The sequence below is a fragment of the Vicia villosa genome, linkage group LG7, assembly GCF_029867415.1.
Source record: "Vicia villosa cultivar HV-30 ecotype Madison, WI linkage group LG7, Vvil1.0, whole genome shotgun sequence".
NCBI classification, from domain to species: domain Eukaryota; kingdom Viridiplantae; phylum Streptophyta; class Magnoliopsida; order Fabales; family Fabaceae; genus Vicia; species Vicia villosa.
Window position 1 is genome coordinate 106,340,450 of NC_081186.1, and position 144,179 is coordinate 106,484,628.

General features: G+C 34.0%; 9 protein-coding genes, 1 long non-coding RNA gene and 1 pseudogene across 10 annotated transcripts; 6 read left to right on the plus strand and 5 right to left on the minus strand.

Moving 5' to 3' along the window:
• The first annotated feature begins 6,734 nt into the window (after positions 1-6,734).
• LOC131618188 (auxin-binding protein ABP19a-like) lies at positions 6,735-7,486 on the plus strand. Its single transcript, XM_058889452.1, has one exon. It carries the CDS (start codon positions 6,735-6,737, stop codon positions 7,362-7,364), a length of 630 nt encoding a protein of 209 aa, XP_058745435.1. The 3' UTR covers positions 7,365-7,486.
• An 18,882-nt stretch (positions 7,487-26,368) lies between these two features.
• Positions 26,369-27,004, plus strand: LOC131618189 (auxin-binding protein ABP19b-like). Its single transcript, XM_058889453.1, has one exon. The coding sequence runs from the start codon at positions 26,369-26,371 to the stop codon at positions 27,002-27,004; it is 636 nt and encodes a 211-aa protein (XP_058745436.1).
• Positions 27,005-29,823: 2,819 nt separating this feature from the next.
• LOC131618190 (germin-like protein 8-14) lies at positions 29,824-69,781 on the minus strand. The gene is made up of 3 exons (XM_058889454.1): positions 69,157-69,781; positions 41,378-41,401; positions 29,824-30,687 (listed from the first exon to the last, which is right to left on the minus strand). The coding sequence occupies exons 1-3, from the start codon at positions 69,779-69,781 to the stop codon at positions 30,092-30,094; spliced, it is 1,245 nt and encodes a 414-aa protein (XP_058745437.1). The 3' UTR covers positions 29,824-30,091.
• LOC131618192 (auxin-binding protein ABP20-like) lies at positions 45,990-46,630 on the plus strand. The gene has a single exon (XM_058889456.1). It carries the CDS (start codon positions 46,028-46,030, stop codon positions 46,628-46,630), a length of 603 nt encoding a protein of 200 aa, XP_058745439.1. The 5' UTR covers positions 45,990-46,027.
• Positions 69,782-75,114: 5,333 nt separating the features above from the next.
• LOC131618191 (auxin-binding protein ABP20-like) lies at positions 75,115-75,963 on the plus strand (annotated as a pseudogene).
• Positions 75,964-82,937: 6,974 nt separating this feature from the next.
• LOC131618193 (auxin-binding protein ABP19b-like) lies at positions 82,938-83,651 on the minus strand. The gene has a single exon (XM_058889457.1). It carries the CDS (start codon positions 83,648-83,650, stop codon positions 83,015-83,017), a length of 636 nt encoding a protein of 211 aa, XP_058745440.1. The 5' UTR covers position 83,651; the 3' UTR covers positions 82,938-83,014.
• A 14,304-nt stretch (positions 83,652-97,955) lies between these two features.
• Positions 97,956-98,815, plus strand: LOC131616428 (germin-like protein 8-14). Its single transcript, XM_058887758.1, has one exon. The coding sequence runs from the start codon at positions 98,004-98,006 to the stop codon at positions 98,634-98,636; it is 633 nt and encodes a 210-aa protein (XP_058743741.1). The 5' UTR covers positions 97,956-98,003; the 3' UTR covers positions 98,637-98,815.
• Positions 98,816-99,954: 1,139 nt separating this feature from the next.
• LOC131616431 (uncharacterized) lies at positions 99,955-103,485 on the plus strand. Its single transcript, XR_009288096.1, has 4 exons — positions 99,955-100,176; positions 100,342-100,430; positions 100,628-100,715; positions 102,440-103,485. It is a non-coding gene; the product is annotated as an uncharacterized LOC131616431 (long non-coding RNA).
• Positions 103,486-110,300: 6,815 nt separating this feature from the next.
• On the minus strand, positions 110,301-112,197 carry LOC131619940 (S-adenosyl-L-methionine:benzoic acid/salicylic acid carboxyl methyltransferase 3-like). The gene is made up of 4 exons (XM_058890978.1): positions 112,123-112,197; positions 111,204-111,608; positions 110,847-111,101; positions 110,301-110,636 (listed from the first exon to the last, which is right to left on the minus strand). Exons 1-4 carry the CDS (start codon positions 112,195-112,197, stop codon positions 110,301-110,303), a joined length of 1,071 nt encoding a protein of 356 aa, XP_058746961.1.
• A 16,117-nt stretch (positions 112,198-128,314) lies between these two features.
• On the minus strand, positions 128,315-130,597 carry LOC131619941 (S-adenosyl-L-methionine:benzoic acid/salicylic acid carboxyl methyltransferase 3-like). Its single transcript, XM_058890980.1, has 4 exons — positions 130,523-130,597; positions 129,115-129,519; positions 128,758-129,012; positions 128,315-128,650 (listed from the first exon to the last, which is right to left on the minus strand). Exons 1-4 carry the CDS (start codon positions 130,595-130,597, stop codon positions 128,315-128,317), a joined length of 1,071 nt encoding a protein of 356 aa, XP_058746963.1.
• Positions 130,598-137,452: 6,855 nt separating this feature from the next.
• LOC131616426 (S-adenosyl-L-methionine:benzoic acid/salicylic acid carboxyl methyltransferase 3-like) lies at positions 137,453-140,024 on the minus strand. Its single transcript, XM_058887756.1, has 4 exons — positions 139,849-140,024; positions 138,493-138,897; positions 138,102-138,353; positions 137,453-138,010 (listed from the first exon to the last, which is right to left on the minus strand). Exons 1-4 carry the CDS (start codon positions 139,912-139,914, stop codon positions 137,678-137,680), a joined length of 1,056 nt encoding a protein of 351 aa, XP_058743739.1. The 5' UTR covers positions 139,915-140,024; the 3' UTR covers positions 137,453-137,677.
• Between the last annotated feature and the right edge of the window lie 4,155 nt (positions 140,025-144,179).

Here is a 144,179-nt window from a genome sequence, read left to right on the forward strand (position 1 = left end):
GAAATTGAAAGGGGCAAGGGTAAAGTTCAGGAGCAAACACCGAATCAATTGGATAATTTTGAGATCTCAAAATCGTTCTTTTCCATTCTTGCGCGTCCACGAACCATATTGCCTGGGGAATCATCCAAGGCGGCGCCTGTAAGTAGGAACGCTTCCCAGTCGTCTGAGGGCACAACATTATGTAGCAATTCTCTGATAGAAACAGCTGCAGCCGTGGAGAGTAAGAGCAACAAGGCTGGTAAATCTCAAGACTTAGCGGAAAAGGTATGGCAGGAACTAACACATTTAGGTATCTCAGGAGGAGAGAGGAAGGAAATCTATGTTGAAGCTATTCGGGGGCTGGAAAGAAGAGATGAAGAGGAGCTGAAAGCAAGGAAGGAGAAAAAAATGGGGTTGTTATGAATATTATTTCTTTCAACATCAGGGGATGCGGTAGCTCCATCAAGAGAAGAAGGCTGAGATTGCTAATAAAAACAGAACAACCTGATATGGTATTTCTACAGGAAACAAAAACTAAGGTACTGAATGATAAGTTCATTTGCAGTTTGTGGGGGTCAGATGACTTTGAATGGTCGGGTAAGGAATCTATTGGGGCCTCGGGTGGTTTAGTCATCATCTGGAAAAGGGGAATTATTTCTCCTTTGTTCAGTTTCAAACTGGAGGGATCTTTGGGATTGGGAGCAGAATTCAAGGGGCAGGTTTGTTTTTTTGTGAATGTGTATTCTTCTTGTCAATTAGCTGGGAAAAGACAGTTATGGGCAGAGTTGATTGGCATGAAAAATAGGTCGGGACCAGGGTGGTGGTGTGTTGGGGGAGATTTCAATGCCATCAGAAATCACAGGGAGAGGCAGGGAAGAGATGCAGGTGGGAGAGGCAATGAGATAGGTGAATTCAATGACTTCATAGATATGATGGATCTGTTGGATGTTCCTGTTATAGGCAATAGATATACTTGGACAAACAAAGATGGTAGTGCTAAAAGCAGAATTGACAGGTTCTTACTTTCATCAGGTTTGATAGACGATTGGAAGGTCGTGGGGCAGAAGGTGGGGGTGTGGGATATATCTGATCATGCTCCAATATGGATTAAATCAACAGAATTGGATTGGGGCCCCAAGCCCTTTAGAGTAAACAATTGCTGGTTCGATGACAAAAATTTCAAAGCATTTGCGGAGCTATCGTGGAATAGTTTGCATATTACAGGAAGTAGAGCTTATATGGTGAAAGAGAAACTGAAACAGTTAAGAAGCATCCTGAAAGTTTGGAACAAGGAAAGCTTTGGTTGGATTGATCTCAACATCGAAGCGGCAGTAAAGAAGATAAATAGCGGGTCGGTTAATGAGTCGGACTGTGCAGAAGCTAAGGATGTGATGTGGAGACATTTGCGTCATAAAGAAAGCTTACTAAGGCAGAAATCGAGACAGAAATGGCTCACGGAAGGGGATCTTAATACCAAATACTTTCACCAGGCAATAAAAGAAAGAAGAAGGAGAAATAACATTGTAGCATTGCAAAATGAAGACGGGAGTTTTATTGAGGATGTAGGTGGGGTGCGTAAGGCGGTGCTGAACGCATTCAAGGTTAGATTCTTGGAACCAATGGAAATTAGACCGGTGCTGCAAGATTCTGGTTTTAACAGGTTGTCTGAGGAAGATAGAATATTCTTAGAAGCTGAATTTTCAAGAGAGGAGGTTCGCAAGGTGGTTTGGCAATCCGACGGTAACAAATGTCCGGGCCCTGATGGATTCAATTTCAAATTCATTCAGGAGTGTTGGAGCTTTATGGAGGAGGATATCTTCAGTTTTATAACAGAATTTCACAAATCAGCAACTCTACCAAAGGCAATCTCAGCTGCCTTCATAGCTTTAATTCCAAAAATTCCCAACCCTCAGGAGCTTAAAGAATATCGTCTGATTTGTCTAATTGGGTGTCTATACAAGATACTTTCTAAGTTATTAGCAAACAGAATCAAGGTTGTATTGCACAAATTAATCTCTTTGTCTCAATCTGCTTTCGTTCCGGGTAGGCAGATCCTAGATGGAGTGCTTGCTCTGAATGAAATTATCGATCATGCTAAAAAGGAGAGGAAGGAGTGTTTTATTTTCAAAGTGGATTTCCAACAAGCATACGATTGTGTCAGCTGGCAATTCCTGAGATCGCTGTTTGGGAAATTCGGGTTTGGATGTTCTTGGAGCAAGTGGATGGAAGCGTGTGTATTCAACAGTTCACTATCGATTTTGGTGAACGGTTGTCCAACTGATGATTTTGCGGTGGAAAGGGGTCTAAGACAAGGACACCCCTTGTCTCCTTTTTTGTTTACCTTGGTGGCTGAAGGCCTTAATGTGTTAGTAAATTCTGCCGTGGCAGCCGGTTCATTCGAAGGTTACAGTATTGGGGATGGTGTTGAAGTGAGGATTCTACAGTTCGCGGACGATACGGTTATCGTCGGAAAAGGTAACTGGAGTAATTTGAGAAGCATCAAAGCAATTTTCAGAGGCTTCGAGTTAATTTCAGGGCTGAAAGTGAATTTTCACAAAAGCAAAGTGGTTGGTGTGAATTTGGAAGAGAATTTTATGGACACAGCTGCACAATTTCTGAGTTGTAGCAGGGATAAACTTCCCTTCAAATTTCTAGGAATTTCGGTTGGAGTAAACCCGAGAAGGTTAGAGTCTTGGAAGGATGTTGTGAGTAGTGTCAAAAACAGGTTATCAGGGTGGAAGTCGCGACTTCTATCAATTGGGGGCAGAGTCACACTTCTTAACTCAGTGTTGTCTAGTCTCCCAATTTATACTATGTCATTTTACCGTGCTCCCGTCAAGGTTATCAAAGAGTTAATAAGTATTCAGAGTCGCTTTCTTTGGGGTGGAACCGAAGATAAAAGAACAATAAATTGGGTTAGCTGGCACAATATCTGTAAACCCAAATCGGAGGGTGGTTTGGGCGTCAAACATATCGGCCATTTCAATAAAGCGCTTTTGTCTAAATGGAAATGGCGGTTATTGACAGAAGGGGCAGCGGTGTGGAGTCTCATTTTAAAAGCTAGATACGGAGATGTTCATAAAGCTGTGTTTATGGGTGCAATGTTTAAGTCGGAAAAGAAACATTCAGTCTGGTGGAAAGACATGATGGTGGCAAGCTTACATAATTCTAACTTTGTTGATTGTTTTGCAGGTAACATTTCTTGTGGGCTAGGTGGTGGTAATTCTATACCATTCTGGTTTGGCAGATGGTTGGGTGGCAATACATTAAAGCAACTATTTCCCTTGCTGTTCAGCTTATCAAACAATCAGCGCGGGTACGTGAGCGAAATGGGTGCGTGGCATGGGCAGCTGTGGTCTTGGGATCTTCACATAGAAGCTGGAAATCTTTTAGATAATCCACTTGCAGTTATGGAGGCTTTGGAGCTGGTGGAGATTTTGGCCGATATTAATCCAATAGTGGGTGGTTCGGATTCTTTTAAGTGGTGGCCAAATACCGACGGGATCTTTTCCGTGAAGAGTTGTACATCTTCCTTGAGAGAGCATCAATTGGAGAGGGTGGTAGATGTGAATAGTTTAGCGGTGTTAAAAAGGTTTTGGGATACTGCGGTTCCATCAAAAATAAAAATTTTCGGGTGGCGTCTTATATTAAACCGTCTGCCGGTGCGGGACCAATTAGCGCATAGAAACATTATTCATAGGGAAGAAGATAAACTCTGTGTGTTCTGTGCAGCAGAGATTGAAGACAGTGATCATCTTTTTTTCAAATGTCCTTTCTCCAAACAAGTGTGGTTGAATATCGCTTTATGGCTGGATGTTAATTTGGTGGGTGACCAGGGTGGATACATGCATCTGGAGCAGTTCATTTTAAGCTTGATTGGTAAGATGCCAAAGCAGAAAGTGTGTTTGGTTTGGTTAACAACAGTTTGGTCTATTTGGAATGCAAGAAACAACTTCATGTTCAACAATGAGGATGTTGTTCTAGATGAAGTTATAGTTAATATTAAAGTGGTTTCTTGGATTTGGTTAGTGATAGGTTCTAAGGCAGGAAATTGTAATCCATTATTTTTCTGGTTTCAAGCACCTTTAGATATACTAAAAGGTGCCTAATTTTTATGCTTAACTCTGTAATGGTTTTTGGGTTGTTGGTACTGCTAGTACCTCTCCCAGCTTATTAATTAATTTGGCTTATCAAAAAAAAAAGATTGTGAGGGTCTACCATAAAGTATGATATCATGGATAATATTAATATTACTATATTTGGATATTAATTATTTATACTACTCATTTGTTTCCAAAATATCATTATTCCACTTCTAAATTATTATTACTATTATTATGGATAGAATATATAAATTATTTTAAAGTTTCTTGCAATCAATAAAGAGCAACCTGTCCATCTGGATTGTTGTGTTGTATTTGAGGTTTATTTTATTCTTTCCTCCTAATTTTGTTGGAGAATCAGCTTTAGCAACAAATAGTTTCAGTTCCCTTCAAATATTTGAGTTTAGTTTATGCGTATTTAGAAAAAAATTTGTAAAAATGTATTAAAATAGTTTAGCGTATATATATATATATATATATATATATATATATATATATATATATATATATATATATATATATATATATATAAAGGAAACTACAAGTACTATGTACCATTAGACAAACTGCATTAATAAAGATTAATCATGTTCAATTCATTGTCTTTTACATTCTTTTCTATTTAATCTTCTATGATGATTGTTGTTCAAACATTTGGTATAATGGAAATTAACCCATTATAATGGCAATTCGTCGGTACAAGTAATTTCGTATTATGGCAAAGGAGGATCAAGGATTTGTTGGCTCAACAATTTATAGAAGGTGATGAGTTAGACGAATCCGAATGACATGAAGAATATCGATTGTGTAAAGATGAAGGAGAAAGTTGCGAGATTGATACACCTATGTGTTTTAGAATAGGTGATGTATCATATCCTGCACCTGACGACACCGATGGAGGTTTCTAACGAATTGGAGAGTTAGTATATGTCAAAAATGCTGATGTGCAAATTATTGGTGAAGCAACAATTATATAGTTTGAGTATGTAAGAAGGATGTGATTTGCAACAATATTTCATTATCTTCAATATAATCACCGATCTAGTGAGACTTGAGATAAGGATTGATGACGAAGATAAGGCAACTATCTTAATGTGCTCATTACCAAGTTCTTAAGACCACTTGAGAACCATTCATGCATATGGAAAACACATTATGAATCTTGATATGATTCCTACTAAAAAAATCTCAAAGGAGACAAATTGTTGAGGAAAGAACTGAAGGTGAAGGTATGTATGTGAAACAGGGTCAAAATTGTGAGCAGAACAAGGGTAATGGATGTTCTAGAAAGAAGAGATCTAAATCCAAGACTCGAAAAAAATAGCATAGTGGTCACTACGAAAACTACATTTCATCTCAGTTGAGAAAAGTCTTTCGCCTCGTTTGAGTGTCTGAGGTGATGTAGGTTATCATGAGAAATGTGTGTTTTATTTTTAATTTTACATACTTTTCATTATTACTTGTATGTTCTTTGGAAATATAACAAAACAAAAATGACATATTATTTATGAAACTACATTATAAATGTACCAAAATGGAACACATCTTGTAAGAAAATAATATTATTAACATCATACAAAAATGACACACATAATGAACTAAAATCATACATTATTTACGTCAAAACCAAAATGGCATTCGTGTTATACCAAACAAGAAAACAACCAACAGACAAAATCAATGTGCATTTGACTTATAAATCTCAAGGAAGCAAGATGCACAACAAGTATAGACTTTTTTATGTATTTTTTAAGTGAACGATATTTGATCGCTAAACACCTATAAATTAAAATAATAAAACTTGTTGCCACACATGTAAAAACACATAGAAACAATAACAAATAATAAATTATAAAGGAAAAATAAAAAATATTTACTTGTTAGTATTTTCATACCCGTTATTGATGATCATTTGAATCATTTTCTTCATATGAAGTACACATGTGCGTCGTGAAAGAAAGAGTCTTAGAAATATCAAGAGTTAAATCTTAATTTTCATCACTAGTTGGAACATGTTTTCCTTATAGAACAAATGACCGTAATGATCAGTGACATAAATATTAATATTTGTTTTTCTTAAGATGTCATGATGAAAAGTTCATTATCATGTTCTCACATAAAATGACATTCTCATACGATATGTTATATATATATATATATATATATATATATATATATATATATATATATATATATATATATATATATATATATATATATATATATATATATATATATATATATATATATATATATATATATATATATATTTGCCACATGTCATGCATTAATTAGCCCACATAGTACTTATTTAAATTTTTTCAACATCCGATTAAAAAGTATTCAATAACAATGATAAAAAAATTATTTAATTTTAATGATTATAACATATTTAAATAAGTATGGCGGCATTCATATAGTATTTGGTGTTCATAGAAACTGATAGTAAGTGTATCATGTATAAATTTATTTAAAGTAAATTCATATGTTAAAGTGATGTCATGAATAAAATTATTTAATTGAATAATATAAAATGATAATTTTTATCAACTTTTCTTAGATGATAAATAATATCTTATAAATTTTTTCCCGTAGCTACTTCTCTATAAATACCTTTCCAATTCCAACCATCCTTCATACCAAACTTCTAAGATGAAGATTATTCACATACTTTTCCTTTTCACTCTTCTCTCATTCACAACAACCTACGCTTCTGTAAATGATTTCTGTGTAGCAAATACTAACGCTCCAGACACCCCTACAGGCTATCACTGCAAACCCCTCGCAAACATAACATCAGACGATTTCGTCTTTCACGGCTTCGTAGCCGGAAACACCAATAACTCCTTCAATGCCGCACTCTCCTCGGCATTCGTCACCGATTTTCCAGGTCTTAACGGTCTTGGAATATCGGCTGCACGACTAGACATAGCTGAAGGTGGATCGATTCCAGCGCATACTCACCCCGGTGCTACCGAATTATTGATAATGGTTCAAGGTGAAATAACTGCTGGATTTTTTACAACTAGTGCTGTTTATTCGAAGGCGTTGAAACCGGGTGATCTTATGGTTTTTCCACAAGGGATGTTGCATTTTCAAGTTAATTCTGGTATAGGACAGGCTACTGCTTTTCTTGCCTTTAGTAGTGCAAACCCTGGTGCTCAGTTGCTTGATCTTCTTTTGTTTTCGAATAATTTGTCTTCTGAAATAGTGGCACAAACTACTTTCCTTGATCTTGCACAAGTTAAGAAGCTTAAGGCTCGTTTTGGAGGAAGAGGGTAGGAAAATGATGATCAAATGTTGCTTTATGATCATATTTATTTACATCTCTTTGTTATGTTTGTTTCAATAACCCCGTGGGAGATTTGTTTGTTTGTGTACATGTTTATATAATAATATTATGTTCATGTTATTCCAAATGTTGATGTTGATATATTTGGTTACATGATTTATAAAAAAACAAATTAAAGAGTAAAAATAATCAAGATTAAAATATTAAAGATGCTCACAAGAGCATAACAAGCCAAGATATTTTAAAGGAATGTGTCACCAAAAATAGAGGTAAAAAGTTGTGTTAGTTCTCTCTCTCTCTCTCTCTCTCTCTCTCTCTCTCTCTCTCTCTCTCTCTCTCTCTCTCTCTCTCTCTCTCTCTCTCTCTCTCTCTCTCTCTCTCTCTCGTGTACGCACCTCTAGCACATATGAGTAACTTGAACCTGCAAGGTGACGAACCATCGTCCGACATCTTCTTCACACCGTACATCCAAAATGACGATGAGTTAAAGGAAGGAGACAAGTTTCCTACTAAGGAGGCATGTCTTAGAACAATAAAAAAAATGGCACATGGCGCACAACGTTGATTTTGAAGTAGATCGTTCAAACCTGGAACGGTATGTAATCACTTGTAAAAATCCAGAGCATGGCTTCAGACTGTTGGCTTCTTATAGGAAGGGAATTAATGCATGGGTCATAGGGTCGATTACGCAACAACACACATGTGTCAACCCTAACACTTACCAGGATCATACGAAACTCAGTGGCGATCTTATCTGTCAGGAGATCTTGCCTCTCATATCTCTGATCCGTCTATGAAGGTCAAAAATATTATCTCGCATATCGTTACAACCTACAACTACACTCCATCTTACAGAAAGGCGTGGGTTGCAAAAACAAAGGCAATTGAAAAAGTCTACAACAATTGGGAGGAGTCATACAAAAATATTCCCCGCTACCTTACTGCGCTACAAACTTACGCACCTGGCACTGTTTCTATTCTAGAGACACTGCCCGCGCATGCCCCAGATGGAAACCCTGTCCAAGGAAACGGAATATTCCATCGCCTTTTTTAGGCGTTCAAACCTTGCGTACGAGGGTTTGCATATTGTAAACCCATACTTCAAATTGATGGAACATAGTTATACGAAAAATACAAGGGAACCATGCTTATGGCGGTTGCACAGGACGGGAACAGCAATATATTTCCGGTGGCGTTCACAATTGTTGAAGGTGAAACTGCCGTGTCTTGGAGTTTCTTTCTAAGAAATCTCCGAGAACATGTTGCTCCTCAGCCTGACCTCTGTTTAATCTCTGATAGGCACGCTTCCATTGAGAGTGCTTATAACAATCCATCAAACGGATGGAATGACCCACCATCAACTCACGTCTATTGTATTCGTCACATCGCCCAGAACTTCATGCAGGAGATCAAGGATAGGTAGCTCAGGAAGGCCCTGGTCAATGCTGGTTATGCATTAACCTAACCTACATTCCAGCATTATCGGAGTGAGATTGTACTGACAAATCCAGATGCGGGAACTTGGATAGATAACCTTTCCAGGGAGAAATGGACAAGGGCTTATGACAAAGGCGTGCGATGGGGCCACATGACGACAAATCTGGTAGAATCCATGAATGGATTTTTCAAAGGCATTCGTAACCTTCCTATCACTGCACTAGTGGAGGCAATCTACTTTAGGATGGCTTCGCTATTCTCAACGAGAGGCAGGAAGTGGGGTGATGTTAGACAATCGGGTCAATTGTTAAGTGATAGTTGCATGAAATTTATGCAAGAGCAATCGGCAAAAGCAAACACTCATCAAGTAACTGCTTTCGACTGATTCAACCGGACCTTCAGTGTTCGCGAAACAATTGACCACAACGAGGGTTTGCCAAGACAACAATATAGGGTTCTGCTAGACGACCATTGGTGCGACAGTGGAAGGTTTCAAGCTTTCTGTATGCCTTGCTCACATGTCATAGCAGCATGTGCATTTGCGCACTGCGACGCAATATCACTACTGTCTCTAATTTACAAGGCTCAGACATTGCTTCAAGTTTACAGTGATGTGTTTCCAGTGGTAGCCAAGGAGGATTACTGGCCTGAGTATGATGGGGAGGTAGTTTGGCATAATAACGCAATGCGTCAAAAGAAAAAGGGTCGCCCCAATAGTACGCGGATTAGAACCGAAATGGACGTCCATGACAAAATTATAAGAAAATGCAACATTTGTCGTCAGGTGGGGCACAATAGAAAAAGATGTCCTAGTCGTGGCTCAACCTCGTCGCAAGTTTAATCTACTATGTAATTTTTTTTCAACAATGTATCAATTTCGCTTGCCACCTCTTGTAACACTTTCTTAGTCTTTCATCAATAAAGTGTGCTTTAGTAAAAAACCGAAATCGACAATGCAAACATTATTCAGGGTTACTACGCATTTTACGAAATCGATTTATCGGACATTTTTTCAAAATTAAAAGTCCGGAATAAAAAACGGTGCGCGAAATTACACAAAGGGGATTATTTTTTTTTTAAAAAAATAACCCAACACATAGGAGCCAGATGAAATGGCGCCTATGTGTGGATGCATGTAAGCATGCGCCATTTGAAATGGCTCACAAATTTTTGCCCTATTTTTTGTTCATTTGCGCCAAATGGTCTGGCGTGTTGTACAAAGATGCGCCAATTGATTTGGCGCATTCTCCTTTCTGGTATCTCAAACCTAAACATTTTGGTAAATATCTCGAAAACATGATTTTTTTTAATTTTTTTATTAAACCTGGTTATTAAATTTTTTTCCCTTGCCTATATTTTGGTAGAAGTTAAAAAAAAAACAAAAAACTTGAAGCACACAATTGGAAGTAACTGGAAAAGCATCAACGACAACCATCTCGACAAACATTTAATCCTATAATCAACTATATAATATGTATATTTTCTATAAAAACTACTCCCTCTGGTCTCATTTATAAGAAAAGATTCTCTTTTTAAATATATTGAATAAATAATGTATATGGACAATATGTTGTCCAAATACATTATTTATTCAATGCATCTAAAAAGAGAATTTTTTTTATAAATAAGACCGGAGGTAGTAGTAATATTTAACACTCTTATTTTGGGACTCACTACCTTCCTTGTCACTTATAGTATCTTATCCGGATACCTTCTACATAAAATTATGAATAAAATCATAATGTAGTGATAATAGTTTACTATATAAACTAGCTTACACACTGAACAAATGTTTTGAATTGGTATATTATTTAAAATATTATTTCTTATAAATCAATGAAATTAAAAGAAAATATGTATTTCATCAAAGAGTGTGTATCTATTACATCATATGTCAAACTTAAAATATTGATGTATAACATCTTTAACATCAAAAGTGTGTATCTTTAACATCATATTATATATGCATTAACAGAACATTCGTTCAAAAAATTATTTAAAATTTATACATACATACAGTTATTTAAAATATATGTAACTTTAATTGATAAAATATATACAATAAATAATTAAGGTTCTGTTTGGTAAGACATTTTTTCGAGCTTATAGTTTATGTTTTATGTCTTATAAGCTTATATGATAATTTAGACCCGTTTGATAACAGTCTTTTCATCACGAGCTTATAGTTTATTTTACTAGCTTATAGCTTATTTTTCAGAGGCTATTTAAAATAGCATTTTAGCTTATGTCTTATAGCTTAGGGTTAAACGCTATTTTGCCCCCTGCCATTTGGGGGAAATCCGGAAAACAACCCTGTAAAAAAAAAAGTTTAGATTCCATCCTTGTAATTTCCAGATTCCCTCTTTTTAAACCTTAAGTGGATTTTAGTGGATGACATGTGATTTTTAGCTGATGTGGCAAAGAATATAATACATACGTGTCATATTTATTTCTTTAACATATTTTATGTGGCAATTTCACTTTCCTCAGATTAGGGTTCAACGTTGTCTTCTTCATCTTCGTTTTCTACCACCTCTTCGTTTTCTACTTCATCTAACATCTCCTAATTCTTCTTCAAACATCTAGTTATGTCAGGCGCAAGCGAAAGCTCTGGGGTCAACAGTTGTAGACGAAGAGCTCCAGTTTGTGGACACCATCTCCCCATGCGAATTTTTGTTTCAAAATCCAGGTCAAACCCAGGAAGAAGATATTGGAAGTGCAAATACTGGGGGGTTAGTACATATTACTTCGTATCTCTATGTTGATTTGACTTTATTTTGATAATTCACAAGAGTTAGGGTTTTATTAATGTTCATAAGGTTGTGATGTTTGATTTGGCAGAAGGAGAATGATTGCAATGGGTTTCACTGGGATGATGAAATTGAAAGTGGAAAAGTTGAAGAAAATCTGTATGATGGAGTTTCTTGTGGAAGTGAAAAGATGTTAGAGGTTATGAGGAACTATGGAGCAGAGTTTGGGAAGACATTTGTAGACGAGTTGGGGAAATCATTGAACAACAAGAAAATTGACAAACTGAAACAGAAGTCTGCAAAGGATCAGAAGACTATTAATGTCCTCACATACACTCTTATTGCATCTTGGATCTGTTTTTCTGTTATGTTTACTCTTTGTAATGTAGCTAAGTAGTCAATAAACAACCTGTTGTAACCGTTGTATTATGCTTGAAATGAATGAAATGTGTTTGAGTTGGCTATAATGTTGCTTGAAATGAATGAATGAAATGTGTTATCGTATGAATTGGCTCATGTTATTTTGGTTCGATGCATAAAGGCTATGGTCCGATTCATACTGAGTAAAGATGCAAAATAGAATTGCATAACAATTATGGTTCGATCCATGTATCATATGAATTGGCTCATGTTATTTTGGTTCGGCTCATGGGTATATGGTTCGACACATGCTGAGTTTGAATTGAAAAACAGAGAAGCAGAAGCTGTATGAGTCGATACAAAACACGTATGGATCGGCTCATGGCTTTTTGGTTCGACTCATAGAACATATGTATCGATTCATACTGAGTGTTATTCAGATTTTCACTTGTTAAAGCTACATAAACTAAATGTATGATGATATGATCAATTCCTATGCATCAAACTAAAACATTGATTATGTGATCATGAACTAGTTTTAAATGCATGAGATTATTTGACATATTAACAAGATAGGCTGACCCAAAATTGCTATAAAGTTGCACAAAATGATACATAATGTAAGCTGAACACAGAGTTGCATACAAACTGAGTCATAATGTAAGCTGACCCGAAATTAAGCTGACCCAAAATGATACATAATGTAAGCTGATACACAGTGTTGCACATAAACTGATACATAATGTTGCATACAAACTGACCCAAAATTACATAAAATTCAGTCAACTTAAACCTTTCTCAAAATGTTACACAGTGTTGCACATCAACTTAAATCTTTCTCAAAATGCCATCAACTTAAATATCCAAACTGATACATAATGCTGCACACAGTCTTCACTTTCTGTTCTTCTTTTTGGGAGACTTTTTGTTTTTCTTTTTGGGGGACTGAGTTGGATTCACTAGCTGTGGTGACTGAGTTGCCATGACCTCCTCAACATTTGCAGTGCTTGCCATCACCTCCTCAGCAGGTGCAGTGCTTGCCATCACCTCCTCAGCAGGTGCAGTGTTGGCTCTATGGACATTTCTTGGTGCTTTTCTCTAGTGATACACAAATTAATGACAAAACATAATTAACACCAACCTCTATGAACATAATTGACAGAACATACAATAATAACATGACATAATTAGTACCTTCCTCTTTAATGCATCAGGATTTTGTTGAGTACTCTGACATTTTCTTGAGTTATGCCCAATTTTATCACACTTAGTACATCTGTAAGTAACTCCAGGCCTTCTCATCCTAGATCCATTTTGATCAAGCTCTCTAATCCTAAGTTTCCTTGGTCTGCCTGGACCTTTCTTAAATGTTGGTGGAAGCACATCCTCAACTTCAACATTAGGCCACATATCCATTCCATTTGTTGGACTTACACTGAAGGAATAGCATTTAGTGTATGTTTCCCTGCTATAGCAGCTATCCACAAATGTTTCTGGATCCAAGTTCTGATAACTCATAGCTGCTATAGCATGCCTGCATGGAATACCTACAAGATCCCAAAAACAACAAGTACAGGTTTTTTTACTAAGGTCAACAATGAATTGATGACCATCAAAAGTATGGTTAACCTGCCATATCATATTTTCACACCAAGTAGGAATCCAATTACCACTAAGTGCAACTTCCTTGTTCATTCTTTTCCTTGGCATAGGCATGGTTTTATGTTTCCATTTGTCTAACTTTGTTAAGCTACCAGCTATCCTATTCATGAGATAATTTCTAATCCATTCACACATAGTGATAATTGGTTTATCTCTAGCCTGCAATATGGTACTATTAAAAGACTCACTGATGTTATTCATAAGGACATCACACTTTGGATAATAGCTGAAGGCATGCTTACACCATAGTTTGGTAGGAACACCAACTAGCCATGCCCTTCCTTTAGTAATTCCAACTGAGTACTTGCTCCTTAATTCTGCCATTAGATCTGAAACTTTGACTTCGCCACTATACTGCCTCTTTTCTACCACAACCTTAGACACCCACTTAGAATTTGCTGACTTGTTATTCAAAACCCTAGCACATGTATGTGTCCCCACCCAAGTCTTTAATTGAAAAGTTTGTTTGTCACCAACTTTACTACAAAGGGCTAAAAAACCACATTTACCCCTACATTCTACCCTTACCCTATTACTTTCATTTTTCACAAACCTAATCTCTCTACCATTTAAAACAGACCATTCTCTTATGGCATCTTTGAATTCAACAAGAGAGTTAAACTTCATACCTAGTTTGAACTCATAGTCTTTGTTGAGTAAATCTCCCCTAAACTTCTCATATTTGGGCATCTTTTCATCATCACTAGCATCTGGATCAGAACTTCCAAGCTCTTCACTTTCATAATCTCCATCTTCCTCTACAACCCTTTCAGAACTTGGTTGACCACCAGCAATTTTTGAATGAACATGTAACTTCAGTTTTTTGGGAGAACTAAGTGTTGATGTATTCTTCCTAGCTCTCAACTTGAACCTTAATTTCTTACCACCAATTTCAACCCTATTACCTTCATCAGGTTTATCAACCTCCACGACCACGAATCCTTCTTTAGCATCATTTACTCTTTCTTCCTCACTGTCACCAAAAGTAACTCCATCAGCTTCTTCATCCTCACTCGATTCCTCAATAGCAACTTCAGTGATATTTGGATTCTCAACCCTATATGTGTTTCCTCCAACAAATTTTCAAGCCAAATATGTCCCTTAACATTGTTCATAATAGCATGATTTGCTATTTCTGTAACATGTACATCATCAGTAACATGAAAAAATTTCTCATATGTACCTTCGATTTTCCTCCACAAGCGGACTCCAGCACAATCAAAACCACACTCCATAACCAAACTCAAGGCTTCATAGTATGACCAAGTATCTGATTCTTGCCCACGAACAAAAGTTTCATCACCTCCTTGGTGAAATACGAAGCTTCCACTTTCACGTACAAATTGACCTCCATGGTGTATGCAGAAGTCGAACAATGGCATGGCGAAAACAGAAATTAGGGTTTTTTTGAGACGAGATTACGGTGTTTGAAACGAGATTACGGTGTTTGAAACGAGATTACGGTAGATTGAAGATGGTGGATTGAAGATGGTGGGTTTCAAAACGTTAGGTTTCAGGGGGTGAAAGAGGAAAGAGGAAAGTGAAATTGCCACATAAAATATGTTAAAGAAATAAATATGACACGTATGTATTATATTCTTTGCCATATCAGCTAAAAATCACATGTCATCCACTAAAATCCACTTAAGGTTTAAAAAGAGGGAATCTGGAAATTACAGGGATGGAATCTAAACTTTTTTTTTACAGGGTTGTTTTCCGGATTTCCCCCAAATGGCAGGGGGCAAAATAGCGTTTAACCCTATAGCTTATTACTTTTTCTTCCTTTTTTATTTTTATTATTTCAATAAGAATCCATTTTTAACCCTTATAATTTATTTAAATTTAAAATAAAATAATTATATATTAAATATTTTTATTGCATTTTAGATTTATAAGTTAATTAAACCGTTAATTTTATCAAACACTTCAGTGAGCTTATAAGCTATCAGTCTCATCCAACTGCTATAAGTCATCTGTCATCACTCATAAGCTATAAGCTATCAGCTAGTTTATCAGTCAACCACTATTTTTACCAAACAGACCCTAAATCATTTAAATTTTACACACATTATTGTAATAATATTAAATAATTCAACGGTCAAATTATTTTATTTATATTTTATAAGGAATTGTTTAAAATATAAGATAATTTTACATCTAATCTAAATATATGTATTTGAATAGTTTTATATACTAACTAATAAAATTTTAAGTATCTTGATATTATAATTTTTACGTTAATATAATATTCAATTATGTGTATCTCGTGGGAATGCACAAAATATTATATATATATATATATATATATATATATATATATATATATATATATATATATATATATATATATATATATATATATATATATATATATATATATATATATATATATATATATATATATATATATATATATATATATATATATATATATATATATGAGGAGGGTTATATTGACTCCAAGAGTAAGTTATAATAACTTAATCCACATCTTGACCATTAATTCTTTTCAATCTAATGGTTAAAAATAATAAGTCATTAAATGTGGAAAGAGAAAACTATTCCTTATTATTTTTAACCATTAGATTGAAAAGAATTAATGGTCAAGATGTGGAGTAAGTTATTAGAACTTACTCTTGGAGTCAATATAACCCTCCTCATATATATTATATATATATATATATATATATATATATATATATATATATATATATATATATATATATACATATATATATATATATATATATATACATATCTATATATATACATATATATATATATATACATATATATATATATACATATATATATATATATACATATATATATATATACATATATATATATATATATATATAGAGGAGGGATCAAATTACACCAATTAATTACACCAATTAATTACACCAAGTTTTACACTTATTTTTAGTCGTTGATTTAATTTTAATCTAACTGTTAGAAACTTACATGATTCTTACTAAATATAACTTCCTCTATTTTTGGTAATAAAATAAAAACATGATTCTTTTTAATATTTCTTAAAAAATATTATAATTCAATTTTTTTTCATGATTCTTAATAAAAAATAGTATGATTCTTGATAAAAATAGTTTATTCTTATTTATAAATAAATTTTGATTTTTTTTTCAATTTCCTTTAAAAATAAATAACACATGAGTCTGCTGTCTACTCTTAAAAATTAATTTTATTATTATTATTATTATTATTATTATTATTATTAATATTTATAATTAGTTTAAGTAACACAACAACAACAACAACAACAAAATTATTTTTTCACCAATAAACAGTACTATTTTGATTTTTAATTAGTTTCTTTTAATGTTGAAATAAGTTTTTCATTGTTTTCTTCTATTTAATTTAAAATTTATTTTATTCTATTCACTTAAATTAAAGAATGATATTAATATATTTTTAGTATTCATTTTGTAAGTATTTGTATATATATTTTGTTTGAATAAATATTATAGAGTGGTAATAGTACTAACACGATATTATAATTATAATGCATCATAAATCTTTGTGAAAAATATATTCTTCTTATTTTTTAAACAAATTTCTTTTGATTTTTTATTTACAATTAAATTATTTGTACTTATTATTTATTATTAAATTTTTTTAAAATTTTTTTATGATATTTTAAATAGAACTTCATACCTTATTTAAAAATAAATTAATTTTATCATTTAATTTAAGTTTATAAATATAATATAATTTTTCAACAAAATTAAAACAACACTGAAAAATTTATTTAAAAATTAAAAGAAATTTGTTTCTCATTTGATCCCTTCTCATTTGAAAAAATAGTTTCTTTTAATTTTTAAATAAATTTTCCATTTTTTTTAATTTTACTTAATAATAATAAAATTAATTTTTAAGAGTAGACAGCAGACTCATGTGTTATTTATTTTTAAAGGAAATTGAAAAAATTCAAAATTTGTTTATAAATAGGAATAAACTATATTTTAATCAAGAATCATACTATTTTTTATTAAGAATCATGAAAAAATTGAATTATAATGTTTTTTAAGAAATATTAAAAAAATCATGTTTTTATTTTATTACCAAAAATAGAGAAAGTTATATTTAGTAAGAATCATGTGAGTTTCTAACGGTTAGATTAAAATTAAATCAACGATTAAAAATTAGTGTAATACTTGGTGTAACTAATTGGTGTAATTTGATATATATATATATATATATATATATATATATATATATATATATATATATATATATATATATATATATATATATATATATATATATATATATATATATATATACTTAAAAAAATATGTATTATTCCAAGGTAGGCCCCATGACCTTGTTTGACACGAAAGAAAGCAAAAAGAATTCAATTATTGCTGGTTTGTACCTCCCAATACAGAAGATGGTTTTGGCCTTGAACTAAAAAGGAAGGCAAAACTTGGACAAAACAATTTTATTAAACAACAAAATAGAAGAATTATTGATTTAGGGCCAAATCACTATTAATAATTTGGGAATTCTTTAATACAATCTATAAGAGTTTATTAGCACATTAAAAAAATACAAACACATTTGTAGATTTTGGAGATAGATCTTCATATTCATATGCACTACAACTCAATATATTTTTGAATGAGGCTCTAAGTTAATGAAAAAAAATTACGCAGATACATTTTCCGAATGCATCTTCAACGTTGTTTATTTAAAAATGCGCCAAAATCCTTTCTCTTTCCTCACTTTTAAAAAAATCAACTCTAAACCACTTAACTTTCTCAAACTCTCTTAAATCACATTCTCTTAATCATTTAACGAACTTCAAAGTTTTTTCCATTAACAAGTCCATTAAAGAGCCTATACAATACTGTTTTGTAAGTTTTTTTTTTTTTTTACAAATTTGTAGAAATTGATTATTAGGTTATGAAATAGATAGTTTATACATATTTGATAGTTTATACATAATGAGAAATGTGTTTGATAGGTAGTATTGTTGATCAATGCATTATTTTTGATGTTTTAGGGGACTCCTCTATTTTCGATGACTTTGAGCAGATCCAGGAGTAAAACTAGGGGCGCTTGTTTGGTCTACTTGTACTCTAAGTTATCTGAAGGTTGTATGTGGAAGAGGAAATAGATGACAAGCAGCATCACACTATTGACGGTAATATTTTTTGGTCTTTTAGTGTTTGTGTGTCATTTTTCTAACATTTTTGCAACGCCATTATTAATGATTCATGTGTTCCAACACTTTTCGAGATTGGATCCTCCAGCACTTCCCACGCATCTCCGACTGATCATGTGTACTGACCTATACTAAGGATATGTCGTGTGCTTCTGCATTCGCCCCGCTTAGAGAGACCAGGTGACAAAGCCGTTCAGAGTGTATCTTGACCACTTGGTAGCAGAGGATATACACTTTCATTCTAATTTTGATCACCGTGAGATGCGTCCTTGGATTACATAGTCTTATACTCGCGATGATTGGCTTGTGGTTCACGTTTGACGTTTTCTCATCTGCTTAAACGAGTCATGCGTTAGTTCGGCTACATGCAGTATATCCCCAAATACACTTCTGTGTCTGCTCCTCCCGTTATAATATGTAGAGATATGGACATTATGTTTAATGATTATCTTAATCATTTGGTATCAGAGGAGGCATAGAGTACCACATATGAGAGCGACTGAAGCTATGTAGACGTTTATATCAGGTGGTTCTTAAGGGTGTCACATCCGTATATGGTATAAGATGCTCTAGGAGATCCACTGAGGTCAACTCATCAGGATATATTAGAGAAGGAGCAGGCTATGGCAGATCATGTTGTTGATGTGTTGCCTAGATATCGTCGTATTATGGAGATTGGGCTGACAGGTATTGACAGATGACTCTTTCCGGATGGCTCTGAGGCGAGGGACGTTGTAGATGCCATCTCGGCGGAGGCACGACTGACACTGCAGTACAGAAGGTAATGTAGGAACAGAGGGTCCCAAGGCCGAGTTTATTTTCGATTGTATTTTATTTTAACTTATTTTGTCTTCGTTGAGTACTCTGGATTTATTACTTCATATACGACATTTTCTACATATTGGTTGTATGGTCTAATTTATCATATTATACCTTTATTATATCGTCAATTTCATATGAGCATCACTGAAACAAATTTAAAATTTACTGTCTGGTGTGGTTATGGAGATGCATCTCCATACTCTGTCTTGTGTGAATACAAATATGCATCTCCGGAACAATTTATGGTAAAAAAGGGGTGTTGTAGAGAGGGATGAATGGAGTATTTAAGTAATTATTCCGGAGATGCATATCTGTAATAAATTTTAAAAAATATATTGGGTGTAACTAAATGTTAACATTTTGGTTGAAGAGAAAGGTGTGCCCGAAGATGCATCTCTAGAATCAAAGGGGAAATTTTGGATTTTCATAGGGTGCTTTTCCATCACATAGGGTGTATTAAGAAATTCCCAATAATATTTGGAGAATTTGTCTTTCACAAAGTTTGTAATTGGTTTCATTTGTAGAAGTATAGTAGAAGTTTGTACAATTTCAGACCCGACTTAGTAGGTAGGTGTCCCTTAGGCCAGATGCTGAGTTTTGTTTATTTCCATCTTAGAGGTACGTAGTTCTCGACTGTAAAGGATAGGATGGAAGACTTAGCAACTTAGAAATTACGTAAGATTTTGAACTACAAGTAATTATTACGACTTTGGAATACCTTATAGTTGAAAGCAAGAGAAAAGCAAAGGTTCGGAGATCTCGAGCGAAGCCGAGAAACAGAAAGTTTGATTTTTAGCCTTACGATTACATTGAGCAAAGAAAGTTACCTAGACTATTAGGGCGAGACTTAGGGTCCTATCTAGATTCACTAGCACTATATACTCTCACAATTGAGAGGGATTATGTTCCATTTCTAATTGTAAGAGCTTCTACGGATATAAGTCCCCCATATCCCCTTTCTCGAGCTTATTCTTTTTAAGAGAGTGATGCCAACTATGAATATGAATTTGCTCTTGTCTATGTTTAGACTTCTTACTTTTTTTTACCTTTGATCTTTGAATCCTTCCCCAACGGAACAAATACTGTTGCTCATTTTATTCAAAGTTCGTATGACTTCACTCTTGTTGTGCGTGGACTTCCTAATCGAACTAATATGGATCGAGTTATTGAGTCAGGGAAGGTCTTATTGGGGGGGGGGAATAAGAAAATGTTCTGTTGACTAAAGAATAAATACTTTATTTTCCATGGGAGGGGAATCTAACTTAACTTCAACTTAAAGGTGAAGGTGTGAACTAAAACCAAGTATCCGAAATAAGAATGTTGTTCAAATAGAGATTCCACAGAAATATAATTTGGAAAAGGAGAATCAGACATGGAATACCAATATCGGAGGACATATAAGGATATTAATTTGAGGATCCCTTTGAAAATGTAGTTGCAAGACCAAACGAAGAAGATGCTGAGACAAGTAGCAAAGTTTAGTCCTTTTTGAGTCTTTGGAGTTTAGACAAATGAGTAACTCGACTTCAAGGCAAAGGTTCGAAGATGTTGTCACTCTTGATTATGGCCAAGTATGACACATAAGCCTAACCTAAAGTTGAGTTCGAGTTTTTACTTTTTATTTTGAGGTACAGTTTAGTAGCAAAATAGGTAGGAGTCATTCCTTAGAGCTAAAGTGAGGAAGGGGAAATGAGACAAAAGCCAATTAAGGACGAAGTACGAAAGATTATTACTCTCATGTGAAGGTTATAGAATAAGGATAAGGAAGTCAATCGGATTGGCTTAAATCTAAGTCTGGTGATATAGGTGAGGAGATTTTAGAAAGCTAGACTCTAGAAGTGAAAGATTAACAAACACTGCCTTACGTTCTACCCTTCCAGCAACTAGTGAATAAGCATATACCCTAGTTCTAGAAGTAAGTATAGTAGTCAATTTACTATACAAATAATTCCCCGGTTAAGGCTAGAATGATTCTATCAGTACTAAAATATGCTCCTTTACTAACTCAACCTAACAAATTTGGCAACATTAGTATTTTTCCTTGAAAAATTTACAATATGTTATTATTATTCTAACAGAAGCACTCAATTATATGTTATACTAATTACTCTATATATCAATATGTTTGAAGAATCAAATCTTTTTCTACTGGTTCAACAAGATAGTCGAACTGTCAAACAAACAAAAATCTCGATAATAAGGATCGAAGGTCTATTCTCTTAACAATAAGTACTAGGACTGAGACATTCTCGGAGGTTACTACAATTGAGAAAATGTCTCCATACGAGCATTCTTGATGCCATCATATCCTTCCTACAAACTACATACGTATAGTGGGAGCCTCCTATGAACTAGTTACAATTGTTTTTCCATTTGTTGGGGTTGAAGTTTCTTATCAGCCATATTTCCTTGTTTATTTTTCTTCTCCTATGGAATTGACTTACTTACTTTATAATTTAGAGTAAGACTTTATTTGCAGCTAAAAAAATAATCTCACTATCATTCAGCTTGAAAGATATCAAAATCAAAGGCAAGCCTATCTAAGATAGTTTGAGTGTTTGCTTAATCTAATATTTCTAGAGCTTTTCTTTTGCCTATGCGGAGTCCTTAGTGATTAATTTCATCGGTCCCGAGCAAATTTTTGCTAGAAAATTATAACTTTCACGATTTTTTTGGAATATTGCTCTATTTATTTAGTTGTGTAAGCTTTGATTTGACTTTCCTTGACCCTCGAGTCAATAGTTTATCTAGTAAGATTCTTGTATGATAAGTAGCCCATTCTATTAGGCTTCGCTTCATGCCTAGTTGTAATTATTCTTTCTACTCCATCAAGATGGTCAATGCCATTGTCTTTCTTGATTCATGTAGGATAGGTTGGTTAAGGCAAAGCAAGTTATCAAGAATCTATTCAATTAAATGTTGGTTCATTGGATTGGACTTGCTCCTTTCCATTCCTTCGCCTTTTTAATTGAGAGACAGACAGTTGAACTCAAATCTTCTAGAACGATATTTTAAGAAAGAGGCGAAACATCACTCTCCGTGGTTGCAAAGGGAAAACAAGGTATTGATTCAGTCGAAAATAAAATTTTGATGTGCTACATTAGATGCACAATGAGATTCACCTTTTATTGACGGTGTTAGTACTCTATATCAAATCATTTTATTTTGAAGAGATAAGATTTTTTGCATTTTTGGAACATGCCGCACCTTAGTTTCACCACACTGTCGTGCATTTTGATCAAACCAACACCGACTACATTGTAGGGGGTAATCATTGTCCATCAACACAACTCCACTGTCAACCGATAGGATTAAAATTTCATAGCAATTTGTTCTTGACTTTAGACTAAGGTAAGTTGAAATTCAGTTTTTTTTTTTAATTTTATATAGAAGAAAAATTCATCTATTCTTCTTCTTCCATTGAATACGAAAAGTGATTTGGAATCTCCCTCTCTCTCACTACAAGAAAATATCAAATTAGCCAGGTGACTATGCCAGGTGTTTTTCACCTCGCTAATTAACGCACTTGCGGGGTGATATTCACCTCGCAACACTTTATATATATATATATATATATATATATATATATATATATATATATATATATATATATATATATATATATATATATATATATATATATATATAAAGATAAGGTTTTCCATCTCGCAACAGATGGGGGAAAATTTTAAAAAATTGAAAAGAAAGTTGCGAAGTGATAAACACCCCACATCGGTTTTTAAATTTTTTGGGGGGAAATTAAAATTACTGCTGCGTTAGTGGTGGCAGGGAGTTGTATTGTCACGTCAGATTTTGCAAGGGGAGTTGCACCCCGCAACTCCTAATGGTAAGAAAAAAACATTGATTTATTCTCTCTCTCTTTCCATTGTAACCCTCTTCCTTCTTCATATTGCTCTTTTTATTTTCTCTCAAACCTTTCTCATGAGTTTCATATGTTTTCTTCTCCCACCTTGTTTCCAATCAAACTCTCATTATCTCTCAATCCAAATTTCAACAAAATCACATATTCAACATGAACAAACAAGCAGATCTATTGTGTCGGGGAAACGGCGGTGGTGCAAGAACAGATCTACATGCTTTCGCGTTTGGTTCCCTCTACTCATTTCCAACATGAATCAAACTCTCTCTTCATCCTTTCTCAGCAAACAGTGACTATGATTTCACTCTTAAGTTCAAGGTGAAGACAAATGTCGTTTGTGTCAGATCTGATTGTTATTGTTTCAGGTATCACAATTGTGTCGGTGTTGCAGAATATTATGAAACAATATTGATGTAAGTGAGTTGATAAGCGTTGTTGATGATTTAAGTTGTGTTTCACGTCGGTTTTTCGATTGTGTTGTGTTGCAAGGTTGAGGTGGTATGGAGTTTTTGAGGAAGATGAAGTTATATTGAGTGGTGTGAGCATGTTTTGTTAATGTTTTTCGCGGTGGAAAAGCAAGGTGTTTGCAGTGGTGTAGGTTTGTGAGCGTTGGATGAAGTTGGAGTGAGATCTTTAGTGTTGAATTCTGGGAAAGGAGTTGCGGGGTGCTTTTCACCCCGCAAGTTTCTGCCACTTTCTGCTCCACTCTGCTCTGAATCATCTGCTGCTCACCTGCTCTGACAAGTGGTGAACTCTGGGGAAAGGAGTTGCGGGGTGCTTTTCACCTAGCAATGTTGCAGGGTGTATTTCTCCTTACAAAAAGTTGCGACTAACGCTTTTGCGGGGTATCCCGTCCACCCCGCAAAAGTTACGTTGCAGGGTGATATTTGCTTTTGCGGGGTGCTATTCACCTGGCAAATTGGATTTTTTTTGTAGTGTCTCTCTCTCTCCCTCCCCCACTCTCTCATTTCTATCAATCAAAGGTCTTAGAGCTAAGGAAAAAAAATGGAAAATTAGGGCTATGATAGGACACTAAATCAACGAGGATTGCACTATGCCACCTATCCGTCCTTACCTGGGTGAGAGCAATGCAAAACTAACGGTAAGTCAGACAAGCTGGGATCATCTTTTGGCTAGATATAAACTTTTATTATGGGCATGATACACTAAATATCACTGTCATCTATTGAATTGGATTCAAACCAATATCACTGCTTTTACCTTAGTACCTTTCAACCTAAAAAACAAATTCCTTTTATTTGTCATTTTTGGGAAATTATAAAAATGTTGTGATATTTACCGAATTGTTTGAATCATTTAACGGATATTTACTAGTAAGTTCTCATTTTTATTAAAATTATGTTTTTTATTGGAAATTTAAGATTTATACCGCATAAATATTTTGTCAAGAATTTTAGTCAAATTTGTCGAGAGTTCCTTTTCTCACAATTGATGAACAAAAGTTCTTGAGAGGTTAGGAATATCAAGATTTCAGGGGATATGAAGGGGTTGACGGATCTACAAGAGCTAGTGAGCATATAACTCCCACGAAGTTGATCATATAATTGATTATTGAGTATTATAGAATTTTGAAATATTCATTTCTATTTTTTAAACTTAAATATTAAAATATCTAAGTTTGAATTATTATATTATTTTTCTATTTTATTTTTAAAATTTTTATTTCTATTTGATTTTTTTTTTACAAATTATATAAGTTATAAGTGATTAAAATTTATTTATTATGAGGTTTGTTAAAAAAATTGTATGTTACGAGGGCTTTTGCTTATGAAAGAGTTGTTTTTATTTTTTTTGGTAGTGTCCTTCCTTTGTCATAGATTTTATTCTCAAGATTGTTTTCTAAAAAATGATAGATATGTCATACATATTATGTTGAAACCAACGGATTATAAATTCACAATTCAATAATTATTATAATAAAAAATTTATAAATATATTATAATATATTTTCTATTAATTTAGAGGAGTTTAGATTATTTATTCGTAGTTTAGAGTATCTCATAAATGAATTTCATAACTTTACTACTATTTTATAATTTTGTAACTTTGAACAATTTAAATGAACACCAAATATTTAAAATATATTATTTCTTAAAAAGAAAATAATTATTTTAGAGAGCAACAAGCATGAAAATTACAAGGTATTTAAAGTAATTTAATCATCTCTTGAATAACTCTTAATAGTTAATACCTTAGAGCATTTATAAATTAATATAATATATATTCAATATTTTAATATTAATAAAGATATTTATGAGCCGAGAACCACGTCACTCATGGATTAACCGAATAGTTGTTCAGTCAATCTATTAAGGGTTAATAGTAATTCACCCCTGTAATTAATGTTAGCGAATTTTGCTAAAACTTTTAATAGTATTAACTATTTTAAACCAAATAGTTTAAAATATTTTAATAGTAAAATAACTTTTAAAAAAATTATTTAAATACATATTCAAGGGTAATTTAGGAAGAAGTATATATTAGGAAAAAAACTTTTAGGAAAAAAGTTCACAAATTATACGTAAATAGTGGATAAGGGTGTATAAAGTATTAGGAAAAAAAGTGGATAACTATATTAAAATTAATATTTTTTAAAATAGTCTAGTATATGTAAATAGTAATAATTTTAAATAAAATAAAATAATCAAGTATATTCAAAATATACAATAAAATATTTATAATTTACTATCTTCAAATAAATTATAATAATTATCTTCAAAAAATAAGTTATAATAAAATAATTTCACATATTCCAAATAAACTATAACTATTTCAAATTAATTAAAGAAATTAGTTAACCAACTTTCAAGAATTATCATTATAAATAACAAGTTAATCTCATTATTCTCTTGTCTCATCCAAATTCAAGATATGAAGATTATTCACACTATTATTTTCTTTTTTTCTCTTGCCTCATTTTATATCCCTCATGCTACTTCTAGCAATGATTTTTGTGTAGCAAACCTATTACTTCCAACCACCCCTTCAGGGTATCAATGCAAATCGGAAGATAATGTAACAGTGAATGATTTTGTATTCTCTGGCTTTGTAGCTCCAAAAATAGAAGATCCTTTTAAGGTTGGATTTACTCCTGCATTTGTCACCCAAATACCAGGTCTTAACGGACTTGGTGTTTCGGCGGTAAGAGCAGACATGGATGTAAATGGAACGGTACCACTTCACTCTCATCCTGATGCTACTGAATTAATTATCAATTATGAAGGCGAAGTGACGGCCGGATTTATTACGCCAAACAAAGTTTATTTAAAGGTTCTTAAACCTGGTGATGTTATGGTTATTCCAAAGGGAGTATTGCATTTTCTAGTTAACACTAGTGGTAAAAAAGGCACTGGTTTTGCATTTTTTAGTAGCTCAAACCCTAGTGTGCATTTGTTTGATAATCTATTATTTGGCAATGATTTATCAAGTTCCATAATTGCACAAACTACTTTACTTGATGTCGAACAAATTAAGAAGCTTAAGGGTCAGTTTGGCGGTAGTGGTTAGAATTATGTGTTGGTTTTAAATAAGTTATGTCAGTAATAAATTCATATGAGTAATTTTCTTTTCTATTTTATGTTAAATTTGTATATTAACAAAACAAGAGACTACTATATATGGTTCTTAATAAATTCATATGGTTTATCAATTGTTTTAAGAGGACAACTTCTCTATCCATCACTAAAAGTTGGGTAGTGTACCTTCAACAAATTAGAAGATTCCATTTAATTTTAACATATTTATTTAATTATAAAATAATATAATTATTTATTGTTTCCAAGATATTTTATATTTGAATGTAACTTTACCCAACTTTTTGATTTGGGTAGATAAGAATTCACCTTGTTTAAATTAGAGGAAATCGTGGAACGGTTCGTGAGAAAAATTGAACTGAACCGAATCATAATAAAAATTTACTCAAATTGAATCGAACCGTTTAGTTTACTAAGAATCGAATTGAACAAAAATTATTGGTTTGATATACCGTTTCGAAATTTCGAACCGTTAGAAGACAATTTTTTCCAAACCGAACCGTTTATCAAAGAACCAAACCGTTATTTATTTAAATTTTTTTCAAAAAAAATATTTTAAACTTGTTTTAAGCATTTTTCATTTTCAGTTCGGTTCGATTTCAGTTACAGTTCGATTCTAGAACTGTTTGATTTGGTTCACTAATCATAAATAACAGTTCGGTTATTTTAATTTCAGTTTGATTTAGTTTAACTGTTCGGATCAATTCTTGAATTTTTTGAACAATACTAATTTTAACCAACAATTTGAATGTCATCTAGACACACTATCTATAACAACTGCTATAGGAAATCATATTAGTTGATATACAAGTGTGCAAAAATATGATTAATTCAACCCATTTACAAATTGAATTTATTTGAATAATTTTATTTTGAATTTTTTACATAGTTAATCAATTGACCAACATATTATAAATAATTCTATTAATAAAATTTAAGTTGAAAAATATTTAAAACTGTTTGATTAATTGGTTAAAAAATATTACATGTTAACAATTTTTAATTAAAAAATAACTCTTTTAAAAATTTGGAAAACTATTTTCTGAAAATGCAACAACAAAACATCTGAAGAAACTTGGCTGTTTTTCCAAAACAATTTTTTTTAGAAAAATAAAAAAGAAGTTTTGTTATTTGCTGAAAATAAATAAAAAAACAACTTTTACAACTTTTTTTGGAAAATAAAATATTTTAATATTATTTATTTCTAAAAATGAAAAGATATTTTAACATTTGATATTTTATATTTCTAAAAATGAAAAGATATTTATTTTCTAAAAAAAAATTTCATTGAAAGAAATATTTTTTTTTATTATTTTTTTCTTTAAAAAATTTAAAATATAAAACCAATTTTGAATTGATTATTGAAAAATGAATCAAATTATTAATGTGCTTTGGTTCAAGGTAATTCATGAAACACAAACATCTTTAAACTAAATGCAATTTTATTTTGTAAATAAAGAGAGCTTAAGCCTAAGAGAAAAAACTAACTACACAGAGATTGAAGTTAATAAAGATATAACTAAAATCACAAATATCAATTAGAAAAAAAAATTGGAATCAAGGAGATAAAATGATCTGAAATTTATTTGTTGGTCAATTCAAAAGTCATAAAATGATTTTATATTTTTTAACAATACTTTGTTTATTGAGAAAATAGTGGAGTGATCATATGGCACAAGGTCAAAGGGAGAAAACTCCACAAAATACAAAACTAAATACAGATGGCACAAGGAGTGCTACGAAATATAAAAAAGATAAACAAAAGCTAAATGAATCGACGAGAAACATAATCCATATTAAGAGGCTAAGAACACCCACCAAAAGAAAGCATTAGCCCAACAAAGATCGAAAGCACCAAAGTAACGCCTAGGAGAAAACGAATTAGAACTCTGACAGTCAAACCCGACATCAACAAACTAGAAGAACTACTAGCAACACCAAAATTACTAGTAGCAAAAGAAAAGGTCAAACCACTTGAACAATTATAGGCTAAGGCACGTGACAATATTCTGAAGCCAATCAATGAAGGAGAGAGAGTTCAGTGTTCACCTATTAAAAAACAAAGTTCAGGCAAATAAATGGTCTTATCGTCTACCTATTTCATGTTTGTCGACGAATTATACATGAAAACACATAAAGAGGAAATCACAAACGGAAGAGAAAAATCCAACAAGATAAACTCTCTCGAATATCACATGCAACGACAATCAACAAAAAAACACATCAAACAACATAACACAATTTTATCGTGGAAAAACCTTTATTAACTCGGAGTAAACAACCACGGGACCCGTAGGCCACTTAAAATCGTCAATATAATCAACAATGAGTACATAGAAGGTTGTCTCTAACACTTGTTAGAGGTATACATCAACATCATCAGGATTTGCAATCCATCTTGAAATACAACAAGAATCAAGAGAGACAAAACAACCAAAAAACACAATGAAATTCTAACCTCAAAGATGGAGTCGACAGGCCTCTTAGAAAGCTCTGAATCTAATCATCAACGTCCATAATATGTTCTTATAAATTATAAATGTTGTATCAAAATTTCATGATGATCCGACCGTTGAATTTTGCACAAGCTTCAATTTTCTGGGACTTATTTATGCAAAATTGGGGCTGCGGAATTTCACTCTTCTCTCTAATTTTTCTTGTTGTTTCTCTCACACAAGGAATGAATAACCTAATTCTCTTTATTGGGTGATGATAAGAAAGTCTTACACACACAAGGATCATTAATCCGCATCTAATTAGGTCTCTCCAAACAGGAGAGAAAGTCCAACATATTAAACAATTATACTCATTCTTTTCACTATAATTATTAGATTTTATACATGTCTATACAGTTGTCACCAATGATATAAATTATATGAAACATTGTTAGTAAAAAATAATACATTGAGATTATATGAGAAATTAAGAACGAGATCATCCTCTTATTTTATTTAAATTAAAATTGACATAACACATAAATTCAAAATACACATAGCTTTTATTGCTTACATAATTAACTTAATTTAAAAAAACCAAGAGGATGAATCATAAGCTAAGAATCTTAGCCAGTACCACCAAACCGAGCCTTAAGCTTCTTAATTTGATTTTCGTCAAGAAGAGTAGTCTTTTCAATTGTGTGAGTTTCTAAATTGTTACCAAATAGTAACCTATCGAGGGTATGCACTCTAGGATTATCGCTACTAAAACCAGAAAAAGCAAGAGCTTTTCCAGGACCCGAGTTAAATTTAAAATGCAATAGTCCTTTTGGAATAACGAAAACATCACCAGCTTTAAGAGTTTTCACATAAACATTTGTTGGTGTAATAAATCCAGCAGTAACGACACCTTCAACAATAATTGTTAATTCGGTTGCGTCGGGATGAAAATGCATTGGTACAGTTCCATTTATACCAAAATCAACTCTTGATGCAGAGATACCAAGTCCATTGAGACCTGGTAAATTATTGACAGTTGCAGTTTTATATCCAACATTAAAAGGGCTTTTTAAGGTTTGAGGTACCAAACCTGAGAATGTGAAATCATTCTCGGTTACAATGGTTTCTGACTTGCATGGATAGCCTGAAGGGGTTTTTGAATATGCTAAGTTTGCAACACAGAAATCATTGGTATAAGAATTAGCATTGGAAGTATATTGAAGAAGAGCAACAACAGAAAGAATAATGAGAATCTTCTTCATTTAGGTGGAATGAGAAAATAATGATATTGATTTGCTATTTATAGTGTTGATGTTTTTACAAGGTAGAGATATGATTTTAAATTGTGAACCACGTCATGTGACGTGGTTGCAATATAGTGTTTGCAACCGCAACCGTATTAAACTGCATTTATAGTTTGATTATTAATCATAATTAAGATTGAATTTTTTTTTCACGCAACAGCTATGTTTAAAACGTGCTACAATGCATTGTAAACTTAAGAAAAAAAAAATAGTGAAGAAGAAGGTTTTGTGTATTATAGTGTTGATTGAATTTTAGAATCTGAAGTATCTCTTTAAGTTGTTAAATTCTAAAAATTAAAAGGTATATTTGTCAATTTCAAAACTTTCCAAGAGGTTCAACAAGCTGAAAACAAATTTCTCTACTTGCATTGTTTGTCTTTTTAACAAGTTTATTTCTTTCAAATAAAATAAAATAAAGCAAGTGCGGTAGTTTTTATTTTGAGATAACTCAAATAGTCTATTTTATTTCTCCTTTCATTTTTGAATTTAAATTTAAATATTTAAAATCCAAAAACCTTAGAATGAATTTGTTTATAGTTTTATTACAGCAATATCTTTTTATTTAAAAATATTTGTTCAAGTTCACTTATCTAAAATATTGAATCTCTAGTGTGTGAGGAATAAATTACCTTTAAACTGTTTCAACTCTTTATAAAGTTTTTGTTGTAAGGGTTCCACCCTAGTGCGATATCTTATATAATTGCTTATTGAAAAAAAAAGTGTGAGGAATATTCACAAAATCATGCCATGTAATATAAAGATATTAAATGCAAAAGAAATCTTACAGGTCCAACAATGTTGATAAAATGTAAAACATAAAAGATCAATACATGAGAAAAAAATTAATTAAACAATTCAAAATAAAAATCAAACTTAAAGGTCAAGGAAGTATTTTTCATCTTAATGATAATCTTTTATGTAATTTTAAGAAAGATCAAAATATCAATCTGGTCCAATTTTCTTAAAAGCAACTTAACCTTAGACAAAGTATTGCTTAAATGTAAGTTAATTATAAATAATAAATGTCTAGGACCAGATTAAATCGTGTAGAATGTACTAGGTAGTAAGGATTTCCTTCAAGCAAGGTAACATTAAAGTCATCTTCAAGAATGTAAGCTATTCTTCAGTAATTAAGTGATTATAAATCCTAGAAAAACTCGCAAAAAACAATATTGTTAGATTTGACGTTCAGGGCCAGCCCTAGGGGTAGGCCACCAAGGCTACCGCCTAGGGCCTCATTTTTTTTTTTTTTTATATTTATATGTTCAAATTAATTTATTTTTTTAAATAATAATCTTTTCAATTATTTTTTATATCAATTAAATAATAGCAATTTATTAATAATTTATGATTATAACAACCATTTAGGATGTGTAGTGTATAGTTGATTAATTTAAAATCAAGACCTCTAAAATTTTCAGAGGCTCTGTGTAGGTTTACGCGAAAAATAAATAGGGGCCTTATTTTGTTATTGGTTAACCATAATCAATATTTTTTAGACCCTTTTAACCACAACTTAAGCGTGAAATATTTTGAGTCCTGTGTGATAGCCCGCTTTTAATGCTTTAAAACGGCCATGTTAAAAACCATACTTATAAATAATAATCTTTTAAGTTCTGTTACATAAAAAAGAATACTTGAAGTTTAAGTTTTTTTAAAGAATATTGGTGATGTTTTTTCAATTATGATTTTTTAAATGATAAGAAGAGTGTTTAGATGTGTTGATTTTATTATCCATAGAAAATAAAATTGATTAGAATAATTTAATAATTTTACATTCTAAAAAACATAAAATTAAAATACAATAATCTAAAATAAAAATGTTTTTATTATATTAAAATATTTAATTTAAATTTTTGTCTCAGGCCTGAAAACGTGTTGGGCCGGCCCTGTTGACGTTTTTAGTGGTTATTTTCACTTTGTCTACGTATCAAAAAAATATTTATTCATCTATATAACTAATTTACACCAACTAATTTATCAATACAAGAAAAGAAAACTTTTGCAACGATTTATTTTGAGTGTTGTGATAGTTCTAATTGTCGCCAATTCTGCGTTGTGAGCATTTCTCAACTGTTTCAAAATCTTGTTTCACGAGCCTGTTTATGATAGTTAAACCTCGTTACGTATTTCAATGGTTTTGAATTTGTCTCTAAATTGTAATTGCAACATTTATAATTATCATCAATTTTATTTGACAATTTGTTTTTAAAGTCTATTGTGACAATTGTGAACAATTTCAAATGTGAATTAGTGACAGTTCAAACCATCGCTATTTCTTTTGATTCAAAACATTTTAAAATGATGCCAAATTTTAAATTTATTATTTTTGGTAACAATTTAACCTATTAATAAAAAAGTTGGTACTTTTTCATATTTTATCATTCAATTTTTAAAAAATATTATAAACTAAAATATACCCACTATAATTATTTAACAAAACAAGATAAATATTTAATTATTTAAAAATATTCAAACAAGTAAATCTACAAAATAAATGAAAATATTAACCAAAAAGTTCCATAATTAATTTGGTAATTTGAATCTAAGAGAACCTGTAATGTAACAATCTAAAAAATTCAAAAAACAATGTATCTACTCTATAGCATATATTGTTCTTCTAACTTCTTTTCCTAAAGCATTTAATGATTATTTTCCATTCAAATTATCCTCTGCAAGATGACAATATATACTTTAATTCAACCAATTACTACAAGAAAACAGCTTATTAGCCAAGTGACTATACCAGGTGTTAATCACCTCGCAAAAAAAAGTACTTGTAAGTAGGGGTGTTCAAAATCAAACCAACCCATTAGAAAACCGCAAACTAAACCAAACCAAACAGAAACCGCAAAAAACTGCATTTGGTTCGGATTTGTTTGAGTAATCTTTTAACAAAACCGCACGGTTCGGTTCGGTTTGCGATTTGTATTTTGTAAACCGAACCAAACCAAATCAAACCGCATTATGTTACAACATAACTTTTACTTAACTCACATCCAACCCAAACTTAAACCTATTATACCTTAACCTTATGATTACGAACAATTTTTTCATCCTTATACATATAATTTCAGTCCCGATCTTCTCAAATCTCTAATAGTATTATCGCACCTTCTTTGCCACATACATCTTCCCTCTTCTTCTCTAATCTCTACTCTCTTATATTCTTTCTTTTTCACCTACTCATTTTTATGTCAATGTTCCCTATTTCAGTTTCGTTATTATCGCACATCTTCTTCTCTAATCTCTCAACTCTTTTGTTTTTTGTTTTTCATTTTCACTAATCTCCCGTCTCTTCTATTTTTTTTGTTTCATTATAATAATTTTTATATTGTTTTATGCTATTATTTTATGTTTATTATTCTATTTTTGTCTAATTTAATTTTTACATATTAAATGAAAAGTTGTTGTCAAAATATGACGAGTTTTGTTGTTAATTGATAGTGAAAAATGTCTAAATACAAAGTTATGTTGTCATCTATATATGTATGTATGGCTCAATAAAATATTTGTAAAAAACCGAACCAACCGAACCAAATCAAACCGCATTGGTTTGGTTAGGTTTTTTCTAAAAGCCAACCGAACCAAACCAAACCACGTGATTTTTTCTCTTGCGATTCAGATGATTTTTTTCGTCAAAACCGCCCAAACTGCACCGCGAACACCCCTACTTGCGAGGTGTTATTCACCTCGCAACACAATTTTAAAAAAAATATTGTAAGTTTTTCCATTTCGCAACTGTTAGAGGGAAATTTAAAATTTTGAAAATAAGGTTGTAAAGTGACAAACACCCCGCAACTGTTTTTAAAAAATTCCGGGGGAAATTCATTTGTTCAATCAATGATGTGTCAGTAGTGGCAGACAATATTTATTGTTATAACGGGAAAAATTATTTGCTGGGTGAACTCCACACGGCAAGTTCCAACAGAATAATTTTTGCGGGGTTAAAGCCACCTCGCAAGGTTTTTTTTAAAAAACTGTGAAAAGCATTGATTGCAGACAGAGGGGAAGGTGAACGTTGGAAACAAATTATGACATTAATGTTGTGGGATGACTTGCACTTCGCAAGTTTCAACTATCAGAAAAGTTGCGGGGTGATATTCTACTCGCAAGTTTCCTTTATATATCTCATGCACTTTTCCCTTTTCTCCACCGTTACTTCTAAATTTCTCAAACCCCAACTTCTCAAACCCCTTTACTCTCTTTCTCAAACCATTTTCTCTGTGAAACTCTTCCCAACTCCTCTACATATCTCTCAATTCTCTCCATTTTATTACCAAATCAAGACCCAAATACTCGAATGTTTTGCTAGATTTAGATCTACTTTCTATATTGTCATCAAATCCATTTACAAAGGTACACATATTTATATATTGTTTGTTATTTTTAAAAAAATTTAATTGATTTGTATGATAGAAATAATTGGTGTGTATGTTGTATGAAAATGTGTAGTAAGAAATAACATAAATATGATAACAGCAAGAGAGGGCCTTAAAGATTGAATTTGTTAAAGTGGTTTAAATGTAGAACTAAATCCCCTGAAGGTTGTAACACCCTTCTAAACCCCGCGGAAATTAACATTAAAATCAGAGTAAAACATGAAGAAGAGTATTACAACGCCAACAAAATAAACAATATTCATGTCATGCCATAAAGGAACGATAAACCAAAAATTATTCAGGTAGCATGTTAACACAGCGGAATATTCTTAACAACTGAATAATCAAACATCTGGAGTCAAAGACTCATAATTCAACCATAAACCATAAACAACACAGGAGTTTATCAGCCAATCCTAAAATAACGTTCCCGGTGTTACACGACCAGAGCATGACACTGACCCAACCGACTCTAACGAACTACTTGACGAGCTAATCCTCACCAAGTACACAAGCTACTCCTCAATCTGAAAAATAACAACAGTAAGGGTGAGTTTCATTCGCATTAACAAATGTTATAGGTATATAAACAATACAACTTCCTCCATACATTATTCACCCAAATCAATTATATTCAGATAATATAACAACACACATACCAAAATACACACAAATCATAACATTGGACAACTTCCATTCATGTTACAATTATACACAACAACCTAATGCAATGCAACTAAATGCATGTGGTACCAAACATGGGATAACCCATCTCACCGATCCACCACCATAAAGATTCGGCTACTTCTCTCACCAATTCCACACAATGGGAATTAGCTACCGCTGTCCCACCACCATAAGGGATACAGCCCACAACATGATTATGAAATGCATGCATCACATACCGCATGCTAATCATCAACAACAAACGACTGAACAATCATAATCATCAACCAATGCAATAACAATATAAACCACCACAACCAATTAAATCAAGTGTTTCAATTAAATTCGAGTCACAACTCAAACACCATTTTATTGCATATATCACTGAATTAGTCTCACTATGTTCGAAACGGCACATCAAACAGACTAACAGTTAAAAAGTTATACACCATTAAACTTTTAACAAAAAAAATCCAAACGGCACAGCACGCGGCGCCAACATCCACACGCGGCGCGAAACGGGGAAAAATTACGCCTTCGCGGCGCCAACCCCTGCACGCGGCGCGACGCGAGGAAAAGTTACGCCTTCGCGGCGCCAACACAGGTACGCGGCGCGACCTGTGCGTATCAAAACATCTTACCATTCAGTCCACCTGTTCGCGGCGCCACCCTGTGCACGCGGCGCGAACCGGTGATTTCAGAAATCCCAACCTGCAGAAAACAGCATTCTATGCCTTCCAAGTACTCTCAAATCATACCAGTACGAATCTCAGCAGAATAAATCACACATACGACATAAAATGCACGTTTACACATACTTTTAACCAGGTTTAACATCATTGTTCATCACCAATCATCATTCACAACCTAAATTGAATCAAGGTTCTATAAACCCCAAAACCCCAACCCGACATATAATCCAATTCGAAATCCTAACATACAGATTCCATCGAATCATTCATACATCCCATAATAGAGGTTAATGAGAAGAATCCCCCCTTACCTCGATGTCGAATTCTTGAATTCTCTTCCTCTTCGCACTTGCTCCTCTCCCAATTTCACGTTCAATCTCCTCTGCTCCCTTTTGGTTCTTTTTCCACAAAAATACTCCTCTTTTCTATTTTTATGAAAATATAACTTTATCTTAGAAAAGGGCTTTGCAACTGATACACCCCCCAACTGCTACTTGCAACACTGGCCCATTAGCCTTATTTCATTCCTATTCCCAAATAATTCCACTTAATTCTAATATTTAATAAAAAAATTAATTAAATTAAACAAAGAATTTTATGGGGTGTTACAACTCTCCCCCACTAGAAAAGTTTTCGTCCTCGAAAACATACCTTAGGCAAAGAGTTCTGGGTAGGAGTCCTTCATCTGGCTCTCCAATTCCCATGTAACATTTCCACCGGCTGGTCCTCCCCAAGCTACTCTGACCAACGCTATCTCCTTGCCACGCAATTGTTTCACCTTCCGATCTTCAATCCTCGTAGGCAAAGCTTCAACTGTCAGATTATCCTTTACCTGTACATCATCCACTTGGATAACATGTGACGGATCAGCAATGTATTTCCTCAACTGCGACACATGGAATACATCATGCAGATTCGCAAGTGTCGGTGGTAACGCAATGCGATACGCCACCTCTCCCACTCTTTCTGAAATCTGAAACGGACCAATGAAACGCGGAGTTAATTTCCTTGACTTTAGAGCTCGTCCGATACCAGTTATAGGTGTAACTCTCATAAACACGTGATCTCCTTCTTGAAACTCAAGAGTTCTCCGTCTCTTGTCATGATAACTCTTCTGACGACTCTGAGAAGCCTTCATCTTCTCCTGAATCATCTTAATCTTTTCTGTCGTTTCTTGAACAATCTCTGGTCCAATCACCGCACTTTCGCCAGATTCATACCAACATAAAGGCGTTCTACATCTCCGACCATACAAAGCTTCAAACGGAGCCATACCAATGCTCGAGTGAAAACTATTATTGTAGGTAAATTCGATCAATGGTAGATAACTATCCCAAGTACCACTCCTTTCTAACACACAAGCACGCAATAAATCCTCTAGTGATTGAATAGTTCTTTCTGTCTGTCCGTCCGTCTGCGGATGATAAGCAGAACTCAATCTCAGCTTAGTACCCAAAGCCTTCTGCAAACCTTCCCAGAATTTGGATGTAAACCTTGGATCTCTATCTGACACGATACTCGAAGGAATACCATGTAAACTCACTATCTTCTCAATGTACAATTGAGCCAGTTTCTCCATTGAGTAATCCATTCTCATTGGTATAAAGTGAGCAGACTTAGTCAACCTATCCACTATGACCCAAATGGCTTCATAGTTCTTCACCGTTCTCGGCAATCCAGAAACAAAATCCATAGATATACTATCCCACTTCCATTCCGGAATAAATAACGGTTGCATAGCTCCATATGGTTTCTGATGCTCAACCTTCGACTTCTGACAAGTTAAACAAGCATAGACGAATTCAGCTATTTCTTTCTTCATTCCAGGCCACCAAAACAGCTTCTTCAAATCATGATACATCTTGGTCGCACCAGGATGTATACTCAATCCACTACGATGTCCTTCTTCGAGAATACTCTTCCTCAATTCAGAAACATTAGGAACACAGACACGATTACCAAACCTTATAATACCATTCTCGTCGATTCTGAATTCACCTCCCTTGCCTTGGTTAATTAGAGTCAATTTATCCACTAACTCTACATCAACTTTCTGACTCTCTCGAATCTCTTCCAGAATGCCACTAGTCAACTTCAGCATGCCCAACTTAACACTGACAGGAGTGTCTTCGCATACTAAACTCAAATCTCGGAATTGTTCAATTAAATCCAATTCTCTCGCCATAAGCATAGACATATGCAAGGACTTCCTACTCAAAGCATCGGCAACCACGTTTGCTTTACCCGGATGGTAATTCAGCCCAAAATCATAATCCTTGAGGAACTCTAACCATCTCCTTTGCCTCATATTCAGCTCTTTTTGATCAAATAGATACTTCAGGCTCTTGTGGTCACTAAACACTTCAAATCTCGAACCATATAGGTAATGCCTCCACAACTTCAACACAAATACCACTGCTGCCAACTCTAAGTCATGAGTCGGATAGTTTCTCTCATGCACCTTGAGTTGTCTCGACGCATAAGCGACTACCTGTTGATTCTGCATCAGTACACCTCCTAATCCTGACAACGAAGCATCACAATAAACAACAAAAGATTCCGCCGGGTTCGGCAAAATCAAGATTGGTGCACTAGTCAATCTCCTTTTCAACTCTTGAAATCCTTCTTCACATTTCGAATCCCAGATGAATGCTTGACCCTTCCTAGTCAACTTAGTTAACGGTAACGCTAACTTCGAGAAACCTTCAATGAACTTTCTATAGTAGCCCGCAAGACCAAGGAAACTACGGATTTCGGAAACTGACTTCGGAGCTTCCCATTGAGACACTGCTTCTACTTTCGTTGGGTCAACGGCAATACCATCTTTAGAAATTACATGCCCAAGAAAGCTTACTTCACTTAGCCAGAACTCACACTTTGTCAGTTTCGCATAAAGTTTCTTTTCCTTCAGTAGTTCTAATACCACCCTCAGATGCTCTGCATGTTCTTCTTCACTCTTAGAATATATTAGAATGTCATCGATAAATACCACCACAAACTGATCCAAATAGGGATGGAAGATCCTATTCATATATTCCATGAAAACCCCCGGCGCATTAGTTACTCCAAATGGCATCACTGTATACTCGTAATGACCATACCTCGTTCTAAATGCTGTTTTCTGAATATCGTCCGTCTTCACCCGAATCTGATGATATCCCGACCTCAAGTCAATTTTGCTAAACACACTCGCACCGACCAGTTGATCCATTAAATCATCAATCCTCGGTAATGGATACCGATTCTTGATAGTAACTTTATTCAGCTGTCTATAATCCACACACAGTCTCATAGAGCCTTCTTTCTTCTTTACCAACAACACCGGCGCACCCCACGGCGACACACTAGGCCGAATGAATTCTTTTTCCAGTAACTCTTCCAGTTGACTCTTCAATTCTGCTAATTCAGATGCCGACATACGATACGGCGCCATCGACACAGGACTAGTCCCAGGGATTAACTCAATAGCAAATTCTACCTCCCTCTCTGGCGGTAACTCTCTTACATCTTCTGGAAAAACTTCTGGAAATTCACATACTACTGGTAAATCACTACTCACCGCTTTCTCCTTCACCTCCATGGATGCAATCAACATAAACACGGCGGCCCCGTCCTTCATGGCTTCATCCACTTGTCTAGCAGTCATTGCTAAATCCTCGACTCTGACATCTTCAGGAAAAATAACTGTCTTCGTGAAACAGTTGATATGAACCCGATTAAATTGCAACCAATTCATACCCAGGATGACATCAAGTTGTTCCAACGGAAGGCATACTAAGTCCATTCCGAACTCTCTACCAAAAATATCAATTGGACAGTTCAAACAGGCAAACGAAGTAGTCACTGAACCCGACGCAGGAGTGTCAATGATCATACTTCCACGAATATCAGATATTTCCAAGTTCAACCGTTTAGCACAATTCAATGAAATAAACGAGTGAGTTGCTCCAGTATCTATTATTGCAATTAAAGGAGTGCCATGGATAAAACACGTACCTTTAATCAATCGATCCTCCGGAGTAGTCTCTGAACCTGATAAAGCGAAAACCTTACCCCCAGTTTGATTCTTCTTTGGCTTAGGACACTGTGGACTGATATGGCCTTCTTCACCACAGTTATAACAAGTCGCAGTCCTTCCCTTGCAGTCAGCAGCAATGTGGCCTGCTTTACCACACCGATAGCACTTCTTCTCTTCACTTTTGCACTCGTGAACACGATGTCCAGGTTCCCCACACTTAAAGCACTTAACAGGAGCACTAGAGTCTCCCCCACTAGGCTTCTTCCAACTTCCAGCTTTATAATTACCTCTACCATATGGTTTACCACGGTCCATAGGCTTCTTCCCTTTCTTGTCAACTAACTCACGGGAGTGAGATGACTTTAGCTTCAGGTTGTCCTCTTCGTAGATTCTACTACAATCTACCAAATCAGCAAACCGACGAATCCTTTGGTACCTGATTCCCTGCTTAATTTCATCACGGAGACCATTCTCGAACTTAACACACTTCGAAAATTCGCTCGCTTCATCATTGTTATAGTGAACATAATATTTGGCCAGCTCAACAAATTTTGAAGCATATTCCGGTACTGTCATATTACCTTGGGTCAGCTCCAAAAATTCAATCTCTTTCCTGCCTCTAACATCCTCAGGAAAGTACCTCCGCAAGAATTCTCTCTTGAACACAGCCCAAGTGATCGCTACGCCTGCAGATTCAAGTTCATCTCTACTAGCCATCCACCAATCATCGGCTTCTTCAGACAGCATGTGAGTCCCATACCTCACCTTCAGATTTTCAGCACAATCGATCACTCTGAAGATCCTTTCGATTTCCTTCAGCCACTTCTGAGCACCTTCGGGATCGTGCGTGCCCTTGAACAAAGGAGGATTGTTCCTCTGAAAGCTATTCAGCTTCCTGTCAGCTCCAATACCAGCTCCATTGGCATTCCCTCCCAACACACCAGCAATCATGCCCAGAGCCTCAGCGATCGCGTCGTCATTTCTTCCCCCTCTTCCGGCCATTGTTCTGCTAAATATCAGACAATATTTATTAGAACAAGAAGTATCGACAGTGTCAATTTTACACTAATCGTATACGAAGGATTAACTGACACTAAGACTCTGACTCAAACGACCGACTATGCTCTGATACCACTATTGTAACACCCTTCTAAACCCCGCGGAAATTAACATTAAAATCAGAGTAAAACATGAAGAAGAGTATTACAACGCCAACAAAATAAACAATATTCATGTCATGCCATAAAGGAACGATAAACCAAAAATTATTCAGGTAGCATGTTAACACAGCGGAATATTCTTAACAACTGAATAATCAAACATCTGGAGTCAAAGACTCATAATTCAACCATAAACCATAAACAACACAGGAGTTTATCAGCCAATCCTAAAATAACGTTCCCGGTGTTACACGACCAGAGCATGACACTGACCCAACCGACTCTAACGAACTACTTGACGAGCTAATCCTCACCAAGTACACAAGCTACTCCTCAATCTGAAAAATAACAACAGTAAGGGTGAGTTTCATTCGCATTAACAAATGTTATAGGTATATAAACAATACAACTTCCTCCATACATTATTCACCCAAATCAATTATATTCAGATAATATAACAACACACATACCAAAATACACACAAATCATAACATTGGACAACTTCCATTCATGTTACAATTATACACAACAACCTAATGCAATGCAACTAAATGCATGTGGTACCAAACATGGGATAACCCATCTCACCGATCCACCACCATAAAGATTCGGCTACTTCTCTCACCAATTCCACACAATGGGAATTAGCTACCGCTGTCCCACCACCATAAGGGATACAGCCCACAACATGATTATGAAATGCATGCATCACATACCGCATGCTAATCATCAACAACAAACGACTGAACAATCATAATCATCAACCAATGCAATAACAATATAAACCACCACAACCAATTAAATCAAGTGTTTCAATTAAATTCGAGTCACAACTCAAACACCATTTTATTGCATATATCACTGAATTAGTCTCACTATGTTCGAAACGGCACATCAAACAGACTAACAGTTAAAAAGTTATACACCATTAAACTTTTAACAAAAAAAATCCAAACGGCACAGCACGCGGCGCCAACATCCACACGCGGCGCGAAACGGGGAAAAATTACGCCTTCGCGGCGCCAACCCCTGCACGCGGCGCGACGCGAGGAAAAGTTACGCCTTCGCGGCGCCAACACAGGTACGCGGCGCGACCTGTGCGTATCAAAACATCTTACCATTCAGTCCACCTGTTCGCGGCGCCACCCTGTGCACGCGGCGCGAACCGGTGATTTCAGAAATCCCAACCTGCAGAAAACAGCATTCTATGCCTTCCAAGTACTCTCAAATCATACCAGTACGAATCTCAGCAGAATAAATCACACATACGACATAAAATGCACGTTTACACATACTTTTAACCAGGTTTAACATCATTGTTCATCACCAATCATCATTCACAACCTAAATTGAATCAAGGTTCTATAAACCCCAAAACCCCAACCCGACATATAATCCAATTCGAAATCCTAACATACAGATTCCATCGAATCATTCATACATCCCATAATAGAGGTTAATGAGAAGAATCCCCCCTTACCTCGATGTCGAATTCTTGAATTCTCTTCCTCTTCGCACTTGCTCCTCTCCCAATTTCACGTTCAATCTCCTCTGCTCCCTTTTGGTTCTTTTTCCACAAAAATACTCCTCTTTTCTATTTTTATGAAAATATAACTTTATCTTAGAAAAGGGCTTTGCAACTGATACACCCCCCAACTGCTACTTGCAACACTGGCCCATTAGCCTTATTTCATTCCTATTCCCAAATAATTCCACTTAATTCTAATATTTAATAAAAAAATTAATTAAATTAAACAAAGAATTTTATGGGGTGTTACAAAGGTGACTCCTGTTGCAGAGGAAGGATGCTTCACGATGTTTTAATCTCTCAAATTGATTTGTGTAGAAGTTAACCCAGGGAAATATATATGTTAGTAGCTTGATTTATATGGTTATCATGAATTGGATAAATTTGTGTTATTTCTTTGCATAAGAAAAGTAAAGATGAAAAGTAGAAAAATTAATTATTTTTTCAAGAGGAAATATATGCTAAAATGGGTATAAAAATCTGCTGTATGATTTTTGTATGTTGAAATTGGGTACAAATATATGCTGAAATGGAAACAAATATATGCTGAAATTAGTAGAAATATATGCTAAAATTGGTTTGTATGTTGAAATGGGCATAAAAATGTGTAGAATATTGTATAGTTTATTATTTATTATATAGAATATTATGTAGAAATATATCCTGAATTTAAGTTATTTATTGTATTTATATTATTCTAAATATTAATTTAATATTTAGAATAATATAAATATATTTTTTTATTATATGCGTTACTATTTGCTAGGTGAAACTCACCCTGCAAGTCACTGAACATACTGCTACGTCTGCTCTGACTCAATTGTTCCACCTACTCTAAATCAATTGTTTCACATGGGATAGTTGATTGATTGATGATCTCGAACTGGTTACTCTGATCTCCGTCACGGCTGTGTGAGATGGACCTGCATGGTTAATAATCTAATGTCTAAGTTAGTTCGAAATTCAAGATCAATATGGTGAAAAGTGACAATTAAAGAGTGTACCTTGTTTTTTGTGTGAATTGACTTTAATACCTTTGGCCAAGTGGGGTGAGTTTGAAATGAATTCAGCCTTAGTTATTTGGACATATGCCCGTCCTAGAACAATTTCCTCCAAGGCTTTGACGGACACTGAGTGTGGCGGGAAAATCTTTAGTGGTTTCGGCCGGCATCCAGAATGTTGTCCAATGGGAACTAGAACTGAAACATTTGGGATCAGTTGAAAAACTATTGGGGAACAAGCGCATTAAATGAACTTCCATCATATAGTTTCATCACATCCTTCAGACACATGTGTTGACACGACAATCTAGATAGGGCATGACATAACTTATAGTCCACTTGAGTAAACTTTAGTTTGCATGTATCCCAAAAGAGAAACCTAATCGTTGGTCTCGTAATTCCTCTCTCTAGTTGATTAGAGTCGATAAGCCACCTTCCTCTATAAATAGAAGAAGTAAAGCATTTTGGAAGCTTTTCATAAACCTTGGCATTCAAGCTTATATTCATTGTCACTTTATTGAGGATCGCCTTCATCTCTTCTTTCTTAACAATATTAATTAGAGCGACTGTAGAGCCTTAACCATAGTTTTTGCTCACTATTTGCTTCATCCATCTCAAAAAACCTGGTACATTCATGAATTCAACTTTTACCTATCAAAATTTCCTATTCTTAGGTCAGGATGAGCGATAGTATCGTTAACCTAATAAGTAATTCTAAAAGTGATACTTCCGCTGCCAAGGGAATGGGTGTGTATCCTGAATGTAACCTCCATCCATTTACTCTCACGATTGTATGGATCCAAAAGTGATATCTTTATCTGATGACTTTGCTTTAGGAAGTGCATTTAGGGGTTGTCTAGGGGATGAAACTTCTTTATCTAGCTCCTTAAAGGCGCATTTATCCATCAAAGCCTGTGAGGTGAATCGTACAATGGTCCCCATTCCTCCTCTCGTCTTGACTAAGGAGGAAATACAAGTTGTCCTACAAATGAGGGAATGTGTTGACGACTTCATTCAACTTTCCTGAGAGCCACTGGTTGTGAACCGAGTGATGGTGAGGTAAAAACCCACTTGGAACATTAGGGTAATATTAGCGTAGGAGGGGCGTAACATTGATGCAACCTACTAACATTGTAAAGTACAGCTGGGTGGACGCATAACTAGTGGGTACATCCGTTCTGAGTATTGGGGAAGCCATTGACGTTGGGGTTAAATTCGAGATGTTAAATGACGCGCTTTTAATGATGTCCTTCGTTACCTTGCATATAAAACAGAGGTAACAAATCATATCCAAACGAAGTTAAAGATGTTTTTCGTAGAATTCAATGGAACTCTCTTGATGCCACTTTCAAAAAATTTTACAACATCTATCTTGACTACGTATACAGTAGCAAGGACTTGTGGGGCAACCTTTTCGAGTCGGTCAAACGGCCAATTAAGACAAAGAAAATAGAACTGCGCTCATTCATACCTAAGAACATGTACACCTTCACTAAAGGTATAAATTATAATGGTAGGTAATCCTATCCACGATAGGACTCTATAACATATCAGGGTTGTCGACCTCATATGTGTGGCTATGATTGTTTATTGTAGTTTTATAACAGTGTTAATCTGAACCACTTGTTCAATAATTAACTGCTCATATGCTTTAACTACATCGAGAAATTAGAGTTTAGAGTGACCACCATCTCAGTTGGTCCACTATAGAATACTCACCCTTCCATCTTCACCTTGTAAGAAAATTAACATTATAATTTATAAATAGCAAACCAACCTTTATTCTATTATCACATATCAAATTTTCTAACATGAAGATGATTCACATTATTGTTTTCTTTTTTTATCTACTCTCATATACCTCCCATGCTGTATCTACCAATGATTTCTGTGTAGCCAACTTTATGTTTCCAAAAACTCCTTCAGGCTATCCATGCAAGCCAGAAACAAATGTAACAGCAGATGATTTTGCATCCTCTAATCTTAATGTACTCCGCACTGCATTTGTAAAGGATATACCAGGTCTCAATGGACTCGGTATCTCTGCGGCAAAAATAGATATTGATATAAATGGAACGGTTCCAATGCATATTCATCCTGATGCATCGGAGTTAATAATCGTTGCTCGAGGTCAAATTACTGCTGGATTTATAACACCTACAAAACTTTATGAGAAAAATCTTAAAGTTGGTGATGTTTTCGTTTTTCCAACGGGACTATTGCATTTTCAAGTTAATACTGGTTCGGAAAATGCTATTGTTTATGCTGTTTATGGTAGCTCAAACCCTAGCATTCAATTACTTTTTGATTTGTTATTTAAAAATAACTTACCAACTCCAATAATTGAAAAGACTACTCTCCTTGATCCTTCACAAATTATGAAGCTTAAGGCTCAGCTTGGTGGCAGTGGCTAGAAATATTGCTAGCATATGATTCTAATTTTATGTTTGTTTTAATTTAAGCTAATTATGTATGAAATAAAATTTATGTGTGTTTAGTTTTTATGTCAAATTTTATTTTAATAATGTAAAGGATGTATGGTTTTTTTTTTTTTTTTTAATCAAGAAATTATATTAAACGGAGAACAAAGGGGTTCTCCAACCCGATTACAAAGGAGGAGCGGGGATGCTCGACAAAAAGAAAAATTACACACCAAATACCCTTACGAAAGAAATAAGAGCGGATCCTTACTAAAGTCGTAAAAAGAGTAATTGGGATGAGTAATCTCTCCACAAAAAGACCATTTCCAAACCAAGAACTTGATGTTCCAAACGGTGTTGTTAATGCTCCAAGCTTCCTTCCTAAAACGCACTCCATTCCTAATTAACCAAAAGGACCAAACGGTGGCTAGCCACACCACATCCAATTTACTATCTCTAATCCTATGAGATCGGAAAAACAAGTGCCACTCCATAAAATGCGGTAAAAACACTCCTTTTCCCTATTTCCCCCTTTACCAATCCAATAAGCAATGTCATTCCATATCTTTGTACCCACCAAACATCCAAAAAAGAAATGATCCCTATCCTCCGGGACATTACCACACAATACGCATTTAGTATCCTCAAAAGAAAAATTCATACCTCTATACACCAAACCATCAATCGTTGGAAGCCTATCGAGAAAAAGTCTCCAACCAAAGGCCTTGATTTTGAACGGGACCCCCGACTTCCACAAAATACCAAAAACACCATCATGAACATTAGGTGGTCCGAACGGAATATGAAACTTCAAATAAAAATTATAACACGAAGCCACCGAAAAATCCAACAACGGTCCTTCGGTCCAACTAACCGAGTCGCAACCTTGCCTCCACCCGGTAAATTCTTCCACCCGGCCCTTCAACTTTAACAACTCCGCTTGTAAAAAATTATCTTCCCCCCTTATACCAAAATCACCCCAACACCACGAATCTTCAATCCACCCCCCCATTCCCGCCACCGAAACGCCCTTCAAAATAGAATTTAAAAATAATTCCGGGAATTCTTCTTTCAAAGGAATTCCTTCCAACCACGAAGTTTCCCAAAACGGCGTGTGGAACCCGTTATGGACAATAAATTTAACCTTGTCAACCATCGGATCCGCATGCAACAAAGAATTTATCTTAACCAAGTCCCTCCACCAAATAGAAGAAGAAGAAACTTTACGGTAAAAAAAAGGTAGAATTACTAACCTTACAATTAATCAAAACGGATGTCGATAAATCACCGTACCGGCCTTTTAAGACATCAGGCCAAAGAGAATTTCCACCTTGAAGAATTCGCCACCTCCACTTGTTAAGAAGAGAAATGTTGAATAACGCTATGTCCTTCACGCCAAGCCCGCCTTTATCCATGGGAAGACAAACATCTTTCCATCTAACCCAATGAATCTTTTTTTTCTCCTCTAATCCTCCCCAAAGAAATTTACTTTGTAAACTATTAAATTTCTTCACCACCTTCAACGGCATTTTGTAAAAAGACATAGTGAAAATGGAGAGGGAACTAAGCACCGATTTCAAAAGCGTGATCCTACCTCCTAAATTCAAGAAGCGATTAGTCCAACCATTCAATCTAGCTTTAGTCTTGAACAAGAGTGGATCCCAAGTAGCTTCCAACCTTGGATTATGCCCAATCGGAATTCCAAGGAAATTAAACTTGCTTTCCTCCACCTTACAACATAAAAAGTGAGACGCGGCTTCCAAAAAATGAGAACTAAGATTAATACCAATCAACTTACTCTTGTCATAATTAATCCCAAGACCCGATACAAGTTCAAAGGCTCTAAGAACCGCCTTGATTGCCCGAATATGCTTCCAACTACCACCCCCACCAATAAAGTGTCATCCGCAAATTGGAGGATATCCACTCTACTATTTCCTTTGATGGTAAAACTTTGAAATTCCTCTAACTCAATAGATTTACTCACTAATGCCGTGAGCGCTTCTGCTATCAAAACAAAGAGAAAAGGAGAAAGAGGGTCTCCTTGTCTCAACCCTTTAGACACACCAAATTCTCTCGAAGGACTCCCATTCACCAACACCGACATGTCACTCTTAAACACCAATAGTTTCATCCATTTCATCCATCTATTACCGAATCCCAAAGCTTTGAACATGAATCGGAGAAAAGACCAACTCACCTTATCATATGCCTTTTCGAAATCTACTTTGAAAAGAGTGCATTTACTTCCCGTCCTCTTCGCATAATCAACCACCTCATTCGCTACAAGCACCCCATCTAACAAATATCTTCCGGGAACGAAAGCGGTTTGTCTAGATGAAATAATAGAATTTAATACCTTTTTAAGTCTCCCCGCCAAAAGTTTAGCCGCCACCTTATAAATACATCCCACCAAGCATATGGGCCTATAATCATCCAAACTCAAAGGGTTTTGCTTCTTTGGAATTAGAGTTAAAAAAGATGACGTGATGGCCTTAGACAAATTGTTCCCTCCAAAAAAGTAGTTAAAGAAATTAAAAAAGTCTTCTTTTAAAAAGAACCAACAATTTTTAAAGAAGAGAAAGGAATACCCGTCCGGACCCGGGCTCTTGTCTCCACCACACTCCCACACCGCCTCTTTAATCTCCTCTTGAAGAAAAGGTTTCTCCGAAAAATCCGCTTCTTCCTCACTAAGGGTCTTGAAAGGAATACCCTCTAAAATATGTCTAGCATACTCCGCTTCGGCAAACTTCTTCTCAAAATGTTTGAACACCGTCTCCCTAACGTCATCCACCGAATCCGCCATACCGTCCGAAGAAAGAATCGGACCGATATGGTTAGTTCTTCTTCTTTGTTTCAACACCTTATGGAAAAACTTACTATTGGAGTCTCCTTCTCTAATCCAACACAATCTCGACTTTTGAAGCAACATATTTTCTTTTATTCTCAAGTTCTTCCAAAAATTACAACAAGCTTCCTTCCTATTCTCCATCACACTATCAAAGTCGAAGACATCATCGGAAGCCAATACCTCATCGGCCACGTTCATCTTAATCACACCATCCTCCATATCCAAATCAATTCTACCAAACACCTCCTTATTCCAAGCTCTCAATTTAATTTTTAAAATCTTGAGCTTTTCCTTTAACACGAAATCTCCTCGCCCCTCCACCTTAATACTTTTCCATTCCTTCTCCACAAAAGGAATAAAAGAGTCAAAGCTAAACCACTCATTATTGAACTTAAATGGCTTAGGACCCCAATTCCTATGATCCTTAACGATCCAAATTGGACAATGATCCGAAATATCCCTATCACCGATGAGTTGACCCGTAACCTCCCATCTAGACACTACGTCGTTGGAAACAATGAAACGATCAATTCTACTCATCGACTTCCCATCACCACTAAACCAAGAAAACTTTTTTCCATTGCAAGGAATATCCACCAACTCGCTTTTATCAATGAACTCCGAAAAAAGCTCCATCTCTCTATTATTCACATACAAACCGCGACCCTTCCTTTCTCTAGAATTTTTTATCGCATTGAAATCTCCTCCCACTATCCAATCCCCATCCTTAAAAGCCTCCTTTAACTCAAGCAACTTCTTCCATAATTCCATCTTTTTAGTCATAAGGCACGGAGAGTACACATTAATCAAGTAATAAAACTTATTCTCCCAACAAGCTTTTATCCCTAAATAACCTTCACCTCTAAAACTATTAATAACCTCCACTTTGTTATTCCATAAAATGAGCAATCCTCCCGACCTACCAATCGAGTTAGAGAAAGAAAAATCTACCTCCGAAGAATGCCAAAAAGACTTGGCCACGTCACCCTCCATGTTAACAATTTTTGTTTCTTGAATTAGAAAAACATCCGCGTTACCTCTTTTAATCAACGCACCTATCCTCCTTCTTTTGAGCGCATTCGCTCCCCCCCTAATATTCAATGAGCCTATAATCATTGTTCACCTTCTTTATTCTCCTTCTTTACCTCCCCCAACTCCAAAGATTCAATCCTAGACAAAAGGTTGTTCCTACCCTTCGCATCAACCACACCAAGCGCCACAATAGCCGAACAAAGTTTGCCCCCAATGTCCACATCCATCAACCTCCATTGCCTATCGTTATTTCTCCCAATGTCCGATTCTTCATTTTGTTCCCCATAATAAATAGGATTATCACCTGCTATTACATCACCATTGACCTCCAAATACCTTGTCCCCTCCAAATAATTGATGGGGCTTAAAATCGGACCATTAATACAAGGTTCAAGAGCCACCGAATCCAACCTATCCTTAACACCTTTCAAACTTTTATTCCATGCCCTCTCATTAATCATTTTCGTCCTCAGCTTCTTCTTAAAAGCTAAATTACCTCCTGCTGTAGCCACCGCCAAGGAACAGTCTACCTTGCTGGGAGAAAAGGAGCTTCTTGTTCCACCCTGCTTACTGGAAATAGGCTCAGTGTCAGCACAAAAGGAGCGCTGATCGGAATATTGAGGCTGCACAGGAAAATACGTTTTATCTTTGTCACTGGCAGCAACACCACTGTTATGATTAGCACAATCCTTACGGACCTTCCGGATGGCGTCATCAAACTCCCCTGTTCTGATATTCTCCGCCACAGTATCCGAACTCCCACCTTTTCTCACACCACCATTAACCGCTGTCTTATGCGCAACAGAGACAACATCCCCTAAAATATTAGAATTCCTCGCTGTTTTCTCCTTAATAGACCTGTCCGAGAATTGTGTAATGCTATCCTCTGAATTGTCTGCAGACAGACCCTCATTCCTTAGACTCTCATCCTCAAACAACAGGTCTTCCGAATCAGAGGAAGAAAAAGACACAGATGGAGATTTAGCGTTACCTGTTGAAGCGGATGGTATACCCCAGCGTTTCTCCCTAATAGTTAAGCTAAACTGCTTGCCGTCAATGATAGCCGTGAGCGAGTTGGGAGCCATAAAAGACAATTGAACCTTAACTAATATCCTGGCGACATCGAAAGTGAGACCTTTAGATGTCCTCTCGTCGATACAAACGAAAGTCCCCAACGATTCAGCCAAGGACACAAAGAAGTCCGCATTCCAAGCATGGACAGGTATTCCGTAGACTCTCAACCACACTTCCCTGTGTTCCTCAATCATACCCTCCTTCCACTTCCTGACATCACTAAACCAATTCTTCCACCAATCTTGCCCTTCACCAACCAAGTCCTGTATAAAACCTTCCTCCGACTCTTCAAGAAGGCAAACCTTACCTCCCATAGGAGAAACTTTAACCGCGAACACCCCTTCCATCTCCATATAAGTCTGGATATTGTAAGCTGTGCCCTGCACTGCCACTTTCCCTACAAAAGCTTTGGCCAATCTGTTTCTGATACTATCCGGAGAAGAAAAGCAAAACTCCTTAACCGTCGTGCCTTCTCCACTGTTCGTTTTAAGTTAAACGAGTTGCCCTTCACGATATTGACAAAAGATTGATCTAGCGGTGCTGCACCCCCACTCTTCTGTGATTACCCTCCCTGTGATGGAAAGTTGGCGTCACGCCGGTTCAGTGAACACCTCCCTGCTTCCTTTCAAACCGTGGAAGGTTAACATGGATTTTCTTCTCCCCAATAACCACATTGTCAAGTTTGACCGCTAGCAATCGTCCGTCTTCAACCTCCACGAACCTCGCGAATCCAAAACGTTTGCCAAACTTGTTCCTTCTAGGTGAAAAAGCCACCTCAACCACGTTCCCTATACATCCGAACAACTCAAATAAGTCCTTCGCGCAAAAGGTATCTGGAAATTCGGAGACATAAAAGGACGTCAACTCCTTAGAGTTATCAGGTCGATTGCTATTTCTTCCACCCAGCGGGAAGACATCCCATCGAACAGGACTCTTGACCGTCTGGCGAAATCGCGACACCTGCTTCAACCCTTCCTCTTGCTAAACGAATCTACGATACATTCGAGGAAACAGCTTACAAAATACACCGCAGCCCAACCTGAAAAGAACAGACTCTTCCTCAGCCCCAAAAGTAGAACACAGACAGAGGATCTAAGGAAACTGAAGAATCCACCACTCCAAAGCTGTAGACGAAGACGAAGACCACCACAACAAAAAGACGAAGACGAAGAACAAACAAGTTGAGCGTTACAACCCGGTGATACTAAAAGCCCTAAAACAATATCGATTTGAATCTTCTCACCAAGGTCCCTGAGCCCTAAAGCCAGGAATTTAAACCGAAGATGATAGGAATCACGACACCACTCTAGAGGCCTTCAGAAATCGCCGAGGAAACAGAACACAAACGCTCGTGGAATCTCACCGTGAGGCTACCGGAAAGCCCCAAACGGAAAAAACTTCATCGGAAATCGCCTTTTTCTTAGATTCGACAAAAATAATTTAGATAAAAAATAATTTAGATAAAAAATAATTTAGAGTGGAGTTCTCAGATCATCACCCTATTCTAATTAACCTCAAAGAAGATAATTTTGATCATGCTCCTAAGCCGTTTAGATTTGAGAGTGCTTGGTTGTTGAATGTATCGTACAATAATATGCTTCATCAATCCTGGACTAAAGATATTCCTATTAGAATTAATCTCCAAAATGTTGTTGAAGGCATAAATAGGTGGAAATTTGATACCTTTGATAAGATCAAAAGAAAGAAGAAGGAGATCCTCAGAAGGTTGGAAGGTACGCAGAAGAAGCTTCAACTCCAGGACAATTATGGTGGGATGAGGAAGCTGGAAGCAAACTTACAAGAGGAGCTAAGTGGTATCCTCAATCAGGAGGAGCTTATGTGGCATCAAAGGTCGAGGACTATGTGGGTAGCTGACGGAGATCGGAATACCAAATACTATCACATGAAAACTATTGCTAGAAGGAAAAGAAACAAAATTCTTATGTTGAAGAATGATAATGGTGTATGGTTGGAAGACCAAACCAGCTTGCAGGAACATGTCACAATGTTTTATAAAAGGTTATTTGATAGCTCCATCTCTTTGAGTCCTTGGAAGAAATCTGCAGTGGGATATCCGATTCTTAGTAGAGATAGTGTGAATGAGATGAAGGCAGGTATAAGCTATGCTGAAGTTAAAAGGGCTGTGTTTTCCATGAAGCCATGGAAGGCCCCGGGACCCGACGGTTTTCCAGCAGGATTTTATCAAAAGTCCTGGGATGTAGTTGGTACGGATGTGTATAAGTTTGTGAAGGAAGTTTGGAAGTGCCCTAGTATGATTAGTGAGATAAATAAGACCGACATTTGTCTTATCCCGAAGGTGGAGCATCCTCAAACTATCACTCAATTCCGGCCTATTTCGTTGTGTAACACGATCTACAAAATTGTTAGCAAGGTGGTGGTAAGTAGACTAAAAGCTTCTATGGATTATCTTATTTCCCCGTACCAAACAGGATTTGTTCCAGGACGCTCTATCCATGAGAATATTATCATTGCGAATGAGATAGTGCACTGCATGAATAATAAGAAAGGAAAGCAGGGATTCTTTGCCATCAAAATTGACTTGGCTAAAGCTTATGACAAGCTTAATTGGGAGTTTATTTGGAGGATTATCAGTGAGGTTGGTATGCCAGAGGAAATGATCAACATCATTATGCATGGTGTTACTAGTGTTGAGACGAATGTCAACTGGAATGGTAATCGTAGTGAGTTCTTTAGACCTCAGCGAGGTATTCGTCAGGGAGATCCGATATCCCCGTATCTTTTTGTGCTCTGCATTGACAAGCTGTCCCATTTGATTGAACATGAGGTTAATCAGAAAAAGTGGAAGTCGTTTCATGTTGGAAGGAAAGGTGTGCATATTTCTCATTTAATGTTTGCAGATGACCTTCTTTTATTCGGTGAAGCCTCTGAGAAACAAATTCTTTGCATTAAACAAACTCTTGATATATTCTGCAAGATGTCCGGTCAAGAAATTAGCAAGGAAAAGTCCAGCATTGTTTTCTCCAAGAATGTGACCCGAAGTTTGAGAAACAAGCTAGTGAGTGTTTCTGGTTTCAGGGAGACTAGTGGATTTGGAAAATACCTAGGGGTTCCCCTAACTGGTAGAGCCCTTAGGAAGCAAGACTGTAATTACGTGACGGAACAAATTATGCATAAACTGAATAATTGGAAGGCGAGGAATCTTTCCTTTGCGGGTAGAGTTACTCTCGCGAAGAGTGTAATGGAAGCTATGCCAGTGTATCCAATGATGACAAACCTTCTGCCGACGGTAACTATTAATCAGATTCAAAAGTTGCAGCGAGACTTTATTTGGGGAGACACTGAGGATAAGAAGAAGTTCCATGCTGTTAGATGGGATACTATTACTAAGCCAAAAGATATTGGTGGCTTAGGGTTACGTGATATGCACCTTATGAATGAGGTTTGTATTATGAAACTTGGTTGCAAGATTATTAATGGTGATAACGATCTTTGGTGTAATGTCATGAGAGGAAAATACAAGGTTGACAGTAGTTGCATACATCTTAAATCAAGGAGCACTGATTCAGCCCTGTGGAAAGCCATTGTGAAAACTTCGGATAAACTTCATGAGCTTGGAATTTGGAGGATTGGTGATGGTAAGATGGTCAAGGCGTGGGAAGATTGTTGGGTGGAGGCTGGTGAATGCATTACAGACAGTATAGACCATATCCCATTGGATGTTAATGAAGCAATGGTTTGTGATCTTATAGGAGAGGATGGTGACTGGAATTGGAGCATTATGGAGTGGATTCCGCCTCAAATTAAATTGAAGATAGCTACTATTTTACCTCCTGTAGCACATGATATTAAAGATGCCTTCCATGTTTCGAATGAAGATGATGGATCCTTTTCCATTGGAAAGATGTATCGTTTTCTTATTAATGAAGATCATGGCAATGTGAACAAGAACTGGGCTGAGATATGGAAGCTCCAAGTTTCGGAAAGAGTTCGTAGTTTTATTTGGCTTTTGTACCATGACAGGCTGCTCACCAATTACAGGTTGAATGGTTTTGGGTACGGGAATGCTAGCTGTACTCTTTGCGGTCATGTCTATGAATCCACCTTACATGTGTTTAGAGACTGCAAGTTCGCGAAGCGTGTTTGGGACACTGTAGTTCCAACTGATATTGTTCAGGAGTTTTTCATTGTGAATTTAAGTGCTTGGGTGGAGCTAAACATGGGTGTGGGCAACGAAATGGACAGCGGCTGGAGGAATTACTGGGCCTTTGGTTGTTATTTCATCTGGTTTTGGAGGAATAAGGAGACTCATAATCAAAGTTTTTTTTAGACCGATGAATGAAAGAGAATTCATATTTGGTAGGATCAAGGATTATAATGATGCTATCAAAGTTAGTAAAAGCATTATGGATAGAAGGTTGGAAGTTGAGAATATTAAATGGTGCTGCCCAGGAATTGGTTTTGTAAAGCTTAATGTGGATGGCTCGACGGATGGCTCTGGTAACTCCGGATGTGGAGGTATCATCAGAGATGCTTCCGGTATTTGGTGTGGTAGCTTTTCGAAGTTTATTGGCAAATGTGGTGCTCTTTTGGCTGAATACTGGGGGATTTATGAAGGTATTGTTTTGGCGATTGGCTATGGCTTTAGGAATGTTGAAGTTCACTCGGATTCTAAGGTTGCTGTGGAATCCATTCTTTGCAAAAATCACAGTAATAAAGGAAATTCATCCATGGTGATTAGAATTCGAAAGCTGCTAGAGAATTTTGATGAGATTAAGCTTGTTCATGCTTATAGAGAATCGAATGTCTGTGCCAACTTACTAGCTAAGGCGGGTAGGAAGATGAATGGGGGTTTCATAAGTCACAATAATGTGCCCCTTATTTTGTGTAAGGCTCTTGAGAATGATCTTATAGGAGTTGCTACTCCTAGGTGTTTGCTTGTGTAGTGTTTTTTGGGCTTAGGCCCTCCCTTATAGCAAAAAAAAAAAAAGTTTTCCAACCTTAATACACAAAGACAACGTTAATCATTTTATTCGGATTATACCTATTGATGCCTTCCTTATACGTAATTTGAAAGTTTTTTATAAATAACTCAATTGACAATTATGTTAGTTTAATTCAATTTTATTTAGTCTGGGAAGCCGCAATTTTATTATTCTACATTTTCTATTCATTATAGATGTACATTTTCTATTTATTATTCTTTTTATTCGAATGTGCATGTGTTTTGAATCAATGAAAATCTTACAAAAACATATATATGTTTGGAGTAATTAAACTTTCCCTTAATTAAGTGAAGAGTATACTCTATTCTCCCTATGATTATCCCTCTTCCCCTTTATCAAAATCGAAAATGTGGGTAAAAGATGCATTGCGATAATTCAAATATGCAAATATAGGCATAATAGTATTTAGGAAAGGGAAAAACACCACCCTTTTATTAATTGATAAAATTCAAAGTACAGATAACAAGGAAACTTGCATAATTTTGAAGCAACAAAATAAGAAAGCAAACACATAGAATTAAGACACATAAGTGAGATTATTTTATAACAAAATCATCATTTAAGAACAAATCTCATGGTAGTTTCTCGAGTCTAGGATAACGTGTCAGGTTATGAAGTCGATTTTGTCATTAAGCACATCAATCTTTTTAATCATGAATTTGAGTAAGTCTCCAGTTAAGGGTAGTTTTGGGTTACTATAGTTGAAATCGTCTAATTACTCTATAGGTGCTTCTTCATCATTGTTGAAAGTATTTTTGGGTAAATATTTTCTATATATCCTATCCACAGGGATTGATTTAATATCACTGCCGTTCTATAGTCTAATTATTTTGAGTGAGTAAAAATAGGCAGTTTTGTTGTATTATCCTAAATTGACTCTTTAAACATAAATAATTATTAAAACAATAATGCTAAAAATTAGTTAACAATAAAGGAGGTATGTTGAGCTTTAGGGTTCATCAACCTATTCCTATGCAAGTTATTAATTAAATCGTAAGTGAACCATCGTTTGAATTATTATCTTCACTTATCCTCAAACTTGATCCCATGTCTGCAGATCAAGTTAGATAACCTTTTACCGTTATGAGATTCTATCTCTCAGAATATCAATATCGATAAGAGTAATAAAACACGATAATTATGAAAATTCATTCACAATTCCATCTCTGCAAATTATGAATGAATCAATATAATAACCTAGGGCAAAAGTTCGAACCTTTTCTTTCGATCAAAGATTCAACAATAATTTAATATAAAAATAAGGTTTCTTATTGATAATAAACTCAAACAATTGTTCATAAGAATTAATCAATGGTATTGCATGATCATAGGTTAACTACTACCTTAAACTCAACACAAGAGGATTAGCTCTCCATAGATATGAAGAACACACAAAGTTTGATTGAGGTATTTATCTTCATCAAAAGAATCTCTTCAATTCGTGTAAAATCCACCTTCAATTGTTGTTCTCTGCTGCAGAATCCGACTTCTCTCTTAACTTCATTCACCAAAAGTTGCACACCCATAATGACGGCAAGGGCTTCTTTTTATAATAAAATTTCCTGATTCGCCGTGCTCGCGGCGCGACATGAATTCCCGCGGCGCGGCCCAAAACAGTGGGTTTGGCGCGGCGCAGCCTTTGACTCTCGCGGCACGGCCTTGCTGTATCTTGCCTTTTTGCTTTGCTTCTGATTCTTCTAGCTTTCTTTCCTCTTCATGCTCTTGTAAGGCTACTTTTCAGCTCCAAACCTGCATCAAAAATACCCAAAGTGACTCGATTTGCTTTACAACTCGAACTAAACTTATAAAGTTCAATTCTTACCGAAAAACCCATGAAACTATCACAATTTGCTTAAGTTTAGAACCAAAAATAGTTATACCAACACATGAAAATACCATTAATTCACCCCTAACAATCATTTTCTTTTCTCTTCTCCTCATTTGAATAGGAATTTTAGTCACTTTCCCATTGATGATTTCATATATAATTGTTGCTAAAACAAAATTTCCTATTTTTATTACATCTTTTGTGTAATCTTCTTATTCAAAATCAAATCAAGTGCATTCTAGGATCTTTGTAATCAAATTACCATATGGTAGAGATACTTCATCTTTCTTGTTTCCCATCATGTATTGTATTACTTGATTTGCCAATTTCACATTAATTTTGTTCTCTAATACATACAACTTCAACATCAAGTTGTGTTATGAGACCAGAGTTGTTTTTTCTTGGAAGAAATATGTGGTTAGTCATATAATGGAACACATGATTATTAAGGGGAATGTATCTAGCAATGATTGGACTTGGTATAGAGGGTGATGGATTCTTTATCAAAGAGGATGCAACAAATTTGAGATTGAAGTTGTATCCTTAATCTTTGGACTCGAGGACAATATCTTCATGGGCAAGATTTAGAATGTTTCTAAACTCTTCCATTGACACAGGTATCCTATGCCTTTTTTACTTCAGTCTCGGATATTCCATCAGTGAAGTAAAGATTTTATAAAAACATCTTGACCAATGGTTGATAAACATTTTTTGAGGGGATGCAGAGGAATGTGGGTAGGTATAATTCTTCAAAAGTCCTAAAGAATTCACAATATTTAAAGACTTCTGAGTATAGGGTGTGAATTCTCATAAGGATTCTGTCTGCAAAGTCTTGAAGGAGTTTCACTTCTTGTTGTTGAGTGGTAAAGGAATCAGAGAGAGGACTAGAAGAAAACTTTGTCCTTCTAGGAACCATGATGATTTTGAAAGACTAATCTCACAAACACACACATTTTTTTAGTAAATAATGTGAAATAAAAAAAAGTGAGAGATGAATACCTATTTATAATGCACCTCTGGATGATTTGATTGTGTAATTCTTGCAAGTAATCACTAGTGATTGGCTAAGGGCTCCAAAATAGGTGTTCCAATCGACTGACTAAGAGCTATAATCGATTGAATGATCATATTTCCCATAATTGTAAGTGTCTATCATCAATTCCATGATTTTATTTCCTTGGAGACTATGTTTGGGTTGGATTTAATTTAAAAATGTACACAACAAGCTTGTCTAATCGGTTGAAATAAGTTGTCAACAAACTTATGGCGATAACAGAAATATATGTCTCTAGAATGAGGTTCTTGGAGAAGCTCATAAAAGCCAAGATTGATGTTTTTGTCTTTGTTTTAGTGTTTTAAATGTTGTATCGATTGATGTGCTCCCTGAAAATTTAGAAAAACGTAACATATCCCTGAAACCGTCTATAAAAGTCTGTGAGGCTTAAAAACCCATAAGAGTCATGAGTGATTATGGCATCAGTAAGTGTAGTATTACTTAAATCAGCATAAGACCTAGAGTAACATCATTAATTGAAATAATGCGTCCTAAATAATCAACATTAGAAACAGAAAACACACATTTAGATAATTTTGCAACAAATTGGAATGAAACAAGCAATTCTAAAATCAACTGTAGGTGACACACATGATCACTTAACAAGGACTGTAAATTAAAATATCATCGAAGAAAATTTAAACAAACTGTTTTAATTAAGATTGAAGTAAATCATTAAAAATCGATTTAAAATTATTAGGAGCATTAGTTAAACCAAAAGGCATAACCAAAAACTCATAGTGCACATAAAAAGTTATGAACACCATTTTGGGAGTGTCATATGGTATAACTTGCATTTAATGGTAGCCTGACCTTAAGTCAATCATAGTAAAATAACGTGTAGAACCCAACTCATTAAAGAGTTCATCAATGGTGAAATAGGTATCGAGTATGGGCTATTGTTAGATTTGATTAAGTCCTTTTGAAGCATGTCATTAATGATTGCGGTAATGGCTTCTTTCTATGATTGGGGTTACCAATAAGGCCTAATATTTATGGGAGAAATGATTGGTGCAAGAGGGGTGTGGTGATCATAAGGTTTATTGGGAGATAGGCCTTAAGGGTTTTATTGCTTAAGGTAGGGATGTAGAGAGCGTGTGTAATGTTTGTTTGGGTTGGTTTATGGTAAATAGATGTATATCTTAAGGGAGGGGTTTGGTAAAGCAAAAGGTACATTGAAGCATGGAGTCTGTTTCGAGTAGATATCAAAGGTGATTGTAGGTTAAGGGTGTAAGGGGTTTAAGGTCAACTAAAATTGTTACGTCTTGATTGTTATAGGTAAAAGATATTTTGGGTATTGCAAAATCAACTTAAAAAGGCCCAAGTGTTTTCAACCATTACATTCTTAAGACCATTAATTGGAAGCAAATAGAATGGTACGAAAAACATGTCATTTTGCAAATTGGTGGGACATAGGACGTCGTCGGGACATAGTAAGTTAGAGCCATGTCCCACCATTACAGAGAAATTACAGATGGTTTTGGCGGGGATTTTGAGATGTTGAGTTATATGTGGTTGGAGAATTTTATGTGTGATGTCATTATCAATTATAAAAATAACATATAGACCATCAAGTAACCATTTAAAATTTAGGGTTTTTTGAAAATTAGGCCAATAACAATTTGTGGTTGTAATTGAAAATAAGTTTCTTTTGTTTTAGATTCAACTTCCACTACATCTTAAATTTCATTAGTCTCTTGAGTTTCAATAGGATTATCATTTTTTGCATGTGCAAGAAGAATTTTCTTATTGCACATTTATGGCCAAGAACAAACTTTTCATCACAATTAAAGCAAAAACCTTGAGCTATGAGCTATTCTCGTTGTGCTAAGGTTGTACGTCGCATAGGTAAATGATTTAAGATTGTGTTTACAGATGTGGTTCATGTTTAGATGGTGTTATGGGATTTAGGAAAGGGTAAGGTTTTTGATAATTCAGTTGGGGATAATAAAGGCGAGGGTTTTGTAAATTTAGGTTTTACCTCTTTTAGCTGCTAGTCCCACAACTTGTGAAATAGAGTAATAGTGTTGGATAGCTATGTCATTTCAAATTTTTTCGATTGAACCTGCTATAAAATATTTAAGAATTAATTCAGGTGGTAACCCTAGTATCCTATTTCCTGAATTTTCAAAATTGGCTTCGTATTCAAAAACATAACCATGCTATGTTAGCTTAAATAGTAGAGCTTGATGGTTTTCATAGCCTAAAAGAACAAAATGCAACTCAATAAATCTAGAAAAGTGCTCCAATAAGTTTATTTGAAGTTTTGAAATATGTACATACACCATCCAAGAGTTCCCCGTTTCATAAAAAATTAGTCATGGGTAATCGATTTTCTAAAAAAATGTTATAAAAAGTAAAAAAAAAAAAAAAAAGTGTTATGCAAGAAATAACCACTCTGGAGGATCTATTCCATAAAAAATTCCTAACTCAATTTTGGGGATTCTAAAACACAGTTCTAGAATATTGTTATTATATAGAAATGAGGGAAATACATGATTTTGTTAAGTGTAATATGATTGAAAAGAGGTTGGTCTAACGACTATAAAAGTTGAGTGTGCAGAGTGTAAGAGAGGTGAGGCATGGAAAAAGAGAGTGGGGGTTGTGGTTTTGCAGTGGATAAGTCAACACTTGGTATACTTCTCCTTTTTTGGAAAAGGGAAGTAAGTAAGGGTATATGCATATCTAGGAAATAGTTGTTGATGATGTGATTTTCAAGGCTAGTAGGGTTCATATGTGAAGAAGCTATACTTGCATAAACTCTATTTTGTGAGGAAGATGTCGGTATGGAAGCAAACTATTGATTCATAAGAGAGGTCAGTGGTGCAAACTTAACTTCCATGTGTACATAAATGCTAATATCCAACTTACCCAACTCCATAAAGAGTTTCGATTGTTATTTTCCAGCTATCTCGATTGCAAAAGATGATTGATTGCTTGTTTCCATGGCTATTTCAAAGTAGTGGTTATGGTTAATGAGCTTATCATGATGTTGGTTTGTGACTTGAAGAGAATCATCAAGGTCTTTTCGTGTAGGATTTGTGAGCTTGGGAGGCATTGCAAAAAAATATGAAAGCACCAATAATGGTGGATTCTACAGCTACCACTATTTAGGATTAATCATTGGTCAAGAGATAATAAAATAAATGAAATAAAAATGACAATATAAATATTCATATTCCACTAATTACTAAATTACTCTTAGATCAAGCCCACTTGGAGTAATTTAAACAAGAAAGAAAATAATAATAAAAAATATAACTATTTTTAGACACAAACTTTAAAAAAATATTACTGGGAAATCATCACTAATTAACAAAATTATTTTGATAAAATTATCATTCATTTTTAGCTATTTAAAATTTCTCCTTAATTTTTGTGAAAAGACCTAGTATATATGAAGGATTATACAATTATTTTCAACTTTTTATTATTTATATTAGATGTTATTCACGTCTCTATTGTTGTCACCAATAATCTAAATTATATAACAGATTGCGAGAAATTAAGAACCATGTCATCCTCTTATATTATTGTAATTAAAATTGACATAAAAACGCAAAATAAAGACACACATAACATTTATTATTGACATAATTAGTATTTTGAAATCATTATTCTGCAATATCCTTTCACTACTTACTTCAAGCATGAATTGATTTTACTGTATTAAGATTTTTGGCTTAAATTCCTAACCTTAGGGTTAGGGGCCTTGGTTTTGGTATAGTTCTATTGATTTCTTGCAAGAAGTTTAGGTTCTGTGGATATCATCGTGAGTTTATAGTCTTAGTAACCTTGCTTACCATCATGGATAATGGAGGGTGGTCAGAGGTCCGTAAGAATAAGTATAATAGGAGGGATAACATAAGAGGATCTTACTGGTGTGATAGGAGAGGAAAAGAAGCAAACACAAAAGTAGAAGTCTCTAACTTCTTTATTACTGAGTTTCCTGAAGATATGAGTGCCAAGGATCTATTTGAAACTTTCAAAAGTTTTGGTTTGGTGATGGAGGTATCAATACCACCAAAAAGGGATAAAAAAGGAAAGAGGTTTGGGTTTGTGCAGTTTAGAAAGGTAGATGATGAAAGAGACCTAGCCATTAAACTTGATAATCTTTTCATAAGGGGGAGGAAACTCCATGCTAATATCCCTAGATTCAGGAGGGAGAACAAGAGTAATGCTAAAGAATACCAGGAGATGGCAGATACTAAGAGGAAGCTAGAGATAAAACAAAGATCGGGTGAAGCATTGCACCCAGAAAGGAAAATTAACAACACAAGTGGAGCTTCGACTTATGCTAATGTGGTTAAAGGTAGATGGAGAGAGGAACATGACAATAGATACAAGGAGATAGACAAAGAAAGAAACATTTTAGGATGGTGCGAGAATGAGAGGATGCCGAGATTTGCTCATAGACAGATAAATATAGAAGAAGCGGATATGGCTAGGTTTGCAAGCGCGTTTGTGGGGGTTGTGGAAGTGGCGGGAACGACGTATAACATACAAAATGCGCTCCAGGTTGAAGGATATTTCAACATCAAAGCCACGCCGTTAGGGGCTAACCTCTGTCTGTTGGAGGAAAGGGTAGTGGGGGAGATTAAGACATTGATTGAGGAAGATCAGGCCTGGGTTGAACGCTGGTTTTCTGATATCCATCCTTGGTCCCCAAAAGATGTCGATAATGAACGTTTAACTTGGATGAGATGTTTTGGTTTACCCTGCCATGCTTGGAATCCAAAGGTATTTGAATCTTTATCTTGTTCAGTGGGTGTTTACATCTGTTCAGATGCTGAAACTTGTGAACAAAAAAGATTGGATGTGGCGAGATTCTTGGTCAGGACCAAGTATTCATTAGTACTGAACAAAACTATAAATCTGGAGATAAATGATCATGTCTATAGAATTAAGCTGGTGGAAGACATGCATGGGCCTAAACGTATTGTGGTTCCTGGTGACAACTTTGAAGATGATAATTCTGAAGGGTCATATTCGGAGGATGAGGAAGGGGTTGAAGGCGCGTGGTGTGAGGAGGAAGAAGATGAGAGTGGGGAGGAGGACAGCATGGGCGACAAGGAAGCTTCTTTGTCAAGCAATTCAAAACCAGAAAGTGGAGGTAACACAAAACCGACGGCTGAAGAGATGGATGCAAGTTTTGTGGCAGATTCCTATGCGGGAAAGGAGGATTATGGGCTTCCCCATAAGGTGGGAGATCTTAAAGGACAGAATAACCATAATGGAAAGTCAACCATTAATTGTGATGTTGATGGGGCAGAAGTTGTTGATGGGGCAGAAGTTGCGGGTGTTCCAATGCTGGCAATTAATAAAGATGGTGGGGCCCGAGAGTGTGGGGTCACGAATGTGGTAGATGGATCTATGGGGCTGGATCCAGTGGGCCTCGAAGTTTCAGACTCCATATCATGTTCACAAAAGGAAAAAAAAGGCCCAGGAAAAATGATTAAACCCATCAGGAAGAAAGCTTTAGTTGACATTTACGAATCGTTGAAAATACCCTATGCCCCTTCGTATTTTACAACCCTGATCCAAACCCAATTCAAACCTAACACAAAGCTTCCAAGTACTGAAGGGCGTGAGTCTAAAATGGAGACAGCTGCGGCGTGTGCATTCACGGATGATTCATTAACGGATTCAGGGGTTCAAATTGGGAACAGAAGAATTTGGAAATCTATCGAAAGTGTCCCAAAAAAGGTTTGGAATTCAATTAAGGAGCTGGGCGTGGAGGGAGATGAAGATGACGAAGCATTCGAAGCTGTTATTCGAAATCTGGAGGCTAATGGGAGGAGGAGGTTTGATGGCAGGGTGGAGAAAAACAGGGTGTTGCAATGATTATAGGAACATTCAACATACGGGGGAGTGGGAATACGATGAAACAAAGGCGTATTGCCCAAATAATAAGGAAAATAAATCCACAGGTTATGTTCCTACAGGAAAGCAAGGTAGCAAAAATGGTTGATCAGGTTGTATGGAGTTTGTGGGGATCAAAGGATTGCGAATGGTCGGCAAAAGAAGCTATAGGCAGATCGGGGGGGATCCTAACCATCTGGAGGAAGGGAGTTGTGAGACCAGAATTTACTTTTACAGGAAAGGGCTTTCTAGGGATAAAGGCTCTGATTAATAACAAGGTACACTACTTTGTTAATGTCTACTCTCAATGTAGCTTAGCAGAGAAAAGAGAGTTATGGCATGATTTAATTAGCTGGAAGAACAAATTAGAGGTTGGTGAGTGGGTGGTGGGGGGAGACTTTAATTCAGTAAAAAATAGGGAGGAGAGGTGTGGGAAGGAAGTGCATAGCAGAGGAATTGAAATGGTAGAATTCAAGTGCTTCATTGACAACATGGATCTTGTAGATGTGCAAGTTAATGGTGGAGTGTTCACTTGGATCAAACCAAATGGAAAAGCGGCAAGTAGATTAGATCGTATCTTACTATCCGAAGGCCTGATCTCAAAATGGGAGATTGTAGCACAAGAGGTTGGGCTTAGGGACGTTTCAGACCATAAGCCTGTGTGGACAAAAAGTAGCAACGTGAATTGGGGGCCTAAAAGTTTCAGAGTGCTAAGGTGCTGGTATGAGCATAAAGATTTCAATGAATTCATCAATAGAGAGTGGAATGCTTTGAAGATTAAAGGTAGCCCAGCATTCATTGTAAAAGAGAAAATGCGATGTTTGAGGGGAAGACTAACGTGGTGGAATCGTAATGTTTTTGGAAAGGTAGAGGTGGAATTAGATGAGATTGTGGAGGATATGAATCAAGTGGAAGAAAAGTTGGTCCAAAATAACAGGAAGTTAACAGAGGCAGAATTAGTAAGCAGAAGGGTGTTCCAAGAATCCTTTTGGCACAAGTTACAATTAAAAGAGAGTATCCTAAGCCAGAAATCAAGGTATAGGTGGGCAAAGGAGGGAGACAACAATACTAGACTGTTTCATGTTTCAATGAAGGCTGGATATAGGAGAAACTATATTGGGTCAGTGACTAACTCTGCTGGGAGGTGTGTTGAGTCAGTTCAGGAGGTAAAAGAAGTTATTAAAGATTTCTATGAGGCTAAGTTCAAGAAGGAAATCTCCCCAGGTGCGCGGCTGAAGAGTGAAATGCTAAACAAGTTAAGTGTGGAACAGAGTCTGGCTTTGGAAGAAGAGTTCTCAACCGAGGAAATAAAACAAGCTGTGTTTGAAGGTGAAGGTGATAAATGCCCAGGGCCAGACGGATTCAACCTGGATTTCTATAAGAACTGTTGGGATGTAGTGGGTGAATCTATTGTTCAGTTTGTCAAAGAATTTCATAAAGGAGGTAAACTACCAAAAGCTATTACGGCATCGGTTTTAGTCTTAATCCCAAAGTGCGAAATCCCTTGCAAGCTTGAAGACTATAGACCAATTTGCTTGCTAAACGGACTGCTCAAAATAATTTCACGGATACTTGTTGCACGACTGAGGAAAGTCATCGATAACTTGATCTCTCCCAATCAAACAGCATTTGTTCCAAAAAGACAAATCTTGGATGGAGTGTTGGTCACCAATGAAATTGTAGATTATGCAAAGAGGAACAAGGCTGAATGTCTCATATTTAAGGCTGACTTCGCACAAGCTTACGATTGTGTAGACTGGGGCTACCTGAGATCAATGCTAATAGGTATGGGGTTTGGTCTTCGTTGGATGAGGTGGATGGAGTCCACGGTTTTCACGAGTTCGATGTCTGTACTTGTCAACGGAAGCCCAACGAAAGATTTTCAGGTTACACGTGGTCTACGGCAGGGAGACCCCCTCTCCCCATTCTTATTCACAATAGTGGCTGAAGGATTGGCTGGTATGATGAGAAATGCAACTGCCAGTGGTGCATACAAGGGTTTTAAGATCAATGAAGATGTGGAGTACAGCTTACTACAATTCGCAGATGATACGATATTGTTTGGAGATGGATCTTGGTCCAACTTGTGGACTCTTAAGGCTGTGTTGAGAGGATTTGAGGTGTTGTCTGGATTAAGAATCAATATGCACAAAAGCAAATTATATGGGGTTGGAATTGAAGAACACAGACTGGAGGCCTGCTCTGTTTTCTTAGGTTGCAAGGTGGATAAAATCCCTTTCAAGTTCCTCGGATTCACTGTGGGAGGAAATCATAGGAGGACAAGTTTTTGGAAGCCGGTAGTAAAATCGTTAAAGGAAAGACTGTCTTCTTGGAAGGGTAAGCTGGTGTCAATGGGGGGTAGGGTGACATTGATAAATAGCATACTCACAAATATGCCAAGTTATCAATTTTCTTTTTACAAAATCCCTAAAACAGTGAGGAAAGAAATTATCTCTATACAGAGAAATTTCTTGTGGAGTGGGGTTAGTGATAAGCGGTCCATTGCTTGGGTGGGGTGGAAAGAGATTTGCAAACCAAAAGTTGAGGGAGGTCTAGGCATTAAACATGTAGGAAACTTCAATAAAGCTCTACTGTCTAAATGGCCTTGGAGAATTCTGACAGAGGAAAATGCCATATGGAGAGGAGTGTTGGAGGGTAGGTATGGAGATGTGAGGAAAAGATTGTGGAGTAGCAATACTGGCACCAAGGAGTCATTATGGTGGAAGGATATTAGGAAGATTTGCGAAGAGGAGGGTGGAGTGATGACTAAAATCACAGCAAGACTTGGTGACGACAAGGATATACTGTTCTGGAAGACTAAATGGATTGGGGCTGCCTGTTTGTCCATTCAATTCCCATCTCTCTCTAAAGAACTGGTTTTTAATGAGGACTATGTGTGCAATTCAGGTAAATGGTCTGGTATGGCTTGGGAGTGGGAGGTGATCAGAGGTGAAGTGGTGCTGGGGCGGGAGGCAACAAGGGAATTTGGGGAGCTGCAAGAATGTTTGTTTGGAATACGCCCAGTGGTGACTGCCAGAGACATTTTTATTTGGCCCTTTGATAAGTCTAATTGTTTCACAGTCAAAACTTGTTATGAGAAAATTAATGTGCACCCGGTTGCTACTGGAACTGCAGAGTTAAAAATGTGTTTAGCTTATAATTGGGATGCAGCAGTGCCATCAAAAGTACAGTTATTCGGGTGGAGATTGCTTCGTGATAGATTACCTTCCAGGGCACAGCTTCAAAGGAGGAACATCATTGTACAACACCAACAAAGTCTGTGTGTATTTTGTGATCTGCAGGTAGAAGATGCTGCCCATTTGTTTGTAAACTGTCCCTCTCTGGCCCCTTTGAAGAACAAGATAGAATTGTGGCTTGGTATTCCTGTGCAGCCCGCTCAGAATTGCTGTGAATTCTTGTTGCTTTGGTTGCTGGAGATGAAAGGTAAAATGAGGTGGAAGCTAGCTGCTGCTATTTGGTTAACTTATTGTTGGTGTATATGGAAGACACGAAACGGGATAATATTCAACAATACAAAGTTTAGTAGTGAGGAGCTCTTTTTTATGATTCAGTGGTACTCTTGGTGGTGGATTGTATCAGTGGCACAAGGAAGTAGAAAATGCAATTTCTATGAGTGGTATAAAAACCCACTTCTATGCTGTTAAATTCTATGTTCTCACTGTTGACTATCGGTTTTTCTTGTATAGGGTTGGAGTACCCCTAGTACTCCCAATCTATATATAAGTTGCTTATGGAAAAATATTATTGACATAATTAACTAAATTTAAAACAAACAAAGAGGATGAACCATATGCTTGTAATCTTAGCCACTACCACCAAACTGAGCCTTAAGCTTCTTAATTTGAAGTTCGTCAAGGAGGGTAGTCTTTTTAATTGTGCGAGTTTCTAAGTTGTTACCAAATAGTAAGTTGTCTAGTATATGCAACCTCGGATTATCGCTACTAAAAGCAGAATAAACAAGAGCTTTTCCAGGACTAGAGTTAATTGTAAAATGCAATAGCCCTTTTGGAACAACGTAAACATCACCAGCTTTTAGAGTTTTCACATAAGCATTTGTTGGTGTGATAAATCCAGCAGTAATGACACCTTCAACAACAATTGTTAACTGAGTTGCGTCAGGGTGAATATGCATTGGTACAGTTCCATTTATACCAAAATCAACTCTTGCTGCCGAGATACCAAGTCCGTTGAGACCTGGTAAATTATTGACAGTTGCTACTTTAAATCCAACATTAAAAGGGCTTTTTAATCTTTGGGCTACAAAACCTGAGAATGCGAAATCATTCTCTGTTACAATAGTTTCTGACTTGCATGGATAACCAGAAGGGGTTTTTGAAAGCCCTAAGTTTGCAACACAAAAATCATTGGTAAAAGAAGAAGCATTAGAGGTGTATGAAAGAAGAGCAACAAGGAAAAGAGTAATGAGAACTATCTTCATTTATGATAATTGGAAGTGGGATGAGAGAATAATGTTATTAGTTTGCTATTTATAGAATTAATTTTCTTATTAGGTGGAGATATGATTTTAAATTGTTGACCACATCATGAGACGTGGCTTCAATATTGTATCTGCAAACGCAATCTTATTAGACTGCAATTATAATGTGATTATCAATTATAATTAAAATTGTGTTTTTACACAATACTATCTCCGGTCTTATGTATAAGAAAAAATTCATTTTTTAGATACATTAAATAAATAATGTATCTGGACAATATGTTGTTCAAATACATTATTTATTCAATGTATTTAAAAAGAGAATTTTTTCTTATAAATGAGATCAGATGGAGTACTACATTCAAATAATGTAACGTGCTACAATGCCTTAAACATAAAGTGAAGGGAAGAAAAACATTTTGTGGGTTATAGGGTTGATTGAAATTTTAAAATTTAATTTTCTTTTCAGAAGATTATATTTTAAACTTTTATAATTTAAAATTCAAAGAATATTTGTTTCAATTTCAATTTTTTTTAGAAGACTCAATAACTCTACACCTTATTTGCATTGGTTGTCTTTTTAACAAAGTTTGCTAAAAAAAATTGCAGAATTTTTTATTTTGAGATTACTTAAATGGTCTATTTTTATTGCCCATTCTTTTTTATTTAAATTTAGATATTGAAATCCAAAAACCTATAATCAATATGTTTTTAGTCACACGCGCACACTTGCGTGCACATTCAAAGAGAGTAAAATAAAGACATTAATGTAAAAGAAAATATTACTTATAAGGTTAACAATGTATATAAGATGTATTCGTGATCAGAACAAGAATTATGTGTGAATCGTAATGAAGGACTTTTGATATGGTGTTGTTAGTTTCTTGAGTAGTTGAATATGAGTGGACCTATAAAATTAACATTTTATCATCCAGATCAATGGATGAATCTAAATAAGGTAGTATAAAGTATGAAAAATGTGTGTACCTTAAGTTCTGCGTAAGTAAGGATATATGTACACCTAAGTCGAATTGTTATTGGACCTTGCTCAAGAGTAATAGATGGACTTTTATTATTTGGGTATTTGACCGGTACAAAACAAAATATAATATAAAATAATTAATAGAAGAAAAAAATTTAAGAAAACTATTCAAATAATGTTTTTTCTTCTTCTTTCTTTCTTTTATTTTCTAGCCTACGGTTATTTTTCTAGTGTTGATTTTTTTCTATTGCTCTTTTATTATTTGGTGTTTGGTTGTGGTGATTAGTTTAGTAGATCTTGTGCTTGAAAAACCTTGTTGGAATTTTGTATTCTCATTATAGGTTCGTTTATTTTGGATTTTTTTTAAATGACTCTTATAGTATAACATATTTTTGTGTAAGAATATTTAAAAAAAATTTTATAAAAATTTCAAATAAAAATTTAATTTGAGCAATTATTCTTATAAAGTTAGTTTAGATATTTTTTCATTTGATTAAAAAAATAGACATCAAAATTTTAAAAAATTATTTAATTTTGAAGTTACTTCAAATAACTTTTCATAAAAATTATTTTTAAAATATAAATTTTTGAAAAAATTGCAATTTCAACTGTATTTTGATATTCAATAATGTATGTTTATATTATTGGATGTCAAAATTAGTCTCCTAATTTAGAAAAATCAATAGAAAAAAAATTTAGAATGTCAAAATTAGTCTTCCAATTTAGGAAAATTAGTCTTTCAACTATTTTTATATTATAGGATGTTAAAATTAGTCTTCTAATTTAGAAAAACCAATTTAAAAAAAATTTATAATATTTTAAAAAATGATTTTATAAAATTCACTTTTAAAAATATAAAAAAATATATTTTTTTTAAAGTTAAAACGAACAAGCATAGTATGATAGTTGTGATTAAAAAAAAAATTCTTCAAAACTATATTATTTTATGTAATTTAAAAGATAATCCTAATATCATACAGGTCCAATTTTTTTAAAAGCGGCCTAGCTAGCCTTTCAAAAAATTTTATTTATAAAGTAACATCTAGAATGAACCATCAACTATATGGTACATTGGTGGACCACTTTTCTAAACCATCTGATTTTTTTTAAAGGTTGAGATGAGTTGAAAATATATTGTGAACGCGTGTATCTTTTCATACACAATCCCTTACCCTACCTTCTCTTATAGCTAAGTAATTTTATAAAACAAAACGTGACATAACAATTGAGCCATTTTTCCGGCAACACCACATGCCACCACCATGGCTCTCATCTATTCATGGTTTTTCTCTATCCAGATTGTTGCTAACTCCTGTCCCACAACCTCTGACTTTTGTCACAAACTACACCGATCTCAATCCAATCAGCACCATAATTGTCCCATAAAACTCCATTACGATTTTGTACGTGGTTACAATCACAGAAGGAAGAAAACCCATAATTTATTAGTGGTTTTATACTAGGGTTATCAATCGCTTTTAATCACAAATTCTAAATCTAATTTAGTTAGTTCAGAGTTAATAGTTAATAATACATTGCCTCAATGAAAATTATTTCATCAGCTACGATTTCATCTTCTATTTAGTTTATTAAATATTTAGTTCATTAAAGTCCCTTATATTTATAACTTTTCATTAATTTATTCATTGAAATATTAATAGTTGAGATATTAATATTTTAAATAAAACGCACACATTTTTTCCCAACACAAAATATTTTAATTATTATTGAAAAATAATTGTTTAACAAAATATTGTAAAACTTACTATTATTATTTAACATTATTATTTAACTTTTTTCCAATACAATAAATATGTAAAATATTTGCAGTTATTTATTACTGTATATTATTATTTATTAGAATAAAACAATAATTAATACCAAAACTCAAAACAAAACAAAATTTATTTCAAAAAAAATATAGCATTATGTAATATATACAAATGAATTGCAAACATAAATTAAATAGCACAAGTGACTTGGTGGAAAGGCTTTAAGGATTTGAGTCAAATGTCATTAAGAAATAGAAAAACATGATCGCCACGGCAGGGACCAATTCTAACAAGAAATAGAGATATGGGGACCTCCACCAAAATATTTAAGCCTTTTTTAAAATTAATTGTACATTTTTTATTTCAAAAATATTAATTTAAAATTTAATATTTATAATTATACTACACTAATATATAATTTAAAAAGTATAAGTTTTCTAACTAAAGTGCAAATAATAACTATAAATCCAAACTAATAGTAATGTGTAATATATAGGAGAGTTAGGGTTGTTCAAATCTAAATTGTTCTAAATAAAATTCAAAATTTAATTTAAATTATATAAAATTATATTGAATTTGATTTTATAATTAATTATTCAAAATTAAATTAAACTGCAAGTAATTTTATTTATGGATCAGATGTGTTTTTATTTCAAAATCGATCCAAACAGCGACGTAAATACTTATATTAAGTCCATTTTTTAAAATTCAAATAGGACCTGTGAATTGAATGGGCCGGAGCCTGCGTGTGGCTATAATTGTCTGGCGTAATTTTATAGATAATTTTTCATCTCACCCTTATACATTCTCCCAGATCCTGGGCGAAATTCTCAAAATGTCCTCTATTTTTTAAGATGCATATTCGAACACACATTTTTTTCTACAAAATACTTAAATTCGAGATGCATATCTGAATAAATCTTATTTTTATGAAAAAGGGTATGTTCGGATATGCATCTTCGAATAAACCTTATATTCTTATTAAAAAAAAGTATGTTCGAATATGCATATAAGAAAAGTTTCTTGTTGTGCTTTTTTTTGACGTAGTATTTGATATATAAGGATATGCACACCTAGTAGCCATGCATCCGCAATGCAACAAATATGTAAATGCCAACAATTTTCTTATTGAGGAAAACAGTTTGAAAATAGAAAAACGGTTAAAATAAAATTATAAAAATCTGAAAAATACAACTAAAACTTAAATAAAATCAAATTAAGTGTCTACAAATTTATTTGAAAATATGAAAATGAAAAAAATCAAATAAAATAGAAAAATAAGGAATTTAGGATTTTTAGGATGGCGTTCTGTTTTTTTGTCACTTTGATCCCTAATATTTATCTGATGAAATGACACAATAAAATTTCGATTCAGAGTTAATTTTCCCGAAAACCGAGTATTTTTATATTAGCTCACGTAAAATCGGAAACACTTGACTGCAAGGGTCAGAACGCGATGATACAATTCTTATGACTCCAATATTGGTTAATCGACATAGAGTCCCTGAGAAGTGCGTCAATTTTAATGAAAATACGTAAGAAATGAGTTTAAGAGTGTTTTCGGATATGAATCTCTGAACTCACCCATGGTCTGAGTGAATTTGGAGATTCATATCCAAACCAATTTACTGCTTGTTTTATGAAGAATGCGATCGGAGATACATCTCCGAATTCATTTAAAGGTATTCTTAGAATTTTAAGGGTGCATCCCATATAGTAAGGATGAGATGAATAATTGCCATTTTATATCAATGTTAATTTGGATGCAAAATTGCCTAAATGTGCGTGCTTTAATTATTGAGGGTAATTAGGGATGTCAATGAGACGGGGGATACATTCCCATCACAATCCCCGCCCTTGAATCTATTCCTGATCCCCGCTTCGGATTCCCACTACGGGGGATATTGTCCTCCTTCCCAGTCCCGACGGATCCTCAAGGTTCATGCGGAGATCTATAAACATGATTTTTTATTTATTTATTATTTTAAACCAAATTAATAGTAAAAGCTTCAAAAACTAATCACAAAAAATTTAGAAATTATTCCCTTTTGATAAATATATTGTTTTAACAATATTTAATTTATAATATTGAGTGTCATGGCCACCAAAATTTCAAAACTAAAAAAAATTAAAATAATTATTTAATTTCACTCTTTTACTAACAATACATATATATTTTTAAATTTGTGTAAATGATTAATTATATGAAATGACAAATAAACTTACAAAATAATTTAGAATGATATATAAATTAAGGATATTATGCTATTTTAGGCGGAGCGGAGACTCCACGGGACAAAAGATATGTACGTCACCCACGTTTCCGATGTGCCTTCGGAAAGACTTTGTTCTCCATACCCGTTCTCGCGGGAGAAAATTCCTCTTCTTTAGGGCACAAACGGAGAATCCCTACAGAGATTCCTGTTAACGGAGACAAGTTCACATTCCTATCAGTAAGAGTAATACAGTCCGGGTGGCAAGAGGTTTTAGGGGGGTCACCACCTCGTTGGTCCCCTATATGATACTTACCCTTTTGTGAAGTAAATAGACTCTATATATCTTCCATCTTCCATGTCCACTTTGTAACAAAATTAACTCTATAAATAGCAAACAACCTCTTTCTTCTATTATTACACATCCAATTTTTCTAGATGAAGATCATTCACATTTTTCTTTTTCTTTTTTATCTTCTCTCATATACCTCCCATGCTGTATCCACCAATGATTTCTGTGTAGCCGACTTTATGTTTCCAAAAACCCCTTCAGGTTATCCATGCAAAGTCCGAAACAAATGTAACAGCAAATGATTTTGCATCCTCTAGTCTTGTAGCTGCAAACACAAAAAACATTTTCAATTCTGGACTCACCACTGCATTTGTCAAGGATTTACCAGGTCTCAATGGACTCGATATCTCGGCGTTAAGAATCGATTTCGATATAAATGGAACGGTTCCAATGCATATTCATCCTGATGCATCTGAATTAATAATTGTTGCTCAAGGTGAAATCAAAGCTGGATTTATAACACCCACAAAAGTTTATGAGAAATATCTTAAAGTTGGTGATGTTTTTGTTTTTCCAACAGGACTGTTTCATTATCAAGTTAATATTAGTCCCAAAAAAGCTATTGTTTATGCTGTTTTTGGTAGCTCAAATCCTAGTATTCAATTACTTTTTGGTTTATTATTTAAAAATAACTTACCAACTCCAATAATTCAAAAGACTACTCTCCTTGATGCTTCACAAATTATGAAGCTTAAGGCTCAGCTTGGTGGCAGTGGCTAGAATTGCTAGCTTATGAATCTAATTTTATGTTTGTTTTAATTTAAGTTAATTATGTATGAAATAAAATTTATGTGTGTTTAGTTTTTATGTCAATTTTCATTTTAATTAGAGGTATGAAATAAAAATTATGTGTTTCTAGTTTTTATGTCAATTTTCATTTTAATATGTAAGAGGATGTATGGTTCTTAATATCTTATACAAACACAATGTTTTTTATGTTGTTTTTTAGCAACAATTTGTTATATAATTTTGATATATTTCATACAAGTTAAAGAAATATTATAAATAAATGAAAGAAAGTAATAACTTTATAAAATTAATCTTGTTATTTTTAATGTTTTTCTATTATCATAAATACAAATTAGAGGAATAATTAATTGAAAGCGACACATATAATATATTATGTAGAGAATACAACTAAGAAATTACAATTAACATTACATTGAAAATTAAATGTGATAATCTTCTTGAAATAATATTTTTTTTATAAAAATATTACAGTTATTATGAAATAAAAGAAATAATTTTTTTAATAAAAATATTACAATTATATTATAGAAGTATTTCATTTAGTCAATCGAACATATCATTAGTTTATTTAATTTCTGTCAATAAATTATTTATTTTTAGTCATTGCAATTATATTAACTTTTGTTTTTGGTTGTATTTTGTTTAATTTTTTATAAAATATATTCATATTAAAAATTAATCATTATATAAAGTAAATGGAAAAAAATTTAAATAACTAGGTTTAATAAAAAAAATTAAAAAAAACCATGTTTTCACGGTATTTACCAAAATGTCTAGGTTTGGGAGACCGGAAAGGTGTATGCGCCAAATGAAATGGCGCATTCATGTGTTTCAAGCCAAATGGATTGGCGCAAACACCTAATTTTTAGGGCAAAAAATTTCAAGCCAATTCAATTGGTGCATGAGTGCAACATCCCACACATAGGCGCCATTTCATTTGGCTCCTATGTGTTGGGGTATTATTTTTAAAAAAAAAAGAATCGTTTCGGGTATTTTCGCGCAAAGTTTTTGATTCCGGTCTTATATTTTAGTAAAAACGACTGATAAACCGAGTTCGTAAAATTCTTAGTAACCCTAAATAATATTTGCGTTGTCGATTGCGGTATTTCACCGTTTAGATGGGCATTTATCAAGTATTGGGGAGATGAAGTCATTGTTTCGGGTTAGTGATGGGTGTTGTAATATTAGGTGATAATAGGCAATATTGTTTGTTTGTGTTGTAATGTTTAGAAGTATTGGTTGTCTTATATAGGATAACGCTCTATTGCACAATGTTTACCAACATGCTTACATCTTTGCATTGTCTCAAGATGATGAGACGCACGCTGATCTAGGTCTGCCCCAATATTCCAACATGACGAGACTAGACAGACGCACGCTGATCTAGGTCTGTCACAAATTTGTTCTGGCCGTGTTTGAACGCTGGAGGCCGGACACCCACACTTTCCATCTTCGACAGGGGAGTGCACCATAACCCTGGAGGATGTTCACATGTTGCTAGGCCTTCCAGAAGACGGTAAGGCAATTAATGGTTGTGTTATGCAAGCAAATTCCCTTTGCCATCAGGCATTGGGTATAGACTTGATAGAGGGACAAGTTGGTGCTAGGGGACAAGGTGTTAACCTTAAGAGGTTAAAGGACTATTATTCAACATTTCGGTTGGATGATGATTCTTCCCAAAAAACAATACTTCAGAAAACCAGATGTTACCTGATCTTGCTATTTGGAAATGTTTTGTTTCCAGATAGTACAGGTAACACCGTTAATTTTATGTATCTACGTTTGTTAATGGATTTTACTAGAGTGAGTCGATATAGTTAGGGGTCTGCAGTGCTGGCTGCGTTGTACCAATCCCTGTGCAAGAACGCAAAATACGATTCTTGCACATTCTATGGATGCGCTCTGTTGGTGCAAGTGCGGGGGTGGCGGAGGATGCCTATAATGGCCCCGATTAACAGAACCAATTGGACCTTTCCGTATGCAATGAGGTAACTTTTTAATTCAAATTTTTAATGCAACATAAGTGGATTATGATTTACTCTAACTAACACATTTAATTTGCGTTTTAGATTTTGCGTGAAAAAAATGGACTTCACAAAAAATCTGCGGTCAAATATCACAATGTATCGCCAGCTTATTGATCACTTAGGACCCGAGGATGTATTATCTCTAATCTTTTGCTCTTTTATAAGTGTATTTTTATAAATGACCGAAATAATGTATAACTCTTATGCATGTAGTTTAAATGGAGACCGTATCTCGATTGCGACCATGAGCCTAGAGGTGCAGATGCAGCTATTTGGACTGCAAGAACTTGCCTGATCCGGTACAACATCATCGAAATGCATCATAGTGACCGGGTGAAACTACAGTTCGGAATGCATCAAGGTATATCCGATCCTCCAATTGACTTGGGAGTGTGGCACCTCAGACGAGTCAACCATCAGTGGAATCATCAAAACTTGAAGGATTACGCACCCGAATGGCGCCAGATGTGGAAGGACCGTCTCCAATATGTCCTCGACTTCCCCGTGAGTGATCGTGAGATGAAATCGTCCGCAGAATACATGAGTTGGTACCGTACGGTTACCACCCCTAATTTATTTATTGCAGATCCGTTCTACTTAATAGACCCCCGTGCTCACAACTACATCCTACCCCAACAACAACCTGAAGAGGAACAACAACAACAATAATAACAACAACAACGACAACGACAACAACAACGACAACAACAACTATAACAACGACAACAACTACGACAACTACAGCAACAACAACAACAACAACGAGAACAAGAACAAAATCAATACACCAACCAACAACAAAATCTATTTGATACTCCGTCCCGTTCTAACCGCAACTACCGGCAACAAAATTTGTTCCAATCACAATCTCAACCTTTCCAAGAAGCTGAAGACCAACACCATTCCGCTAGCTAATACTAGACCCATTCACAACCACTTGGCTTTGCAGGTTACACAGGGTCTACAAGGTTGTTCGGACAAAACATTGAGTCCGGTTTGTCAAGCCTCCATCTAAGTCCCGACGATGGTCCACATGTTGAATCATCTCACCGTGGCAACCCTTTTGGCTATGCAACACCGTCGAACCAATTTGGCTTTTATCAAGGTAGTTCTAGTGCTGCTGGGTGCTACAGGCTGGAAGTCGTGCCCCAACCCACCCCCACCACCATTTAACACTTTTGAGGGCTTGGGTAACCGACTTTACGACAGTCGGTTTCTGGAAAATTATGGTGGCGTGGACGAATTCATAGACAGCGACCAGTGGAACAACCCACTTTCAGGCCCAGCTATACAGACCCAGCAAGAAGCACGAAGGGGTAGGCATTTTGTTATGTATTTTGTTATGTTTTCTTTAATCAATTGTTGTCGATGTATCATTTCCCTAAAATTAATGAAATTTGTTATTTCCGGTTTTTATATATAGCCCCGTTGTTTCGATTTCGAATAACGGATGTCAAAATAGGTGTTTATAAATTTAATTATAAAAACTAAAAAAAATAAAAAAGAAGGGGGTTGGCTTTAGGCGCCAAATGGTTTGGCTATTTGGGGAAAAAAAATACCCTAATGCGCCATTTCATTTGGCGCAATCAAATGAAAAATTAGGGTTAGCCATTTCAAATGGCGCATGTACCCCTAAATAACACTTATGCGCCATTTCAGTTGGCGCATTCAATTATCTGGGTTTCTAAACCTAGACATTTTGGTAAATACCCCAAAAACATGATTTTTTTTGTAATTTTTTTTAAACCTGGTTATTTAAATTTTTTTCAAGTAAATGAGTCTAAACTGCTTGTATAAGATTCAATTTCAATTTATTCGAGTGATATTCCTAGTAGTTTGGGATGTAATTAGAATAACTAACTAACCCTTGTATTGTGTAACTAACTATCAATGCTTGCATGATGACTATATATAACAAGCTCCTCACATTGCATCAAGCAATGATTATCAATTACACAAGAAGATCTTGTGCAAACTCTCTCAATGAATCGATGTTTGTCCTATTATGGTATCATTCGCCTAAGAATGAACCTTCTTTCGCTCGCATTTCTTCATCTTCATCCTTGATCTAGTGCTAAATTTCTGCATCTTTGGTAGGAAATACACATAATTTGTTTGTTCTGGTGAATCAATTTCAGAATCAAGCTTCTGAGAAACATCAATGGAAAATCAAGACAGTACGCTGCAAGACACGCAACAAGTAATCAAATATTTGCATGCATTAACATCTATAATGGTGCACTCAAGCTTCGGTAGCACGTTTGCACCGAAGGTGTGATTTTGTCACACAAGCTTCACAAGGTTGTGGTAAATCCACAAATTTCGTCCATGTTCAAAACCAATAATGACAGGTTAGGATATATCATCTCTGAAGAATATGAGCCTTGGACTATTCAAGATTAGGCCCTATTCACGAGTTTCTTTCTACAATATCTAAATTCTTACCAAATTTTCTTTCGTGTAAGCCCTCATATGAGGTGTGAGATAAAGTGTATAAGAATTTCACTTGCAAATAAAGGCAAGAGTTCATCAAATAAGATTCTAAGTGAAGACAATCAAGAAAGATAGAAGGTTTATCTGAGAGTATGTACTTCGTATTAGAGCTATTATAGATTCACTGCCTACCATTGGTGATCCAATCTCTAAGAGGGATCAAGTTGATGTCATTCTCCAAGGACTACTTGGAGAGTATATTCCCTTCATCATTATGATCTATGGTAAAGTGGAACATACATACATCTATGAAGTTGAAGCATTGCTCTATATTCAAGAAGCTTAACTAGACAAGTATTGGCAAGAGCTTACTACTCCAAGTGGAATGCCAAACATAACTCAAATTGTCAAGTTAAAGACCCTAAAGAAGCGATGCGTGGGAGGTAACCCATAAAATTATGTGTTTTAATTTTTTTCTTGTGTGTTTATTTTTTACAAGAATAAAAAGAAAGTTACTCAAGGAGCATCATCGCCTCCTACTAGACGAATTGCATCAACAAAGACTAATTAGGATGGGTAGACCATAGATGAGGAGAAACAAGAGTTAAGTCATTTTTCATTGTTTCCTCCATAACTTTTTTATAGCTTTCTCTCCTTTTTATGCGAGGGGGTTATATGCTTTTATCATTTAATTATTTGTCTTTATTGAATTATTTAGTAGGATTTTGATCATCCATTTTGATTCTGGATGGAGGATCTGATCTTTTCTCTTATTTTTTTATTCTCAATTTTTCACTACTACAAAAAAGACTTCTTACCTTGGTTGGGAGAGGACTTTTACATCTAGGAAAAATAAGATCACATCTTACCCCTTTCTTAGATAGGTTTTCTATGGTGGAAAAAATGTTATTTATCCTTCTCTGTGTGGATTGAGATTTCCAGATTTTATTCCAAATCTATTTATCTTTGTTCCTTTATGATCTTAGTTATTCTATTAGTATATAATACTTTTTGAGATAATTCATGGTATATAGTATTTATAAATAAAAATTTAAATGATATTTTAAAAATTCGAATATATTTATCCACCCAACACACCTTAGATACCAATTCAAAGAGTGGGTCCCGCTCCTAATTTAACAAGGAAACTTAAAAACCCAGAACTTAAGCATTAACCCATATCCACGTCAAGCTAATAATCATCAACATTCAGTGATTAATCGACAAATGATCTTGCTTAATTATAATTTTATTCCAAATAGATCAGCCAATAAATTCCAGATCGACACAAGGCTTAAAGACATAACCCCTCAAAAAAACACTAGCACAAATAAAACAACTTGCAAATTGATTGTGGCTAAGGGGCCAAAGTAAACTCACAAGATACAAAGAGGTCATCATCAAACACCCAATATCCACCACATACAAGAAACCCCACCTCACTACTCCTCATCATTATCTAGTGCCTCAGAAGATTTAATTAGTTTAGTCAGAAGCCTATTTTGAGGCAATTGTGGAGAGTAGACAACAACTTTAGAGGGAGCCCGGCTGTTATAGACCATAGCAAGTCCTAAAACCATGAACTCTAACCTATCCTCCGATCGCCCGATCAAAGAAACAAGGATATCATAAATTGATCTCACGGAGAACCCATCTAAAGGATCCACTCTCCAAATATAAACATCCTCTTAATCAATCCACACTAAACCTAAGCTAAGACCAGGAAGAATTCGTCAACAATAAAATTGGAAATTAGAAATTGGTATTTTTTATTACATTTGAAAAATTGAAACCATCAATAATTAACAAAGTTAATCTGATAAATTATTATTCACTTTTAACTATTTAAAAAGGTTCTCTTTAATTTGTGTAAAAATATCTAGGCTTAATGCATCTTTTAGTCTCTTATCTTAATTTCAGATTTTATTTACGTTTTTTATTTAATAAACGTTCGTTTTAAGTCTCTTAAATCAAATTCTGTTAGTCACATTGGTCCTTTCAGTTAAATTTTGTAAAAAATCGGATTAAGTAAAGAGGACGTGGCACTAATTTGGATGACTTGAAATTATTTTAATAATATTTTACTATTTATAATTTATTAAATATTTTATCCACCACATCAGCTTCTGTTTCTCTTTTTTCCATTTTTCCTTTTCCTCTTCACCGGAGCAAAAATGCGTTCTCTTTAATTTGATAAACCAGGTTGCAAATAAATGTGGATTTTTAGATAATTATAATTAAAGTTGATTTTTTAAAATAATTTGATGATATGAAGCTTCATAATTTAATTCATGTATTGCTAATAATGCAGGAATTTTTTTTTTCTGAAAAGGGTGAATTTTTTCTAAAGATTTAACAACTAATGTAGTGAAATATGAAAGTAAGTTAAAGGATTTCACAACTAATTAAGCCAAATATCTACTATGAAGTTGTTGATCGATTGGGGAATATTATACAATTATACTCAACTTTTTAAAATATTTATTAGATTTTATGCATGTCTCTATTGTTACCACAATAATCTAAATTATATAACAGATTGTTAGTAAAAAAATACATTGAAAATATATGAGAAATTAAGAACCATATCATCCTCTTATTTTATTGAAATTAAAATTGATAAAAAAACACACATAACATTTATTGCTTACATGATTAACTTAATTTAAAACCAACTAAGAGGATGAATCATAAACTAACAATCCTAGCCACTACCACCAAATTGAGCCTTAAGCTTCATAATTTGTGCTTTTTCAAGGAGTGTAGTCTTTTCAATTGTTTCGTTTGCTAATCTGTTACCAAATATTAAGACATCGAGTATTTGCAAGCTAGGATTGTCACTACTAAAAGCAGAAAATACAATAGCTTTTCCAGGACCAGAGTTAACTGAAAAATGCAATAATCCAATTGGAAAAACGAAAACATCACCAGCTTTAAGAGTTTTCTGATAAACATTTGTTGGTGTGATAAATCCAACATCAACGACACCTTCAACAATAATTGCTAATTCGGTTGCGTCGGGATGAATGTGCATTGGTACAGATCCATTTATAGCATAATCTATTCTTGCTACAGAGATGCCAAGCCCATTGAGACCTGGTAAATTTTTCACATTTACAGGTGTAAATCCAATATTAAAAGGGCTTTTTATGCTGCCTGCTACAAAACCTGAGGATACAAAGTCATTCGCTGTTACAATGGTTTCTGACTTGCATGGATAACCTGAAGGCGTTTTTGGAAGTCCTAAGTTTGCAACACAAAAATCATTAGTAAAAGAATTAGCATTGGAGGTATATGAGAAAAGAGCAAGAAAGAGAAGAATAATGAGAATCGTCTTCATTTTTGATAATTGGACGTGGGATAAGAGAATGATATCGGTTTGTTATTTATAGTGTTAATATTCTTACAAGGTGGATGATAATTTCAAATTGTGGACCATATCATTTGAGGTGGTTGCATTATAGTGTCGGCTACCGCAACCGTATTAAACTGCAATTATAGATTCTAAAACATCTTTTTAGTTTTTAAAATTAAGTTTAATAAAAAAATATGGAGAGTGTAAATTGTGATATCCAATAGAAATATGTCACAACTATCATTTTAAATGAATTTCTCTATGCTTTATTTGCATGTTTGTTTTTTAACAAGTTTTGTTAAAAAAAAAAACAAGTACGATGATTTTTGTAGATTACTCAAATAGTCTATTTTCTTTCTGCTTGCACCTTTTTATATTAAAATTTAAACATTAAAATCCAAAAAACCATATAATCAAATTGTTTCTAGTTTTATTATAATAATGTTTTCAAATTCTAAATATTAAAAATCATTACATAAACAAAAAAAAGATTAAGCAAATAATTTAAATCAAATACAAACAGAAAGACCAGGAACATATTTGTGTTCTAAATTAAAATATATAGGTAATTTAAAATAAAATATATAATGTTATTCTGGTCCAACATTCTTTAAAGCAGCCTAACTTTTTTTGTTTTACTTAAACAATGGGGCAAAATACCACCCTAGAAGTATATTAGAAAGAAAAAAAATCAGATACAAAGATGCAAGTGAAGTCAAGGGGGACCAAAACAAAACCCCCTTAGAATAGAGCTCCAATAAAATTTCTGCAAAACTTCATACTAAATTAACATTCTTATAGACAAAATCCCATTAAGTAAAGTTTTAAATTTTCAACCTAATGTTGGCAAGCCTATCAACATAGTGATTTTCTACCCTAAAAATATAAATGGCCATAATTGTCATGGACCTAGATCAGATGCAAAGTAACATGTATTTATTATTTTTCCAGGAACAATTGAAGGTTTACTAAAAGCCATTATCACTAAATTGAAATCGGACTCACGCCATAAATGGGATCGGTTTTTATCATTTTTGCAATCTCAATAGCTAACATAGCTTGTGTAATTTTTCAAAAGAAGCATTGTCTGGACCAAGATTCATGGCAAAGCTGCCTAAATACTCTGATTAAAAGTATCTAAAAATACCACTATAAACAGTTGTATCAAGCATAACAATGGAGGTCTCATTCATGTTACATTTGATCTAATTCAATTGAGGAGGATACCAAATAAAATCATAAATAATATGAAAAATTAGTTTGCAGGAGCTGTAAAATGTACTTGGTAGATTTGATTTCCTTAAACGGCTTGCTTATGGTTTGTATTTATTTTCCTGATTTTTTCGCATTCTTATGGATTTCTATTTTTTAAGGAAAATGACATGCAACCCCGCACGACATAGACAAGGCAAAGAGACCCAGACAGCGTCGGCTAGATGCGAGCGGGCGTTACAGCTAGCATCGACACAGGGACGGGGTAGAGTACGAGTATCCGTCCAGATGGATAAGCCTGGTTCCTCATCTGGATCGAGGAGTCGGCTAGCTCGGGTGTCTTCTTCCCATCAGGAGGTACGGGAGGATGACCAGTAGGTGATACCTGATGTTGACCCTCCGCGCGGGGAGGAGGAGGAGCAGGGCTACCCAGGAAGGCCTAGGGACACTTCCTTGCTTATTTACTACCACGACCACGTCGCTCGGTGTGTCTGGGAGGGACATGTATTTTTTTTAATTACACTTTATAATTTAACAGTTTTTTATTTAGGTTTTTTAATTACACTTTATAGTTGAACCGTTTTTTAACTAACAATCTTTTTTGTTTTTTGTTTTTGTGGTAACAGGATAGGCCGACGATAAAATCCGTGAACCACACGCGGAAGATTTTTGATCTGTTTAAACCAGATGACCAGTGGTTTAAAGATGTGGTATCTGGTTCCGGGCTCGGCGGATTGTGCATGACCGGGTATATCACTATCAGCCACAACATGCAGGGGGCTTTCGTGGAGTGATGGCACAAAGAGACGTCTTCTTTCCACTTTCCTGTTGGGGAGATGACGATCACCTTGCACGATGTTCAGTGTCTGCTCCACCTGCCGATCAAAGGGAGGCTGCTGCACCATTCCCGGATACAGAGGGTCGAGGCTATTGAGTGAATGGTCGACTATCTGGGTATGGACCCAAACATGGTTGATTTTGAGTGTTAGAAGACGAATGGGGCCCATATCCGGTTCTCCAGCATGAAGGAGCTGTATGAGAACCACATGGTGGCGGATGCAGCGTCTGAGCCGGAGGGTGACGAGCTTTTTACAGAGTATCACCATGCATGCACTCTGAGGTGTTGGTTCATGTTCTTGGTACGCACTGCGCTCTTTGTGGACAAGAGTGCAACCTACATTGACATGACATATCTTCGATACTTTATCGACCTGAGTTTCATTAACCAGTGGAACTAGGTGTCATCTATTCTGGTATACCTATACTAGAAGCTAAATGAAGCCTCCAACTGGAGGACTAGGCAGTTGAATGGATCTTGTACACTCTTGACGGTACGTTTCTTTTTAATTATTTCACGTTTATTTATGGTTTGTATTTATTTTTAATTTATTATCGTATTTTTGTTTCAAGGCTGAATCATCTCATACTTCCCCCGCATCCACGACTTTGCCATTGATCCTGCGTACGATGACGCAATGCCCAGGGCCGCCCAATACGTTCTCCAAAGGGGGAACAACGCAGTGGGACCATATCGGGGGTACCTCGACCGCACAGCTCACGATGACATTCGATGGGCGCCATTAACTGACTATATTACTGTTGTCCCATTTGACCGCCTCGCGTTATATTCTGGATGGTTGGCATGTGGGGCCAGCACCATGGCGAGGTATCTTCCGGAGTGGTGCATCGGGAAGTTTGGACGTCTGCAGATGATACAAAGGTCACCGTTTGAGGCTACTCCCGGCACAGTTATCCGAATGGAGCTCACTGCTATATTTGAGGATTGGGCGCATCATTTGGTCCTAGAGGAGTATCGGCGTACGCATGCCACCCAGGAGTGGCATTGTGTAGAGGGGTACGTGACATGGTTCTATCGGGTGTCAGATCCTCTGATGACACCTGACGCTCCTAGTTCTCCTAGGCAAGCATATGAAAAGATCTTGGAGAACCAGCAGACTGAGGATGATCATGCCACTGATCTCTTACCGATATGCCAGCGGATAGAAATGTTTGGGTGGAATGCATTGGACTGAGATATCATCGCACAGGACGGTCCAGAGGCGGTAGCCATCGTGGAAAGGATGGTCGGTGACGCAAGCGGTACCGCGGCATATACCAATCAGAGGACAGTATTTATTATTGATATTATTATTAATTATTATTATTTGTATAAGTTTTAGTGTTTTTTCATTGTTCATTTATTATAAGTTATAAAATCTTTTAATATAAACTCTTTATTATATATAGATTCTTATAAACTTTATTTTATTATTTATTTTTGAAAATTTTAAAAATGTATTTTTGAATTTCTAATTTATTAAATTATAATTTTATTTTTTAGTTACTCATTATCTTTAATTTTTTATGACTTCAACTTTAACGTTCTCTACTTGATTCAAACTCAGTTAGAATTAGACTCTCAAACCTTTGAGTAATTCTTTATTGTTAAAGATGACAATAAAGAAAATAAGAACAAAAGTAGGATTAGAGTTTGCGGAAATTAAAAGAGAAGAAGAAAGTATTTTCTGTAGAGTTTCTTTCAGCCCACAATCTGTGAAAATTATGTTATTCACTTGCAACTGAAACTTTTGTGAATACAAGTTACTGACTTGATTACAAAATAATGAGGGTTACTCCCTATTTATAGATTAAGGTTAGCTTTCTCCCTAAGCCAAAGCCCAAAACTATAAAAGCTCAAAATACCTATTTTGGAACTAAATTAAATCTTATCTATTTTAAATCTAAATTAAATCTATCTAGATCTAAAACAAATCTTTGTGTAACAAATTGTTTCCACACTTCTAAACAAAATCAAATCTTTTCGACACTCCCTTGTCTCTGTCGAGCAACCTGCTTCGACACAAGGAATTACTTTCAACACACCACCTAATTCATTGTGTCTAAGCTATCTATATTCATCATAGCTCTTAATCTTCTGAATATTTTGATGTGCTTACTTCGACCATGTGCTATCGAATTCTTCGCCAGGTTGATAGCTGACATGCTGTCGATCTTCATGGTAATATCTCCATGATCTTTACGTGTTATCTCTTTGACCAAGTTCATCATCCATGTTGCTTGACATGCACAAAGAGAAGCAGCTATGTACTCTACTCCGCACGATGATAGTGCCATTATTGGTTCCTTTCTCGAACTCCAAGCAACTGGTGCACCACCTAGTATAAACACATGACCAAATAAGTCTTCTGTATTGGGTTGGGTCGACATCCTTTTTATCTAATTCCTTCGATAGTTGCAGTCTCGGCTCTGCAGGTGTCGAAGTCGAATTGCATTCTTCCATCTCAAATCTCTTGAGTATTTAACTTGCATATCTTCTTTGATGCATCATCAAGCCTCCACTACTCTTATATAATTTGATGCCAAGGAAGTATGAAATTTTGCCCAAATCCGACTTTTTGAATTCCTTGCTGAGATCTCCTTTGAAGTCTTTGATCTTTTTCTTGCAGCTGCCTGTTATCAACAAGTCATCGACATAGAGACATAGTATAAGCAGTTCACTCTTGTTTCTTCTTACATATACCCCATGTTCAGTTGTGCAGTTCACAAATTCTTTCTCCCTTAAGAAACTGTCGATCTTCTTATTCCAAGCTCTTGGAGCTTGCTTCAATCCATATAGGGCTTTATGCAGCCTGTACACTTTTCTCTCTTCGCCATGTTTCACAAACCCAACTGGTTGTGCAACATAGACTTCTTTGTCTAAGGGTCCATTCAGGAATGCACATTTAACGTTCATCTGACACATGTGTTAACTGTTCATGTTCTCCAAACCAACAACCAACCTGATCGTTTCGATCCTGGCAATAGGTGCAAAAACCTCATCGAAGTCAATTCCTTCCTTATGAAGAAATCCTTTCGCCACAAGCCTTGCCTTGTGTCGAGTCACTTCACCTTTGGGATTACACTTCACTTTGTATACCCACTTCACATAAATTTTCTTCTTGCCTTGAGTCAATTCGACAAGTGACCAAGTATTGTTGTCTTCGATGGACTTCAATTCTTCATTCATATCTTTCACCCACTTCGAATCCTTCAATGCCTCAGTTGCATTGGCAGGTTCGACATCTGCGTAGAAAGCATAATGTATCAGCTCACCTTCATCATTGACTACATCATCTGATGAAATCACACATTCTTGCAACCTTGTAGGCATGTGTCTTGTCTTCTGAGGTCTGCTTAGGCCTGCATTACCTCTGACTTCTTCTCGTCGAACTTCTTCTCTTTCGACTTCAGTAGCTGGTTCGTTACAAAAGATTATCACTGAATCCTTCTTGACATTTTCAGTCCAATCCCATTCTTTAAGCTCATCTATGATCACGTCCCTGTTGATCACTACTTGCTTGTTCACTAGGTCGAACAACTTATATCCTCCACTCGAATGATATCCTATAAGGATCATTTGACTTAACTTGTCATCAAGTGTTCTTCCTAATTGATCTGGCACATGTCTATGTGCTATAGATCCAAATATCTTCAGATGACTCAAGTTAGGCTTCACACCAGACCAACATTCTTTTGGAGTAATTCCTTATAGCTTCTTCGTCGGACATCTGTTAAGAATGTATGTTACAGTCGACACTGCTTCTCCCAAAAATTCTTTAGGTAAATGCTTGCCTTTCAACATACTTCTCACCATATTCATGATGGTTCGATTCTTCCTTTATGCAGTTCCATTCTGCTATGGAGTGTAAGGTGGCACCACCTCATGCATAATCCCTTCTTTCTCACATAACATGTCGAAGTCTTTCGACACATATTCTCCACCACCATCAGTTCTCAAAACATTGAGCTTTCGACCACTTTGTCTTTCGACCATAGATTTGAACTTGGCAAATACCTAGATCACTTCACTTTTTTTCTTGATCAAGTAAGTCCATAGTTTTCTACTAAAATCATCTATGAATGTAACAAAGTATTTGTTACCTCCATTTGAATCCACCTGGATTGGTCCACATACATCAGAGTATATGACATCAAGGATTGCCTTCGACTTGCTTCCTGCAACCTTGTTGAAGTTATTCTTGTGTTGCTTCTCCTGCACACATTCCTCACATACCTCATTTGAAATGTCAATTTCTGGCAGTCCTGAAACCATATTCTTTCTTTTTAAATCTCTGATGTCTTTGAAGTTGAGATGTCCTAGTCGATAGTGCCACATCCATTCATCTCTGCTAGCTGCAGTCAAAAGGCACTTGTGCTCCATCACATCGAGATGATCTTGAAGGTTCTATTATGAGACATAGGAGCCTTCAGGATTAAACATCCACTTACGTCGACGACTCTCGTCATCTTGTCTTTGATCGACACTTTGTAATTCTTTTCGACCAACTGCCCAATGCTGATCAAGTTGCTTTTCATACCCGGTATGTACAACACATTGAAAATTACAGACCTTTTTCCATCTCTCCTCGTAATCATAACATCACCAATACCTTCAACTGCTAGGGTATTGTCATTTGCAAATTTCACCATGTTCTTCGTTGAGGGTTTTATGTTGACAAACCAATCTTTCCTTCAAGACTTGTGTGATGAGCATCCTGAATCCAAGTACCACTGGTCCTTGCATTTATCTTCATCTCTTGTTGTGACCATCAACAACATCTCTTCTTCTTCATGTTTTGCAAATTTTGCATCGCTTTCTTGACTCTCATTCTTTTCTGAACAAGCTGTCAAATAGTGACCATACTTCTGACACTTAAAACACTGAATGTGACTCTTGCCGGACTTTCGACCACCACCTCTTCCTCTACCTGCAGCAACACCTCTTTGGTTGCCTTGGTATGAGGGTTTTCTCTTATTTGACCAATGTCCTTCTTGCTGATTTCGAATAGTCGAATTGTTGTAGATGTAACACCCCTTTTATTCCCCAAAATAAATAAGCATATAATCAGAGAATAAGCATGCATATAATTCAAAAGGGCGTCACATCGACGTTTTCAAAAACTAAAAGCTTTTAAAAACTGACAACATTTATCTACAATATACGATACACCTGATCATTTCAAATAACACCTAAACATTTAATTACAATTCACACAGAATATGCATTCACAGCGGAAAATACTAAAATACTCATGTATTTCATAAAATGATTCATGTCTCATACCATGATCATATCTCAATAATCATCTCAACATAAGATAAATCATAATCAGAATATTTGGCCTGAAAGCCTCTCAAACAACAAGTAGCCAAATAACAAGTTCTCAAGTCATAAACATAATACATAACCAAATAGAAACATGAGTTCAACACGACTAGTCTACCCAGTGTTACATGACCAGAGCATCGACTCACTGCCTAATCTCCAACAACACGGAAGAAAACTCCGGCTAGATCGCGCACGAGCTACTAAACTCCAGAACCTGCATGTCGCCAAACGAGGGCAACATTAAAATAGAAGGGTGAGAATACGAATCATTATGAAGAAAGTATAATAAAATACAATGGTTAAATCAATAATTCAAGTAATTAATCACACAATGTATAACCATGTAGATAATAATAATCAATCTATATTTCACATGTTATCAAGTATACAACAAGTATAAAGAGTATAATATTGCAATTCCAATATTATATTCTCAATTGCGCACACAACCATAATTAACACATATTCACACATTTAATCAAATATGTATTCAAACATCACTCATTTCGATTATCAAGTTCATACACATATCACAACTACATCAACTTCACATACTCAATTATCGCATAATTCTAATGTGACTCAATGCAAGATATGTGACGCTATGCATGTGGTACCACAATGTGAACCCAACATTTTACCGCTTTCCGATTCAATATCTAGAATCCAAGCCAGCTTCCGAGCCGGACAAGATCAAAGCCACCACGTATGTTTCCAATTAAGGATCAACGTATTCTACGTCTATTTCCATTCAAGGATCACTGTCTATTACCATGTGAACCCACAGTTTCACCGCTTCCACAATAAAGCCGACTACGCCATGAATGAATGTACAATTACCAACCAACTACGCAATTAAGATTATCTCATCAATCTTAACTTACCGCATACCAACAATAATTCATCTCTGTGAATTATATATCACATTGTACACAACATTCACAACACATTGATACCAAACCACATAATAGAAACAATATTCAACTACGGTTCACAAAATACAATTAACACTAGTAAATCATGCTGTCTCATGTTAATTCATATTGCCAATAAAATATAAAAATATACTTCCGAACCAAGTATCAATTCATTAGTATTTAGCCAAGAATACAATTACAGTTAAATTCTCAAGATACCGTACTTTACCGACAAAACCGAATAATTCATCTAATTCTAAATTTTATCCAATCAATTAAACTTATTGAAATTAATTAAACTATTAAGTAAATCAACCAATTGATAATTATAGTTCCAATTTACTAATTCATTTTCTATTCCAAAACCAATATTTACTATAGAAGATATTTAAATTCATACTATTTCGGTTGGTTTGTAAATATCACATTTTTCAACAAAATAACACCACCATGTTAATCTACTAATTAGACATAGCTACCACGTAAATTTTCATTAAATTCCGGACAACTAATTATACCGCTTAATTCGACTATTCGATCAAACGAGACTGTTTCTATTATATTTCAATTATATTTAAATCAATTAACTCTTTTCCATTAATTCCACTATTAATCTATCACTCAATTAATGTTCCTTTATCCATTAATTCTCTCTCTAAATGCTACACATTTTCTACTACAGTAAACTGAGAGAAAAACAGGGCATTATCATTAGTCTACCAATATCCTGAATATAAGCCTCCAAATGGTGAGTGTGTACTAAACTCTTCTGTATAACACTGATATGAGGATTTTTTCTATACTAACTATAAGCCATAAATATATATACACTATCATTTTTAGAGATTAGGATTGTGGTATATAATTGCAACAAGTTATTCATCCATAGAAATGAGGACACGTAAGGAAGAACTCATAGTGGCAAATGAAATTCCTTTAGGCATAAGAAATTCATTTCATTTCTAAATTCACTTGCATCTAGTAAGAATAAGAGTTAACCATGAAAATGAAGATTCTACTTAATACAGTAAAGAACGAAAATGGAGAGCCACCATTTCACAATATTCATGATGAATTATCAAACTTTTCCAGCAATAACGAACTCAATATACAACGATATTTCAGCATAGCAATTTCATGGATTTAATTAATAAACCCTAACACATTAATCTACCCAAAGACCAATTTATACCAACCCATAATAATAGGGATTCTCCCCCTTGCCTCTTCAATTTCTTCAACCCTAGCTTGTTCTTGTTCTTCCCCTTTCTCTTTTCCCTTTTTCTTCTTTTTCTCTTCTCTTTTCTCTCTATCCGAAAATTGAAAAAGAAAAATGAAGAGAAAATGTGGTACCTCTCTCCTTAACCCTTACCAACTACACCATATGGGCCTAATTATAACACCCCCTATTTACTCCTAACATCAATAATTAAGCCCAATAAAATATATACTATTTATTATTTCCATTTTAGTTACTAAATCAAATATCACCAATAATTAAATAGACACAAATATACACACCAAGTTAATTAATATATATATATATATATATATATATATATATATATATATATATATATATATATATATATATATATATATATATATATATATATATATATATATATATATATATATCAATTAACACGCCAATTAATTAAATAAATAATTAAAACACCAAATTAATTAAATACATAATAAAATAAATACTGTTAACATCCTCTAATAACTCAATGTCTCATATTTCCGGTCAAATCTTAGTTACTCGAAAAATTCCCAAAACGCTAAATATTAACTCATTAATATTTCTAATACTAAAAATATTAATTTTTTTTATTAAATATCAATCCGCTATCCCGAACTAATACCGACTAAATCGTCCCAAAACGTGAAAATTTCAATAAACATCACAAATGACTAAATTAAGAAAATAATTATTTTTCCGGGCGTTACATTAGACACCTCTATCTTTATTCCAGTTCAACTTCCTTTGCCTTTCTTTTCTTTTGCTGACTGAGACTGCAAAGCCACATCACTCTTCGACTTGCCTGCAGCTCTTTCAGCCATTCTTTGTTCATGAGAATTCAAGCGTCCCTTGAAGCTTTGCTTTTGTCAATTTCGACAAATCTTTTGATTCCTCTATGGCTACAACTATGTGGTCGAACTTAGGGGACAACAACCTCAAGATCTTTGAGACAACAACCCTTGTTGTTAATACTTCTCCACATATTTTGATTTGATTTACTAGTTTCGTAACCCTAGTGAAGAAATCAGTTATGCTTTCGCTATCTTCCAGTTGAAGCAATTCATATGTTCTCTTGTGAGTTTGTAACCTCACCTCTTTTACCTTTTTTGCACCTCCAAAAGATTTTTCAATAATCTCCGAAGCTTCTTTTGAAGATTCTATATCACTAACCTTTTCAAAATTATCTGGACTCGGACATTGAAGGATTATAAAGAGAGCTTTATAATCTTTCTTCTTCAATTCTTTATGTGCAGCCTTTTGTTCCTCCTTCGCACCTTCTGCAAGCGGTTCTATCCCTTCTTTTACAAGATCCCAAAGATCTTGACAACAGAATACAACTTTCATCTGCTTGCACCAATTCTCATAGTTATCTCCTTTCAGAATTGGAAGTGTTGCTGAAAAATTCCCATTCAGATGATTCATTGTCATCACCATTATTCTTGCCTTGAATCGATTAACCAGAGCTCTAGATACCAGATGTTAGAATTAGACTCTCAAATCTTTGAGTAATTCCTTATCGTTAAAGATGACAATGAAGAAAATAAGAACAAAAGAAGGATTAGGGTTTGCGAAAATTAAAAGAGAAGAAGAAAGTATTTTCTGCAGACTTTCTCTCTGCCCACAATCTGTGGAAATTTTGTTATTCACTTGCAACTGCAACTTCTGTGAATACAAGTTATTGACTTGATTACAAAATAATGAGGGTTACTCCCTATTTATAGATTTAGGTTAGCTTTCTCCCTAAGCCAAAGCCCAAAATACCTATTTTGGAACTAAATCAAATCTAATATATTTTAAATCTAAATTAAATCTATCTAAATCTAAAACAAATTTATGTGTAACAAATTGTTTCCACACTTCTAAACAAAATCAAATCTTTTCGACACACTACAAAAAAAGCTTATTAGTGACGTGAAATTCACGCCACAAATAGAAAAAACACTTCACAAAACATAATTTGCGACATGATCATTCACGCCGCAGGAGACAAGGTGGCAACTAAGTAGTGACGTGATTTTCACTTCACTAATTAGTGAAGTGAAAATCACGTCGCTAAATCTGGACCATATATTTATGCAGCTTGAGTCAGAGCAAGCGTTGCAGGATTCGGGCAAAAAGAGAATCTTAATTTGCGACGTGATTTTCATGTCACTAATCAGTGACAAATGAAAATCACGTCACTAAATTTTTTTTTAAAAAAAAAACCAAATTAAAAGCACATCTTGAAATGCGTATTCAAAAGTTGCGACGTGATTTCCATGTCACTATTTAGTGACATCTAAATCACGTCACTAATGTTTTTTTTTGAAATTTAAAACAATTTAATATATATATATATATATATATATATATATATATATATTAAATTTATAAACTAAATATATTCAAATTAATAAATTAAATTAATAAACTAAATATATTAAAATTTATAAATTAAATTAATAGGCTAAATATTCTAAAATATATAAATTAATAAACTAAAGTTATACACCAAATATTACTAAATAGAATTATAAATTAATTAATATTTTAGACAAATTCAAAATTAAAAGTAACAACAAAATAAAAATTAAATTAAATCAACAATCAGTCCGGGTCGGGAAACTCATCATCATTTCAGTCCTCCTGATCAGTCGGCGCATGACCACCCACATTTCGGTTTCCACCAAATGATTGCATAAATTTCCGCATTTGGGCCTCTATATCTGCTTCTCTCTTCGCCATGACCTCCATTTGCCGCTGATGCTCACTCTACATTGCCTCCATTTGGGCCTTCAAAGCCGCTTCACGTTCCGCCGCATCGCGTCTCGCCTCATTTATCGCCAATTTTCTTACGGTTTCTTGCTGTTTCGATGTCAAAGTTACGGGACGTGAACCTCCTTCCCCGTCAATAACTATTTTATATAGAGTTCTATCATCTGATCTCAAGGTGCCTGCCAGATTTCCACCATAAAAAAAACACCCGTTAGGCCCCTTGCCGCCAATGACTTCACTCCAAAGATAAAAATCCACATCTGGATGAAGCGGCTCTCCCATACAAAAAAAATAAAGTTAAATATAATTTAAATAAAATTAAATTGACTTAAATAATATATGAAAAATAGCCACGTGATTTTCACGCCGCAAATTCACATGCCACATGATTTTCACGCCACAACTTCTCGCATGCCACATGTAAAGACAAAATACAATAAACATATAAAGTTATCTTTTTAAAATCAACATCACATTGTTTTATTCTTAACCAACAAACTATTTTTTTAGGAATAACATATAATATTTTTATTTTATTTTAAATATACATATATATATTATGTTCTACTTTTAATATATATATATATATATATATATATATATATATATATATATATATATATATATATATATATATATATATATATATATATATATATATATATATATATATGAGGGATATATTTACTCTAAGAGTAAGTTATCAACACTTACTCCCCATCTTGACCATTAATTCTTTTCGATCTAATGGTTAAAATTAATGAGTATTAGTTTTCTCTCTCCATATTTAATTACTTATTAATTTTAACCATTAGATTGAGAAAAATTAATGGTTAAGATGTGGAGTAAGTGTTGATAACTTACTCTTAGAGTAAATATATCCCTCCTCATATATATATATATATATATATATATATATATATATATATATATATATATATATATATATATATATATATTGTTTTAAAAGATGTATTTTTCAATTAACAAAATATATTTCATTTTTATAGTTTATTATTTATAATTCAATTTTAATTAAAATAATAAACAATATATGTATTTTTCAATCAGCGACGTGAATTTCACGTCGCAACATTGCCACGTGTTATTCATGTCGCAACACACGCCAACGGTAAAAAAAAAAAAGATTCTCTCACTGCAAAGTCAGAAACGCGTGAAAAGTTGAACCAGTCAGCGACGTGAAATACACGTCACAACTGTCCCACGTGTTTTTCACGTCACAACAAAAGCCAACGGTCAAAAAAATTTATTTCTTTGTCTGCACCACGCAAGTCAGTCTGAGTATATATTCCCTATAAAATGTTGCGACATGTTTATCACTTCACAACTTTTTTTTTTAAATTCAAAATTCCCTCTCTCTGAACAAAGCGCCTTTTTAATTTTTGTTTTTAAATTTTATGTAGCGACGTGTTATTCACTTCACAAACATTTTTTTCTTTTATATTATTCTGACATCCAAGATATATAACGTTATTTCTATTATTTTATGTTTAAAAATAGTAGTGACGTGATTATCACTTCACAACAGTTTTTCTTTAGCCACATGATAATCACGTCACTAAAACACGTAGCTAGGAAGAACTTTTTTTGTAGTGACACTCCCTTGTCTCTGTCGAACAACCTGCTTCGACACAAGCAATTACTTTCGACAAACTCAACACCGTGGAATTGATCAAAAACAATAAGGTACGATTAAAACTCTATCTTGTAGGTTACACCATTCTAACCTCACTACCTTGAATGTTGGAGTGTTAAACTTCCAGCTACATCCCTCCTTAAACTTACAGCTACATCCCTCCTTAGAGCAGGAAATTAAAGTCCAGGTGAGAGGGAGTTTTAGGAGGACCACCACCTTGTTTGGTCCACTATATACTGCTTACCCTTTTGTGAGGTAAATTGACTCTATAATATAGATCTTCCATCTCCACTTTCTAACAAAATTAAGATGAAAATGTCCACTATATAATACTTACCCTTTAGTAAACCAACTTTATTCTATTATCACACATCCATTTTAAGATGAAAATGATTCACATTATTCTTCTCTTTTTTTATCTTCTCTCATATACCTCCCATGCTACATACACTAATGATTTCTGTGTAGCCAACTTTATGTTTCCTAAAACCCCTTCAGGCTATCCATGCAAGTCAGAAACAAATGTAACAGCTGATGATTTTGCGTCCTCTACTCTTGTAGTTGGAGACTCAAAAAACATTTTTAATATTGGATTCACCACTGCATTTGTCAAGGAAATACCGGGTCTCAATGGACTCGGAATCTCTGCAGCAAGATTAGATTTCGAGATAAACGGAATAGTTGCAATGCATACTCATCCTGATTCATCTGAATTAATAATCGTTGCTCAAGGTCAAATTACTGCTGGATTTATAACACCTACAAAAGTTTATGAGAAAAATCTTAAAGTTGGTGATGTTTTCGTTTTTCCAACAGGACTATTGCATTATCAACTTAATACTGGTCCCAAAAAAGCTATTGTTTATGCTGTTTATGGTAGCTCAAATCCAAGCATTCATTTACTTGTTGATTTATTATTTAGAAATAAGTTACCAACTCCAATAATTCAAAAGACTACTCTCCTTGATCCTTCACAAATTATGAAGCTTAAGGCTCAGCTTGGCGGCAGTGGCTAGAATTGCTAGCTTATGATTCTAGTTTTATGTTTGTTTTAATTTAAGTTAATTATGTATGAAATAAAAGTTATGTGTGTTTCGTTTTTATGAAATTTTCATTTTAATTATGTAAGAGGATGTATGCATGGTTCTTATTATATTATACAATCTCAATGTATTAACTTTATCAAAAAACTATTATGTGCAAACAAAGACCCTTCAAGGCCTAAAGAATAAATAGAAAACAACCATTACAATTTTCTGTATACCAATTGCTATCAGCTTGGTAAGTGTTGGTGTTACCAATGCAAGCTATTTTTTTTTTGTAAGCAAGAAATATATTAACGGGAGAACTAAGGGTTCTCCAACCTTGTTACACAAGACCGGCATAAAACCGACAAAAAAGCGAAATTACAAACCAAATACAATCTATTTTATTTCTGACTTCCTCCTTATTGTTTTAACAAAAATATCTGGCTTCTTCAGTATATAGTTCCACAACACATTATTTCGGACTTTTCATGTTGTTTACTCTTCATTTTAATAAATAACCGCTAGTCCTCCGAAATCGATATTTCGATTATTTGCAGGATCGGCTAGATTGATTCTATGACATATGTATATAATTTTGTATGTGTTGTGATGAACTTTTTGAATACTAATGCGTTTGATAATCTTAAAAGACAATGCATAAATGTAAAAGGCTTGTTTGTAAAGATAAAAAAGACAAAGGAATATAAATTTGACAGAAAAGTAAAGGGTTCGACCGGAAAATGTAAAGAAAATTTAAAGGACTTCACTATAAGAAAATTGTTGATTAGCCGGGTGAATTTGGCAGGTGAAATGCACCTCACAAAATATTGTAGTTGCAGGATGCATACCACGTCGCAACCCAAATTTCTTTTATATATATATATATATATATATATATATATATATATATATATATATATATATATATATTTCCATCTCGTAAAGGAGGGAGGGAAGTTTGAAATTTTGGAAAATAAAGTTGTAGGGTGTTAAACACCCTGCAACGATGTTTTAAAAAATTTATTGAAAAAATAAATATTACACTTACTGAGAAGTGGCAGGTGATCTTTTGTTAATTTTACAGACACAAAAGTTGCGTAGTGCAAATCACCCCGCAAGTCTCAATGCCCTTTTACGTTGCGGTGTGAGGACTACTTCGCAAGAATTTTTTAAAAATTTTAGAGAAAAGTAAATCTGGCAATTAATAATGTATAGAGTGGTAGGGACATGTGTCAGACACAAAAGTTACAGGGTGAGAAAAACGCCGCAAGTGCCAATGACAATAAAATTTGCTGGATATTTCACACCTCACAAAGTTTCTTTAATATTTCCTTTTCATCTCCATCTCCCCCACGTCCTCATTCTCTCTACTTTCCACTTTGCCTCCCACACTTGCTTATTCACTGAAGAAAAAACAAAAAATTCACAGAATCGTTAACCCAACAATTTGCAATCGTATAAGCTTTATCGTTCGTTCCTTCTAAGCCTTTCGCAATTTGTAATCGTTCGTTTCAAGCCTTCTCCCAAGGTAAAATTGTTTGTTCCTTTCTAGGATTTTGACATTTGGGGTTTCTCATACAGTGGTTGTGCAATTGTTTGTTCCTTTCTAGTGAACTTCATTTCGTGCGTTTGATATTTCTCTTCCATCGTTTCTGCAATTTGAGTTTGAGATTTTGGGTTTATGCCTTTGCAGTGTTGGACGTGGTGTTACTAGCTAACAATCATATAAGCTTTAAAGTTTCTATTAATACTCTTTCTGTCTCCGGCGACGGTGGAGTTTAGGTATTTTTTTCATTTTGATTTCATCAATTTTAAATCCAATTGGGCTACTGTTAGTGTTAATAAAAGCTTGAATATGCATTGTTTTTGCCTCTTGAATGTTTGGATTTTTTAAACTGAATGTGTATGTATTATTTTGTGCAGTTTGAATGTGTGAGTTTGGGGCTGATATGTGGTTTGGTTTTGATGTGTGATTGCAGGTCTTTTCTCTCGGATGGATGCAAAATAAGATAGCTCGAGTTGAACTGATACAATGAATTGACATTGGCCTTGAAGTGTTTTGGCTTGGTATGAATCTGTAGAACTTGAATTGAATCTGTAGCTTTGACTTTCTCTTATGCATAGTTTCTGAAATGGTTTACAAATGTCAGCTCTTTTGACATAGAATTACCGTTTGTATTTGTCGTTCATATATAATTCTTGTAGTGCTGAACTGGCTATATTTGTCGTTCGTATTTTCCGTTCATATATAATTCTTGTAGTGCAGAACTATAAGTGGTAATAGTTAGAGTTATTAGTTGTTTAAAACCATTAGTTAGTCTAAACTGTTCGTATTTGCCGTTCGTATTAAACCATGATGTTCATAAATAGTTAGTTTAAATTGTTAGTGGTAATTGTTAAAACTGTTAGTTGTTTAAAAGAATTAGTAAATTTATGAACCAAATTTGGTTAATCAATTGTACTGCTAAATTTTGTATGGATTCGTTTGTTCGAATTCTCAGGTTGTGCTCTAGTGTTACAGAAGTTGTTAAGTAGCTGTTTTATTTCATTCACTTGTTATGGTTGCTTCTTGTTTGGTTTGGAGCATGATTTTTTTTGTGAAAAATGTTAGCTTTTGATAAGAAGTTAAGCTTTTGAAAATGTTATGCATTGGTTTAGTATGCAACTATTGAAAAATGTTACCTTTTGATAAGAAGTTAAACCAGTCTACAGGATAAGAAAAGACCTTTAGTTACTGCACATATTTTTTGGAATTCTAAGTTATCAATTATTCTAAACTAAGACTCTACATAAGCTTCCATAAACTGGATTCAGGAACAAAAAGTCAAACAATTATGTGAAAAAATCAGCAAGTGGTTGGCTATATCTTCAAAATGTACATACAAACATGGATAAGGCATTAAATGTATTACTACAAAAACACTCCTTCCACTTAAAGAGATGTCCTATATAAGTAAAAATATAAAATAATACCTATATATAGTATTGTATGCTTCAGTATCTTTGCATTCATCAATATTGGGGCAAGATAGGTTAGCAAGTGCATGAACTAGGTAAGGAAGAATGTATTCAGGGTAAGTGGTCAAGGAATTTGCATCTGATTTCCCTGAAAGTTGTCCTGCCCTTTCTTGGTGATATTTGTGAATAATATCAGTTAAGTTCTGCTTATCCTACATTATCAAAACACAATTCATCAATAATGATACAATTGATGTAAAAATTAGGAAATTTTCAACTGAAAAGGCATTAAACCAATCAAAATATTACCTCTGCAAACTCATCTGAGTTGGTTCCAAATATGTTAAGTATAAAGGCACATGCATATTTGGCTTCTAAAAGGCTGTCTTTTATATATTGATGAACTTTGGATAAGAAAACCTTCTTAGCTTGAGGGAAGCCAATCTATTAGTCCAAACATAAGACAAGAGAAGTAGTTATTTCATTTTGTTATGGTTGCTTCTTGTTTTGTTTGGAGCATGATTTTTCTATGAAAAATGTTAGCTTTTTATAAGAAGTTAAGCTTTTGAAAAATGTTATGCATTGGTTTAGTATGTAACTATTTAGCTTTTGAAAAACTTATAAAAAATAATCCAAAAACAGTGTTGGTGTAACTATTTTAACTTGCTTTGAAATATGTCCTGTAGTAGACTGGTTTAGAAATTAGCAGTGGTTGTTCATTGGTTTAGTATGTATTGTTGATTGGTTTAGAATTTAGTAGACTGGTTTAGTATGTCCTGTAGTTTAACTAGTTTTGACCATTTTTAATATTCAATGTTTGATTATTCTTGCAGCTCTTTACTTTGTTGCTATAGCCACTCTTGCTGCACTTGTTGGGCAACATTTGGTGATCGTCTCTCTTCTGGGGTAGCTATCATTCTGTCTACTATAACCTCCCTTTTTGTTGATAGTGAGTTGTATTTATTTTGTTCTGTAAGTATTTCTCTAGTCCTCTTAAAATATGTTTTCTTTTACTATTTCAATAATATTAATAAGACCCGAAAATGTATTTATCAATGGATGTAGTTAAAACTCTAATTCAGAAAAATTGCAAATTCTACACGGAGATAAAAATTTATCTTTAAAATCAGATTTTCTTTAATATTTAGAATAATATAATTATATTGTTTTTATTATATATGTTGCTATTTGCGTTGTGAAAGTTACATGGTATCTCAAAATATTTGCCACGTGAAATTCACCTGGAAAGTTTTTGAATATTCAAATATTGCTAGGTGAAACTCACCCCGCAAGTCACTTAACATACAACTGTACCCTGCTCTGAACTAACTGTGCACATGGAATGAAGTTGTCTGCAAGTCTTGGAAAGCGTGTTTGCGGGGTGCTTTTTATCTGGAAACGTTGCGGGGTGAAAATCACCTGGCAAAGTTGCGGGGTGCTAATCCCCTTGCAAAAAGTTACGACTAACGTTTTTGCAAGGTGAGAGTGTCACCTCGCAAGTGTTACGTTGCAGGGTGATATTTGTCTTTGCGGGGTGGTTTGCACCTGGCAAACATGAGTTTTTTTGTAGTGCTTTGAATGCGAATAAATTTCTTTATAAATGAAAATGGTGTTTCAAACGTACATTTCTCATATACTCGTTTCTCAACACGCTTAGATACTTTGAGTAATTTGAGTACACTACAATGTTGAACACACAGAAAACTTAATACTAAGACCCCTATTTATACTAATTCAACTATAATGGTCATCTGTTCAGAAGATGGCACGTTTATGTCTGCATGCACTTCGTCTCTTACAAGTCTCCACACGTCCTTTATAATGAACGGATAAGGCCAAAATACAGTTTCTGGCCAATTTCGAATGTTTCTGTGTCGGACTCCAAGTCAAATAGATTCAAATCTTTTAAGTCTCAAATAGAACATGAGCTTGCCATCATGGCCAATTCTTCGCTTATTTCTTGTCCAAAGCATCCAAATGCTCTGTCGAAGTCAGTTTCTTCTACAAAATATTTTCTTTTACTCTCTTGGCATCTCTTCCTTAGTGAGTGTCGAATTTGTAGCTAATAAATTGTCCCCCAAAAAAGTCTTTTTCGACCATATGGAGAAACGAATATTTTTTTATAGTCTTCGACGCGACTGTCCATTCACTACTGTGGTCATTATGACCACTTTTCCAAAACATCTCATCGAGACATGAGACTATGTATTGTGATGGAAAATTTGCGTTTCACGAAAGAAGCAAGCACGTTGAGTTAGATTGTCATGTGGTTCACGAAAAGATCACCTCCAACTTAATACACTTGCTTCCCATTTCTTCTTCAGCCCAGTTAGCTGATGCTTTCACAAAGCCACTGCATTCTCCAACCTTTTCCACAATTATGACCAAGTTAGACCTTTGTAGCTTACACAACCCAACTTGAGGGAGCATATTAGAACTATACTTTTGCTGTTACCTTTCCACTACACTAGATGTTTCTAGTTGTTACATAAATACATTTAGTTATTGTTATAGTATAATATATAGTTAATAATATTTCAGTATTAATATTATTAAATAATTTGATACTATTAATATTTATATTTAATAATCAATGTATTATTATATACTATAAAAATTACTTATCTATAATTAACGTATTAATATTTATAGTTAATTTATAAATTAACATATTAATATATTATTAATCAAATTATTTAACTATAATTAACGTATTGACCATTTTTATAGTATATAGTTAATAAAATTAATATTGAAATATTAATATTATAAACTCTAATATATATTATAAACTCTAATTAATTTTTTAAGTATTTAGGTTTATTAAATTTAAATTTAAACTATTTTAATTTTTAATTTATTAAATAATACATTTTAATCAAATTAAATTACAGTAATTAAATAGTAAGTTTATTAAATATTTAGTTTAATAAATATTAAGTTACAGTAATAAGGTTTATTAAATAAGATATTTTAATTAAATTAAATTACAGTAATTAAATATTAAGTTTATTAAATATTTAGTTTAATAAATATTAAGCTACCGTAATAAAGTTTATTAAATAATAAATTTTAATTAAATTACAGTAATTAAATAATAAATTTATTAAATAATAAAGTTTAATCAAATTAAATTACAGTAATTAAATATTAAGTTTATTACATATTAAATTTTAATTAAATTAAATTACAGTAATTTATACTATAAGAATCCTTAAATTCGTTAGAATAACATAAGTGAGTTATTAGCTCAGTCGATGGGTGCTATCCTTGTAATCACAAGGTAGTGGGTTCAACTCCCATCTTTAAAAAAAATTAGAATTTACCATGTTTTCACATATAAACCAAAAATATAATATAAAATGTTATGATGAGATTAAAATTAACAAATAAATAAAATAAGAGTGAAGACCCATTTGATTTAATCCCTTACAAATTTTAACCGGACCATATTAATCCTTCTATTAATATTTTTTTCAAACCAGTTTTTTTGCTACTTTTAAACCGTGACTAGACTGCCACGTTGATTTTATTTTAAATACTAAATTAATTTTTATTTTTAAATTCATTTTTAAACAATTCTGATTTAATAATTTTAATTTCATTTTTAAACAATTTTGATTTTATAATATCCAAAAAGCCAAAATTGTTTATTATAAGGAATCGAACTCAAGTCTTTTACCACTAGGCCAATATGCATTAATGACATAAATCTCAAGATTTTTAAAAATATTAAATAATTTTGAGTCTAAAACAAAATTTATAAAATATGTAACAATGGGGTCTCGAACCTAAGTCCGATAAATGATAATCACTTTACAACTATACAAATCAATTTCTAATGTTAAAATTCAAATAAATATTTACTTATTTTAAAATAATTCAAATTAAATAATTTAATAGTAATTCAATTAATTGTTAAAATATTTAATAATATTAAATAATAAATTAATTTTTAAAATAATTTCGTTAATTCAAACTAAATAGTGATCAATTAAATATTTACTTAATTTAAACTAACTCAAATTGAAAAATAATTAACTAATTTAATAGTAATTCAATTAATTGTTAAAATATTTAATCAATTTAAATTAAATAATCAATTAATTTTTGAAATAATTTTGTTAATTCAAACTAAATAGTAATTAATTAATTTAATATTAATTTATTTATTTTATTTGATTAATTATATTTAGGAATTATACTTTATTAATTTTATTTTTAACTTTTTATATTATTTAAAATTATTAAATATTTATTTGTTTGTTATTTAAAATAAGTAAATATTTTTTTCTTAATTATTAATTTAAGTATTCACTAATAAGAATATTAACAATATAAATTGACTTGTCTAATGGTAAAGTGACTATCATTTAACTTGAACGGACTAGGGTTTAAGACTCCATTCATAAAAATTTTAACTTTTTTATTTTAAATTTAGAATCATTTAAAATTACTAAAAATCATAGGAATTATTTGTCATGAATTTACATTGGACTATTGGTAAAGACTTAAGATATTGTTTAAAGGTCTTGGGTTCAATTCCATATAAAAACAATTTTGACTTATTTGATATTATTAATTCATAACTGTTTAAAAATAAAATTATAATTAAAAATCAATTTAGTATTTAAAAATGAAAAATAAAAAATAAAAAATAAAAGCAAACGTGGCAGTGCAGTCATGGTTCAAAAGTATGAAAAAACTGGCTTAAAAAACCGGCTTAAAAAAATATTAACATAAGGACTAATATGATCCGGTTAAATTTTGTAAGGGATTAAATTGGGTCCTTTTTTTGTGAGAGACTAATTTGGATTGTGTAATTTTTGTGAGGGACCAAAATGGGTCTTCACTCATAAAATAATAAGCCGCATGGGCTATCCACATCATTTGAAAAAAAATAAAAAAATATCTGTCACGTTAGTTTTTTTTGCTGACCGGATGTGATGAAGGTAAAAAAATAAGAGAATCTTCAAATGTTAGGGTAATCCATGCAACTTTTTTTTTACAGAGAGATTTTTCAAATATCGCTTATATAAATGGCAGGGGCGAAAAAGTTGTTTACCTTTTTATAAATGAGAGAAATTCTATATTTAACGATTCAGGCTCTATATAACCAATCATCATAGTAAAAAATTTCAATAATTTTTATTCATATTTTATGAATAGAAGAAATTCTAGATTTGAGCGATTCAAATTCTATGCAACAAATCATCATAGTCAAAATTTTCAATAATTTTTTTTATATTTTAAAAAAAAAATTACTCCAATATTTTTTAAAATGTTAAATTTTCATCATTTTATGAATGAGAGACAAATTCTTCAATAAGGTTAACGCCATCTTAACAAAATTTAATGATATAACTTATTTGATGAATAAAATACAAAATTAAAAATGTATTTTTCGAAAAATAGAGAGTTTTATCTTATATCTTAATTTTGACAATAATGATTAGTTACGTAGAGTCTGAGACGTTCGAATATGAAATTTTAGTATAAATTTTTTAAGGTTGATACTTTGTTTTTTGTTTTACTTTGTTCATCCATCAACTAAGTTTGTATAAGTAGTTAATTGTATTTTTATGTAGACAAAACCTATATTATATTGACTTAAATAATATATATATATATATATATATATATATATATATATATATATATATATATATATATATATATATATATATATATATATATATATATATAAATCTATTTTTAAAAGTTTATAGAGTTATTTTATATTGAAGTTATTAGTAATTAATTGTTAAATTAAAATTTTTTTGTAGTTACCGGGTGTTAAACCCATGACATCTAATAGAGAAATAAATTTTTTAGAAAAGTGAAGATGAGTTTTTAGAAGTACCACATAAGAATATATTTGATGTGGCATAAATGTTTAATGATGTGGCAAAAATATATCTATGTGATATAAGATATTTGGTTCTGTTTTAAAATATATAATAGATTTTCTACACACATGAAACACACAATAAAGAAAGAAAAAAAAGACAATTCTATACTTATCAAAACTAAAATTTGAGATCATAATTTTTCAAACGAATTTGTTTATAACAATGACTTATTTTTTATGATGACAAACACAAATATTTTGATGGAATTTTTTTTTTTAATTTTAAACACAAAAAATATCAGGGGCATCTTCTAAATATATGCCAAAGTATGTGAGTTTTTATCCTTATACATGCAATCTCTTTAAAAATAGGGGCACCTTTTAAATATATGTCAAACTAAAATTGTTATGATATGTTATACCAGAACATCATGACAGTGCTGACTGATTTTTAATCCTTGAAGATTTGATTGAAAATATGAGATTTCGGAAGATTCAAACATTCGGGCGCATCCAATCAAGGAGTTTTTAGGGAAAATGCAGATTTGATTGAGTTTTATAAAAAGGATTTTTGAGAATTTTTTAGGAAACTTAGATTTGACTTGTTTTGTTCCTATTTTCTATGAAGATCTTGCAGTTGATTGAAAATGAAAAGACTCGATTTGTTTCAAAGTCCAAGCCCATATTGCAAAAGTCTATAAATAAGGACTTGATAAACCTAGTATAGCAAACATTCACAAATAGAAATCGTGACTGCAAATACGGGTTTAGTGTTTTAGGAGTCCTTTAAGGTTTTAGTGTTTTTGTTTGTATGCCACTCATGTATCTTCTGATACAATGAGGTAGACTAATTGTTCTCACTCTTGAAGCTTTTAAGAAAAAGAGCTGAGTATTGCTATTAATCAAAACTTTTAAGCAAGATCGAGTATTGTTTATGGGAAAATATAATCTTTCTTTTTGGTTCTTCTAGGCACTAGGATTGTGACTAGTTTTTATACAATTGTTAGAATTGTAATTGTTTTTATCACTAAGGTGATAGTAGAAAGTGAGATCGGGTTCTCATATTTAGGAGGTTCCTAGGTACAAATTGCATAGAAGTAGTGATTAGGTGATAAGTTGTAAACTGAGACTGTTTAGGCTTTGAACTAATACTATTATAATGGATTTCCTTCCTGACTTGGTAGCCCCAAGTGTTGGTGACGTTGCACCGAACTGGCTTAACATTTGATTGTGTTGTTTATCTTTCTGCAATTTATTTTTTGCACAATCTAATTTCTATCAATAGGTGATGTTATAACATCTGTCATGACATCTGTTTTGTAAGTGCCAGAATTTCAGCCTACAATGCTGTAGTCAAAGTTTGCTCAAGTATGTAGTAGTCGAAATGTTAGGATTATTAGTATGTCGAATTGGGCATGTTTGTTAAGTCGATTTGTTTAATTCAAATTTTCCCTAAGTTAGCTTGTGTAATGGGTCTGTGTGTAAACGCACATTAGTTTAGTGTATTTAGTTATATTATAAATAGCATATTAGTCTCTCATCATTGCACAATGCAAATCCTAATTATGGTGAGAGAGGTTATTTGTTATTCTGTAACATTTATAATCTTGTTTCAAAGAGAAAGTAAAGAATAACAGATTATAACTAATTTCATTGTGTTCTTCTTGCTTCCCTCTTTCCTACCATTGTGGGTTTCTCGCAAATAAAAGAAACCTATTATACATTGTTTTTGGCATTGTTTTCATAACAAATTAGTGCGGTGAGCATGGAGAAGATGCCGTCATCAAAGTATGAGCTTGAAAAGTTCACAGGAGTAAATGATTTTGGCCTGTGGCGCTTGAAAATGAAAGTCATAATGATTCAGTAGGGTTGTTTAGAAGCGTTGAAAGGAGTCGCGACCATAAACGTTGCATTAACGGAGAAAGAGAAAAGGAAAAACGGTAGAGAAAGCTCATTGTGCCATCTTATTGAACCTTGGTAATAAGTTTCTTCGACAGGTTTCAAAGGAGACGACAAATCTCCAAGACTTTATTTGATAAATGAATAAAAGTGTTTAAAAGTGGGAAAGATTAAGGGTTAGACAGGGGACTTTTGGAGGTAATTCAATTGGTGAGGTTAATACACGAAGAAGACAATTGGATTTGGAGCCTAGGAAAAATGGGATTTTATCGATTAAATCAACTTTAGTTTTGCTATCCAATTTTTTGTCTCCAACAACTAGATTATCACTCATAGAAATGTTTATTTTCAAACAAATTTGGAAGAACTTAACCCATCTCCTTCAAATATTAGTGTGTTTCATGGAAGTTGTTGTTGGATCGAATATCCTCCCGAGTTAGCCTGGATAGTATAGATGTTTTCCGCAATATAGTCAGTAATGTGCCCTTTTTGTAAAGCCAAGATGGAAAGGATGATGTACTTATTCTTTCATTGTAGTTATACGACATAGATTTGGTGTGATGTGTTCAAATAATTGGGAATTATCCTAATTATTTTGTCAGATGCTTTTAGGTTGTTTGCTATATGGGTGAATTTGGGTTGCTATTATGCAAGAGAGTTTGATGTAGTCTTATTATGATCTTATACTCTGATCTGGTAATTATTGAAGCCACGGAACAAATAAATTTTAATCTATAAGGTGGACACATTTATGCTATAAGTAGTATATCAAATATATAAAGGAAAAACACAAACAATTTATTATCATTTTGGAAAGCAACACAACCATATTATTCCTATAATTATTATTCTTTGCTTCCATCAACAAACCAAAACAACAAACTTCATGTCACAAACAAGCACACCAAACTTCATGTCACAAACAAGCACACCAAACTTCATCCTTATACTGATTTCCTAGTCAATGATATAGTAAAATAAGTCGACTTTATTATTTCCTTGGTCATTCGATCTGCCAAGATTGCTTGATAGCGGTTAAAAGCATCCTCAATGATAGTTTCGCCAAAATGACTAACTAGTAAAGGTTCAAACACAGCTCTCATGGCCTGTGCAAATTTATATCCACTTTGATTAATAGAAACATTTAAATCCACTTCTGACACCTCAAAATGATTCATGTTAAACGATCCTTCATTGAGAACTACCAACTTCACCTCAGCCGGACATGGATAATAATTAGGAATGTTGAAATTATTCACTTTATCTTCTTCTATAATCCCCTATTAATCATACAAAGAAAATATTCAGAGTTATATTCATCTTTCAAAACTTATTTTGACAATATATTGTATTTACAACTATATATATATATATATATATATATATATATATATATATATATATATGTTTGTGTGTGTGCGCGCGGGTGTGTGTGTTTACACACGCGTGTAATCATTTATTTTTCCCTCATTTATGAAATAAGTATATACCTCTAAGACCATGTCATTAAGTGCAGTTGCAAAAAGCTCTGGAATGTAGCAACATTCTTTGCTACTAGGATCATCATCTCTTCTTCCCAAAAACGTTAGAACCATGCAACCCCCTTCAACTATTTCCTCAGCACGACACTTGATAAAAAAGGAAAAATCTTTTTGAAATTGCTCATAGTAAGCTTTGATGACATTTGAGGGACTCGTTTTTTGGATGTAAATAGCACCTTTATTATTGTTTAAACCCTCGGGAACCTAGTTATTCTCCATAACAAACAGAAATCAGTAATATATTTTTATAAGTGATTTGATTAATTGCTTAGACAATCACATAAAAAATGAGGTAATAGTATTAACCTTTGATAACCAGTGAAGGCTAAAAGAGGAATGGACGAAATGCAGACTCCGATCTGGAAAAACTCTATCATAAAAAGAGCCAGGTACTCCAAAGAAATAGCAATTGCCGATTTCAGTTTTGATTTCATCATATAGTTTCTCTTTGAAGTTGTCAAGTGACTTAAAGACACTGTTGAAGTCATTTCCTGCAAGATCATTCAAATATACTTTGTATTCGGGAGACAAATGATTCAGATCTTTACAAATTTTTTCTACAATCTTGATAGTTTCTGACACCACTAATAAAGTGTTTGGTCCAGAAGAACAACCCATATCTGCAATTGCGAGGCTACTAGGAAATGTGTTGGAATATAGACTAGTTATGACTTCCTCTCTTATGAGCTTTGTTGAAGAAATCACATTGCCCTATAATAACATAAAATCGAGAAATATTTATAAGTGTATATTATATGGGTTGACACATTCATTTTTCGTCATCATTGTACCACTTCTGATATCATGTTAAGAATCATATATACATTTGATGTGAGAAATCCGAGTTTGGATCCTCGGTAGGATATGTCCGACCATATTTGTAGCTAAATACTAGCCACTAGATTTACTAATCCATTATCTATTATCTTCTATTATAATATATTTCATAAGTGCGCATCCTTTTTGTTGAAACCTCAACTTCATATGTGCCGCATCACCAATAATTTTATGTGGCACTTTCAAAAATTCATATACATTTTTAAGAGGTCAAAGCACATACTATTCTTTTGTTGAGGACGTGAATTCGAACTTTTGTCCAAAACAAAAATATATTATCCTAACAGCTACTTTATAATTTTGAAATTTGCATAAACCTTGTATTACTTTTTTTAAAAATAATTTTTGAATTAAAAAAAAGAGAGAAAAGAATTTTTGATATATATACCTGCACCAATGAGTTATTTGCATAGCTTTCTTCTCCATGGCCTCCTATCATGTGCACTTTCTGCTCTACGTCCATTGTTATTTCTTTTAGTTTTATGTTGCACTTTCTCTATCTTTTGATGTTGTGTTTGATAAAAGGCTATAGAACAACCCATATTTATATATAAAAGGACACTTATCGGATATACAGCTAATTATGTGCATAGAAATACATATAATCATTCTCTAAGGCTATTTCCCAATTTATACATATTACAGACTCATCACAGAACCTAAAATATAGTTGCCTAATTAAGTACATGAAGTACATTTATACCTGCAAGATTTTCTCAGCTAATTATGTGCATAGAAATAGAAATAAAATATTTATCATGCTAGCTGTCTTATTTGACCAAAATCCCAAAATATTGGGTCATTTAATTGCCAAATCATATGTATTACCTCCCTCAAGGTGGATCATGAGGATTTCAAATGCCCATCTTGCCAAATAGAGTTTGGAATTGATATTGTCCAAGAGCCATGTTAAAAATATCAGCTAATTGTATATGCGTAGAAACATACGATGTCTGAATATTACCGCAATGTAACTCATTTCTGATAAAGTGGCAATCCACTTCGATATGCTTCGTACGCTCGTGGAAAACTGGATTTTTGGCAATGTGCAAAACTGCCTGGTTGTCACAACTGAGTCGCATAGGTCCTTTATGTAAAATCCCAAGATCAAAGAGTAAACTTTTACGTCATTTGAGTTCACAAGTGATTGTAGCCATAGCGCGATATTCTACTTCAGCCGAGGAACGTGAGATGGTGTTTCGTTTCTTAGTTTTCCAAGAGATGGGTGAGTGTCCCAAAAACATAAACCAGCCATTGAGTGTCGAGTTAGGGGGAAGTCTGCCCAATCATAATCACACCATCCATGCAACTGGAAGCTAGATATCTTGCTTAGCAGTATACCTTGGTTGGGGCTTCCTTTAAGATATTTGACAATGCAAAACGCTGCATTCCAATGATCAGCGCGAGGTTATTGCATGAATTGTGACAAGGTGTGAACACAATAAGATATCTCGGGCCTGGTAAAAAACAAGTAGATGAGATGTCCAACTAACCATCGATAGCGTTCGGCGTGGTCAAGGGGACTTCCCGTTGCGAGACCAAGTTGATAATTTTCCTCAAGGGGTGTTGGCACAAGTTTGGCACCAAGTAAACCTGTTTCTTGAATTATATCCAAGGCATATTTGCGATGCCATAAGAACATTCCGCTTGAGTTCCTTGCAACCTCCACGCCGAGAAAGTATTTTAAACTCTCCAAATCCTTCATGTGAAAACAATGACTAAGATACGCTTTAAAGCGTATTATTGCATCAAAATCATTTCCACAAATAATCAAATCATCAACGTATACCAAAACTACGAGCTGCACTCCATGAGTTGTTAAGTTGAAGAGAGAATAATCAGAACATGATTGTTGGAATCCAAATTTCAAAAAAGCAGCGGATAGTTTGGCAAACCAACATCGAGGGGCTTGCTTCAACCCATATAGATATTTGAGCAACTTGCAAACTAATCCATGTGAGGACGTGTGAAAGCCTGAAGGTTTTTTCATGTATAGATCTTCCTGAAGATCTCCATGAAGGAATGCATTGCGAACATCTATTTGATGAATTTCCCACTACTTCACGATTGCCACGTCAAGAACAAGACGAACAATGACCATTTTGACAACAGGAGAGAATGTCTCACTATAGTCAATTCCTTCTACTTGATGATTCCCAAGAATGACCAGTCTTGCCCTGTATCTTTCAATGGTGTCGCCTGAGTTATATTTAATTTTGTACACCCACTTGCAACCGAGAGGTTTCTTCCCAGCCAGCAAAGGTTGTAAAATCCAGGTGCAATTTTCTTCCAAAGCTTGAAGTTCTTGTTGCATGGAGAATCTCCATTTATGAACGGGCTTGCATTCATAAATAACAGCAGCAATGAACCTGCTATGTTTTTGGGAAAATTTTGCATAATTTATGTAATGAGTTAGCGGGTAAGGCGCACCTGAAATATGCTGCAAAGAGGGTGAGATGGGAGATGGGCTTAATTTCTGCATAGTATGAGTCACATGATTACGCAATCTAACTGAAGGCATCTTGATGTGATGACCTCTTCCTAACTCTTTCACATTCTCATCGTTACTAGATTCTGAAACTAAAGGGTTAATATGAGAATTGCTAGATTCATCTTGATTGGAACCTGATATTGGCTCATTAGTTAACTCACTTTCTGAGTCACCTGCACCTCCCCCTCTTTCGTTATGACTTATACCAGCCTGCACACTTGATTCACTTATCCTAACTTGACTATTTGTCTCACCTTCATTATCAAAAAACAATGGTTGTTCCACAAGGGAAGTGTTCTCCTTCTCGTTTATATTAGCGTAAGGAAATTCAGACTCAAAAAATTTAATATCACGTGATACAAAACAACATTGAGTGTCTAAATCAAACAATTTCCACCCCTTTTTACCATAAGGATATCCAACAAAAATACATTTTCACGTTCGACTAGCAAATTTATCACTTGTTTTTCTTAAGTTGTGAGCATAACACAAGCAACCGAAAACCTTCAAATGATTATACGAGGGGGCCTGTCCATGCAACATTTCATATGGTGTTTTTCCTTGCAATACTGGTGTAGGTGTGCGATTAATTAAGTACCCAACAGTTAAGACACACTCTCCCCAAAAAGAGATGGGAAGGTTACCTTGAAACCATAGGGCGCGAGCAATATTAAGTATGTGGCGGTGTTTCCTTTCTACCTGTCCATTCTGTTGTGGTGTTCCTGAACAAGAGGTTTGGAAGATGATTCCATGCTCTCGTAAATAATTTTTCAAACATATGAATTCAGTTCCATTATCACTACGTATCATTTTAACCTGCTTATCAAATTGTCTTTCAAAAAATTAAATAAATCTTTCAATGTGCGTGACACTTCCTTTTTATCAATCAATAGATAAATCCATATGGCTCGAGAAAAGTCATCCATTATTGTCAAAAAATAGGATGCACCACAAGAAGAGGGAGTTCAATAAGGTCCCCACAAATCACATTGTAACAAATCAAAACTACTAACAACATTATGAGTACTTAATGGAAAAACATCTCTAGTTTGCTTAGCTTGAAAACACACATCACATGCGTTATTTTCCAACTCACTACTCTTATTCTCTAGGTTAGAAGCCAAACGAGTGATCTCCAGATAAGGATGTCCCATGCGTTGATGCCATAAATTAAGATGAAATATTCCACTAGCCTTGTGTGCCTTTTCATGTCAAATCCCTTTGAAGAAATAAAGCTCATCTCTTTGTTCACCCGCTCCAATCAGCATCTTCGAAGTGTGGAATGAACAACGCATTTTGTCTCAATAGTCAACTGAGGAATAGATATCAAGTTGCAGCTCAATTTTGGCACATAAAGAACATTGTCAATTTCAATCCTCCATCAAGGATCACGGACCCTTCTTTAGTGGCTAACACTTGTTTTCCATCTGGGAGTCCAACTGGGCATCCCGTTATCCCCCTTATCTCGTTTAAGAGTTTTATATTACCTGTCATGTGGTTGGAAGAACCTGTGTCAATGATCCATTCACAATTTTTACTTGTCATCTTGTCATTTTCATTGCCTTTGTGATTATTTAGAAGATTCACTAAGGTTTGCCATTGGTCATTTCTTATTCTGGGCAATGCATTCTTGTTAGGAAGATTCATTGCAGTACTGGTTTCTCCATTGATGTGCGCTGAATTAGCTCGAACGTTCCCATTTCGTCCTCTTCCTGAAGCGTATCCTCCATGTTGTCGCCCTTTCCCATGCCCACCATATTTTTTTTCACCGCGTGGTCGTTCTCCCCACCATTCGGGATACCCGACCAGCTGGAAACAACTTTAAGCTCCATGCCCTGTTCGATTGCAGTTTGAACATACCACATTTTTGTCCTTCATCTCAGCAAGCCCTTTGAATCTTTTCCTCTAGATATGGTTCTCACTCTTTCTTCTTGCACGAGAGTGGCATACACTCTGTTCAATTTAGGCAAAGGATCAGTTGCAAGAAGATTAGAGCGCACTGTACCATAAAGGACATCATCTAGGCAAATTAAGAATTGATGGACTTTCTCTTCTTCTCGTTGTTTCTCCAATCTGCCTTTTACATCACATGTCAAACCTACACATCTAAATAGAGGGTCTTGCTGATAGTTTGAAAGCTCATCCCACAAGCTTCCCAATTTTCCATAGTATGCTACAATGGTCATCCCGGTCTGGAGACAGTATGCCAAATCCATCTTTATTTGTTGAATTCTTGGGCCAATTGAGAGAGAGAACCGTACCTTAATGTCCTCCCACAATTGTTTCAAGTTCTCTTGATATGAAATGGTAGATCGCAGATTTGGTTTAACCGTGTTCAACACCCATGACACCAACATAGACTGCATTGTCCACCAATCTCCCAAGTTGGAAGAACCTTCTTTGGGCTATTCAATGGTTCCTTCGACGAACCCCCATTTACGTCGTGCACGGAGAGATGTACGTATGGCTCGAGACCATTCGTCATAATTCTCCCCTTTCAATTGAACCTGAGTAATCAGGCTTCCTGGATTATCATTAGAGTTCAGATCATAGGGAGGGGGAGTCTTTTTTTCTGATTTCTCTGTCATGGTTAAGGTCTTCACATGTCCTTACTAGATTTGTGGAAGCTCTGATACCATAACAAATTTCTATAAGTGAGAATCAGATAATCATTTTCTTAGGCTATTTCCCAATTTATACATATTACAGGTTAATCATAGAACCTAAAATATTGCTGCCTAATTAAGTACGTTAAATACATTTACACCTGCAAGATTTTCTCAGCTAATTATGTGCATAGAAATAGAAATAAAATATTTATCATGCTAGCTGCCTTGTTTGACCAAAACCCCAGAATATTGGGTCATTTAATTGCCAAATCATATGTATTAATAACCCATACCAATTAAATTCTAATATTGCTGTTTATTTTGTGTAAGCAAGATTTCATTAAAATGGAGAACTAAATGTTCTCATAATCCGATTACACAGAAACGGGGTTAACACGCCAACAAAAGAAATTACAGACCAATTAAAATTACGAAAGGAATAACAAAGGATCTTTGTTAAATTCGTAAAAGCTACAAATGGGATGAGTAATTTCTCCTATAAACGACCACTTCCAAATCAAAGATTGAATGTTCCAAACCGTATTATTCACATTCCACACTTCATTGCGAAAGAAAATCCCATTCCTACTTAACCAAATAATCCATACAAGCTAACCATACCACACCTAATTTACCCACTTTAACTTTCTTTTTTTTATATAAAAAGAATACCAATCCATGAAACACGATTTACACTCTTCTTCCGAAACCCCCCAAGGCTTTCCGATCCATATAGAAATATCCTTCCACACCGCCTCCACCATATTTCACTTCATAAAAGAGTGATACCGATTTTCCGGATCAATACCACAAAAAATACACTTTAAATTATCCGGAGACAAAGCTACCTCTAACCAAAAGTAATTCCATCAAAGGAAGTCTATTCACAAAAACTCTCCACCCAAAAGCTTTGATTTTAAAAGGAACTTCCAACGTCAAAATTAAAGACAAAGCCTCATTGTTCTTCTCAAAAGGCCCGAACGGAATACATTTACCGGCGTAATGTCTATAACAAGAAGCCACAGAATAAATGCCATCCCCCGATAACTTCTAACTAATAACATCCTTCCCTGATAAACTTGGACCGAACCCACAAATAAAATTCCGGAAAGAATCAAGTTTCGATCTGAAAGAAAGAATAGTAATTTGAGAATCCAAAATACCACAATTTCCCCACTTCCAAATACCGTTATGCCATCCTCCCATTCCCGCCACCGACACTTTTTTCAATAAAGAGTAAGAAAATAAATCCGGATATTCATTTTTCAAACTCTTATCATTCCTCCACTTCGCCTCCCAAAAAGGTGTGGTGGACCCGTTACCCACTTTAAAAAAACAATGAGTAAACATGGGATCTTCCCCCCCCCCCCCCATTACTACCTATAGTAAGCAAATCTTTCCACCAAATATAAGAAGAAGAAAGAGAAGAAGGGTTTTGAGATAGAGGGTGAAAAAGGCATACCTCCACAAAAGCTTTCCATGGAGACGTCACCATACCGGGCCTTCAACAAGTTATACCAAAGAGAGTCATCTCCCTTTACTCCACCTCCATTTCTTAAGAAGAGCCAAATTAAAATTCGAAATGTTTTTTATGGAAAGTCCTCCATTCTCTATCGGTAGACAAACATTCTTCCAACTTACCCAATGTATTCGCCTTTTGTTATCCTCCACCACCCCTCCCCAAAGAAAATTACTTTGCATTTTGGTAATCTCCTTAACCACCCTTGGAGGCATCTTATAAAAAGACATAGTGAATATAGCAAGCGATCCAAGAATAGATTTCAAGAGAGTTATTCTTCCACCCAAACTAAGAAAATGGTTCTTCCAACCCGCAAGGCGCTTTTTCATCTTAGATAAAAGAGGGATCCAAGAAGCATATTTCCTAGGATTACAATCGATGTTAATCCCAAGGAAAATAAACGAACTATCCTCCACTTGGAAAGAGAGAACAAAAGCGGTGGCCTCTAAAAAGTTACTCGTCAAATTTATCCCGATCAACTTACTTTTATGGTAATTGATTCCAAGCCCCGATACCATCTCAAAAGCCTTCAAAACCACTTTAATGGTCCTAACTTGGTTCCAACTCCCTTCCCCCATTATTAAAGTATCATCCGCGAATCGAAGTATATCCACTACTCTACTCTCCTTAATTCCCACTCCTCTAATAACTCCGTTATCTATCGACTTACGAACAAGACCCACAAGACCTTCGCAACTAAAACAAAATAAAGGGGGATAAAGTATCACCTTGTCTTAATACTTTCTCAACACAAAACTCCTTCGTTGGGCACCTGTTAACCATCACGGACATATTACTATGAAAAACCAACCTTTCCATCCACTTCCGCCACTTATCCCCAAACCACATCCTCTTTAACATATATCTAAGAAAGTTCCAATAAACTTTATCATACGCCTTATAGAATTCCACCTTGAATAAAAGACATCCGTTCCCTTCTTTCTTCGCAAAATCCACCACCTCATTAGCCACCAACACCCCATCAAGAAGATTTCTATTCGGGACAAAATCACTTTGACACGAAGAGACAATAGAGTGAAGAACCTTTTTCAATCTACCCGCCAAGATCTTTGAGATTACCTTGTACATACAACCCACCATACAAAAAGGCCTATAGTCATCCAAAGTGATAGAACTAGGAGACTTAGGAACCAACGACAAAAATGAAGGAGTTATCGCCTTAGAGATAAAGCCACCAGAATGAAAATAATTAAGAAAATTTAAGAAATCCTCCTTGATGAAACTCCAACGCTTCTTTATAAACATAAAGGAAAAAACATCCGGACCCGGACTCTTAGAACTACCACATCCGTCTATAGCTTCTTTAATTTCCTCCACTTGAAAAGGCCTTTCAAGAAAAGCAACATCATTAGAACTTATACTATTAAAGGGAATTCCGCCCAAGAGAATTCTATCTGTGTCTTCTTCTAAAAATTTATTAGAAAAGTGCTTCCTAACCTCCTCCCTCACTTCCCCTACCTTCTCCACCATCCCCCCTTGTGTAGCAATATGACCTAAGTGGTTGTGTCTTCTTCTCTCTTTTACCACCTTATGAAAGAAACTACTATTTGAGTCTCCATCATTTATCCATTTAAGCCTTGATTTTTGAACAAGCATATTCTCCTTTATCCTCAAATTCAACCAAAACCTCTTGTTAGCTTCTTTCCTACCTTTGAGAGACTCACCAAGAATTTCCTCCGTCGAATCTTCCAACCTAGAATCCCCATCATTGATGTCTCTCACACTATCCTCCACTTCCAATTCAATTCTACCAAAAACTGTTTTATTCCACCACTTTAATCTCTCTTTAATTCGGTTAAGCTTTTCTTTAAGAACATAGTCTCCTCTACCTTCCACCACCGACTCCTTCCATTCTTTTTCAAAAAAAGGTAAGAATGAACTAAAGTTAAACCATTTGTTGTTGAATTTAAATGGTTTAGGACCCCAATTTAGATTATCCACCACTAACCACACCGGACAATGATCTGAAATGTCTCATTCCCCAACTAGTTGTCAAACCACTCCCCATCTATTAACAATAATATTCGACACAATGAAACGACCGATCCTACTCATTGACCTTCCATCTACGCTATACTAAGTAAATTTTTTCCTTTACACGGCACATCCACCAATCCACTATTAGCTATGAATTTTGGAAAAAGCTCCGACCCCGTCTCCATCTCTCTATCCGACCTCCCTTTCATTTCATGAGTACTTTTAGTCGCATTAAAGTCACCACCAATAATCCATTCCCCATCCAAATAAGAGTTTTTCAACATAAGCAATGTGTCCCATAATTCCTTCTTCTTATCTAGAAAGCAAGATGAATAAATGTTCACAACATAATAAATATTCTCCTTCCAACCCACCTTTATTCCTAAGAATCCCTCTCCTTTAAAACTATGAAGAACTTCCACCCTATCTTTCCGCCAAAGAGTTATAATTCCTCCCGACCTCCCGATCGAATTAGAAAAGGAGAACCCCACATCCGTGTTACTCCATAAACCACAAGCAATAACATCCTCCATTTTAGTTATTTTCGTTTCTTGAATCAAAACAATATCCGCATCTACCTTCTTAATTATAGAACTAATCCTTCTTCTCTTAAGGGCATTCCCCCCTCCCTAATATTATAAGTTCCTATAATCATTTAGATGATGAAGAAAGCTCCTTCCTTGGAAATACACCCGCTTGCTCTTCGTTCTCCGCTACCCCCATATTCTTAATGAAATTAATCCGGTCCATCAAATAGCTCATACCCAATTCTTCAAAAGCCGACCACATTTTGCCCTCCACATTTTTGTTTACAAAGTCCCACTGTTTCGCATTGTTTGAACCTATCAAATCATTCTCCGAGAGGTTTTCATAACAAACTATCTCCCTGCTATGTTCATTAAACCCCGACACCATAGTGGAAACCTCCAACGTTTCCGAAATAAAACCGCCCCTGGTCTTCTTAGAAAAACCACCGCTTGCCTTCTATGTCATTAGCATCAGCCTCGACCAATCTATCGCAGTCCCTACTTTTCACTACCGCCGAATCATGAACAACAACCGGGCCTGCTGAAGGAACCACAAACCTACCTGCCCCAGAAAATTCCCTCATACCGTCTAACTTAATCCTATCATGAATCGCACCAGCAACTTCATACGCACTCGAGAAGGCTTCTATGCTATCCACCGATTCTTCCACTAATCCTTCACACTCTTCAGACCATAATCCACCAGAACTGTTATTTTTCTATTCCAGTCAAATTTAATCACCCATATATATTATTCAGAGTTTTAACGGATTAATCATAGTTCTTTAGATGAAAGATTTAATATTCATCTAATTAAGCTTTAAAACAAGGAGATGTTATTTTTCTTATAAATTTATTATTTTCGATACGTATATTATTTTGAGTAAAACTTATAGTATAAAGAAAGGTTTTTCAATATTATGCTGAAAAAAATATACTCATGAAGAAAAATTACTTGCAAAAAGCACATATTTAAATTATATTACAATAGTGTGTATCTTAGATTCAAAGTTAGTGTGTGAAATTGAGTAAAAAAAATAGTTGGTGTGCGGAATACATTATTTTAATTATTTGGCACGAGAAAACTGATCGAAATGATCTTATCGTTTTCTAATTACAACAGCTCTGATGCAATACATATTAATTATGCAATATTGTATTTTGAAGCTATAGCAGATGGCTCATACTTTATTTTATGAATATGTGTATTTATTCTTGTAATTCAATTCATGAGGTGAATTTCAAAAAAATTGTATAATTTAGTTAGTTCGAGCTTTTTGAAATATTATATGCTTGTTAGATTTTAGTTTAATGTCAAGTGGAGATCTTGAATGTATGGTCGTGTTTTTATCATAAATCTTGAATGATATTGTTTTACTTATTTTTTTGATTTAGTATTTGAATGGTAAGAGTTTATCTTCTCTTTTTTTTTTATTCCCTTTAAGAAGGATATTTGGGGCAAGCAGTATGGATTCGTCCGGTTCTTTGATGTCGAATATGATAGAAGATTGACTATCACATTGGATGATATTTTTTTGGAGGATAGTAAAATTCGTGTCAACGTTCAGAGGTTTTCGAGACGTGAACATGTTACATAGGGAAAGGCGAAGAAGGTTGATTTGAGGAAGAAATTAGGAGGTTTTTGTGTGGATGCTGGTAAGGAAGGGGCGATAGTGAAAGACAAGGAATTCACTCTTAAATCCATTATCATCAGGGGTAGGGAAAAGTCGTTTGCTCAAGTCGTGAAGAGTTATAAGGAGGAAGGTGCAGAGTCATTGTGTGGAAGTGGTTTTGTTAAGAATGTTAAAGAACTTGTCTTCAACGATGTACATTTGGAAGATGTTGATAAACTTCATAAAGCTATGGTGGGGGTGGTGGAGAAGGCGGGGATGGTGTATGATATTCAAGATGCTTTACATTTCTCATCTTAGTGTATTATATTAGATTAATTGAAAAATACACAACATATCTAAAAGTTCATTTAGATGGAAGGTATCAAATTATTTACATGAAATAAATTATACATCAAGGGAGGAGAAACGTATAGTAATGTGTTGACATAATGCGAATAAATATTTTAATATTCATGTCTTGTGTGTTTCTAATATCTAATTTAGAATTTATGATCTCAAAAGTACTAGTCATACAATTAATTTTATACGTCCAAGAATGGATCTTCAAGTCCATTTTTTAAAGAATATATGTTAAATTAACTCATTCAACTTATTCATTGATTAGGGATAAGAAACTATAAGTTGTGACTTATGGTTTAGCGCATCAGATATCATTTGTTCTAACTATCCAACTGACCTAATGGATTAGGGAGTATAGTGTAAAATATTGAGTTATACACTAAGGAATTGGGTATAATGGCTAAGTTAAACATGTGTAATTGCTGAATAATCAATATAGAGAAATTAGACAACATTTTCCAAATACACACAATGATAAAGTATAAAAAGTGCAATGCAGAAACTTTAAAAAACACAAGTAATTGTCCATCCAGCTCGCTATCAACAATACATACTCTGGGGACTAACAAGTCAGCGATAAGTCCACTGTGATAATATCACTTCAAAGCTAAACAACCTCTAGTTTACAATTTCTCACTTAATCACTACTCGTACTAACTTCTACCTAAGACTCACCTAAATATGAGGCCCACCTAAAATTCTCCTCGATAAAATTACAAATATTAAAAGACACACTTCTAAAACATAGTCACTCAATACTTACAAGCTTAAGAGTGAACACAAAACTTTCAACTCAATGAAAACACCAAACTCTTCTTTCAATGTGATATGAGAGTGGTTCACAATAGACAAGGTTTATTGACCAGAAATTAATAATTCTATTGAATGTACTCCTCTAGGAATCGTGTTTTCTTATACATCTAATTGTGTATAGGACTCAACTGCATTGCCATCCAATTCATTCAATATTCAATATGCAAAGCCAAGCAACTACTTATACAATTTTCTACACATGAAACACAGAATAGAGAAAAAAAACTGTTCTATACTTATCAAAACTAAAATTAGAGATCATTATTTTCCAAACGAATTTGCTTATAACAATGGCTTCATTTTTTATGATGACAAACACAAATATTTTGATGGATTTTTTTTTAATTTTAAAGACAAAAAAAAATCAGGGGCATCTTCTAAATATATGCCAAAGTATGTGAGTTTTTATCCTTAAACATGCAATCTCTTTAAAAATGTCTTCCGCTAACTCAAATTTTTTCTTTCAAATATTATTTCCTCCCTTATTCCAATAATTTTCTCATATTTTTGCCATCAAACTAATAAAAAAATAATAAAGAGAATAAATTAGTTGCAAAATTTGAAAGAAATAAAAATAACAAAAAACACAAACATAAACTTATTTAGCAAAACTATTCTAAGGTGTTATGGATTTGGTTTTGGTTTGTGACTACATATCCTAACAATTGAGAATTATACATACCACCTTTAAGTTATACATGGCACCCTCCATAAATATGCTTTTACTATTATACATCTAAAGTCACTAATTTTCAAAAAATATGTGTATCGAAAATTTTGAAATAATATCGTATTATTAAAAATTTTCATGAATTTTTATCGGAAATTTTAAAAAAATTACTGAATTTTTTGAATTTTTCAGTTTTTTTTTTGAAAAAAAAAGTAATTGCACAACCATAAATTTGAAATTTCCGATAGTATAATTTTTTTTTTTTTTTTGCATACATACCAAAATTTTTGAAAATTCTTCCGGAAAATTCAATTTTTACCTCTACTAACTTGTTCAAGAGTAATTTTAGAATAACAAAATATGGGGGTGGTATGTAGATTCCTCCTAACAATTGAGTATTGGCTTGTAGTTGTTAATTTCTTGATTGGAGTTGTTGATTAGTTGAGTCCACGAAGGTTTATGCTCTTGTAAAAAGGATTCAAACTCAAAGAGTTACTTAAAGAGCAAACTAATTCCTAATCACAAAAATTACTGCCTCTTCATCACGTTTTCTTCTATGAATTCAATGATCCCACACAACGTTGTGTCACTTTACCACATGGGTGGTAAATTATAAGCATTTTCTTTTTGTCCTTTCTATGAAACAAGTATATATTACAATAGTGTGCCTTAGATTCAAAGTTAGTGTGTGAAATTGAGTAAAGAATAGTTTGGCACGAGAAAACTGATCGTAATGATCTTATAGTTTTTGAACATATAGCACATGGCTCATACTTTATTATTATTATTATTATTATTATTATTATTATTATTATTATTATTATTATTATTATAATATATATATATATATATATATATATATATATATATATATATATATATATATATATATATATATATATATATATATATATATATATATATATATATATATATATATATATATATATATATATATATATATATATATATATATATGATGTTCTTGTAATTCAACTCATGAGCTGGAAATTTTAGTTTAGTTCAAGTTCTTTTGAAGTATTATATGCTTGTGTGGTCTTAGTTAGTGGTTGCTTCACTTAAGAGATTAGCATCTAGAGAAGTTTAAAGTAATGTGATCTTGTTGAGTATAATGTTTGAGTTGGATCTTTACTCGGGCTTTAGGGTTAACTCCTTGAAGTTGGTGGTCTTTTATCTTCATGTGAGATATTATATCGAACTCTAATATGATAGAAAGCTAGTTTCTTAGTTCGACAACTCGATAGGATCTTAGCATGCATTCGACGTCTGTTCACATGTTATAGTCGTAAGCCTGTGTTAGATCTATGGTTTTGTCGTTGGCATTAATTTTGTTAGAGCAAGATGTTGAAACATCTTGACCAAATGTCACAGGTTCTACTGTCATGAGTTTTGACAGATGTTCTGCCAGATGTTGACATGCTATACCAGAACATGATGACAGTGCAGACTGATTTTTAATCCTTGAAGATTTGATTGAAAATATGAGATTCTTGAAGATTCAAACACTCAGGCACATCCAATAGAGAAGTTTTTAGGGACAGCGCAGATTTGATTAAGTTTCATAAAAAGGATTTTTGAGACTTTTTTTAGGAAACTTAGATTTGACTTGATTTGTTCCTATTTTCTATGAAGATCTTGCAGTTGATTGAAAATGAAAGCCTGGATTTGTTTCAAAGTCCAAGTCCATACTGTAAGAGTATATAAATAAAGACTTGCTAAACCTAGTATAGCAAGCATTCATAAATAGAAACTGTGACTGCAAAAACAGGTTTAGTGTTTTGGGAGTCCTTTAAGGTTTTAGTGTTTTTGTTTGTATGTCACTCATGTATCTTCTGATACATTGAGGTAGACTAATTGTTCTCACTCTTGAAGCTTTTAAGAAAAAGAGTTGAGTATTGTTCTTGATCGAAGCTTTTAAGCAAGATAAAGCATTGTTTATTGGAAAATGTAATCTTTCTTTTTGGTTCTTCTAGGCATTGGGATTGTGACTGTTTTTTATATAATTGTTGGAATTGTAACTGTTTTTATCACTGAGGTGATAGTAGAAAGTGAGAAGGGGTTCTCACTGAGGTATTAGTAAATAGTGATTAGGTGATAAGTTGTAAACTGAGATTGTTTAGGCTTTGAACTAATACTATTATAGTGGATTTCCTTCCTGACTTGGTAGGCTCAAGAGTTGGTGACGTTGCACCGAACTAGGTTAACATTTAATTGTGTTGTTTATCTTTCTGCAATTTATTTGCTGCACAATTTATTTTCTATCAGCAGGTGATGTTATAGCATCTGTCTTGACATCTGTTTTGTAAGTGCCAGAATTTCATCCTGCAATGTTGTAGTCAAAGTATGCTCAAGTATGTAGTAGTTGAAATGCTAGGATTATTAGCATGTTGAATTGAGCCTGTTTGTTAAGTCCATTTGTTTAAGTTAGATTTTTCCCTAAGTTAGCTTGTGTAATGGGTCTATGTGTAAAAGCACATTAGTTTAGTGTGTTAGTTATATTATAAATAGTATACTAGTCTCTCATCATTGCACACTATAAATCCTAATTAAGGTGAGAGAGGTTATTTGTTATTCTGTAATATTTATAATCTTGTTTCAAAGAGAAAGTAAAGAATAACAGTTTATAACTAATTTCATTATGTTCTTTTTGCTTCCCTCTTTCTTAACCTTGTGGGTTTCTTGTCAATAAAAGAAATCTATTATACTTTGTTCTTGGCATTGTTTTCATAACAAATTGGTGCGGTGAGCATGGAGAAGATGTCGTCATCAAAGTATGAGCTTGAAAAGTTCATCAGAATGAATGATTTTGGCATGTGGCTCTTGAAGATGAAAGCCATACTGGTTTAGTAGGGTTGTTTAAAAGCATTGAAGGAAGTCACAGCCATGAACGTTGCGTTAACGGAGAAAGAGAAAATTAAAAATGGTAGAGAAAGCTCATTGCACCATCTTATTGAGCCTTGGTGATAAGTTTCTTCGACAGGTCTCAAAAACTTTATTTGATAAACGAATAAAAGTGTTTAAAAGTGGGAAATATTAAGGGTTAGACGGGGACTTTTGGAGGTAATTCAATTGGTGAGGTTAATACACGAAGAAGACAATTGGATTTGGAGCCTAGGAAAAATGGCATTTTATCAATTAAATCAACTTTAGTTTTGCTATCCAATTTTTTGTCTCCAACAACTAGATTATCACTCCTAGAAATGTTTATTTTCAAACAAATTTGGAAGAACCCATCTCCTTCAAATATTAGTGTGTTTCATGGAAGTTGTTGTTGGATCGAATATCCTCCCAAGTTAGTATGGATATATGGTAGAGATGTTTTTTCCGCAATAGAGTCAGTGATGTGCCCTTTTTGTAAAGCCATGATGGAAAGGATGATGTACTTATTTTTGCATTGTAGTTATGTGACATAAATTTGGTGTGATATGTTCAAATAATTGGGAATTATCCTAATTATTTTGTCAGATGCTTTTAGGTTGTTTGCTATATGGGTGAATTTGGGTTGTTATAACGTAAGAGAGTTTGACGTAGTCTTATTTCGATCTTATACTCTGATCTGGTAATTATTGAAGGCAAGGAACAAATAAATTTCAATCAATAAGGTGGACACATTTATGCTATATGTAATATATCATATATATATATATATATATATATATATATATATATATATATATATATATATATATATATATATATATATATATATATATATATATATAAAGGAAAAGGAAAAACACAAACAATTTATTATCATTTTGGAAAGCAACACAAACAATTTATTACTAATTTTGGAAAGCAACACAACCATATTATTCCAATAATTATTATTCTTTGCTTGCATCAACAAACTAAAACAACAAACTTCATGTCATAAACAAGCACACCAAACTTCATCCTTATAATGATTTCCTAAACAACAAACTTCATGTCACAAACAAGCACACCAAACTTCATCCTTATAATGATTTCCTAGTCAATGATATAGTAAAATAAGTTGACTTTATTATTTCCTTGGTCATTCGATCTGCCAAGATTTCTTGATAGCGGTTAAAAGCATCTTCAATGATAGTTTCGCCAAAATGACTAACTAGTAAAGGTTCAAATACAGCTCTCATGGCTTGTGCAAATTTATATCCACTTTGATTAATAGAAACATTTAAATCTACTTCTGACACCTCCAAGTGATTCATGTTAAACGATCCTTCGTTGAGAACTACAAATTTCACTTCACTAGGACATGGATAATAATTAGGAATGTTGAAATTATTCACTTTATCTTCTTCTATAATCCCCTATTAATCATACACAAAAAAAATTCAATGTTATATTCATATTTTAAAACTTATTTTGACATAGCGCGCGCATTTATGTTTCCCTCATTTATGAAATAGGTATATACCTCTAAGACCATGTCATTAAGTGCAGTGGCTAAAAGCTCTGGAATGTAGCAACATTCCTTGCTACTTGGATCATCACCTCTTCTTCCCAAAAACGTTAGAATCATGCAACCCCCTTCAACTATTTCCTCTGCACGACACTTGATAAAAAAGGAAAAATCTTTTTGAAATTGCTCATAGTAAGCTTTGATGACATTTGAAGGACTCGTGTTTTGGATGTAAATAGCACCTTTATTATTGTTTAAGCCCTCAGGAACCTAGTTATTCTCCATAAGAAACAGAAATCAGTTATATATTTCCATACTTGATTTGATTAATTGCTTAAACAATCACATAGAAAATGAGGTAATAGTATTAACCTTTGATAACCAGTGAAGGCTAAAAGAGGAATGGACAAAATGCAGATTTTGATCAGGAAAAACTCTACCATAGAAAGAACCAGGTACTCCAAAGAAATAGCAATTGCCGATTTCAGTTTTGATTTCATCAGATAGTTTCTCTTTGAAGTTGTCAAGTGACTTAAAGACACTGTTGAAGTCATTTCCTGCAAGATCATTCAAATATACTATGTATTTGGGAGATAAATGATTCCGCTCTTTACAAATTTTTTCTACAATCTCGATAGTTTCTGACACCACTGATAAAGTGTTTGGTCCAGAAGAACAACCCATATCTGCAATTGTGAGGCTACTAGGAAATGTATTGGAATATAGACTAGTTATGACTTTCTCTCTTATGAGCTTTGTAGAAGAAATCACATTTCCCTATAATAACATAAAATAGAAAGTATTTATAAGTGTATATTATATGGGTTGACATATTTATTTGTCGTCATCATAGTACCACTTTTGATATCATGTTAAAAATCATACATATAATGTGAGAAATCGGAGTTTGGATACTCGGTAGGATATGTCGGACCGTATTTATAGCTAAAGACTAGTCTCTAGATTTACTACTCCACTACCTATTATCTTCTATTATAATATATTAAATCATAAGTGCACATCCTTTCTGCTGACACCTCAACTTCATATGTGCCGTATCACTAATACTTTTATGTGGCACTTTCAAAAATTCAAATTCATTTTTAAAAGGTCAAAACACATACTATTCTTTTGTTGACGACGTGAATTCGAACTTTTGCCCAAAACAAAAATATATTATCCTAATAACTATTTTATAATTTTGAAATATATTACTTACATAAACCTTGTATAACCTTTTTTTTTTTGGAAATAATTTTTAAATTATAAAAAAGAGAGAAAAAAATTTTGATATATTTTTCAATATAATGTCTCTAAAATAATTTTAGTTTATTTCTATTTTTAAAACTTAAAAGGTACAGTAATTTTTATCACACTACTTACAACAAAGAATATTACCATGGAAAGCAAATTATTGATTTAACGCTTGATTTTGAAATCACAATACAAAACACTTAAATATCATATAATATATTCAACTCATTACTATACTCATTACTATAATTTTTCTTATTTTAAAAAATATTTTAAAGGAGATAGATTCGATATTCATTTCAAATAAAATAATTTAACGTAACAATCCAACTTTTATTCCAACTAAGTATATTCTCTCAAACTTTAAAAATAAAAAAGACGTGTGAATTCAAACACTATTTTATTTTTTTTGAAATCATAACAATGATAAAAGTTGAAACAAATGTTTTTAGTGTCAAACTAGTTGTTACACAAATTTCATTATTTACACAATCTATAGTGTTATTTTCAAAGACTATATATATACCTGCACCAATGAGTTATTTGCATAGCTTTCTTCTCCATGGCCTCCTATCATGTGCACTCTCTGCTCTACGTCCATTGTTATTTCTTTTAGTTTTATGTTGCACTTTCTCTATCTTTTGCTTCTGTGTTTGATAAAAGGTTAACAACCCATATTTATATATAAAAGGAGACATATCGGACATACTGCTGGTTGTTAACCCATACCAATTAAATTTTATTACCTAGGAATGATGACAATGATACATCAATATACTTGGATTTAATATTGCTGTTATTATTCTATTCCAGTCAAATTTAATCACCCATATATATTATTCAGAATTTTAACGGATTAACCATGGTTCTTATATTATTCAGAGATATTGAGATTAAATATTCATCTAAAGCTTTAAAACAAGGACATATTATTTTTCTTATAAATTTATTATTTTCGATACATATATTATTTTGACTAAAATTTATAGTATAAAGGAAGGTTTTTCAATATTATGCTGAAAAAAATATACTCATGATAAAAAATATACTCGTGAAGAAAATTACTTGCAAAAAGCACATATTTAAATTATATTACAAGAGCAATTCTTGCATGGACACGACCTTAAATTCACATTCTTAGGCACAACCAATAAGAAAGAGTCTTTTTTAAATTTATTTTAATTTTAATTTTGGTTTTAATTGGATTCATATGGTGGTTGAGATTATGAAGGAGAGAGAAAAATCAGTATTTATTTTTTTAATTAATTAAAATTCTGTGATTGGTTGTGTGTAAAACAATTTATTAGGTATGTATCCACCTAAGAATTTTCCATATTACAATGGTGTGTGCCTTAGATTCAAAGTTAGTGTGTGAAATTGAGTAAAAAAAATAGTTGGTGTGCGGAATACATTATTTTAATCATTTGGCACGAGAAAACTGATCGAAATGATCTTATAGTTTTGTAATTACAACAGCTCTGATGCAATACATATTAATTATGCAATACTTTATTTTATGAATATGTATATTTATTCTTGTAATTCAATTCATCAGGTGGATTTCAAAAAGAGTGTCTAATTTAGTTAGTTCGAGCTTTTTGAAATTTTATATGCTTGTTAGATTTTAGTTTAATGTCAAGTGGAGATCTTGAATGTATAGTTGTGTTTTTATCATAAATCTTGAATGTATTTGTTTTACTTATTTTTTTATTTAGTATTTGAATGGTAAGAATTTATGCCCTCTTCTTTTTTCAGATTTTGTAACCGAGATTTCTTGAGTCGAGTGCGTAAGGATCTCTCGATTTCTGCGAGAGAAAAATTAGTTGAGGATTCTCCTTGATACAAATTTTCGAAACATGTTAGTTATAACAAAACTAAAATCAAAAGTAAAATTTTTGGTCACATAGCAACAAATTTTCAACTAAAAATAAAATGGTAAACTCTATAATTTTTTACCGTCCTTGACAACTGCGCTAAAAACTTGATCAATTAATTAGCAAGTGTACTAATTTTCCAAGGTAGTAATATTGAAAAATTGCAAAATATCGATCTCAAAAACTACGTGCTATTATAAGGTTTGAGATTTAATTATGTTAAACAAAAGTAACAGGGGGTTAATTTTGAGTTTGTTTTTTTTTATCTAAAAGAGTAAATAGGAAAAGTTTTAATAAAGTAGACAATAATATGAATAAGCATGCTAGAAACTTAGGGTTTGAACCTGAATTTATTAACAATCTTAAATTGACTTTGTAACAACTTATTTTATCTTTACATATTATTGATTCTTAAGGTTGTTTATTTCCAAGTCCTTAGTGAATAAACAACGCTCAAATTAATTCCTATGTCCATGATGAAATTAAACATTTGACTATCAAGAACAGATCAATTTTATAAGGTATCTCTAGTCCTAGGTGATATCGAATATAAATACTTCAATCACACGTTAAATCCTTCCTAAAAGATAATCGTAAATCAATTCTAAATAAGTCGTAAATCAACTCTAAATAAGACCGAAAGAGAAGTCATTAAATTCAAAAAGAAATAAATCATCTAGGAAATACACAAGAAGTCTTTACAAAGATCAATTCAAAAAAACCAACTAATTGAAGAACACTAACTCATCCCTAGCATTAGAAGGATTAACTAATATTAATAATAATAATAATAATAATAATAATAATAATAATAATAATAATAATAATAATAATAATAATAAAGACATAATAAAAGTGATAAACATTACACAATAATCATAAATAAGGAAGCTTCAATGGAGGAATCCGTTAAATTTGGTGCTTTCGGTTACTCCTATCATGTCTGTCTTACTCCAAGATGATATTTTTCCTTCCTAATGCAAGCTAGATAAAGAAAATTTGTTTTCCACCATTTAAACACATATTTTAAGTTTATAGGGAAATTATGGACATTCATACACATATGGATAGGCATGACAACAAAACTCGTATCCACGGGTATCCTCCCAAACTCGCTCTGAAGTTGACGGGAAAAAACTACTTTGATTGAATTAGGGTTTTTCCCGATTACAAAATATGAAAACTGGGCTAATAATGAGGACACTAGTATCCACCCCAAATCCGCCTTGTTTATTTCATTATGTATATTATTATTTATTTTTGATAATTTAGAATATTAAATATGTGGTCAATGTTTTGATTTGTATTATTATTTAAAATATTTTAAATAAATGTATGAAATTTGTTTTATTTTATTATTTATAATATAATTTGATTTTGGAAAAAATAAATATTTTTATTTTAAAAGATCGATTTCATTAAATGGGTGGTGGCGTATCCCGAATCTAATCCGAACCCGTTCGAGTCGGGTTTGGATTTTAAATCTCCATCCTTGTTTGGGTTTGGGGCGGGGAACGAGTATTGTTTGAAGATTCAGGTTTGAGTTTAGGAAAGGTAATAACCGTCCCCGACCTTCCATTTTGCCATCCCTACGTATGGATACACGCCCCATGCTTCCATACGCGTATATGTATATGTATAGGCAGAAAATCATATGTTGTAGCTCATATACGCGTATGGTCAGAGGGAAAAAAATTGAATTAACCCATGGGGTCTTGATAAGAGTTGTATCCCTTTAGGTCAGCTTTCATCTGTCACCGGTCCCACATAAATATGAGGTAAAATTCTCTAGATATGATCAAAATACCACACGTACATCATGATGTAAAATGTGTTGAAAAAATAGACTTTGTAACGTAAGAAATAGAATTCGTCGTGTTCCTTTTTCGGCAATTAAGAGCCCATGGATAACCATGGATACAAAGGGTGATTACACCTTCCCTTTGTATAACCTACCCCCCGAACTCAAAATCTTTTCAAAAAGGTATTTCCTATTTTTTTTGCCTTTCCTAATTGGATAAAATAAAAGTCGGTGGAGACTCTTACTATCCGCATATTTTCAAAAGTCAGTTCTCCCACCGTATGACACAGTCACTTGAGAGGTCCTAAACCACCTGAGATATCTTGGAGAGGAAGGTCTCTTTACTCAAGGATGAAGTTGTGGCGACCTCCTCTCATCATTTTGAGAAGGCGAGAATGTAGGTCTCCTTTCTTTAGCCTAATTTGGACGTACATTTGATGGATCTCTTTCAGGTAGTTTGAGATGGACAATTGGTAGACAAAAAAATACTCCTTATTCTGATCCTCATTTTTTGTCGTATTCCTATGCCCCTAGGGGGCTTTTAGAATTATAATGAACATTGACATCCCTTGAAGGCGCCTTTTATGTTAATCACTTTTATTATCTTGTCACTATCTTTGTGGTGTTAATTGTTTTAGCGTTACACTAGGGGCGTTTGCAATCATTATCCCCACTTTTTGCAATAACTTGATTTCTTGCAACAATTCCCTCGAGGATCCAGTGGGATGATCGCCTCTACGGGCGAAAAAGATCTTTGTTGGATATCCAATGAATTGATCGCCTCTATGACCGGCAAGGATCACACTTGGGCACCCAACGAAATAATCACCTATATGGATGGAAAGGATCCCATTTGAGGATCCAACAAAATTACCGCTTCTATCGGTGGAAAGGATCCCATTTGGGATCCAACAAAATGATCGCCTCTATGGGCGACAAGGATCCCATTTGAGGATCCAGCAAAGTGGCCGCCTTTATGGGAGGCAAGGATCCCATTTTAGGATCCGATTAAATGATCGCCTCTATAAGAATCAAAGATCCTATTTGAAGATATAGAAAAGTGAACTCCTCTGTGGGCTACAAGGATCCTATTTGACTATCTAGCAAAATGACCGTCTTTGTTAGCGGCAAGAGTCTCATGTGAGGATCCAGCAAAATAATCACCTCTGTGGGTGGCAAGGATCACATTTGAGGATCCAACAAAATATTTACCTATGTGGGTGCCAAGGATCTCATTTGAGGATCCAGCAAAATGGTGGCCTCTATGGGCAGCAATGATCCTATTTAAGGATCCAACAAAATGATCGCCTATATGGGCGGCAAGGATCCCACTTGGGGACCCGGCAAAATGGTAGCCTCAATGGGCGACATTATCATGAATTTTAGATTTCCTGCAAAGAATAGAATAGCCAGTAGATATGGATTCTAAAATGATAAAAGTGAGATGCCTCGTTAAAAAACCTCTCCCTATGAAAAGCGTAAAGGGAAAAGAGTGCACCCCACAAAATAACTTGTCCTTACAATCGGCAGATATATAATACTCGTCTATAAAATCATCAACAAAGTCATCAAACTACAATAAAAGATAAATAACTATGTTATCATCTCCAGGGGTACGCCTTCTGGACTTTCAACCCTCCCCCCTTAGAGGTTAAGGAGGAAACTTCCCTATCTTTGTAGATTTCTCTTGGCGATGTTATTCTTGAGCTCATCCTTTTGGCATTCCCGCCTTGAGTGTGGATCCTCTTTAAGTTGAGGCTTTTTACATAATATTTCATGGAGATCTCATAATATCCATATATATCACCTACTCTCCCATCAGGGAGCGGATACTTCATGCACAAATATAGAGTAGACAAGGCGGCACCCAGCCAGTTAAAGGCTAGTCGCCCAATAATCATATTGTACAAAGAGGGGGCATCAATAACCAACTACTAAAACTTTATTTCTTTGCCTCGATCCTGCTCTCCAAAAGTGATTCTTAGGGTGATATGTTCTTTTACATGTACCTGCTCACCAGAGAAATCAACCAACGATCCTCAAGAATGCTTCATGTCTTCTAGGTCGAGGAGAAGTCTTTCAAATGCCTCCCAATATAGGATGTGTGCGAAGCTCACTTGATCAACGAGAATTATTTTAACTTCCCAATCCTCACACTTTTGGAAATGACCACGGGGTCATTGTTATGAGGGTGAATTTCAGCTGCATCTTTCTCTAAGAAGGCGATCGTGGCTTTTTGTGTTTGAGGCTTACCCTCGGCCTTAACTTCAGGGAGGTTTTCTACGATCAGAATCTAGAGAGTGTGTCCTCATGCTATGGTATTAAGCTTGTGGTGTGCAACTTTACTACCCTCGTCTTGAGGCGTCTCTTTTACTTTGTTGAGCTTAGGGCTTCAATAGTCATCACGGCTTCCCGAGTTAGACTTGTGGATCCCCCCGGTAATATCTCTCTCTCTCTCTCTCACACACACACACGCACTCACACACACACACACACGCACACACACACACACTCATACACACAAAGTCCTCATTCGTAGTAGCTAGCACTGAGATTTAAGGCACTTTTGTTCGTGTAAACTGAGTAGAGGCGTTGTTGTTTAGCACTTGTGATCGTTCTTTTGGTTCTACATCACCAATTAATCGGAACAAGAGGTAACCTATCTATCACTGATTATGTCTATTCATTAGGATTATCTAAGGGATTTATTTTGTTTTTTGCTATATTTTATATTGTTATTTCTCTTTAGGTGGGGGGTCAAAAGGGCCAACTAATGGGCCTAAAGGAGATAGATGAATCCATGGTGGAAAAATGCATGGGCATCGAGACATACTTTTACCCTGTACCCCATCATTTATCCCCTGCCCTTACAAATTTGAAAATATTCCAAATTTATCTTTATTTAATTGTACTTTAATCTTTTATTTTTTACTATTCATCCGAGTCATCTGAAATTGACAACTGCATATCTCACTCATGCGAACCGGATAACTTAAACACCAGAAATCCGGTATGTTAAGTTTTTAAACCGGATAACTTTGATAAATTATTTCTGGTTCACTTATTGCACAAAACGGATAACTTGCCTTCAAGAAATTCGGTTCACAATTTCTAATCAGATAACTTGTATCCATGTTTTCTGGTTCGTTATAATCTTAACCGAAAATAATTCATACATGTTTTCTGGTAGGCATTTTTTTAATTCTTCATTTATTAATTTTTTATTATATTTAACAGGTATGGATATTCATTTGATGATATGAGATAAAAACCAAACATGCATAGATATTGCTGAAATATTTTCAACGACACAAAAATTTACTGCACGAGAAAAGGCTACAAAGTCGATTAAGGATGTTGGAATCAAGAATAAAGTGGCGGTTATAATAACTCGTTCATATTGAAGTCTTAGCGTTTTTTATCGCATATTGGTGCATAACATAGGATGGAAGGACCTAATAAGACACTTGGAGGAGGTGCTACAAGTTTTGATGAGTAGTAGCATGATAGCCAATAAAAAGAAGTGTCAGTATTCTCAAAATAAGGTAGAATAATTAGAACATTTAATATCCGAGGAAGGATTAGTTATGGATCCAAACAAGGTAGTTAGTGTAACATAATGGCCAACACCCAAAAATGTGAAAGTTGTGGGAGTATTTTTTGGACTTACTAATTATTATAGAAAGTTTATAAAGGACTGCAGATGATTAACCAAACCTTTGACTAAGCTTACAAAGAAAAACAATCTATCAAAATTTTAGACTATGTAGTATAAAATTGTTTATAAGTAAAGTTAATGTTTGGCCAGGTAAAGGACTATACTTATCAAGAACAAATATTACAATGTTTGTATAATTAATTTTATTACTCATTTCCGAAAGCAATACAACAATAAATAGTCCTATAATTCTTATTCTTTGCTTGCATTAACAAATCAAAACAAAGGCTCTGCAATATGTTTTGTTGCTGAGAAAATCACAAACAGGTAAACCGAACTTCATCCTTGTTATGATTTCCTAGTCAATGACAAGGTAAAATAAGTCGTCTTTATTATTTCCTTGGCCATTATATCTGTGACTTTTTCTTGATAGCGGTTAAAAGCATCTTCAATGATAGCTTCGCCAAAATGGCTAACTAGCACAGGCTCAAACACGGCCCTCATGGATTGTGTAAATTTATATGCACTATGATCATTAGAAGCATTTACATCTATATCTGACACCTCCAAGTGATTGATGTCAAACGATCCTTCATTGAGAACTTCTAATTTCACTTCATGAGGAGACGGGTAATAATTAGGATTGTTGAAAGTAGTCAATTGATCTTCATCTATAATTCCCTACATATCATACAACAAAAACATTCTTAGTTATATTCATATTTCAAAATTTATTTTCCCTCGTTTATAACATGTGTATAAATATATATACCTCTAAAACCATGTCATTAAGAACAGTGGCAAAAAGCTCAGAAATGAAGCAACAATCCTTGCTTCTTGCATCATCGCCTTTTCTTCCCAAAAAAGTTAGAACCATGCCACCCTCTTCAACTATTTCCTCCGCACGACACTTGATGAAAAATGAGAAGTCTCTTTGAAATTGCTCATAGTAAGCTTTGATAACATTCGAAGGACTATTGCTTTGGATGTTAATGGCACCTTTATTATTTAAACCCTCCGGAACCTAGTTATTCACCATACAAACAAAAACCAGTTATATATTTTCATATGTAATTTGATTGCTTAGTCGAGAAGAAATCATCATATAATAACTTATGTATAGTTGTTTGACTATCACATAGAAAATGAGTAGTAGTATAAACCTTTGATAACCAGTGAAGACTATAAGAGGAGTGGACAAAATGCAGACTTCGATCAGGAAAAACTCTACCATAGAAAGAACCGGGTACTCCAAAGAAATAGCAATTGCCTATTTCAGTTTTGATTTCATCAGATATCTTCTCTTTGAAGTTGTCAAGTGACTTAAAGACACTGTTGAAGTCATTTCCTGCGAGGTCATTCAAATATATTTTGTATTCGGGAGACGAATGATTCAGTTTTTTACAAAGCATTTCCACAACCTTGATAATTTCTGTGACCACTGATAAAGTGTTTGGGCCAGAAGAACAACCCATATCTGCAATTGCAAGACTACTAGGAAATGTGTTGGAATATAGACTAGTTATAGCTTCCTCTCTTATGAGCTTTGTAGAAGAAATCACATCTCCCTGTAGTGACATAAAATAGAAAATGTTTATCAAATATATGTTTAGAATAATGAAAAATGTTAAAAATACTCTTTTTATTTTCACCACCAGTATTCGGCCTATCGAATCTTAATTTGATTCGGGAGTCAGCTATGCCATCAAGTGGTTTTAGTCCCTCCCGATCGCAATTGTAGGGGTCGAACGCTGGTCCTCTCTACTAAATTCAACGACAATCACCACTAGACGATACCAATAATAAAACACTCTTTTTAATACCGTTTTAAACATTCATTTTCTTATTAAGTGAAACATATGTAGGTCCCTTATTTTAAAAGAGTCTTACATGTGGTAGGACCCATCTATTTTATCTCATAAAAGACTAAATGTTGAAAAGAGTGTTTAACTTCTTAGAATCATTAGATGTTACCTTAGAGATACAGAGATCATAAATACACTCATAAGAAAATATATTGAACAAAGATTAAAATAGATACATGGATTGTCCTACTAATTATAGTGGTTAGTACTACTCCAACATGATTTATAAGTAAAACAGACAAATTTCACGTTTATTAAAAAAGACATTTAAGTGCATTTAATTTTTTTAATTTTATGTACGAGAGATTCCAGAATTACTAATATACCTTCAATTAAATTGTTATTCATCAAAAATATTAAATAATTAATGTAGAGATAATTTTCTACAATGTTCATATGAGATTTGGTTTAATTGGTTGACTTCTTTACAAATCCATTCAGATCTAATTAAGAGTGATTTAGATTGAATAAAATTGCTATCCAATGCAATTAAGCAATTTCTAAAACTAGTTATCTTATAGTAGTGAGATCCTCTTTCTTTGAGAAATGGAGGGTGAAGAAAATAAAACTTTCATTTTAATATAATAAAGTTTATACAAAAATAGAAGGTAAATAGAATAATTAAATAAAATAATGTTAGATGTAAGTATATACCTGAACCAATGAGTTATTTGCATAACTTTCTTCTCCATGGCCTCCTTTCATGTACACCTGATCCATTGTTATTTCTTCTAGCTTTATGTTGCACTTTCTCTATCTTTTGCTTCTGTGTTTGCTGTGTTTGATAAGAGACTATAATAACTCAAAGATATATAGAAGTATATTGCAATGGTTGGTAAACTAGACAGCAGCCGGTCTATATTATAATCTATAAACTTTAAACTATTGCCTACCATTTTTGAAGATGGACTATATCTTTTATTTTTGTTTAATATAAACATATTCCGGTCAAATTTTGTATTATTATATACACTAATTATTTGAATCAATATTCTTTTCATATTATTGTTTTAAATAAAAATTGTAATGTGTTACTTTTTCGAGTTGACTAAAGGTTTAATAGAATCGGCCCGATTCACATACTCAATTTAATCGAGTCGTTCATCAATATGATAAACATGTGTACTTTCTCTTTAAGACGTCTCATGTCTTCATCTTCATTGTTTGATATGCATTCAACTGTTGTCCACAATTCACGTCAGACCAACCAAAAACTGATCTAACAATCTCTTTAAAGTTTAATGAATATGCATTGATAGTGTAAAATAATTTTACAATATCATCCAATAGAAACAATCTATGAGTATGTCATTAAAAAATTTTAAAATAAAAAAAATCATATAATTAAATACATAATTGTGATTGATTAACGCTATAAAATGTCAGAACATCACTCTTTTTCTCATCTGTTTACATAAGTATGAGTCTAAATTATGCTCAAATATTACTCTTATTCACAGTTACATAATTTCATCTCTTTTATTTTCGTCCTTATTTTCGTCCTTTCAGCTTCAATTTTCAATTCATCTGTCACAAGAATTTTTTTCCCCACCGCTTTTTCAGTTCTCTAAACCTGAACCGTTTAGACTTTAAAGTAAGAATATTGTTTAACAAACAAAAAAGTTGTCAGTATTCAATGTTAGACTATGTTCACGCATACATTGGAATCAGAGACATTAAAACATTGAAAAAAAAATTATTATACATTCTAAATACACAAAATAGTATAATATTGAGGTGTAGGTGTCACATTTAGTGTAAGAATATCATTTCTCTTTTTTTTTAAAGTTTGTTTTTCATCTTTATTTTCCTGCAAGCTCTCATTCCTACATCATATAGCAGGTATTAATAATAACTGAAATATTTTTTGAACACCTTTTTTATGAAAAAAAGGGAAAATGCATTATGCTAAATCAGACAAAACTTTATTAAATCAGATTAAACTTTTAAATATTTTATATAATATAGTAAAGTGATATATTTCTATTGGTTGACACAGTAAAACTTGTATATCTTCATATTTTATTTTCTAATTGTTTTTTTTAGATAATCATTGACAAGTTTTAAAAAAACATTATTTAAGATATATCTTATTAATCACTTATACTGTTTTACCAACTATACAATTATTTGGATGTCTAATATATATTCAGTCCAATATATTTTTTCGAAAATTTTAGTAAAATATTATATTTATTTTTAAATCTATTAAAAGCTTTAAAAAAATATTTATTTTTATAGTTTAAATGATAATATATAAATAATTAGTCCATCTTCATAATTTTATATTATATGATTGTATATAACATCATTATCATATATATTTATCAGATATGTTGTTGTCGAAACAGTCTCAGCCTAAAATATCTTCTTTAACCCAACACTAGTCAACATGCATCTAACTCTCTCTAAAATAGTTCGATTAAACCTTTCACCCAAACCATTTGTTGTGGAGTACCTGCAGTAGTTCTGTGCCTTGCAATACTAGAGGCAGCACAAAAACTATTGAACGCCTCATTGCAAAATTTAAGCCCATTATCGATTCTCAACCTTTTGACCTTTCTGTTATTTTGATTTTTGACCAGAGTCTTCCAACTTTTGAAATTCTCAAAAGTTTTATCCTTAGTCCTCTGGATGAATACCCATACTTTTCTGGAATAATCATCTATTGTGGATAAAAAATACCTCGCTCCTGAATGTGATGGACACCTTGCAGGCCCCCAAAGATCATCATGGATGTAATCAAGGGATCCATGTGTTCTTTGTTTGCCTTTGTTGAACTTCATTCTGCAAGATCTTCCAAGTTGGTTCACAAAACTTCTGCTTTTCGACTTTGTCTCCACCAAGTAGAATTTGTTTTCCCAATTCGACCAGACCCCTTTCATTGACATGGCTCAATCTCATGTTCCAAATTTTTGTCTTCGACAAAAGTTTCGTGGATGCAACATTTGTCGAACGGCTTACTACTTCAGCCTCAAGGGTATACAAGCCTTGTTTCTTCACGCCTCTCAAGACTTCCTTCGACCCCTTCATGACTCTTAGGATACTTTTCTCTCCTTAGAAAACATGTCTTTTCCTATCAAATTCACTAAGAGAAATTAAATTTCTCTTTAAATCAGGAACATACCTGACTTCAGTCAATAACCTTATTGACTCATCATGGAGCTTGAACCTCACAGATCCAGCACATGCAATCTTGCAAGCTTTGTTGTTTCCCAGCAATACAAATTCATCATCTTGATCACATGATTTCTCAAACAAGTCTTTGTTTGGAGTCATATGCCAAGTGCAACCGGAATCCATAATCCACCCCTTACTCAAGTCACTACTTGAAACCACAAGAACATTAGATGATTCAAAATCATCTTGAACAATGGCTACGTTGTCATTATCCTTACCTTCATGATCTTTCAGGCGTTCAGGACACACCTTTCTTCTGTGACCCTCCTTCTTACAATGATATCATTGAATACCAGATGCTTCGCCACTGTAAGACTTCTGCTCACTTTTTCCCTTCTTCTTGTCAAACTTACCCTCCTTTCGCAAAAAAATTCCCTTAACGGTCTAACCTTCACCAACAGTCAAAGTCTTATGCTCCTTTCATTCGTCCAAGTCCTTAGAATACATGGTTGATTGAACTTCTTCAAAGGTCAGGGACTTTCTTCCATACAAGAGAGTTTCTTTGAAATGAGCATGTGTTCGAGGCAAAGTGCTTGATCTTCATCATCGATCTTCACATCAATATTTTCAAGATCAAGAATCAGCTTGTTGAACATATCCAACTGCTCAGCTAACACTTTGTCTTCAATCATCTTGAATGAATACAAAGCCTGCTTAAGGTAGAGTCAACTTACCAGTGATTTGGTCATGTATAAACTTTTAAGTTTCATCCATAACCCTAATGTCGTCTTCTCCTTTGATATTTATCGAAGAACCTTATCACCAAGGCTAACAAAATTGTGTTGTAGGCTTTCTCTATCGTTTACTCTGGTCAACTTTTTAATCTCGTACTTTGTTGAAGGCATCTTCTTGACACTCACCGCACCAATTTATTGTGAAAATGATGCCAAGAACAGAGTATACTAGGTTTCTTTCGGCAAGAAACCCACAAGGGTAAGAAAAAGTAGGGGAACAATAAGAACAACAAGGAATTGGTTATAACTGCTATTATTTGCTTTCTCTTTAAATCAAGACCACATGTGTTACAAAAATAACAAATAACCCTCTCATCCTAAATTAGGATTTGTAGTATGCAATGATGAGAGACTAGTATGCTATTTATAATAAATCTAACATACTAAACTAATGGGCTTTTTCACAAATACCCATTACAAGCCAACTTAGGGTACAAGTTAACTTAAACAATTGGACATAATAAACAGGCTCAATTCGAAATAATAACAACCCTAGCATTTCGACACCCACATATTAGAACACACTTCGACTATAGTATGTAGGTCTTCGACACATTCTCTATTGAAACTGGAAGCTACTCTTCGAACCACTAGAATTCGATTCAATTCTCACAGATCAAAATCAAAGTAATCAACACTTAATCAACATCCAATCACTTAATCAATGTGTATTTCATTAATATTGAAGCAACTAAGACAAATAACTTTATAAAGGTTATGAACAATTGAACTTCATCTGCTTCTTCATAAACACCATCTTCCTCTTTATTTCATCGTATTTGAGTTTGACATAGTTAACCTTTTTTCTTCATTTAATTTATGAAGTAACGATGAGTTTAGTTCATTTACTCTAAGACTAATTTCTTCATCACGCCAAACAAAATGACTAAATTTCTTGCAGTCCTGGAGTTGAAAAAACCAATGAAGATGAAAGAAGATTCATGTGAAGAATCCTTGCTATCATTAAATCAAACTCAACATAAATATAAAACACAACAAACCTACCTTATACATCTCACACTCATAAATTGGCGACCTGAACTCAAATCAATCCATGACATTATCAATGAA

Coding starts and splice junctions, on each gene's coding strand:
- LOC131619941 (XM_058890980.1), bottom strand. CDS start 130,597: ATGGACGTAGAGCAGAGAGTGCACATGATAGGAGGCCATGGAGAAGAA. Junction 129,520..130,522: donor CAAATAACTCATTGGTGCAG/GTATATATATAG, acceptor ATGTTATTATAG/GGAAATGTGATTTCTTCTAC. Junction 129,013..129,114: donor GCCTTCACTGGTTATCAAAG/GTTAATACTATT, acceptor GAGAATAACTAG/GTTCCTGAGGGCTTAAACAA.
- LOC131618188 (XM_058889452.1), top strand. CDS start 6,735: ATGAAGATTATTCACATACTTTTCCTTTTCACTCTTCTCTCATTCACA.
- LOC131618192 (XM_058889456.1), top strand. CDS start 46,028: ATGAAGATGATTCACATTATTGTTTTCTTTTTTTATCTACTCTCATAT.
- LOC131618193 (XM_058889457.1), bottom strand. CDS start 83,650: ATGAAGACGATTCTCATTATTCTTCTCTTTCTTGCTCTTTTCTCATAT.
- LOC131619940 (XM_058890978.1), bottom strand. CDS start 112,197: ATGGACGTAGAGCAGAAAGTGCACATGATAGGAGGCCATGGAGAAGAA. Junction 111,102..111,203: donor GCCTTCACTGGTTATCAAAG/GTTAATACTATT, acceptor GAGAATAACTAG/GTTCCCGAGGGTTTAAACAA. Junction 110,637..110,846: donor TTAATGACATGGTCTTAGAG/GTATATACTTAT, acceptor TATGATTAATAG/GGGATTATAGAAGAAGATAA.
- LOC131616426 (XM_058887756.1), bottom strand. CDS start 139,914: ATGGATCAGGTGTACATGAAAGGAGGCCATGGAGAAGAAAGTTATGCA. Junction 138,898..139,848: donor CAAATAACTCATTGGTTCAG/GTATATACTTAC, acceptor ATGTCACTACAG/GGAGATGTGATTTCTTCTAC. Junction 138,354..138,492: donor GTCTTCACTGGTTATCAAAG/GTTTATACTACT, acceptor GTGAATAACTAG/GTTCCGGAGGGTTTAAATAA.
- LOC131616428 (XM_058887758.1), top strand. CDS start 98,004: ATGAAAATGATTCACATTATTCTTCTCTTTTTTTATCTTCTCTCATAT.
- LOC131618189 (XM_058889453.1), top strand. CDS start 26,369: ATGAAGATTATTCACACTATTATTTTCTTTTTTTCTCTTGCCTCATTT.
- LOC131618190 (XM_058889454.1), bottom strand. CDS start 69,781: ATGAAGATAGTTCTCATTACTCTTTTCCTTGTTGCTCTTCTTTCATAC. Junction 41,402..69,156: donor GCTTAAGGCTCAGTTTGGTG/GTAGTGGCTAAG, acceptor TAGCTTTCAGAG/GAACAATCCTCCTTTGTTCA. Junction 30,688..41,377: donor AATCCTCCTTTGTTCAAGGG/CACGCACGATCC, acceptor TTGTTGCTCTTC/TTCAATATACTTCCAATGCT.